The sequence below is a fragment of the Chaetodon auriga genome, chromosome 12 (genome assembly GCF_051107435.1).
Source record: "Chaetodon auriga isolate fChaAug3 chromosome 12, fChaAug3.hap1, whole genome shotgun sequence".
NCBI lineage: Eukaryota > Metazoa > Chordata > Actinopteri > Chaetodontiformes > Chaetodontidae > Chaetodon > Chaetodon auriga.
The window spans coordinates 17,422,642-17,536,931 of record NC_135085.1 but is presented as its reverse complement, the minus strand read 5'-3'; the positions used below and the strand labels follow the sequence as shown (position 1 = coordinate 17,536,931).

At 43.8% G+C, this 114,290-nt stretch overlaps 3 protein-coding genes and 1 long non-coding RNA gene across 14 annotated transcripts; 2 read left to right on the top strand and 2 right to left on the bottom strand.

Moving 5' to 3' along the window:
* Positions 1-1,190: 1,190 nt before the first annotated feature.
* Positions 1,191-54,303, bottom strand: mib1 (MIB E3 ubiquitin protein ligase 1). 9 transcript variants are annotated; one of them, XM_076744495.1, is made up of 23 exons: positions 54,124-54,218; positions 53,347-53,587; positions 52,197-52,368; positions 49,509-49,638; positions 45,579-45,683; positions 44,453-44,519; positions 43,708-43,912; positions 43,093-43,276; positions 41,596-41,740; positions 41,341-41,474; positions 40,329-40,436; positions 39,997-40,194; positions 39,619-39,770; positions 12,246-12,378; positions 11,104-11,190; positions 10,435-10,593; positions 8,332-8,513; positions 7,377-7,566; positions 7,202-7,280; positions 6,902-7,042; positions 5,291-5,362; positions 4,446-4,546; positions 1,191-3,568 (listed from the first exon to the last, which is right to left on the bottom strand). In XM_076744495.1, exons 2-23 carry the CDS (start codon positions 53,573-53,575, stop codon positions 3,428-3,430), a joined length of 3,114 nt encoding a protein of 1,037 aa, XP_076600610.1. In that variant the 5' UTR covers positions 53,576-53,587; positions 54,124-54,218; the 3' UTR covers positions 1,191-3,427. The 9 variants fall into 9 exon arrangements, with proteins under 9 accessions (XP_076600610.1, XP_076600611.1, XP_076600609.1 ...); XM_076744496.1 differs by lacking the exon at positions 54,124-54,218 and adding an exon at positions 53,779-53,882; XM_076744494.1 differs by having other exon boundaries at positions 53,347-54,303.
* A 1,011-nt stretch (positions 54,304-55,314) lies between these two features.
* On the top strand, positions 55,315-57,122 carry LOC143329577 (uncharacterized). The gene is made up of 3 exons (XR_013077886.1): positions 55,315-55,518; positions 56,096-56,172; positions 56,400-57,122. It is a non-coding gene; the product is annotated as an uncharacterized LOC143329577 (long non-coding RNA).
* Positions 57,123-57,486: 364 nt separating this feature from the next.
* Positions 57,487-68,834, top strand: abhd3 (abhydrolase domain containing 3, phospholipase). Its single transcript, XM_076745056.1, has 9 exons — positions 57,487-57,858; positions 59,206-59,369; positions 61,136-61,318; positions 62,901-62,946; positions 65,044-65,156; positions 65,619-65,792; positions 66,151-66,199; positions 66,301-66,466; positions 66,604-68,834. The coding sequence occupies exons 1-9, from the start codon at positions 57,697-57,699 to the stop codon at positions 66,783-66,785; spliced, it is 1,239 nt and encodes a 412-aa protein (XP_076601171.1). The 5' UTR covers positions 57,487-57,696; the 3' UTR covers positions 66,786-68,834.
* A 2,299-nt stretch (positions 68,835-71,133) lies between these two features.
* On the bottom strand, positions 71,134-112,403 carry greb1l (GREB1 like retinoic acid receptor coactivator). Of its 3 annotated transcripts, none has more exons than XM_076745655.1 (33): positions 112,336-112,403; positions 94,548-94,659; positions 91,066-91,234; positions 90,370-90,537; positions 89,993-90,169; positions 89,005-89,181; positions 88,769-88,891; positions 87,464-87,586; positions 86,251-86,379; positions 85,587-85,724; positions 84,795-84,980; positions 84,282-84,581; positions 84,034-84,162; positions 83,428-83,562; positions 82,807-83,007; positions 82,534-82,714; positions 81,795-81,984; positions 80,807-80,943; positions 80,347-80,689; positions 79,644-79,759; positions 79,244-79,476; positions 78,339-78,904; positions 77,967-78,072; positions 77,733-77,879; positions 77,458-77,585; positions 77,096-77,257; positions 76,746-76,950; positions 75,917-76,079; positions 75,511-75,738; positions 75,281-75,422; positions 74,984-75,184; positions 74,207-74,345; positions 71,134-73,615 (listed from the first exon to the last, which is right to left on the bottom strand). In XM_076745655.1, the coding sequence occupies exons 3-33, from the start codon at positions 91,220-91,222 to the stop codon at positions 73,452-73,454; spliced, it is 5,694 nt and encodes a 1,897-aa protein (XP_076601770.1). In that variant the 5' UTR covers positions 91,223-91,234; positions 94,548-94,659; positions 112,336-112,403; the 3' UTR covers positions 71,134-73,451. The 3 variants fall into 3 exon arrangements, with proteins under 3 accessions (XP_076601770.1, XP_076601773.1, XP_076601771.1); XM_076745658.1 differs by having other exon boundaries at positions 82,807-83,004; XM_076745656.1 differs by lacking the exon at positions 112,336-112,403 and adding an exon at positions 97,388-97,465.
* Positions 112,404-114,290: the final 1,887 nt, after the last annotated feature.

Below are 114,290 nucleotides of genomic sequence, written 5' to 3'. Positions count from 1 at the left end.
AATGAAAATAATCCTTAGTTGCAGCCATACTTTCTTGGGTAAGTGAAAGCACGGGGGTAGCTTCTGCAGGTCGGCTTTGATTACCACTGAAAGCAGAACAACGAATGCGACTCATCACTTCGCTGCGTTATGGCGTTTCGCTCCACCAAGCAAAACAATTACTGACACTACAGGCAATGTGCATTTTCTAGTTCCCCATCTTCATAAAAACAGACACTCTGAAAGGGAAAATACAGATAAGTACCATGAATTTAAGTACGTCGATCAGGCCAATAAACATATGTGAAAACTTTTGCAAACATGAATCTCATTTTACAATCGCTGCATGCTGCAGCATTAACATTCCCTTTCAGTGGAAGTAAGGGGCCAAAACAGCAGCAGAGGAATTCAGAACATGTCCACATACTTATGGCCGTATATTCTCCGTGCAGACAACGGTGAGTCAGTGGCCAGCAGCAGCTGCCATTCACGCTGTTTGACACTGCAGCAGGTAAACCATGAGGGCCCATCACTTTAAAGACAGGTACTTCAGCATAAAATGACAAAGACACGACACCAGACTACGCACCAACTGTCTCGGCCTTGTGCCAAGTCAGAGATGTGAGAGGGTGTAAGGTGTCACACTCTCCCCTACAGTCAGCACGCATTGACAGAGCCGGAGGGTGACAGCATGATGAATGTCTTGTTATGAGCAGCTGCATACTGCTGCTGTGTGTGAACCAAGCCCAAAGATGTCCAGGTTATGAATGGACTAGTCAATGAGCTAGAACATAAATGGCCTTTGGTCATAATTTCTTAGTGCTATGGAGATGCCTTGTGAGATGTCCCGCTGTCACATCGCTCACTGGAGAAGATGCATCACTCTATTTGGGTCTCTCTCATCTCCCCTGAGTGGTTTTCTTCACTCCTTCCTCTTCTCTCTCGCTCTCTGATTAGCATAGCTGACCTATCACACGCTGGTGCTGAGTCATTATTAGGTGTTAGCATTTTCAATTACCTCACACCTCCCATCTCTGCCACCCTGTCTCCTCTGTGAGGCAGACGCTGCACAGCAGGAGAAAAGCAACAAAATGCTAATTTTCTGCTTTTAAGAAGCTAACTACATCTGAGCTCCACTTGGAGACAAAAAAAAAAAAAGAAAAATAAACAAGCTAATGAAGAGCAGAAGTGAGAAAAACAAACTTCTAATGTCCCATGGTTCATTTGGAACTTTATTTCAGCTATATGGTTGTTTTAAAAGCACTTATTAGCAATACAGACTGAACGGTTTCCATGATACATGTCGTACTGCATATGTCAAACATTCATGCCAAAGAAAATACTACCGATACATTTCCAACGGGACAGTTACAGGTATTGAAAATAAAGTACAAAATAGGCTTTTTCATAACAACCATAACAAGACAACACTACCATAAAGCGTATTAGTGCTTCTAGCTTAAAGTGTTATCATAACCAATGAAAAGAATCAGAACTGTGCTAAAAAAAGAAAGTTGCTTTCAGTCCTAAAAGGGGAAAAAAAAAAAAAAAAGAAAAGAAAATGCTTGTATGTGGTTGCAAATTCCCACATAGCGGCGCAAGCTAGCCACCTTGTTGAGTCTCCACATGGGCAACTGCCTTTTAAAAGAGGTAAGGCAAGTTCTGTCCTTAAAAAAATCATTAGCTTTCCTCCCAAATGAAACACTGGTGAAAAGACACTTGACACTTTTGACAACAAAATGTCTTTTTTTCTGTTTCACAAATGAACACATTAGGCTTACACAGACCTATTCCAGAGAAAGATGCTTCTACTGAAGATTGCTAGAAAGCTATTGCCAACGAAAAGCAAACACACAAAAAAAAAAAGACCATCACAAACGTATCTCAACATTAATATCGAAGCAGAATGTTTGAGAGATTTTGAGGCTACATATTAGGAAGGCAGTGTTACCTATAAATCCTATTTTTTGGGCAGCAATACAAAATAATTTATTCTACATTTTCATCTTAGTGTTCTAATAGATTGTACTCTCTAGCTCAATAAATGTTGATTTTGAGAAAAGGAAATACACTTAAATAAAAAAGTAATACAAGATAAAGAGCACCTTATCCCCATACAAGTTATTTAACAAGTAGATTTTTGGAAGCAAATGGCACAGAGTCATCAATGGTAAATTAGCAATGCTCGGTAAATTGTACATTTTCTTTTTTTTCGTCAGACAAAATACCACCAAGTCTCAACAGTTTAACATCGAGTTGTGACGAGATACTCTTGTTGCGGAAATGTTTGCATCATGTGGGTTCGTGTGTACGACGAACAGGTGTGACGGGGGCCGATCGCTGGACAGAAGCTGAATGTCTTTCTTTGTCTTGAATTCTTGAACCTCTATGCGACGGCCCTGGAATTCGCAGCCAAAAGGGTGTTGCGACATCCGCCGTTGTTCTCGATACAGCTTGGTAAACAAAGTACGGGTGCGGTGTGCTACCTGGCAGCTGCTACAACTCCATCTGTGTTTTTACCACTGAGCTGAAGAGAAGTCAGTGCAGAAAAGAGCTTTTACCCTGACTCAGCTTTTCTAGTGCAAAACTGCCAACATCTGGACTTCAACTGCAAGGACAGTCGGCATACAGCGTGTCACAACAGCCAACCTGAACACAGACGTGAAGCTAAAACACTCACTGAAACTTTAAGTGGTGCAAACAGTTAACGTGTCACAAACTTGCCATACTGTCGTGAAAAATGAAGTACTTAAAATCCACATCTGGAGCTTCCGATACCAATACACGTGCATAAAGATTTACAAATACATTAAAACGACTGCAGCTGGCACTGACTGCGACAGATGCGAGAGAACTTTACATCAAAAGGTAACAGCTGACCTCTACATCACCTCCACTGCACTTCTGAATTTGCTCTGATGCGCAGAGCTGTTCAAGGATAAAATCCAGAAACGGGACTTGCCCCTAAAGTAAATATCCAACAGCATGAGCCTTAAGGAACCATCACAGACTCATTCAGAGAAAAGAATACTCACGAATCAAGTAAAAACAGAGAGAATGACAGAAAGGAGAATGAGAGCGGGTGGTGGGAAAAGGGAGGCGGGGAGAAAGGAGGAGACGCCTGTGGTGCGAGCATCTTTCTGGTTGCAGTTAGGACACATGATGACAGAACAGCAAAACTGATAGAAGTCATATTTTTTTCCTTGTTTGTAACAGAAATTCCATCTGAACACAACCAAACCATTAAGACAGCATTTGTTGTGTCGAATAAGACATTTGAGCACGCCCCTGGCTGGCTGACTCGGGTGCTGTGAGGATGGTCGAGCAGCAGCAGCAGCAGCAGCAGCAGCAGCAGCAGCTGGTGTGATTGTGGCTTTGCGGGCGTGGTCGGCGTGGGCTTTAAGAGAAGAGAGAGAAAGAAGAAGAGTCTGTGGGGGCGGGGGGGCGTCTAGTAGAGGAGGATGCGGCGTTCGATGGCCTTGCGGCAGATGGGGCACTCGCTCATTCGGTCCCCACACAGCTGGCAGGTGCCGTGGCCGCACATGAAGATCATGTTCTTCAGCCGGTCCAGACACACCGGACACATGGTCTGCAGAGAGATGAGGAGGAGCAGCCACAGTTCAGGCTTTGCTGTGATACAGTGATCTCAACCATCAATAAATAAATACATAAACACACAGAGAATTGCTAACCGAGCCAAGCCTTGACAAAACTTTATGACACAGACGTCTATTTGATCTCATAACATTTTTACGGCCCCATTCATCACATCCCGTTTCATTCTGCCTCAGTCGGTCAGAAGCCACACCTGGTCTGTGTCCACATAAAAAAACAGGGTGTGTTTGGCTGATGGTTAAACAGCGAACGTCCTGCAAAGTGTTGGTACTCGTCACAGCTATAGAGGCTCATTCAACTCTGCAAGTAGTCTTGAAAATAATTCTCAGCAGAGCTGAAATGACTAGCTGATAGTCATATTAACTTTCATGATTAATTCATCGTTTAACACATTTATCAAGAAAGAGGCTGCAGGCTTACTGATTCAAGCTTCTCAAATGTGAAGATTTGTACATTTTATATCTTGTGTATAATTTATAAAGTTGAACATCCTCAAATGTCAAAACTGGGAACTTGTAATGGTCATTTTCAACTATATTTTCAGCCATTTTTGACAAAAGAATTCATTCATTAATTTGGAGAAACATCAATAGATAAAGCAATAATGATAATAATCACAGGTTGCAGTGCTAACAGTACACTGTTTGACTATACAGTATCATTTGCATCTATCACTGCTTTGCCAGACATTCATGTTTTAGTTCACACATCCAACCGAACGGGAGCCAGCACTCAAAGCCTGTTGCAAAACGTCGCAGACTCGTGTGGTACGGCGGGGTGTGGATTATTCGCTGCAGAAGAAGGAGAGGCTCACTTGCTGGCCTCTGTTCTGCAGTGCAGTTTGGACTTACCTGCTCCTTGATGTCCTGGAGCTGTTGCTGTAGCTTCTGTACGTCAGCGTTGACGTTGGTGTTGTCCTTGTCTCTCTGCAGTGCTGGGATGTTTCCGCTGGCTGCTTGGACACAACAACACAAAGGCACGTTGAGGAAAACGGGGATTCAGGTGCCGGCCCAGAGACTGTATAAATGAACACTTTGCACCAGTGGCCAAATCAAAGCTCACCTCCTCATAAAGATACACTATATTGCCAATTAAACAGAAATGCAGCCACACTGACGTTGCCTTTGTGGCACAAGCTGGAGACTAGATTATACTAAAAACATGAGTTTTGTGAAACAAGCACGGATCACAAACACATGCACTCTGAATTTTATTTTATTGTCTGACAGATTAAACTTTGGCTCTGGCAGTCTGTGTTGGCATTGCATTCCCTTTTAAATGACTTGAATTCAGAAATGCATACTTTGTAATTATTTCTAATATAAACTGGCATACAGTGCTGCTGGCATTGTATGAGCCACAGGATGCATGTGTATAATGATACCGGTGTGAAACTGCCTCAATATGTTATTGGAGCACTCAACAAGAACTGGTTGGACTGGGGGCCTGTTGGGGACTCCATCCCAGTCTGGCAAACATCTGCCACACATAGTGAGCACCAGTGTGATTTTTGGCAGGTGCATCGCATATATACTGCATCAGCATGTACTGTTTAAGGTGTGTGTGTGTGTGTGTGTGTAACGCTGGAAGAGAAAGGGAGGGGTTTAAGGGGAGGGGATAGGGGCCAGGGCAGCACTGTGGGGAGCCCTTTAAAAAAAGGGTCTGATAAGGGAGGGGATCATAGAGGCATACTTACACCAACTTAGTGCCAGATTGTTGGGCTGGAGAAGATCCTGCGATCCCCCTGCCATAGTGTTAGAGCTCCCTGCTGGGAATAACCAGTCACATTGTTATAGCCGGAGCCGTCCTCACCAGATCAACAGTTGGCCTGAGGACCAAAACTACTCACTACAGCCTCTGAGGGAGGTTCAGAGAAAGAATTTGAAGAGAAAGCTAGCAAGTTGGAAACAGTGATCAGGGACAGAAAGGGAAAATAGAGTCTCTTTTATGTAGAATTAACAGTTAAAATGCATAGCGGCAAGTGATTCTTTCTCTTTTTGCCATCAGCCAATGCTAAAGCATGAGTCTAATGCCTGTGCTCTCGAAGCGCATCGCGAAAACCAAGTGCTACACTAAAGAGGTACGGAGCCAAAATAATCACAGTGACAGATGAATGTCGTGCACTAGATTTGTTTTTGTAACAGACATCGACAGTCGGTGTGACTGGGATGAAGGGAAAGGAGATAAACAACCAATGCTGCCCCTTGCATGAGTGTATGTGTGTTTGCGCGTCTGGTATCAACTGCAAGTAAGATTTGCATGCCAACAAGTCGACACTTGGAGGAATGTTAAATAATTAAGATGGGTAGACATGAGGTTAGTGAACTTACAACAGTTTCCCTTTTAACTCAAAATAAAATGTGGAAGACACGATAGGAACATCAACTCGTGAGACACACCACACAAAGAAGGACGTGGGCGATAAAATACTGTGTTCAACTTGGAGACAAGAAGATGGATTGTGAATGCAAACAAAAAGAAACAGATTTACACACACTTCATGACATCACCATTCATTGGACGGAGTGGAAAGTCGTGTTTTGGGTGAAACTGATGACATTCAGTTACCAAACATGTTTGTTAGGTGTCTTATCAAACATATCTTATCATTCCAAAACAGTTCTGTATCCTGATTTAGAAAATCTCTGCTAGGGGATTATAATTCAGCTCATTTTCAAATTCATGCCTGTATTAATATTCATATATCATTATGACCGCGGGGTGTTTAGCATATGCTTACAAATAAGTCCATCCACTTTATGCGAATGTGATTAGTCAAACTTTTAGAGGCCACAGAAACATGAATAAGGTAATCAGGTTGTCTGTATACTCATTATTGACATTACTGTATTACTCTATGCATGTCAGCAAAACTCAATCTAGAAATGGCTTCAGAGATCCTATGCTTTGAAATACAAAATCCTCTCTGCTTGGAAAATCTATGCAGCCAAGCATTTGTGAAGCCGCTGTCCATTTCAGCCAATCTCTAAAAAAACAAAAAAAGAGAAGCTAGCACAAATGACGTGATCAAAATGGATGCAATGATTAAAACATGCCAGATCTAGCAGCGGAAACAAGTTTGGAAAGTAACATTCAAACATCTGATTTAACGCGTCTAAGATGGCAAAACAATGTGTCAGTGATGCAAATAAAAGAATAAAATGCATAAGCGAGGCAGCAACAGAGCAAAAGATACAAAGGGCTAAAGCAAATATTTTGGAAAGACGTGGAAACTAAAAAAGAAGGAAGGAGGAAAAAAGGAAAAAAGCAGGGGAATTAAAAGGGAATGTGTGGAAGATTCACTCACTAAGGTCATCATCATCATCATCATCATCATCATCAGCGGCATCATCCTCCATACCTTTCCCTCCACAGCAAAGAACAAAGGGGGTGCGGCGTTCCACCACAGCCCGGCACTGTACGCACTTCTTCATGAGGCTGGCACAGTCTGCAGACAACACAACACACGCTGTTCAGACCTCGATGCTAACTTCATGCTACACACAGTATGCTCCCCCCCCACCGCCTCCATTCAGCAGCTTGCCATATTTGAGCCCCCGGGTGGAAAGATCAAGGCTTTGATTGGTGCTAAAATACATGTACTTACTCTCACAAGCGCACATGTGACCACAGGGCTGGAACAACACGGCTGCCTTTTTGTCAGAGCAGACCACGCACTCCTCAATCTGTGGAGACACAAATCATACAACAAAGAGAGGAATAAGAGCCTCCGTCCACTCTTCTTCGTGGGTGTGACGGACAGTTGTAGTGCATTCTGATACCTTGGTTCTCGACTGGACCTGATCCTTGCAGATGAGACACTTCTTGACACGAGGCGAGCAGAGGGAGCAGGTGGCGATGTGTCCACAGGGCCCGAACAGGGTGTCTCGCTTCATGTCTGAACACACCATACACTCCTCCAGTGACTCGATGTTGCTGTTCAGAGACGGGCTGCGGGTGCCCACCTGGCCACTGGAACATTGAGAGTAAAACCACAGTGAGTGTGTGTGTGTGAGAGAGAGAAAGGGGGAGAGAGAGTCCAGAGGAGATTACAACAAGAGAGGCTGACAGAGAACAAAGAAAATAGAGGGAGACAGAGAGAGACTAAAAAAAAGGAACCGAAGCAGGAAAAGGCAAGACAAGGGAAACGTGTTTCCCTACATGAAACATTTTTAGCAAAGACAGGAAATCATTGATTTTCCTGAGATGGTGCTTCCTTCATTTTTCTCTTTCAGGTGTTGTTTCAGTGGCTGGAGCAGAATGAACATACTTAAAAGCACCGAACACAATCCTTTATGATGATCATTATCATCCCTGTGCGTTACCAGGGCTTTCTGCTTCTTTAAAGACCGCTCAGGAGCAGCGTGCTGTCAGTTTGATGAATGGGTGAGTGTTATTTGGCCACACTAATGTGAAAAGAAGACTAAATAAATAAAATAGACAAATCTAGGTCTGTGTGGCTGTTTTGACCAGACATGACCAGACGCAGCCTGCTGTTACCTGCGGACAGTCCATTACATTCATTTTGTCCAAAGCAGCTTACAACATGAGAGTACACTAGCTGTTTCCCCCAGTTTTCAGACTTGAGGCTAAGCTAAGCTATCTGTCTCCTGGCTCCAGTTTCATATTTAACAGACAGACATGAGAGTGGTATTGATCTTCCCATCTAACCCTTGGCAAGAAAGCGAATAGGTGTATTTCACAAAATATCAAACTATTCCTTTAAGGGATGTTTACCTGCTCTTCTCTTTGTGGCATTTGGCCAGAGCCTTGCAGAGGCTGGGGTCAGGACACAGGTCTAGAGGGGACTGGCCCTTCTTGTTACGAATGGTCAAGTCGGCTCCATTAGCTGCCAGGAAGCAGGCAATGGATGCTGCACTCTTTTTTTCTGCCCCCTGGGTGCCCAAGCCCATGATTAACTGTAGACAGTCAGACAGATACAAAAAAACAGAGAAAAATCAGACGCACATCAGGCTTCAGACTTTTGACACAAGAGATTGAATCCAGCGGGAACAGCATCGTGTCTCCACCTTTAACACTGACCCTCAATCCATTAACACGCAGTGTAAAGAAAGGACTTCTGCTTTATCATTATTCTGATGGCTTCAGTGTTAAATTCAGATGAGCCATGTCAAAGTACTATCAGATCACCACTAATTAGCCAATCAAAGACATGCCTTAAGACGGCTGTCAGGCAGTGTAACCCCCTCACCCCCACCCAAAATCCCATTAACTGTCCCGCCTCTCTCTCTCCCTCCTCCAGCTCATCACCTCACTGAGTCTACCCAAACTCAAAGCCGCTCTCTCTCTCTAGCAATTTGGGCCTTCCATGTCTGATTGTCTTCAACCAGTAGCTTTTACATCTTTGCTGATGGAGCCATCGGGCCGGCTAATTCAATTCTCATCTTGAAGGGGTGGTGGTGGTGGTGGGGGATTGGGGAGAGTGACCCAACTGCACATATCTCAATTAGGCCCGCTGTCTGTCTGTTCCGCTCCTCTGCTGGGGAACGGGGGGGGTGGGGGGGCAGGAAGGGGGATAGAAGAGAGGAGGCAGAGGAGGAGAAGAGAAAGAAGTGGAAGGGAGACAGAAGGTGACAGGTAAGTCTAGGCCCTGTTGCTTTAAACTTATCCCTGTAGGGATTAGTGATGTGGTGTTAACATGAAGAGGGTTCAGGCCTGACATGCCCCTGTTGGCCTCTGCAGAGGGACAAGCTCATTCAGGCTGGTCAAGAGGCGGCAGCGAGCTGGTTGACTGCTCCGTGCTAGCGTGGGGCTGCTGTCTGAGTGATGGGCCGGTGCAGACTGGCCTGTGCAGTGGTGTAGCTTCCTGTCTAAATGTGATCTGTCACCATTTTTCACATTTTTGGGCGAGTGGTTCACACACGGATCTTTATACAGGTGTATATACGGATCCTGCAGAATGCTGCCAAGACCAGCCTCATCCATGCCATACTAGGGTTATACTGTCTAATCACTGGTGGTGCAATTCAATCCTTGACAGAGCAGACATGCCACATATTTGTGAGGGTGACTACACACTTGACCAGTGATTGAGTGTGGATTGTGCATTCTCTCCACATTTATACAGGTTTTCTCTGAGAACTCTGGTATCTTTCCACAGCACAAATACTGTACTCAGACCTCATATGAACTGCAGCCTGTCTTATAAGATCAATTCGGTGACCTGAGACAAACCCATATTTGCTGTTAGTCAGAAAGACTTAACATGAGCTAGCCAACCAGAAATACCACACTGCGGCCTACCAAAATTTAACACTGATCTGACACTATTAGGCTTTGAAGAGATAACGATGGGTTTCTATAACTATATGTTATTACGGAGAACCACGATAGTTACTGGTAATGACTTCTTGCCTTCTTAACCTTGAAAATTGTTCTTCAACGTCAGATACAAAACAAAATCTTCAGTGTAAATGTTGCAGCAAGTTGCAACGGGTGCATTATTCTGTCTCACACAAAGGGCTGCTGTGTCGAAACTGTCTCTAGGTGTGAATATGTTTGTATGTGCATCAGCCCTGCAATACACTGGTGATGTGCCAGACTTATACAGGGTAACATTCAACGGTCCGTAAATAAAGAAAAGCAGGTACAGAAAATGGAAGGAATGAGTTTTCAGACTTGAAACTGGGCATTTTAAAGAGGCAGTAGGGCAATGGCAAGTGGTCTGAACTTGCTGCATTAGTGTGTGTGCCTTCACTAGCCAATCATATTTGGGTGTGTCTAATTGAATCACATCAGCCTATTGAGTAATGACCTTGACCCAAGTAAATTACTGTCATCTTGGAGGATCAGTGAGGTTAACAATAGATGTATATGTACAGTGTTCTTGGAGGGTTCCCAGGGCTCCACTTTGCTGACGTCCTGCATATCTTGGAGTTGTCGCAATTGGGACAGCGTGTGATGACGCAGTGCCTCGTGAAGCGGTGTGTCCCCATCCTTGTCCTGCACATCCAGCTTGGCCTCTGCCCGCACCAGCAGCTGTTAAGAAAAACACATACATAAAACAGTCACACAAACAGACAGAAACTCTGGCAACAATCATAAAACAACTTTAATTTTATGCTACAGTGCAAACGCCACAGTGCTGATTTATAAGGCTGCTGCATACAATGAACTGCCTCAGTGCTGTATTCCCCAATTATGGAGTGCATTTTTTCTGGAGTCCACAAGATGGCAACGTGGCTATCTCAATCTAACACTACGCCAAATGACTCTAACCAAGACACTGCCTCAGAGAGCATTTTCCCTACACAGCATCAATCTGAAGCAGGACCTCATTCAACTGCAGGACATCCCTGAGAGTAAATTAAATGCTGGTCTGCACTGATGTTGCTGTACTCCCTTTTGTGTACAGTGCAGAATGAGGGACTGATAGAGAGATAACTAGAGACAGGATCTTCAGTTTGTGGTGGACGCGAGAAGGGAAAGGGGGAAGAAAAATGATACAAAGCATATGAAAAGAGGATAAAAAAAAGAGGGCTCACTAACCCGGACTATCTGGGTGTGTTGACGCTCCACTGCCAGATGCAATGCCGTCTGCTGGTTGACGTTCTGGATGTCTAAGCTGGCATTGCCCTGCGAAGTGGGAACAGGAGAGGAGCAAACACACACACAATAAACATATGGGCATTTGTGCATACATTAACAACCAAGCATAACGAATCACACATACATATGGGCATATAGATGTGACAGACAAGTGATAAATGTATAGAAAAAAGAGAAATCAGTCGAAAAGTTAAATAACTGTTCAGCATCATGAAAGACGAACACCTATTTTGTCTTCATGTACCACGACTGAATCTTACTTCCTTCAACCCTGCCGACCAACAAACTATAACCTCGGGGGTTGGAAAAAAAAAAACGCATCCAACAATAACGCTGCATGTGATTGTCATTTCCAATTGCGAACACCTCAGCTGAGGAGATGTGGAGGGAAGATAAGCATTGTGATCAGGCAGTGTGTGAAATCCCCAAGTAATAAGACTGACTGACTGACTGGCTGGCTGGCTGGCTGGCAGGGAATCTGCAGTGCACCTTGTTGTGTGGTGCAATTTCTGAATAGAAAGCTGAGCCATCACTGTGAACCAGCCCATTGCAGGGACTTGGGAAAAAGGCCGTCCCCTCTGAAAGGTAGCAGCGAGCGTTCATGCGTTGGAATGTTGCAGCAACATTGCTGCCTTGCACCATACCCTAATTAACCCAGTTCCTACTTGGTCAGGTGACTTTTGCTGTAAACTCCTGTATGTTTTAGGCTTCAGGGAGTTAAACCTGCAATCTCAGAAGGGAAAAAACGGCATGAAGCTATGATTGCAAGAGGAGGAGGATATGAGGGCCCAACAGCACTAAAGAATACCCCTGGAGGCCCTGTGAACCGTATGGATTCAATAAAAAAATGGCAGTTATAGCGGCTTCAAGTGGTCTACAGCTTGCTGGCTGCAGGGAGTGCAGTGGAAGCTGCTCTTAATGGTCTGTAGCCAGGGAGTGCAGGCTGAGCTCATGCAGCTATGCTTAGGGCTGCTTTAGGTCTCTTACAGAGTATGAATAATTGCATTTGTTGTCTGTTTAAGTGATTAAGAATGCATTAAAATGAGCTATTTGTATGTGTGTGAGTGCTTGTGTGTTATTACCTGGTGCACCAGCAGCTCAGCCACCTCCACATGGTTGTTGAGGGCAGCCAGGTGCAGTGCGGTGTAACCGTCATCCTTCTTCTCATCTACGATCCAAGGCCTTGGCAGTTTGGATAGGAGCACACGCATGGCGCTGCGCAGAGAGGAGACAAGTGGGGTGGGGTGGGGGGGTGAGGCGAGGTGAGTGTTTGAATGGGCTGAGCTGAGAAGCAAGACCGAAAAAGCCCAAGTGGGCACAGACAGTACAGTCAATTTGATAGTTTATGATGCCCACTGCCAAAATTAATCTATCTGTGATTGACTGCCTCATGCAATGTACAATAGCTTATGGCGATACGCAAGCTGTTGTACGCACACACATCACTGTGTCTCTACTGCTGATACACAGCATATTCCAATACAGTTTTTTTTTTTTTTTTTCTAACAGCAGAGCATATCCCATTTTCACACATGGGGACAAGAATACTAAATCAACTTAGGGAGGAGTTTCTTTCCAAAGCAGAGTGTTATTTACATCAAGCTTTGAGCGGTACAAGTGCTGTGTGTTATTTTAGAGTACCCGTCCCCCTACCATCTCTTCTGTTAAAAAGGGAAGCCACTTCTCCCTTGATGATGCGCAAAAGCGCCTATCATTGGGAGGCAAAATGGTAATTACACAAGATTTAGCTGCATTCACTCAGGTCTTCTCCTGGGGAAGAAACAGCCAGGGCGGGAAGGGAAAAAAAACTCCACTGTTTAAAGAGTGCTGTTTAACAGAGGTGGCTTGGTGTGGTGAAAAGAGCCAGTCAGTTCTGTGCCACTCAAGGTCATTTAGAGGATGTATGCCACAGAGAGACGTGGCTGCAAAGGCGACTGTACAAGAGGAGGGCTGAGAGGTAGTCACAGTGTCACAGTGGGGATAAAGAGGGAGGCTGACGGTAACTCCCTTCAGCATCACTGAAATGAGAATAGTTTGTTTTACTAGTAAGAGGAAGCCACACACATTTCCATCCCTTATTAAATCCAAAGATCACACAAAAGGCAGCGGGAGAAAAATGAGAAAAAAGCTGCATGAGAAGCAGATTTACTAAGCTGTAATACAGTTGTAATTTTTGAAATAAATACAGTAAATGTGAGTTAAAACTGTTCTTCCCACTAAGTCAACTGAGCTTCATAGCATGACAGCTTTAGTTTAGCATTTGAACTCATCCATTATCTCTTTGCCCCCTACGTCTCTTCCTGCTCTTCTTGCTTTAGCCCCTGGGCACAAATCCAGGCATATGGTACATGAGAAAACTGAAATGAGACTCATCCCTAATTTAATGTATGACTAGGGCATCGGTCGAGGATATGTGATGCGAACGAAAGGCTGCAAACACAACTCGAATCTGTGCAATACGAAGCAAGACACTCTAAAGCCGTATCCCTCAACTGTTCCTGTATCTTGTCTGTAGTCAGGTACATTATGTACCTTCAATAAGCATTAAAGCAGCAATGCTGGAGGGAACACTTGTGACCTTGATTAACCCTGAATAATCATGCAGGGCATATCTTTGAACTGCGACAAAAGGAGGCAGCTGATTTTACCCTGACTTTGATATGACTGAACAGCCCCCATGCGAGCACTGGAGTGTTTACAGTAAAGTAAACAGGGTCTGAAGCAGTAAAGGGAGGAAATAGGCTCCGGCACAGAGCAGGAAGGCCACAGCCTGCACAATCAATGAAAACTGTTAACTATTGAGACAGAGAAAAGAAAGAAATGCAAACCAACATGCTGGCAGGCTTTCAGACTGAAGGTAATCAGGATGGCTGGTTCCCTGCGGGTTTTTGCTAAACCTACAGCTTGTCTCCATCCTTCTGGAGTAATGAAAGAGAGCATCATCAGCACACCCTCTTGAGGAAAGCAGAGAAAGAGGGGCAGAGAGGCAGGGGAGCAGGCAGTCAGCACCTCTGTGCGGACAGAGATCCGGGGCTGGTGTACTGCTGCAGTGATGAACAGCGCAGCACACTGATCCCAGGCTCCCTCGCTCTCTCTCTCTACCTCTCAGTGCACAGAGGCTTACGCACACACACACACACACACACACACACACACTTACTCACACACACCTGCATTGCTTGCAGCTATCTTCAACCACTTAATGCAGAGGAGCACTGCTTAAATGTGATAGCAACCGCACCCATTCTGCCTAATCTCACATTCATAATGTGTCGCCTTTGTTACAAAGAATTATTTGCTTGCTGCTGTAGATTTACCATCTCAGGGGGGACTTTTGAGTAATTTCATCCCTGGCTCTCCCACCGGGTAGGAGTTGAAACTTAAACAAGCAAATTATTCAAGAAAAGACCTTGCCACATCAGATTTCTGCCTGAAGCTATAACATAAAACTTATTCCCAGTGGTTAAACATGGCGCTCTTTTAGCTTTCTTTCAAGTCAAACTGATAGACAATACAGGAATGCTGTTTTTTCCTTAACTACAACAGTTTCCACCAGAATCAAGGGCAATTGTCCCACATAAAGCCTTTGTTCTTTTTGTGCACATTTCCTTCCTCCTATTGGTGCAAAGTGGAACATTTGTGCGATCTGGATTGGCTGGAAATATCTCCTATATGTAGAGCAACTGGCCAATAAATGCACGCCTGCTACACTATAGGGGCACACTGGCGCCTTCTAGTGTCAGAACCAGGCACCTGAGTGCTGGGCAGGTGTTTGCTGGTGTAGGGAGCCCATCCAATAGAAGTCTAGATTGACAGGCTCCCTGCCACGCTGGGCAAAATGGGCGGACATTAATATTAATGCCCCATACTGGCACTGCTGCATTGCAGTTAAGCTATTTGCTGTAAAGGCAGAAAAAAAGAGAGTGAATTAAGAACCAATAAATCCTAGTTGTTTTTTTTTTTTTTTTTATCTCTTGAGTAAGTGATGTTAGTGGTGACTGAGGGGGGTAGGAGAAAAACTGCGTGTTGGCCCTTGAGGTAGGCTGTCGAGCAGGAGACAGAACAAACGAGTCCACCTAGCTCGGGCTGCAGACCTTTCACTGAGCAGAAGACACTGACTTGACCTGGGAGTTAACATTCAGACAACTCAGGTGTATCTGCCATGAGAAAGGAGAGCGTTAACAAGAGTGAAGGGAGGATCTCCTTATTGCAACTGAACTTTAAATCCAGCGGTCTGTGTGAACACAGGAGGACGTGGAGCTGAGGAGATGGAATGGTAGAGGAGAGAGGTAGAAGGGGAGACGTGATGGAACTGGGTCACCCTGTGAGAGAGCTCAAGAGTCCCTCAGGAGAGCTACACAGGGGCTTGTTGTCTTGGACTGCAATTTGTCATTGACCAGGACGCTCTCTGACGCCCTCAGCTCTGTGGGTTGGCGTTTGTCATTGTATGTAAGACAGTGGAAGTGTGTGTGCCTGCAATTGTGTGTGCGAGCGTCGGGGTCGACAGGGCCCTTCTGCTGCCCTCGCCTGGCTGACAGCCATCTGTGTGGTGGTCAGTAGCCGTTATTACAACAGGAAGTGAGAGTCGGGGGACAATAACTTGGGTAGGACAGGGCAAAACGGGAACAGTCAACATCCAGCCTGAGATTAATGGCCGCGCACAAACATATGGTTACTCTGATGTAGGAGACGTGTTTGGCATACCATCATCCATTAACTAAGGCTTCAAGCTCAAGAAAAAAGATCCAGATTCTGCATTGGAAATTAGTCACAAAAAGGTGCCACCTGCTTTGGCAAAATAAAATGCTTTATACAACTGATAATGAAAATGATCAGTCTTGCATCTGTTGGAGTGCTTATATAATCAAACAGACAGATCAGATCAGATCAGATCTACACCGGTGGGCGCAAATGGTCCACACGCCTAAAAACTTTAACCCGACATGTTTTAATTATCACAATTCTTGACTTTGGTACACACTCCCAACTCAAGGTCCACTTACTAACTTTTACCAGAGCTGTCAACTATATCTCATGGACTTCATCAGCAGATGAAGATATGATTTTACCCTTACCACTTTTGCCAAAAAGTGTTTAACCTTCAAGTAAAAACACAGATAAAAAGTCTATAAAAAGCGGATTAACTGAGAAAACAAAGCTACTAAGAGGGCTTTTATTTTCTTCAAAAATGGTTTTAGCTGCCTAACCTTATCCATACTGCCTTCCTGAAACTGGTCACATTTTTTCCACAAGGTTTGTCGATATATTTCTTCCCCAGTATCAGTAGGATTTTTTTCCCCTAAGGCAGAGTCCTTATTGGAAGCCTTTCGAGATGAGACAACTTCAGACGATACATGAGGTGTCAGCTTATCGGCGACAAGATCAATACTTTCAGGTCCTTTGAAATAGTGAACCCTGTTCCCAGCAAATCATTCACAAATGCAACATTCTACCTCCAAATGTAACCCCCCTTCCCCCCTTCCGCTCTGGACAGGGGGATGCTCTTCATCATGTGTGAGAGGTTTGGAAGGCACAGAGTCCCTAAGTCAGTCGCAGCTGGGAGGGTTCGAGCCATTAAACTGTTCAGGATTTCACTGATCTTAAAACATGCTGCTGTGAGCACTAATGTTGATTTACATACTGCTCATTTTTTTTAAATGTTGTCTGTGAAAATCAGACAGGCAAAACGTCAACACAAAAAAGGCCAATCCCACTGCTGCCAAGAAATACTACAACAGCTACTGGACAATAATTTACACCGCCTATAATTCCCATGCAAATCGAGCTGGTTGTACTGCAGATTTCTCGAAGTTCAGCCATGCCATCCACGCACCCTTAGAAGCAATTAGTTACCAGTTCACTTTGTCAGGGTGGTCCCACAGCAACTCGCTGTCCTGCTGTGGACAGAGTAAATAAACACAGGTAGCGTCCAGGCCAGCAGTGCAGCAGAGAGCTGAGGACAAGAACCTAACTGGCTCCGCTCGATAAAAAAGGCTTTCATTACCATGCCGTGAAGAGAATAATTTCCCTTACAATGTGACCTTCCCCTGCCTGCCTGTACCTGAGGCCCCTGAGTGAGCATGCTTTTATTAAGGACTATTTGCATAAACCGGGAAGGGGGAAGACGGGAAAGGGGTGCATTTCTATGATGTTTTGGTTATCACTATAGCTATTGCTGGTACCTTGAAGGTTGTTTAGGAGACGCAAGGTGCATTCTCAAACAACTTGGGTACAGTTGTCTGTCCATTTGGGAAGTGGGTGGGGGCCTATAAAGGCTTAGCTTTAATTAGCCTTAAATCACCTGGTATTATGGGGTGTCCTGATTCATAGCAATTTATGAAGAAGGAGGCAGCAAGACAGTCAGAGAAGCCCAATGGCGCGTTAATGTCCCATTGGTTCGAGATGACCCAATTATTTCCCCGTGCTACTCTTCCTTTGCACTTTATTCTCCTCAGCACCTTGAAAAAGCCTCATTCTCATTTCTGCACCACCCATAATAGTCATAATATACATCCTTTTACCCAAAAAGCAAAGAATGACATAAAAGACAAAGCAAGGACATGTAGATTATATTAGAATAAAGTGACACCTAAATCATGCATACTATATTGAGCAAATGCTCACTAGCATCATTACCTATAAAACCATGTGCCTGTTGAACGGCGCTTTTCGCACAGGCTTAGGTAGGCCTGCATCATAACGCAATAGGTTGTGCCTTTATTTTTAGTCTTTTGCTAACACAAATCTGGAGACAGTTGAAGAAATATTAATAAAACTGAACTCAAATTAGCCTGCTGTACAAAAATGACTCACACCAGGTTTACCTAGGACTGGCATAAGGGAGCGAATACACTTTGACACTGTGTAAAACGGCTGAATGGTTGAATTAGCATACGACAAAGTATACAAAACGAGGCAAAGAAAATGAAAATCGTGGCTCAAATCACTTATCAGGCAAAGGTAAAAACAGACGTGAGCACTCTGTCACTAGAGCATCCACACATTGGCCTCTCTTTTCTATCATTACAGTCACTGCACCTCAAACAACCCGCTAACAGAGCAAAGAAAATCATCTCTGACCCCTTCACCTGCCTCACTCCTTTTTCTACAAACATGCTACAGATCACTGCCCACTCATACAACTGCTCAAAGCACAGATTTTCTCCAACTGTAATAGAGAAATTAAATTCATGAAAACCACATACACCTAAGCACTTTGGCATATAAATCTGGTATTGTTTGTACTCATCCACTGTGGCTGTTGTGAAAAAACAATCTCATTAATACTCTCTACTAAAAGGAAATGACCCCTGTCACTGTTAAGATGATGGGTGTGAACCCAAACCAAGGCTTCAAAACACCCCTTCAGAAACCTGTGGGTAACATGCTTAATGTGTTTTTCTACAGTCCAAGGTGCAGAAATACTACTGATCGACACTTTGTGCAGCTACATCACAGTGAAAGCCGTACAGCATAAAGAAGTGAATCTACTGTGAAGCAGCAGCAGCACAAAGTGATATCCCATAGGCACTGGGAGCAGCTCAGCTGATGTTGGTTAGGTTCTGGCCAAAGTTACAAGCTGCAGCAAATTTGTCCGAGGACATTTTTGGAGGCTTTTTGTCAATGGTTGCTTTTATTAATTCAAGTGGACTTATGCAAAACTTACTCACCCCAATCTTGACTTTACTGGATAACTTCTTGGCCTCAGGTGGAGCTACGGAAAACCCCGAACTTCAACTTTAATATGTACACATTTTCTAACTTGCTAGGTCATCAGCAGACTTTGTGTTGAGCCACCATGTCATTGTCATTTGACTCATTATCAGGTTTTTTGGCATGAGCTCACAACCCCCGACAGCATCTAAATTACCTTTATCCGTGAAGCCAATGCTTCGTTTCTGACCGACAAAGGCTCTTTCATTGTGACTGAGATACTGGCCATTCTGAGATTATAAAGTTCCTTTCGGTTTCTGTGAAACAAAATCAGACTAACTCGTGCCCTGTGAAATTAACTGCAAGCGCTTCCTCACTGAGGTACAAAGCGGTAAATAGAAACGAGGGATTGACTCTGGGTTTTGCAGAGCGGTGGAGAATTCAGCCGCGCTGAAGGTCCTTCGATCGACAGCCACTCAGCAGCGTGCCACACTGTCACCATATGGGCAAACAGTCGGAGAGGCTCCCATGATCTACAGTCTCACTGCAAATCCACCACTTTAAATCACCCCTCACTCCGCGGCCTGCCTCCCACCTTTCTGCCCCCACAAACACATTATGCTCACCCTCACACTCCCCGTGAAATGCCCATCTCTGTATGTTGTAACCTGTGAGGGTCCCTCACACAAAGCAAGCCAGCAGTCACAGTATGGCCCCTTAAACACAACAGAAAAACGAGGATAACACGCCATCAAATTCTCTTCCACAGTAATTGGCAGAACAGATCCAAAGTGACACAAGCAAGCTGCCATATTGCAGCTGACTCTGACTTCTTCACAGTTACACTTCCAGGCACACATGCAGAGGAAGAAGCTGTGGCTGAAAGAGCAGTTTGGTAATTAAAATCTATTGTTTGCAGTGGGAAATAATAGAGATCAAAGGGCCTTGTATCAGCTACTGCCTCCCCTAAGCACTGAGACAACAGGCCATATGCCCCAGAGCAGCAGAGAAAATGTCTAACAGCCAACTTGTTAATGGCAGGGGAATGGAGCTTGTATGAATGTACTATACATTACACAGATAAGACTCCATAGAAACTTGAACGTATTCCACACAGATCCACAGATAAGGCAATGAATGTTTTCTCCTACGATTTCCCATGTAAGCAACTCTGCCTCATACCAACAATGTCATGCTTTTTTTGGAAAGAAAGTACGGTGCCATTGTCGATTTTCCTCAGTATTCTTTGCATGTTAGCGCGCAAGCACACCCAATCGACACAAACAAACACAAATCCTTATCCCCTTGACCTGTCATACTGCATTTACATGGGAGCCACTGACTTCAGTGTCTGTACAGGTTACCAAGGTAACATGGTCTGCATTATTCAACAGCTAAGCTTGGTTTAGATGTGAACATCAGCCTGAATGTGTCCCTCAGAGTACATTAGGGTTACTAATACCCCATCCGCTGACAAAGATGGTATAAGTCTGGACATGGGATACAGCACAGAAGTTCCCACATTTGACCATACACTTCAAAATAATTTCGGCGCTGTTCACACAAGACTTAGCTCTGCGAATTTGGCTCTCTGCACATTTAATTCTGCTAAAACAGGTGACTGCATTTTTTTTTTTCAAGGTGAAATTTTTTTGTAGATGATCTAGTGTCTGGCCAGGCCTTAAAATCATTTTGTCACCTTATTAAAAATGATTTTAACAACTTAATACATAAAGCCTGATCCATTTCTGACCCTTAAAAAAAAGGCTCTATATTGATTATGGACAGGACTTGGGCTGCAATGACACAAGCATGATCTAGATTTCTGATTACAATTCAGGATGATATTAATACTTCTACTGTCATCAATATTATATTAATATAAAGCCAAATAAAGAGAAATAAATAAAAACACATAACAATATTCAATCATGCAAGGGGACCAGCTAGTTAAGAAAGTACTCTGTGACATGCTGAGTTTTGTGTTGTATTGTGTGAAACGACATTTACCGTACTGCAAGGTGTATACTTCTGCAGCTAAAGAAAAATGCAGCTTCTCAGTGTTTCACTAAAAACACAAACCAAAGTGCCATCACTGATGCTTAACTACCATCAAACGCAAAAATAAATTCCATTACTTATTCCAATACGTCAAGTAAATAGATAAACTACATTTGTTTTTAAATGGGGGGAGAAAATATTAAAGATGTCTGACAGCTGTGCTGTGGAAGTATATCACCTTGCTCCGTCATATTTATTACCTGCATTGCTGAGGCACTTAAAGTGCCACAAATAAATCCTGCTCTTTCTAGGTTTGGCAAGAAGGAAAAAACCATACCATCAGTGCTTATAGTGGCTTCACAATGCAAGCTTTTGTCTTCGCATGCTATAGTCACTTTCCCAAAAGCTCTTTATGTCCTTGAGTCCCTTCAGTAAGGGATGTACCCCTCCCTCTCTCTCTCCCTCCATCCATCCATCCCTTGATCCCTCATTTTCTCTCTTTCCCCTCTATCCATCCATCCTTCCCTCTCTCTGCTACCCCGACCCCTCCCTCTCCCAACATGTGCTATAGCAACATAGCAGCCAGGACTCAATGCTTCAGCATGCCACAGGACAGACAGAGCATTACAGCATGGCTGAGCTTATCTATTGGCTCAGAGCCACTGTTGGCCCAGCCCAAGGAGGAAGTGTAGGCATTCTGATTGGTCACAGGGGGATTGGGGCTTGTATCAGCTTGTCCTCTGGCTGATCTGTTGGACTGGTCCCAACTCATACAGAGGTGGACACTGGGAGGGCTTCTAGGATTGGGCGACTTTTCAATTAAGTCACAGTGCATGCTGCAGCAAACTGGTGCCCAGGCCCACTGAACGGACCAGTCACTGCACTGCATCTTTTATGAGTACACTCTTCTGTGAGTAATTTAACTAGAATAAGCTACAGCAATATAATGCAGAGTCTAATTGAACAACTGAAGATAATAACAGATAATACTAGGGAGACATTTGTAATTACAAATCATAAATCAGTAGAATCAGTCTCTCTAGACTACATAGAGTATATTATGATAATTGTCCAACATAAAGATATTACCTCCCACTGCGTGCCACAAGAACTCACTAAGTGCAGTTCATCTGGATTCCAAAGGTTACTCTGACATATCTCTGCAATCAGTTATCTTTTAATGAATTACAGATGGGCACCTGTGTATAACCTCTCCCCTGACCAAGTTTATCGCCTCCACCATCCTCCCATCAGGAATTATCATATATTACTCTGTAAACACTGCGAGATTATACACACAACAGATAAACACCACAAACGGCCAAATCACTATTCCTGAGTGACCTCCCTTCTCACTTTTATCCTGTAAAAGCCTAATATTCTACAATCGTGCATTGCATGAATGTGTGTGTGTGTATCTGCATAGGAGCATATGGTGACGAGGAGGAACTCATACATTGTCCTCAGCAGCTACAACACCTTTCCTGTCACCTCTTTTTATTTTATCGATAGGGTTGTTGGCTGGTGCATCTGGCTGTCCTCACCTGTGCTAACTTCCAAAAGCTGGAAAAATGACAACTTACAATCATAAAAGACTAATTGAGACTAAGCCTAACAAAATAACTTGTGCATGTGTATGCACGCATTGACCCGAGTGGCCGTACAAATAAACATAGATCGTAAGAAGTACATTGTCGGTGTGTATGTGTTCGCCTCTGAGAAAATGGTCGTGCACGCATGCACCCCTGCAGTGCATGGGTATCTGTGCAGTTTGTGAGTCACTTAACGGTAACATGCGGCGCCAGTAAGGCAAGGTAAAAGATCAGAGGCAGCAGAGGCAGAGGAGCTTCTCCTGCAGTGAGGCTGGAGGGAACAATGGGCTGCTGGATCAGAGAGCCTGACTGCCACTGGCTTTCCCCCTCCAGCACCCAGGTACGTTGGCCCATTCATAAATCACTTTTATTCCTCCAAGCGCTCAACAGCCTCACCTCTTCAAATGATGCACTGTGTAAAGGGATGAGGAGGGAGGGGCAGCACGGGGGACAGAGGAGGGGTTTGAGGGGGAGGCAGAGGAGAGGAACTGACGAGAGAGATAAAGTAAGCACGGGGAAGAGCCAGGCTGATGGAAGAGGAGCACGGAGATTTACTCAAAAAGCACAAACTGGACTCATTAGAAATAGCTCTAATCCCTCTATGATGTTGACTGGTAGAGAGACACACAGAAAGGAGGAATTAAGACAAGCTGAAAGACCAACCAAGACTTCACCAGCAGGCTTGAAGCTCAAAGAAAAAACTGGGGCTGCATCATCATTTGAAGCTAACCAGAATTCCCTGCAAAAAACTTCAATCTGAGAGGACACCTGCCTCTCATTTTTGTAAACTCAAAGGAACGAGCTCTCATCAAGACTGTCCATCATAACAGTACACAGTGTCTATTAAAAGACGTTCACACCCACCACCCCTGCTCTTTCCCATGTTTTTTAGTTTTATAACTTTGGCTAACAATGGAAGCAATCACTGCTTGCTGAAATTGATCAAAAAGAAGAACTACTTAACGTCAAAGTGAAAACAAATCTCTACAAATTTATCTTGATTAAATACAAACAAAAAACAAAATAACTGATTGTATTCATCCCCTCAAGTCAATATTTATTAGAGGCACTTCTGGCAGCAATAACAGCCTTGACTCTACATGAATAGTTCTGTATGGACACTGCTTTTTTATTAACCCCCATTTTTCTTTCCTAAACTGCCAAAGCTCTGTTATGTTGCATGAGATCCACAAGAAACAAGACATTTTAAAGTCCTGCCACAAATTCTTGATCACAAGCCTTCCAGGGCCTGCAGCACAGAATCATCCTCACAGCGTGATGCTGCCACCACCAAGCTTCATGGTGGGGGGACTGTGTGTTTCTGCTAGTGCACAGTGTTTGACTTGCACCAAACACAAGATTCACTCGTTGACTACCCAGCAGTGAGCCTTCCACACAGACTTATGTTTAATGTAACATTAATTTGCCAACAGATTAAAAATTGGTGATCTCCACTCAGCATTTTCTAGAATGCCTAAAAACAGCTGGCTGCTCCACTGATGATTTAGAAACAGTATCACAAACTATGTGGAGGATGAATAGTCCGACAATTAATAATGTTTTATATTTGTATTTAATTTAGATCAATTTGTAGAGATTTATTTGGTTTGCCCTCTTTCTATTAATCAATGTCAAAACCCCTAATGACATCCATTCGCAATTCTTAAACAACAACAGGAAATGAATAGCATCAAATATAAAAGTTTCTACAAGAAACTTGAAATGAGCAAATTAATGTTGCATTTTTTTCCATGCACGATGCATCTTCTGAAAAATACAAAGGATAATTAAAACAAACAAATGGCTGATCCTGCACCAATCTGTTTTCTCTATATTTTTTTTATTCGAATGGAGATACGTCTTAAGCGGTACTTGTAGGGAGAACAACCCATCCCACCCCTTCAGCCAGTGGAGGAAAGCACATCCATTAGTCGACCCTTTTCTTATTGATCGATTAACTGCTCAGCTAAACATTCAGCCCTGCGCTATTCATCATGAAGGCAAGATGTAAGCCGTGCTGCTGAGTTTCAGAGGCAGATGGGATGTCGGGATGTAATTGAGATTAAACTGGTGGGTTGGGTGGCTGGAACAGGCAGGGTGGAGACCCACTGATGGGATATGCAAAACGCACAAGGCCATCGTCAGTGGAGATAGTTATAGACCACAAACCCTTTACCAGCTGAGTAGAGAATTAATGCACGTCATCAGTTCAAATATGCATGTGTACAGTAAGTGCATGTAGTGTGTGTGTGTGTGTGTGTGTGTGTGTGTGTGTGTGTGTGTGTGTGTGAATTTACACACAGTATATTAAAAGTTCCACTATGAGGGGAATTAAGGCTGTCTGGAGAATTACTGCTGGTTCAATTTTAAGTGGTGTGCAAACATAGAGACTGCAGGGCAATAACAGGTGGACATTCACAGTTGCCATTTATGTAGCTGCAATTCTGCACTTTGATTGGCCATGTAAGGTCAAGTTTTGAGCAGACACATTAGCTTGGAATCCATTTTACCTCGCAAATGGTCAATTCTTGTAACAGCCGTAAAGATAATGTAATCGAAAAGCTATAAATTGCTGTGACAATACATTAATTAAATTGCACACTTAAATCAGGGAATGCAGAATTATCTTCACCATGAAAAGGGCCTGAGATATAACTGAGAGAGAGGGCAGAATGACTGGGAGCTTGTTTAAAGGCTTATCAAATCAACGGCCGGCGAACCGCTTGACACTTTTGCGGCTCATGAGAATACACTTTGACATATGTCTGTGCTGTTTTGAGGGCGTTTGTGAATTTTCACAATCTAATTCAACTGATGTCTACTTGATCACAGCCCGCCTTTCAACGTGATCGCCTTAAAGAGCAAAAACATTGGCTTACACGTCCAGGGGCAGTCTGCAGTTAAAATGCAGGTGGGGTTAGTCAGAGGACTCGTGTGCTGTCATTGAGGTATAAGAGGAGCGGAGAGAGTGAAAAAGAGAGGAGGGCACAGAGGACATTGCTTCCGTACAGTATAGATGTGCCCCGTGATGAGACCAACTAATTAAACAGATTCTTCAGTGGCCGCGCCTCGGGAAAGCTTGAAAAAGACACTTGAAAATTAATGAGAGCTCAAAAAGGAGAGAAAGCAGCCCAAACTTTTCAGTGCCTCAGAGGTGAGGCTGCCACTTGTCTTCCTGCAGCCAAAAGCAGTATAAATAAATAAATAAATAAATGGGAAAACACAAAAATATTTCCTGCTGCCTAACACCCTCCACGCTCCTCTGCACTACACGTTCACCCTTACTCGCTCCTCCATTTCTCAAATATGCAGTTATTCTAAGTATAGAGGTGAGCAGACGGGAGCTCTACCATAAGCAGTGAGTTCCAGCTCTATTTAAAAAGAAGAATGATAGAGACTGGGGGGCAAAAGGACACAGAGAGTGAGGGGGTGGTATCAGAGGAGGCGGTGGAATTGGTGGTGAAGGATGTAAAGCAGGGGAGGGTGGGGAAAGATTCAAGAATATACAAGTGGAAGCACGAGAGACCACTTTATTTGGAGCTACTAAAAATAGTGCAGCAAATGGTAGCAGGGGCTAGCTGGCCTAACGCTCCTCTCTCCTTCCAGGCCGGTGGAATCGATAGGCAGGGAGCCGTAGGGGAGGCTTCCCGGAGCCTGTAGCCAACAGTTGCTGAGGGGGGATATGGAAGAGAGTGGGGGGGTGAGGCAAGGAGAGGAGCAGAGTTGAGTGGAGCGGAGCTGGAACTATTTTTTGCACTGCTTGACTAAATATGGTCAGGGAGGTGGTGAGACAAGACACATGAGCAGCCCAGCAACAGGGGCCGAGGCATGTTTCAAATGCTTGGCTTCCCACAAAGTGCTAACCGTTTAGCTTAACCCTCCACACTGTGGGGTAGGAAGCTGCTGGCTGGTTGACCTCTTGGTCCCTAATTTGCTGCCACTGTGTTCCTCCTGTACTCTCTGACCCCCTAACTGCAGCTGCATCGCTACTTGATCTTTTCCAAGTGAAGAGGTGACCCTTGCGACGCACGATCAAGAATGCATGAGCTGCGTATTTAGGATTCACAAGCGCAACGAAAATCTAAACACCAAAAATACCAAAAAGGTGCTGCAATATCCTCCATCTCCAGTCCCTGACAATGGTAACCAAATTTGCATGGATCGCGAGGGACTATTAAAAGTACAGCTGTCTTCTACCGCAGAAGCACAGCCACCTCTTTTTTTAAATACCTCCATCACAATTCGGCTCTCAAACATTCAGTAAACTCCCTCTTCTAAGCTGCTGTATAAAGTTCCACTGAATAATAAAAGCGCATTTTAGGAGCAGGATAAAGCTCAGGGGCTGCGCGTGTGTGTCGATGGAATAAGAAAAAGGCAGGGTGGGAGGACGGTTGGTACACTTTCTGCCTCCTCCACCGACCAGGGCATCCTCCCAGTTCTCTCCCTCAGAATGCACATGATGGAGATGAGAGTGCTGCAGATTTTTTTTCACCCCTCCTTCTCTCCCTCTTCTCTCTCTGCCTCCCCTTTTTTTTTTTTTTTTTTTTTTTTTCAAATGGCAGCTCTTCATGTCAGCTCTACGTCTTCCTCTTCTAAAGCTATGACTTGTGTTTGTATGGGAATGTGTGTGCATGTGTGCGTGTGTGTGTGTATGCCCGCTTTCTCTCCTTTCCCCCTCCTCCCCTCCCTGACTCTGGCACTCAACCCGCCCACCACCACCCCTCCTCCCCCCAATCATAGAAGCTGATTCAGCGAGTCAGGCGTGCACCCGGCACACACGATGGCTGCAGCAGCTGGAGCGCTCTCTAGGTCATTATGGCTCTCTTCACTACGGGAAGAGGAGGAGAGGAGGGGAAGAGAGGAGGAGCAGCTCAGATAAGAAACTGATCTGACAGGTAATATATGCTCTTCCTTGGCTTTCGGACGGAGTTTACCCCTGACGGGCCTTGACGTCTCCTGTCCCGTCTCTTCCCTCTCTCCTCCTCGGATGCGATCAGTTATTAACCGCATGGTTTGCCTGTGAGTCGCGTAGTCGAAAGGGGGAGTGGAATGCACTGTTCTGCAGCAGCAGCAGCAGCAGCAGCAGCAGCAGCAGCAGCAGCAGCAGCAGCAGCACTGGGACAGAACTTAACCAGAGAACACCTTTGGGCTTTTCCTTCTCTTGTTCCTCTTGTCTTAAAAGAAGGGAAGAAATAAAGGCTTTATGAAAAGAAAAAAGTATCGAGAGGAAGAGGATGCAGGAGGAGGTGGAACAGGGAAAAGGGAGGCTGGGGAGTTGCTATGGCCCACATGGATTTTAGCCCTGTTTTTTGCACTCTCCACTCTATCTCTCTCATCTTGTTCTTTCTCCCTCCCTCCCTCCCTCCCTCTCTTGTCTTGCTCTCTCTCTCTCTCTCTCTCGTGTTCCTGGCACTGGCCGGACATGCTGCAGCAGCAGAGCTCTTTGGCTCATTAGGCTTCATGGTTGCAGCCCTACCGCTATCTAATGACGGACTCGTTAACTCAGACCTGCACTGGTGTGGAGAGACATTCCCTTATGCACAATTCGCCCTCTGCTTCCGACACCTTCCAAGATGTTTTTGTCACCATGACTAAGGATACTATAATTACTGGGACTTTTAATGTGTTATTTTTGTCTTTTTTAAATATCTTTTTGGTCCTTTCTTGGTGGTCTTACCAGACCACTTATCAATTTAACTGAGGGGCGGGGGAGGTCACTGCCATTCTTAATTGATGGGAGGTAAGTTTGAGAACACGTTGCACTTTTAAGCCCAAGGTTGGCTGATTGGGGCGGAAGGATGGAATGTGGCGACCAGAGGGATGACGAAGCATCAGAATAATGAACAGCCGGCAGGTCGGGAGTTCTGAACGGGGGGAAAAGCGGATTGACAGCACACAGCTGTGAGAAGTGTATTAACACAGATGTGGGGGGGAGGAAGGTGAGGATGGGCGGGAGGGGATATTGGGCAGCAATGGTTGGCTGAGTAGATGTGTGTCACTGGCTGAACCCACAGCACTTAGGGTAGTAACCCAGTTTCTTCTCTCTCTCTCTGTAACGGATTGCTATAGGCTAGGCAGGGCATGCAGGGCACACAGTACTGCAGTGTTATCGCCCAAACCAGAACAGACACAACAACCACCAGGCTAATTCGCTGGTTCATGTTCCCCAACCTCCATGTAGGAAGGAATTTCACCCCCCCCTCTCCTATTTGCTCACCCTCTCGGGTGGCTGTGACATTTCCTAAACAGGACGTCACACCTTTAGGACCAAGCTCATCCACCAACTGTCATCTCCACTTCAACCTCCGCTCATTGCTATTCCAAACCCTTCCACTGCAAAAACATTGCACCACTTTTCCCATTTACTCACTTCTCCACCACCAAGTCTCCAAACTCAAACCTAAGCTGGTCTCCCCTAATCCATTCTTCGTTTCACACCCATTGCCTCAGCACCAAGCCTACTGGCTAGCTTTGCGTGGTTGGAGGCAGTGTCGACTTGTGGAATGTGTTGGTCTAGGGCAAAGATTCATTAGAGACTTGCTGAACAATTCTCGCCACCATGCAAATGGTTATTGATCGGTTCCATCCGCTCTGCAACAGAACAGCTGGTTTCATTGTAGACAGGTGAGGTTTGATCAAAGGAAAAAAGGAAGTGAGGAAATATGACCATAAAAACAGTGATCTATGAGTGGGAAGAGAGAGAACAAGGTACAGAGAGGGGGGGAGTGGTGGTGGGTGGGGGGTATAGCCAGGACCAATCCACAAGTGCTGAGTGGGCATTAGCGCCTCCATGTGACCTATGGCCTGCCTCTGCGCCTAAAGCCCAAATCCTGCTCACAATAGCTTCCTGTTCCACTTGGATCACCCTCGTTTTCAAACATCAGCAAGCGCTCCAGCTAGCCACTGGGGACGTTGCTGACACAAGAGAGACGAGGGACAGGCAAGAGAGGGGTACGTCGTGGTGCAAGTGAGAGGTAGGACAGGGGAGAGGATAGAGAAAGTGGGGGTGAAACAAGAGAACGACATGGTGGTGAGGGTGACATGCTGAAAGAGAAGTGGGAGGAGAGAAGCGAAAATGTGTAGTATGTCAGCAGGGCAATTCGGCATATAGGTGCACCCCTGCTCCCAGGACGCAGCAAATGATCATCATACAAGAGGAGGTGCACGCAGAGGCGCCATCCACCACGGACTTTCTATTGAGGAGAAAACTCTTCCCTTCTTTGTTTTATCCAACACCTTAATCTACCTCCTCAACATTTTTCCTGGAAAGAGAAAAAGACCACCATCCAACTGCCATAAAAAAAAGGGAGCTGTATTCCTCCCCCTGATCCTCCTGGTTTCTCCCAGTTGTCTGGAGGACAGCAGGGGTCACTGGGACAGTCGACTATGGTATGGACTGCAAAACTTCTGTTATGTTCAGGGGCGGGGGGACTGGCTGTTCAGCCTTACATGGCAACCAAACGAAAGCCTTGAGTGTTGAACTGAATTTACACTCAAAGTCACCTTACGGTGCAGACTACCATACTTGGGAGAGAGAACGGTGAGGAAAAATATTCTGCTCCTAACTTCCTGACCTTGGCGAAAGGTGAGAACATTTCATACCTAAGATTACCTCCTTGGTGTACATACTTCTTTATGTACCCATATGAACATATGATAGCTATGGAATGTAAAGAAGTATGTATTCTTGGTGAGGTGCGAGTCCTCGTTCTGGGAAAATGATGTTGGACAGCACTGTGACGATATGTTTGTGCTTTGCAGATTGTTAATGTGACTGTGATCGTGGTGTGGGAGAAAATAGCAGGCAAAGTACAGAGGAGGGGGGGAGAGGGAGTGAGAGAGAGGAAAAGAGAGAGTATGAATGTGAGTTATAAGGCTCATACATTAGCTATACTGTCTCTGGGCAGTCTCACTGCAGCAATGATCGCTGTAGGGAACTTAGTGCTTTCTCAAACTGGCTGACTTGGCCAATAAAAACCTCTCATCCAAGACATGCCAACAATTCATTAGACAATTACGTAAGTTAGCATAAAATGATAGCTATCATGTTTTGAGCTTGCTCTGTCAGCAGTGTGAGTTTAGCACCTTACTTTAGACACCTACAACTATGGGCAAACAGCCGCCTTGTGACATCGCCATATGAACAGGGCCTCCTTTCATTATTGGGTGATTTTACTGCATTACAGCCCTTGAAATTCAGCCAGCTGCAACTTAGCACCAACTTCAGCAGGCAGTGGTATGCTGGAGCTGCTCCTGACCATTAATACCATAATCTTTTCCAGTGCTCCCACATGGCTCAAGGGGAAACGAAAGCAAGGTGAATTGGACCAAAACTCTGCCATTGTTGCTGGCCTTTCTTTAAAACATGCAACTGAAAGAGCAGGACATAGTTGCTGAGGAGGCAGAATGAAGAGGCACTGAGGTTGCTGCTACTGCTGCTGCTGCTGCTGCTGCTGCTGCCACAAGCTGGCTCTATCCTACTGCTGCATCATATGGCTTCCGTGTTAACAGTCTTGTGTGTTTAACTATGACTGCCCTCCCTTTATGCCATTGCCCTTATCCGCACCCCCACCCGACATCAACCCGGCTGCCCCGTGCTCCCCTCCCTTCCCCTGATTCCTGCTCTCATTGTTCACGTTTGCTATGCTTGCCAAATGCTTTGCTGGGCTGCATGGCAGTCAGATTAGACCATCAAAAAGTGACAATGCAGGATCAGAGTCAACTATGGCCCGTCAGCTGATTCCAATTGTTGACTGCTTCAAACAAAAAAAGGCAACAGAATATGGACAGAGGCACAGAGAGAAATGAAGCGAGGGGGGAGGTGGGGAGTAGTTTGCACGCCGAGCTATTCATATCTAGCACTTTCACCTATTCCGACCCCCTCGCTGGCCTGTGCTTGGATCATAGACAATGTCTGTGCCAGTTTTAGCACAGAATTACCTCTTTAAACCTCTTTAATGTAGATCCACTGCTCTACTGAAGGTAATTCTTTCCACTGCATTTTGGCTCTCGCTTGAATAAGTACATGAAAAAAAAAACAAAAAAAACAAATGGAGCAAATAACACAATTAATACAAGCCAATAACCTGTCATAATTGTTTGAGGGCTGATCAACAAATCAGATAATTAGTCACTTGGCAATACTTATAATATAAATGTACGACAGTACACTACTAACCCTAAACCTCTAATGATCATTTATGAAACTAAAAATACATACAGTATCTGAATGTATAAATTGCTCCTTCATCAAATTAGATTTATTTTCCTAAATTAGACTGTTGTTAGAGGCGACAGACTGGGATGTATCAGTGCCTACAAAATTTTTCCCGCAGTGGAGCAATGAAAAAGTGTACATATGCCACTGTAATACGACAGCTCTGTTCCAATGAATTACAAGACGCTTCATTCTGAACAGATTAATACACCAAGTGTAGGGCTGACTGACTCTCTTCCCCTTGAATGAAAGAAATATGTAATCTAGGGTGACACGACTGATAGAAACAGTAGCAATCTCCATTCCTTTTACTGGAGTTTACTGACAACAGTTAAAAAACACTTAAGGCATAATCAAAAAAAAAAAAAGTTTGTTGCCTCTAAATCGCTTTCTGATCTTCCATTAAATTTTCTTCAGGGTGTGATGAATGAAGAATACAACAAACTGCCGAGTGAAATTTTTTTGAAGGGACAAACTGAACTTGAAAGCAGGACTTAATTTAATTCATAAGAATTTCATATAATGTTATACTGATTGAATTGTTGAATTCTAACAGCTGCTGAATGGAATCAAATCAGTTTATAATAATTCTATTTGGGAAAAATAGCAAAATTACACAACAGAAGGGGCCACTTCAGTCCAGATCTAAAAATGCAAAAGTCCTTTTTTTTCTTCTTTTTTTTTTATTAGAGGAGAGCATCAGAATGAAGCTGCATGTTTAGGTTTCAGCTGTTTCATTATTCAGGCCCATCTGCATGATATTCTGTCTGTCTAGCTCCCTTTTCTGTCAAGACATCAGGGGCGTGTAGTATTGCATGGCTTGCACTGCATGTTTCTCCCCGGCCCTCAATAGCATTGACCTGCTGTCTGAGTGACAAACACAGCAGATGCTGACATTATCAAATGCTCAGTGCCTGTCGTCCCCCTGCTTTTGCCCTGTTATGGCCCTTAGACGAGGTGAGCAGCCTGGCCACCTGACTCTGAGTGACTGAGAGACGGTGTGTGTGTGTGTGTGTGTGTGTGTGTGTGTGTGTGTGTGTGTGTGTGTAAGTGAGCAAGCATGAATGTGCATGTGTATGTTACAAATAGACCTGCCTCTGGTGTGCCATATCAAGCTGGCCCTATGTTGACCTCCATCCTGTCTACAAGCAGTGCCGTATATCACTCAGCTGTCGCTGGCCACTCTTGAGAACCTCCTTCGTGCCTTGGCAGAAAAAGTCAATAATTATAACAGCTGACTAAAGAAATGAAAGCTGTAAAAAGGCCAAATAAGCATCACTTAACTGTATCTTAGTGCAAAGTGTGAGCTACACAGCGGCTTTTTGGGAGGCAGCACAGGTGCTTGAGACGCTGGATGTTTTGCAGCACAAATAAAAAATACTGCAGCGGTGAGACTGAAAAGAAAAAATGTATATAACAATACCATGCATGACTAAAACTATTTCTAAATTTTGTCTGATGCTGTTCTAATAGCAGGAGTGATTTACCGATTTTGCTTCAGGTACAAATGAACAGAAACATAATCAAAGTTCTTAACGTGGATCTCTGCTGTGATCATTTTTGTATTAGCAGAGGGATGGACTTTCAGTAGAAAGCAGTAAAATACTGTACTACTGTAGAGTGCTGAAAGAGACATAAAATAATCTGCCCTCAGTCACTGTTCAAACAGTACCCTCTGCACTACAAATCAGTCTCTAGGACTTAAATGACTGGTTTAAATTAATGTTGTGACTTGACACCCCGAGTGCTGCTGTAGGAACATGAGTGAGAGAGCTTGTGTATGTGGTTATGCCTCTGCATTTGTCTGTTGGCCGTCTCGGTGACCGCAGCGGCTGCGAGCTTGCAGCAGGGCCCATCTGTCAGAGCCTGTAATTGCTTCATGACTCCAGGACATTTGACTCAAGTGCACTGCCACAGATTATTATTATCCTTTTCTCAGGGAACAATTTTTCTCGCTCTCTGGGAGGGGGCAAGCATAAAACTTAAAAAGATAGCGAGGAGGATAAATAGGCTGCCTGGGAGGCAGCAAAGGAGAAAGTTAGGTAAGGTTGATCAACTGTACCTATGCGTTATTGGTGTGGTGGTAAATGGGGTGTAGTGTGCCAAATGTACCTGTGTGTCATACAGAGTGGGTGAAGGTGAACGGGCAAGAGAAAAAAGCAGGAGAGAGAAAGAGCCACGGCATTGTCCATTTCAACCAGTGGGTGGACATGGTGTGATGAGCCACATCTCAGGTTTTAATAAGATGTCTGACTGCAACATGGCCTTTCTCTGCTTAGCGTTGCTCTGTCTTTTTTTTTTTTTTTTTTTTGATAAAACTTTACTGCAGCAGAGCTTTTCAGACAGTTCACTTCACTTGACTTCACAGCAGTTGCCATGTCCGTCTCTGAAACAGTGATTCCACAATGCTTTGCTAAAGCTGGTAAAATGGAACCAAATCACCTCTTGAATGGATTTGGTCCCCTTCAACCAGCTGTAGCTATGCTTTGATGACTACAGGAACTCCTTTTGCTGTGATGCCTTCAACACAATCACTGCAGTGACAGCAGGCCACTTCTTGATGATGACTGGCTTATGGCTTTCCTCTACCAACAACATCTGGAGTGTTCAGTGATTGTCATGTTCAATGCTAAACCTGTCTCATTTTTGACTAATAAAGAAACCAATCGCAGCTTCCAAACTTTGGTATGCTCCACTTTCCTGACTGAGTGTTGCCTCTCTGCCTCCAACGGGATTGATATTCTGACCACACTATCAATGGCTGTTTCAAAAATAGCAGGGGGGGGGAGTAGACATGCAGTGTGCGCTATTTCAGAAACACAGCACTCACATGTCTGTGTGAGAATGTGCGGCTGTCTTGCTAAGACACCTCCTAAACTGACTGTCACTGGATGCTAACAGTCAATTACGCTGTGGGTGGGAATGTGCAACAGAAAATAAATAAATAAAATAGACAGCTAATGCAGCTCAGTGGGGGTGCAGTGGAATTGTAAAGAGATCTAAGGAAGAAATACAGCAATGAGAATGCCAGAAATGAAAAAAAGGGGCAACTATAGTTGTTTAGAGGCTTTACAATATACACAAACACTTTGGCCTCCTTCCCTTGAAGCCTCCTGCAGTGATGTTAGACAAGCTGGGGTAGATGAGAGCCAGATGCTCTAGAGGACAGGAGCTGAACACACAAATCACAGGAGCAGACCGCTTGCAAACAGTTACAGTCTCACACATTCGCTCGCTGTTACTGCAGAACAGGCAGGCAGATCAAAACTCCCTTAGCACTGTGTCTCCTGCCCACCCTCGTTTCAATTCACTCTATTTCTTTGCCTTCTTAATTTGGCACCTAATGCTATGTCAGACTGACCTGTTCTTAAACTCAGAAAATACACACGATAACCACAAAAACTCTCCTGAGGGATTTGTTCCAAACTTGATCTCATTTGTCTAATTACTGAAAGTGATTTAAGGATGTATGTATAGCGCAGAAATCAATTATTAAATTCGCCGGAAATAGCGCTGTATTCTCTCTAATTTCTCTTGAGTTCAAAGTGTTTTCCATCGGACCAATAACCATGAAATCTATTTGGCTAATGTAAGAGGCACTTGCTTACTCAATCACAGCAGCCTGACTTGATTAGGCTCGTCTGAAATGAGCAAGAGAGAGTGAAAACTCCTAATTCAGTCAATAGCAGCCATGAAGAACACATGAATATAGTGACAAGACCCTAGAAATGAAAACATCTGACCCATTTCGCAGTGTCTCCATGGGCCCACAATGCTATTTTCTAATTGTGATCCCTGTTACAATACCACCATTGTGGTCCTGCGCATTAGTACTGACATCATATTTGTCTGCATTTTGGAGCACGGTGTGTGTGTGTGACTGCAGAGCCCCCTGTCAGCTCAGGTGAGGTGATTACCATACAGGGTTTGCCTGTATGTTGCCATACTAAAAGAAACCTGAGCACTATAAGAGAGAGAGATGAGGGCAAATATTACAAGGAGGTGACACGTAAAAGGGTACAGACCGCCGCTGCAGGGCTTGTTTGGAGCCCGTTTATGAGTCATGGGCTATTAATCGTATTGTTTACAGTATTGTAGCAGCTACTGGCTTCTAGCAGCCCGAGGGAAAGACATGGAGACGAAACAGGCTCCCCTTGCAGGCTGGGGCTGCGGTAAACACACACGGGGGGAACACACAATGTGGATGTCCGCGAAAATTCTTTCCCGAGCATGTTACCGCTGGTTATAACAGCACTTTGACTTTACTAGCAATTGTAAACCTTAACAACTAGGTCTAATTTATGAAGAAATGCCTTTAGCCTCTGTTGGGGTGTATGTGTGTGTGTGAGTGTGTGTGAGTAATGAACGAGGTGAAATACAGTGAAGCCCCTGTTCCTCCTGCACCCCTGTTGGTAGAGTTGATTTGTCTCTGTATTTGTGACTCCAAGTTGAAAGATTCATCTGTCACCCACGGGGTTCTTCCTATGTGTCTTCCTCAATCTTCTTTCCACCGCTGGAAGACCCACCCACAGTCTTAAAACACCCAGGCACATAACACACATTACACACACACACACACACACACACACACACACACACCAGGGACTCTGACGTATCGTAACAGAACACAAAATGGAAGAAGGTTTCTTCCTGCTTTACAGGAGCTGTACTGTGGTAGTTTTGATGAGGAATTATAGGTTAGACTTGTTTAAGCACTGAATGCCAACACTATGTGCCGATGCTCAACCTAAGCATGAGGAGAGAGAGAGAGAGTGGACCTACTATCAGGAAGCAATAATGACATCAATAATTAAACAGAGGGGTTTCATATCATCCCTCATCCAGGGGACTTCCGATCAACTTCCAACTTCAAGCACTTCTTCATGAAAGTCATTGAAGCTACTTTTTAGAAATATGATTCTATGGTCGGAATTCCTCTAAGCACTCAATCGAAACAGCTGCCTCTCCACTGAAAACACACCAGACAAGGTACTTTCACTTCAACCAAGGGAGAGATTTTCGAGGGCTTTAGGACTTGTGGACTGTCTCTCCGATATTGCAGGAGCTCGAGTGTGAAATAAAAGTAAATGGGCAGACTGGAGAAGGCGACATATATCTTCGTTTCTCTGAAGGCAAGGGGACAGAGCGTGGACCGCAGCAAGCAACGCGCACACACCACAACAGCAGCCCTGGTACAGAAAATTCTGTACTCCAGCACTTTTTCGCCACTTAATCAATGAGTCCTGCAGCGGACCAGCTTTCAGCTCCTTTATATTCTGAATCCTGGTTTACATATGCCCATTACACACTCATTGCATTTTAATATTTATAATGCAAGCACTTTTCTGCCAGTCTGCGAGCTTTCCTAAATACGTTTACTATTATTCATTAAAGTTTAAAAGCTGTGCAATAAAAGACAACACAGTAGCCTTGAAATGTTTTTTTTTTTCTCTCTCTCACACCACAAAGTCAGGCAGGGACTGCTGACCGCACGGACACTTTGCGTGTTCTGTGTGTGATTTTTATTTATTTCTGTCATCTATGCGGTACACTTTGAGAACGGTTTTAACATGTGAATTAATCATTGACACCTATATCTATTTAATTACATTTAATTATAGAATTTCAGGGATCATCAACTCTGGAACGAACTGCCGAAGGGGATAAGGCAAACCAATTCTGTATGTAAGGAAGACTAGGAAAGAAAAACACCCTGTTGGAGAATTTCTTTTACTTTCATTATTCTACACCCTGTACCTTTGCTGCTGTTCATACTTTGTCTTTATCTTTTAATTTTAGATTTTATGCTAATTTTCTGATCATCTTTTTGCAAAGCCATGTTTTTTTTTAAAGAGCTGTGTCATTTGTTACTGAAAAGTTTTAAATTATTAGAAAATAAATCCTTGATCCATAATCTGTATAAAGCTATGTGCCAATAAATTTTAATGCAGATTAACCCTCTGACAAGAGATTATAGCCACGATAAGCGATATTTTGTGTTTTTATGTAGTTATTCTTTATGTCTACTTCAATCTGCTAATCAACTGATCAGCCACACAGGAAACAGGCGTTGGCTTTGAACGATTTATTCTGCAGTGTGCCAGAGGTGGAGGGCTGAGTCTGGCCAGGCTTGTGGCAGGTGGCAGGTGCTCCACAGCCCTCTGACCTCAATTCCACTTGTCGTCATGCCAAAGGAATGAATGCCAGTGAAGGGGAATGACATTTAGCCCGGGATAACCACGCTCATGCGCAAACATGCTCATACACACCCAAACTGCTCAGAATGGGAAGAAGCTGTAACTTTTCTAGAAATCGCTCCAGTCCATAATGCTGACCCCGTAACGTCACTGTTCATCACCTTATGAGGGCCTGGATGATCAAGCGGATACGGACAGCTGTCTCACTGAGCCATCTTTAATATGCTCATGGTTGAGAGACAAGAATAAAACAGCTCAAGAGTGGAGCAGCAACCTGCCTGAGCCGGAAATAGCTATGGCCAAGGACAAGGCAAACTGCTGCTGCTGAACGGACCAGTTGCTTCAGGCCAGCCTCTGCTCACAACACACGGTGACGGACCAGCATAACAGTAAAAAGAAACAACAAATGAACTTCAAGGGCTATTAGCTACACCAATAAAGAAAATGTCAAAGCAAGACAGATGCTTTCAAGGCCTCAAAGGTAGTCTAATGTCAATTTGAGACCATACCATCTGCTGGGGAGATGGATGAAGCCTATAGGACTGCTTCAAACTTCAATCACTGTCAAACTAAATTGAGATCCCAAAGCAAATTTTATAGCAGGATAAAATGTGATCAGTGAGGTAGTGGAATCAAACTTATTTTAGTTTTCATGGCTTTTAACTACTTTTAAACTTAAGCAGAATCTGTGGAAGAACTTCAAGTATCCACATAAAGTGGTCAATGTATTTCAGACTTACAACTACTGTAAACTTTTGTCCACAAGGAGCATTTTAACGCGAAGCATTATACAAAACAGCCGTACCGTCTTCTATTAAGTCAATCTGTGACTTTCATCTATAGGCTTTGCATATTTTCCTTACAACACTTTCAGCTATGTAACGATAATCCAGGACTGAAAATTCATCTTTATAACAAATACAACATCTTTTGAAATAAGCGCACATTCTTGAGTGCCACGCTTTTCTGATGCCTCAACAGGATCCTCTGCCAGTTAATCAAAAATTTTGTATTTGTTTGTCAGTGATTGGACCTCGTCTGTCTCCGAGTTTAGACCTGTAGGTGGTGAGCCCAAATCTTTCATTCCAACGGAGGATGATTAAGCAACGGATTAGTAGTAACAGCTAAGTAATTCTGCCATGGCCTCTGCCTCTGGCTGCTAAGAAGCAAAACATAAAGTCTAGTGGTTGTAGTTTTGACTCTTATTTTCAACTGTTTGATACGGCTGAATCGTAATCATTTTCTGAATCTTTTTTCTCGCGTTAAAGCTGTTTCAGTTGTGCTGAGCTGAATAATCCGTATCGACATACTTGTTATTATTTAATACGCAGATCTAAATAAGTCAAACAATATGGCAATGACAAAAGACTAACCTGGTGCCCATTCACTTACGGGGCTAAACATCTCTAAGTGGTGACAATTTGATTTCAGGATGCTAAGATTCCTGACGGATCTTAATTTTTGATTTCTAGACTTCTAGTTACTGTGAGACTGTACTGCAAACCGTGTGTTGTGCTTCAGCGCTGAGACATTCATGCACAAAGATTTTTTTTCCCACCATACTTGCCATCTATAAATGTAGTGTGTGAATATTAGAAATATTCAAGACTTTTAAGGTAAGAGTTCAGGGATTCAGCATGTCTGAATCTGATCTAGGCTTCACTGAAAGCTTTAGGCAGAGATTTATTGAGATGCTGAAAATACCGTTTCCACAGATTCCACTTAAACATGCCCTACTCCCTCAAAGACACCAAATATGTGTGACATTTAGCGAAAGCAGGACAGTGTCTCATACCTGGGGTTTCCTCGCAGGGCAGCATGATGCAGGGCATTGAAGCCGTTATTGTTGGTGATGGTGACATCAGCACCTGCCTCCAGCAGCACCGACAGCATGTCATCCCTCTTCTTGCTTATGGCATCATGCAGAGGTGTGTCCCCTTCTGAATCCTTAAAGGGAAACCTTGTGTTATTACTCCTTTACTAATCTGTGACGATGCCTTAAATGACCTCTCCACTACCATATTATAACAAACTTACCACCAACCACATAGTGTACAATAATTAGTGGAAACCTGACTGATTTTTTGACAGTGTTTTTATTACTGTTCTGAAATGTCACAATCTGTGTCACAAAGCATGTCTCAATAGGTAAATAAATCTCAGTTTTAGATACCTGGAGGCTGGGGTGGCAGCCAAAGTCCAGCAGGGTTTTGACCACCTGCAAGTGGCCCTTGTTGACAGCTATGTGTAACGGAGTCTGCCTTCTCTTGTTCCTGGCGTTCAAGTCAGCACCGCCCCTCTGCAGCACCTCAATGACAGAGCCCTCATCACCAAAGGCTGCGTGGTGCACTGCCCGGTCTCCATCTTTGTCCTGAGCACAGCGACAAACCCGCATAATGACTCTGTGTTATGTCCATGAGTGGATTCGTACTTGCATGGGTCAAGATGTTTTTATAATACGGCAGAATATGCACGGGAGAGAGGAAATTTCTTTAATTTACGAACCTCAGCTTCCAGGTCTACATTGTGTTTAAGGAGCAGCTTTAGGACATCGACGTGACCGTTCTGACTGGCTGCCTGCATAGCAGTGTGTCCAGCACACTGTCCATTCACCTGTAAAACACATCAAGAAGTGAGAATATGGGTGCATGTCAGCGTCATGTTTCATGTTCAGATGTGCATCGACTGGATTAGCTGTTCACCTGAGGCGCCTAAGAGATTGGCGAGGGTGTGTTTAAGCGTCTGTATGTGTGTGTGCGTGCATGAACGGCTGGGTGCGCATGTTTCATCACCAACTGCAGCACTGCAAAAACTCGGAGCATAAATATTAATGTGGACTCCTTTGGGAGTCTCGAGACGTCTCTTGTCCTGGCAGGCGGATCACTTGGCCAAGCTCAGTGTGCTCAGCTTTAAGCAAATAATTCCACTGAAAGGCAGTAGGGCATCTGGCCAGCCTTCACCACTGACACTGACACACACACGCACACACACACACGCACGCACGCACACATGCACACTCATTCACTGCTCTGTGAGTGAAGACAGTATTGCAGACTTGACATGCCAAATTCTTATAAACTATATAGGGCATAGGCTTCTGTCCTGTGGCAAGCAGGTGTTTTCCCTGGGCTGCAGCCTGTGTCATAGCACAATCTGCAGCCATACGGGGGGTTTGTAGATCTCAGCTTGATTCTAAGAGTGAATCGGGTCTGTGCTGCAGTGCACACCAATGCTCCTTGGTGCCTCCTCTGGGCCCAGCCTTAATGCTTTTCAGATTGAGAGAGGTGCAGAGTGGGAGGATCTCAGAGCCCTTTCCTACGAGACTCTCAGCCTCCTCAATATACTGACAGCAGAGCAGAGCACAGCCAGGGGTATTCCACCTCCAATTATCAATGTACTCAGATCTTTTGTATTAATTCATCAGCAAGATTAATTTGTGTTCATCAAAAACTTAGCTAGAGATTCAGAGGCAGCTGACAGCACAAAAGTACTCCCAAAATACACGTTAAGCACTTACGTCCACATCAGGTCTCTTAAGGATGTCCTCCACCTTGGCCAGGTCTCCATTGGCTGCTGCCTTAACCAGCTCTTCATTAATGTCTCCGGACTCTTGTGTCTCAAATAGTTTCTTCAGCAACTGAGACAGGCGTTCTGGCCAAACACAGGGAAAACATCACAGTGATTGTGTGTAGATGTCAGAGAACAGGGAGCGGTGAGGGCAAAGAACTAAGATGACACTCTCGTTATGTCACCAGTGCATGTTCATACATACCTCCAGAGGCGTTGCTGACAGCAGAGCCAGAGGGGGCAATCTTGGTGACAGCGGCAGGATTGTAGGTCCAAGAAGTTCCACAAACCTCAACCTTCAGGTCACTGTCAGAGTAGATCTGCTGCACACGGCCCACCTTGCCCAGGGTCTGTTGATAAATATTGCAACAAACTCATTAGTATATGGAGGGCTGTTGTCTTTGGGCTATGTTCTGTGTAACTGAGCCTGTAAGTAGCAGAGGAAAGATGGAGAGAGTCTGCCAGAAAGTGCAAAAAACTGAGAGGACGGAGGAAAGGATAAAGAGAAGACAATACCATCTCAACAAAGCAATTGTCCTACAGAGCAGAAACAAAGCTCATGGCAAAAATAAAAATTATATTACAGATTTAGGCTGTCTTCTCATTATTCAGAGGACATGTACTTGCTAGAGAAAGAAGATGGATATAAAAGAAAAAGACCGTTCTACTGGCTAGGCTATTCTTCATCTACACAGGCATTACAGAGAGGACAGAGCAAAATGCTTTCCACTTTTGAATCATATCATCTCAGCCCTGGCTATATGAGAAAGAGGCACTTTGAGTCTGTCGAGCCGGGTCTGGGGCTGTCCTGAAGGATGCCATCAATAATGGGGACTGCTGCAGTAGAAGCAGCAGCGGGCGGCAAACAGCCGTGGTTAGTGATCAAAGCTACAACCCATCTCAGGGTTTTAAGGCTCATTAGCTGCTGAGGGGGGCCAGTTTGGCAGGGACAAGTGGCATATTGGAGTAGACTGGCGTTACATAACCTAAGGCGTGCTGGGCAGCAATGAATAAACTTCATAATAAGTGAAGAATAAAGTCGCGCTTCGACCGAAGAAAAGATAAATAAAACAGATAAATGTCAGCAACACAGCCATTGACTGATTTGAGGGGTGGAATCATGTCTTCATATGTTAGAAAGTCAGCTTTAAATAAAATGAGGGACTGCTAAGTGTGAGGGGAACAGCAAGGAAAATTACAGTTATATGAATTGAGAATTACTTATAGAAGGTTCATGCACACATATTGTATGCCTGTGATGAAGTCCAAGTCAAAATCTTCTGACCTAAAAAAAAAGGTAAAAATGTCTGGTGCCAACAGCACTGATTGTCTCAGATTTTCCTGTAAGTACCTAAAATAACGCAGATTTTTCTCATCAGGTTTAATGAAACTATCCACTAAAGTGTAGTTTAGATTTCAAGATGTTCTGTCACTCAGACAACTTTATAGCTAGAGTGGATAATTTAATCTGACGATGTACTACCAAAATTAATTAAATAAATCTATACAGACACATTTCTAAAATGACTCTACATTTTTTTGAAAATCAATCATAAAACCCCTCATGTTATTGAAACTGGGCTGCTGAACATTTTATACGTATGCGTATATGTTAGCATAAAATTCCAATTGACATTTAAATAAAGGGTAAAGGGTGGTTAAATTTGCAAAAATGAGTATGAACATCTTTTCAGATTCTTACAGGCAGCATCGCCTCAGCCCACTCTCCATGGCCTCTTTGTAGCAGCTTGATGCGGTCGATGTCATAGCAAATCTGGACCAGGTCTCCCACTAGGAACTGAGAACTGCCTCCCTCGGCCCCGGCTGCTACTTCACCGCTGCGCACTACATTGGCCTTTGTCAGCACTGCTGGATTGAATGTCCATCTGTGGATACAGAGATGAATGCATTCAAAAGTCAGACTCATTCACTCACAATTCATATAATACCTGACCATGTACAATTTCTGAGCAGACACATGGAATATGTGGGGATTTTGCAAGCAACGATTAAGTTCTAAAAACATTATAAAACTAAGAAAAACACGGTTTAAAAAGTGCACCTATGATCAATGAGAGTAATAACATTTTTGTTAATAACAGACTGAAAATTAGCAAAGATCCATTTTTTATTATAAATTTTACTGCAAATGGAGCCCTAACTTCTCTAAGGGGTTATAACCCATTAAACCAGAGAAGTGTTTGGTGGCTTTTGACAGAGCTGAACTCAATTTATGGGAAACTATGAGACGATGCAATTTCATTGGTCTCACTCATTAGCAACCAATAAATCTGAGCCAGTCCATCAATGGACTCACCTGTTCCCACTGGGGTACTGAACGACAATATCGTGATCTTCATCAATGCCACATACTGTGCCAGTGGTAGTGAGCGTCTCAAACATGCCGTCAGTCCACCCACCATGGCCATGTTGGAGGGACTGAACAATCTCTAGGTCTAAGTCGATGTTGACCAGGTCTCCAATCTGGAGACCGCCAGGATTTCTGTTGCCATTCTGCTCACCTGGAAGATAATGGTAAAGTTAGGTCTACTAATGGGAAAACTGCATTCCTAAAAGTCTATCAAGAACAGTATCAGTTCCGCGCATCAACATTTACAACCTGCATGTGATTTCAAAAAGAAGTATAGAGGAAGAGGAAAGAGGAAACGATATTTTATGGATATTCTGATAAATCAAAATTTTAATGTAAATATGTGGTGGCAAATTAGCAACAAGAAAGCACAGAAAAAAAAACATTACAACACATCAAAAGCGCTGTAATCTATGACTAACAACGCTATCAAACCTAATGAGAAACTTCTGCTGCAGTGTTCAATGCAGAGACAATTCCTTCCTGAAAGACTTGGAAAACTATAACTGCATGACCTGAGCCTGTACGTGGATTTGGCAGCCAGGTGACTATGTAGTGCTGCCATCTAGTGACCAAACAAAACAAACTACAAGTAAAACTCCCCTAATGCCCTTGAATTCACTGCACCAGAACGATAGGTGAGAGAATTGGTGCAATAAGGATGGTGGACAAAGATGAGTGGCATACTTACCTAAAACAGGACAGTGGTCTCTGTAAAAAGAGCCTCCTTTGGCATCCTGGACACATTTCAGATCCGACTAAGAGAGAAAAAGGGGTGGAAGGGGTTAGATAATTATCCAGGGTAATTCCATTAGCGGAGGGGCACGACGGTCATGAATAATGAAACTGAGGATTTATACACTTCAAGCCGTTGTGTCAGTGTAGTTTCCCTAGAAAACTAACAATAGCAGTGCCCTAAGAGAACAGCAGGACAATGAAACACTACATTGCTACAGAGAGAAAGCATCACATCATTTGTGATGACTCAGACGCGCAGCCACCGTGGTAGAATTCGAGGGCAGAGATGATTGTGAGGCAGAGCAGACATTCCTCTGAACTGATGGTACACTTAAGTCCTGAGTACAACAAGTCTCAACAAATTAATAACTCAAGTCTTCCCTACTGCACACGGCCAGCGAGACGCTTTTGATCTGATGATGCTTTGCGCACAAGGCAGACATTACAATGCAGGAAAAGGTGTTGGCCTTAAATGCTGCATTTGGAACACACACTAATCTGCAGCCCCTTTGTATGTCTTAGCAGGATCTGATCACTAAGAAACAAAGCCAAAATAAAACTGTCAAGATGGGGGGCGTCTGTTCCACGGCTGACTTAATGCAGAGGCAGATGTCGTCTACCTTCCTATTAGCCTATTAGATTAACAAAAGGACATATCTGCTCTGAAACCGAGAAACCCCATTGGCCCCTTTCGAAAAAAGGCAAGGACCGTCTGCACCAATGAGGAAGATGCTTTTCGTTTGAGACGCGTGTATAGCTGCCCCTGCAACAACCCCAAGAGAATGTCCCCCTCCTCGAAAGTTGACCTCCATGTTCAATCTCTTCTCCTAAAAAGCAGAAAGAGCAGCTTGCCTTTATCATGCAGATACCTTCCCCCTCCAGCTGCCCGTACAATGGCGCCTTACTCATGCTGGCTGCGTGGCTCTCACAAAGGCCTGGCAGCAAAAGAAAGACCCTAAGCCCTGTGGTCAAACACAAAAGCCACCTGACAGCTTATCTTTTGTGAGACTGTGTGTGTGTGCGCGTGTGTGGGTGAATGAGTGACTGAGCGTGAGGGGTCAGTATGGAAGTTTGCTCACCATTCCCTCAAAGCCAACTCTGTACAGGTTCTTGGCCCCATTGTCCCACAGTACGTAGGCAGCGCTGTGAGGGCTGGCTGCGCTCCAGTCCTGGATCTCTGTCACCTGTGGAGAATAAGGAGGCATAAGATGAGAAAGACAAAAAAAAAAGGACACACTGACAGTAGATTGTTTTTGAGTTTTAATCTGAATTTCATGCCAATGTTTCTGTTTGAAAAAGGTTTGGGCTGGCTGTATATCAAAATAAACATGCTGGCATTGTGTATGTGTAAAATATAACATTGACCAGAAGGGGATAATCTTCTTACAGGGGATTTTAAAGCAGGTGTTATTCATCTTAAAAAAAAAAAAACTCATAATGATATACAATATGATACTTTGTTGATCCCTGTAGGGAAATTATCTTTTCAAATTGAAGGTCAAAGGGAAGGCTGAACTCCAGAACAGCAACCGTGGCGTATTCAGTGCCTGCTCATAGACAAGGAGCTGTCTGCCAACACAACAAGCTGAACTTGGGCTCCTCTAGTTGAAGGGTCCAACATCTTCTGGCAAAGTACATGGCACCAATCTGCACTCCCGGGCTTGCACGTTTAGTTTTATGTACCACTTTTTTCCAACATGGTGATATATTGTGCATGTGACAGAGGAAAGCAAAGTAGTTGGCAAGCTGATGTAGTAAATCTATACACAGGAGTGTCTGATGCTCTGTATGTTGCACATTCACTGTGTTTCAACTTCAAGGAAAATTTAATTCACCAACTCCTGAAAAATATTAGGCGTGGGACTCATCAAGAACAAATCTGATTAGGCTTTGATTCTCTGGGTCGCAATTAGATTTGGTTTTAATTCTCTCTGCATTGCAATTTTATAGTCAATACTAAACCTTTCATTGTTTTACTCCATTTTACCAGTTGGGAAGAGTTGTGAAATCTTCAAGAATGTTTTAATTAAACTTTTGCAACCATTACTGTGTTTGCTCGCAAAGGAAAAACAAGACACAAGACAAAGGCAAGCCTAGTTCAGCCAGACCACAGACCAAGCCTGTGGGAGACATTGCTCATCAGGGCGAAGAACTTCTGACACAAGCTTCTATTCGAAAACGGTACTGTGGCTTTCAGAGGACTCTTTCCCCTGCTGAAAGGGAATTAGAAGCAGTTGTTATTCTGCTAATAAGTAATTAATGGAAACCAGACTCTGGGTATCCACAAATGGTTAGCTGCATCATCTTTGATTAATTCAGGATGTCCTAAACATCAATATGTGTGTATTTTTCCATCAATTAGCATTCAGGGAACATACTAAAGGTCTGGATCCAAACTGTGGTAGTAGTAGTATTTAAGCACGTTTAGGTCGCCAGAAAAGCAAATTCTCTTCATCGTCATCATCAGTTTACTGGATATCTCGAACATCTATTTGGAATACACCAAGAGACAGTCGGTGATTCTTGGCCACAACAGTTCCTGGCACCCGCTGGTTTTGACAGAACTTGGAGGCACTGATGTGGGAAATGCTTTTCACAAAAAAAAAAAAACTGCTCACACTTTCAGAAGCTACTTCAGAAAACGCTCCTCTTACTATGGAAACCCAAAGATGATTAAATAAAGTCAGTGACCCTTTTCTTACAAAGATTCAAAAATCAAAGCCTTCCCATTTAAATAAATAACAAGCCGTGTGCTTCTCATTCACAGCGGGCGCTCTCTTTAATCTCGGCAGTCTTTTCCTAGTGGGTTGGATCATTAATGTGTTAATAAATCCACCATTCTCACCTTTGCTCTATTGAACCCCTGCATGCACGTTAAAAATATTAAGAATCAGTGTGAGCCACGCAGTCTTGACTGCCTCACCTGCTGCTCCTGTATAAAGAGCTCATCAAAACCACCAAACACACCCCAACAGACACATCTGCCATAACATTTTCACACTGGCTTTTCTTCAATTACTTCTTTTTGTATTACATTATGATGAAAACCTGCCTTTTGTGCAGCTCAAAGCTTTTGGCTAATTTTTTTTTTTGAAGGGCACTCAAAGCCGAGTAAAATTGTGCATTATAAGCATAAATATGCAATGAGGTACGAATAAGAGGCTGCAAAATCAATTCAAATTTGGAAGATAAGGTTGGGATTGTCACACGAGACAATTCTCTCTCCATCGCAAGCACCACCACGGTTTCATCACATTGAGAAAGTGTCAAGAGAAGGGCTGTATTGGAGTAAATGAATTCTTTAATTAAAAGCTGTGCCTTAAGTAAATACAGAAATCAAATCGTTAAATTATTTTCAGGCCCCTTGCAGAGGTAATTGATTAATGGGCCTTAGGAGGTAATATTCATGCTAAACTAATGGAACATCTAAGCTGCAGGACATGCAATAGCAGTTTTCTGGAGAGCATATTGCTTACAGCATCATAAAACAGTAATGAGATATGCCATTAAATAACACAGCAAAATGAAGTCTTAAATTGCCTGGAGGGACTCTTAAATTGAATACTCTGGGGTCTGGACCGGAGTCAAAATACAAGCACTTTACAGCACATTTACAGCATAAATCTAAATAGACTGTACTAAACAAATGCAGCCTCATCAGACATTGTATTACTTTCTAATGATGTATTTAAGTCTGGAATAACCTGTAGCAAGGAAGTCTGTTTATAGCCTCAGCAAAGATATATATAGGAATCAGCAGAATGAAACAAGGAATAAAGGTTTTAGTGACACATTCCACTAGTTCCTATTACCTGATCTACATCGATTTGCTAATTATGTATTCTTTTCCAACACACTGCACGTTTTGAAAAGAAGTCAATCTGCTGTCAACATAAATCATGAAAATCATGCCATCTTTGCTCCCACGTGTCACTGTATGTTTTCAATTTTTTTTTTCAATTTTTTGGGGCGTTTTGCTGGAGGAAGCCACAAGAAAAGACACATCACTTTCAACTCCAGCTACAGGTGGCTGATAGCACTACATTATTGATAGAGTCATTCAGTATGAGACAAGATATTGATTTTGCTTTCTTGTAATATGCATTACAATGGATTGCAGATAAGTGATATAATTTTTCTGAGCTTAGAAAAGGCTGTGGAACAATGATATAGTTACACTGATTATTTCAAAGCCAGCATAACGCTGAACACCTAGCTACACGCCACAGGACTGGACTGTCTGTGCTCTCGTTTGCCAACAATATGTTCATGCTACTAACATGCTGAGTCAGCCTGTGCCCTTTCTGTTTTGGTTGAGGTGCCTGCACATTTCCAAATTAAATCAGATTTCCTCCCTAAGATTGTTAAGGCGAGCAGATCCTTGACTTTCCCTTATATGCAACCCTTAAGGGTGGTCATGCTCCCTTCACAACCACAACACGTGGGTAGTTGTGATGGCCTCTGGCAGGCTCACCAAGCCTGCCTTACCTCAAGGGATTTATTATCCACTTAATTGTGCAGCTTTGAAGAAGAAAAGAAGAAGAAACCCGTTCAGACAAGTTTGCCTGCATGATGTCTGGAACTGTACCATTTAGCTGTTATGTTTGTTCATTCAGCAAAAAAAAAAATGGAAAGGTATCTGCACACTTAAACCTCACTTAGGAGACTATTTTTTCTCTTTGGCTTTTTTTTTAATTTAACCATCAAGGATCTTTTACTTTTACTTAAAAAACCCTGATGACTTATCCACTGCTGACAGCACATCAGTGGCAAAGCAGAGGTAAAGGTCATCTGCTTTTCACTCGATGGGGAAGAGTAAAGCCAAAACCGGGTGACTGACAGACTTACATAAGTCTGTGCCTTATTGCCCTCAGTACTGCTTTACTGCTAAGCAACTCCTCATCTCTGTATTGTAAACATTTGCAGGTCAAAACTGTTGTCATGGGGAGCACAAAAACAAAACTGGCAGAGTGGAGTAACGGGCTGTAATTCTCTCGTTGGTACCCTACCTTTCCTCTCCTTCCGTTGCCTCCATCTTGGTCTTCCCACTGCCAGTCCACTCCTCTCACCACCCGGCCACCAGTGAAGATCCCTCTGGCTGTGATCTTCTTTGACTTGCGTCGCGATTCCAGAAGTACTCTGCTCAGGAAGAAAAAGTTTCCATTGAGAAACAACTACTTTCATATGGGCGAAGTTGTAACTATTCATGTGACACTGTCAGAGCATTCAACAGCAGGTGTTTCCAGGGGCTCTGTTTACATGGATTAATTCATTGTTTTTTCAATTACTGGCAAATATGCACTGCAGAGGGGATGCCAGTGCCTCCCTCCTGCTACCCAGTGTCCTTAACTGTCCTTCCCTGTGTGCCTACTGTTCTGGAGTCATGGTGTAAATTACTTTCAGCAAATGGGCCAAGGCTACAGATGAAAAATCTTACTGTGAGCGCTGGGCCTCAACACCATCTAATCTGCTGTATCAACCATGCAGTCCCTGAAAATCATTACTGCCTCAGCATTGAGCAACTGATGTTTGATGACAGCAAACAAATCAAACCAGAAAAATTTGCCAGAGTTGTGAGCAACACATCATTACTGACCTATTTTTTCAGTTCATTCAAATCACAAACACACCACTTCACATTTGCCCGAGAACAGATGTTAGGTTTCTAAAGGTCAAAATTAATTTTGGCAACGGCATTTAGGAATGCTGTATTGCTGCAGTTAAATTCAAGTAACACATGGGGTGTCATTGAGTAGCAGTTGTGATGTCGTCACATTATGAATAACAATACTTTTGGTAATAGCATGGCATTCACGCCTTACTGACAATTCCTTGCCTTTTCATCTATACCCAACAATTACGGCTCTGCAAACACAGATGAAAAGCCAGAAGTTAGGTAGTCTTATGCAATGTTTTTTTACATATTGATATCACTACAATGCAGTGAGCTGCGGTCTAATCTAAACTCCATCTTAGCTACAAGCCTAACCAATGAAAAATAAATAGCAAATAAAACATCCAGCTGAGCTCTAACCATCAAACAACAATGTGAGCCTTGATGGTAGACACGGCAGCTGGACAGAGTAGGTCTAACCAATGCAAACAGCTTGGGGCCTCTAACCACTCCCTCTTCAGCAGTTAGTGACAGAGTCTAATGTGGTGTAACAAAACACCCCACCACGCTTTCGGAGCAGTGCGAGCTGGGGAGACCTCCAGCACCCATTGTGCATTATGCAATGTCTGTCTCGGGGGAAATGAAGTCGTACTCAGTTGAAAAGGCAGCCAGCTGTTGGGCCATGTGTTCATTTACTAAACCACGGTGTTTGGCTGGAATAGGCCTGAAATGGATGAAGCATCATCATAGTACTGACAGTCTATATGATAACACAATCAAATGCAACTTACATACAAGCTAATGGGTCCCAATAATACATTTAAAGTCTTTAAATCAAATGAGTGATTTATTTGCTTAATTTTTCCCACAACACATGATCATCATCTCTATGTAGAGCATCTCTGAATGCACAGAGAAAAGCTGACCTCAACAATTTGACTTGAATTTGTCTATATATGAATTAATTAGTAACAATATTTCTACTTTCCAAACACCATGTCTAAAACATGGTTTCCACTGGAAACTTTCAGTAAGACATGAGGGTCGATACACATCGCACACACACACACACACAAAACCTCATGCAGGATTAATGGTATTGCACACAGATCCCTTGGTCTAATTACCCTGACTGAAGTTTGCCCAAGCTGTAAAAGCTTCTGGTCGCCTCAAGTGTAGAGACTAAAAACTAAACTTCTATTTTCAGATAGACGTTAAGTTAGTGAACTTTTGATAATGCTAGCTAATCTCGCTGACAATGTCAACACTTAAGGAGGCCTTACAGTAAACCTACCACTGTCTTCACACCCGGACACGTTCACACTAAAATGTGTTTATTGTGAGGTGCACGGAGGAAGTGCTGAGTTCATGTAAATGGTAGTTTTACAGATCTACATGAATGTCTGGCAGCAAATAAAGAGCAAAAGAGAAAACAGTGGGACTCCTGCTGTGATGCCATTTGAGTGACTGCAGGCAATTATCATTATTATTATATGATCAGGAGATTCTGGGAATTTTATCACACACATGTAAGTCTGTTGTATTGAACAGGAAGCTGTCTTGCCTTGAAATTTAGTGAAAAGGTTTCATTATCTCTGCTCATCAGATGCAATTTCAATGTTTTCTGCAAAGTCAAAGCACTAAATTCTGACATTTGAAAGTCAGCTACAAAGCAGATTTTTCAATCAATCTGAACTTTCATGAGCGGGAAGCCCTCTGAAAATGTACACAGAAAAAAAAATCTGGGGAGTCTGCTCAAATAAATTCTTTAAGTGGGAAGCACCGCATTACTATAATTTTTAAAAAGGTCTGGCTGGATCTTAAAACGAGGCTGAGCTGTTGCCTGGCAACTGAGGGCTGGGAGCATCGAGATGGATTCTGTCTGCCTGTGAGGCACGGCACACAAAAGACTTCTCAAATGTCACACACACAAAACAACATAAAGCCAAACTACAAGAGTAAAAGGGTAGACCAACCAATCACAGTGAAAGTGCCGGGATGACCTGGCTACCTTGTGTCTATTTTATCATTGGTGGGTCTAAGGTGAGGCAAAATAATGGTACATGTTGCTGGCTTAACCAACCTCTCACTGCCTGGGGTGGTGATCCTGTAGAACCGGTGTCTCAGGTGATGCTTGTCTCCATGGTAACAGGTTGTGCAGAGGTCGTAATTGGTGCACTCAGCACATTTCCAGCGAATACCAATGATGGGCTGTTGACGGCAGGTGTCGCACATTGTTCCATCATGCTTGATGCCTGAGGGGAGGCAGTATTAGTCAACATTAATTTAGCTTGTATTGTATGTTTATAACTTGTCAGCATCTTGCTGTCAACAATATGCACACTATCTCTTAAAAAAAGAAAAAAAACATCTGTATGCAATCTGAACTCTATGCATTTGACAAAGTCTGATGATATTCTCTGTATCTTTTAGGAGGGCTATATTCATTCTAACAAAATCCGACACCTGGTAATGTGAGAACACCTAGGCTAATTTTGACTGTAAGGCTTTTAATCGCTCTCTTTTCAAGATGTGGCTGATACTGACTGGAGTCTGTTGGAATGGGATACCTGCTGAAAAGTGTAACTTTATTGTCATGTAGTGCACGACAAGCACAGAGAGATAAAGCTAAACAATAGTGAAGTGGTCCTTAAATAATTTAGGTCTATTCTACAGTGCACGTCATGATGACATAATTTAATAGCAATAATGAGCAAGAAAAAAGTTTTTCCTCTTTATGTGCAATTTAAAGTCACAGGCTATGCTGAGATGTTCTTGACTCTGAACGCGCACGTCTTGTGTATCTCCTGCATCATATTTGCATATCCTGCACACAGTGCTGTCTGTGACATACATCTGTTCAGACAGGATGTACGTGAATACTCATCTTGTTTTTATACGCAAAGTCAAGCAGCCATCGTGTGCGTTCAACACAATTAACTAGCTACAACTAATGTGCTGCGTCTGAGATTTATATTCTGCACTAATAGTTTTTCGATAACCTATTGTTAATGGCAGACTGCGTTGGTACCGTAACCTCTTAATGACGGCAACAGCTATTTCTCATTGTCTGGTTCTTTAATCAGTATCATTCCTGCACCCCCTAAAACCCCAAATTAAGGCCAACCAAAGGACTAATATCTTATATGTTGTGCATAACTCTGATGTATGGAAAGGCACTTGATTTAAATTAGTGTGAAAGTGCTGGCAAACAAACTCAGCTGTAAAGTTACCTGTTGGAGCACTGTCTAATATCCTCACGTCGTAAGCTCCAGAACAACGGTAGTTAGCAGCCGTCCCATTATCCCAGACAACAACCACCTCCTCTGGACTTTCAAAACTCCTGACGGTGCCAACATGTCCCTCTCCACCATCCTGCTTCCCCCACTTCCAGTCAGGTCCGCGCACCACTCTCGCTCCTACTCCTTCCATCATCGCTCGGTTATTTCTGCCGGTGGTCATTTACGAAAAGGTCTGGCAATGACACAGAAAATTGTTAGTTCGCGATCACGCTCGCGGCTTTGGGTAGTCAGCTACCGGTGTGCTGGTGGACAGTCTCCAAATGCAAGTGCAAGCAAGTCCCAACAGGAAAGAGACTGAAACGATCCACGAAGCTAGCCTGCTAGCTAAGTTAGCTACCTAAGGAGGCTGTTGGACCGTCTTACCAAAACTATTCCCACAAGCTAACGTTAACTGCAAGACAGTGTCTCTTCAGTGTCGCTTCTGAGAACAAGAAATTAATTGTCCTAAAAGCCTATTAAGTAGCCACATTGCTGGCTTGGACAGATCTCAGTACTCAGTAAGCTGGCTCTCTCCTCCACTCCACACACGAGAATGCCACCTCTTCAACTTAGCAAGCTAGCGAGCCGAGTTGCTAGCTATCGCAATGCTAGCAAGATAAGCCTCTCCTGGACAGCAAGTCCTTATCGTTGGGGCAAGTATAGTCCTTTTGGTGGTTGTTTATCCTTAGTGTTGTTGTCTGTGGTGCTGAAAATCCATCCAAGACGCACCCTTTGTCAGCCAGAGATGGTTCCCTGGAGTCAACTCAGAATAAACGCGTCGCCATTATTGTCAATCATCGTTCAGACCTCAGACGAGCAACAACTAGCTACGGAGGTAAACGACAAAGCACGAAGACTCGAGGCTTGGAAAACAAGCACGAGTGCGGCCCACGGTGTGAGTGCGCATGTGCACAATTCAGCACCATTCCCAGTTCAGTGAATGGATGAAAAACATAATCTCAGTATTTGAACCTTTTTAATGAAAGACAATCCTGAATTGTATTATTATTATTATTATTATTATTATTATTATTATTATACCAGCTGGTATTGGTAAATGGAATCATTTGTGTGTGTGTGTGTGTGTGTGTGTAAAACAACTCTGGAGGCCAACTCAAAGCCAATTGCACAAGTCACCGTCAAGTGCAGCACATCCCAAGGTGATACACTATCACCACCACTGCTTTGCATAGGCCTTAGCCCCATCAGTCGGATCATCATGAAGAGTGGCTACAGTTACCGGTCTGAAGCGCAGCAAGCATCAGCCACCTCCTCTACATGGGTGATATCAAGCTGTATGTCAGGAATGAGCAAGACATCAACTCCCTGCTCCACATCTCCAGGACACATACAGCAACGACACAAGGGTGTCATTCAGACTAGATAAATGTGGGCGGGTGGTATCAAAGAGAGGGATGATCAGAGCCGAGGGGGTTGAACAACCAGAAGGCAGCATTGCAAATGTTCAGGGCAGTTATGAGTACCTTGGGATACCACAGGCAAATGAGAACCATGAGGGGGCTGCATGAAGTCAGCCACAGCCAAAGACCTACAATGAGTCAGACAGGTCCTAAAGAGTCAGCTGAATGGAAAGAACAAGGTCCGGGCTATAAACACATACACACTGCCAGTCATCAGATACCCCGCTGGTATAATTAGCAGGTCAGAGGAGGAGATAGAAGGCACTGATATCAAGACAAGGAAGCTCCTCACAATGCATGGAGGTTTCGTCCAGTATCCTGAGACTGTATGCTATTTTTCTCATGTACGCAGATTCTGTTTACTAAATTCCCATAATGTAATGATGCTCTGAATGCATGTTTAATATAGGGGTTTGGTAAATGTTATTTAAAACCAAATTTTAACTTAAAATGAATTTGTGCTGACATTCACTAGCTCTATGCACGCAGTGCTTCCGCTGCATTTGAACCAACTTCCGGCTCAGTCAACACACAAGCGAGAGATGGGACGGCAAACGGATTCACAGTTCACCCGGTGTCTGTTAGGACTACCGAAATTAACCATCGACAGTGTGCAGAGGATTTCACACTGTGCGTATAGATGCCAAACACTAAGCTCGACGAGGGTTTCAAGTGATATGTGTCGTCTTGTGCAATTATGAAGGTGCGTATCCACTGCTAACTTTAGCTAACTGAGCTAGCTGGGCTAACCAACAGTTGCTGCTGTCAGTGTTGTGTGATGCAGCCTAAATGTCGTATCAAATGATGGTGATTAAACTAAAAGCAGACACTACCTCAGAGGTTGATTAAGGTATGTAATATTACTATATAACAGGCACACTGCTAGGGGTGCACGTCTCACTAACTGAGACGAATTCAATATAGCTCTATACATGTTTAATGATATGATGCATTTAGGTACATTTTAAGTAATGAATGAAGTAGATACGTATCTGCTTCATCCTTTTTGGACCAAAAAAGAAGAAGAGGCAAACAGTTATACTGTTAAAAACAATATGGATTCATATTAATTGCTGTTTTGTAATTTCTGAAAGCTCTTCTCAGTACTAAGTTCACTTTTTCACAAACCCTCCATGCAGGTGGCACAATATGCTCCTGTGGAACAAACTGTTCATGTTTCACTACTTTGATGGAAAATGTATTCACTGCGCCACGTTTGCACACAATGGATAGTGATGGTGTGCCTCAATTATTCATCAGTCTCCCTCTCTGTATTACAGGTTGCCCTGACTTGTTTGAGGAGTTGATCTCCCCCTGATTTGTTGCAGTCCACTTCATCTCAGCCCTCTTTGACAAAGTAAGACGTTATAGTTAACACCACATGGATTGAAGGCGTTCACAAGGATGGAAAGTGTCCAGCTGATTGTCATGACCTGGTCTGGGCCAAGTGCCAGGGCTGTTATGTTTGTTTGTTTGTCCCGGTCCATATTTTGTGTGATACAGTGAGTGCGAAGTGAAGCTTTAACTTTACCATTAGTTCTTATGAGTCATTTTTTCCCCCTTTTTTCATGTTTTACACTACAGATGCTGTGACAACAATTTTTGACGACATCCAAGAGATACGTGTGAAACTCCAGCCAGAATCAGTGATGGGGGCTACCGAATGACTTTTAAGTCCAAGTCCTTTCCCCTCATACACAGTGTCAGTCTTCTACCATCTATCATATATACTATTCTACCCTGTTGTACACTATGATCATATGAAACGCCTGGCTTCCAGCATCCCTCAGGGTCCATCCCTTCCATCTTTTACACCTGAAAACACACATCTGCCTCGCTGTCTGACTGCATAGTTACCACAGACTAAGTTAAATGATTATCCTGTTCATTAACAACCTTTCCAACATGCCTTTTTAATGGAAAAAGATTTTTAAGATTGCCATCTGCTTCATGGATTTCAAAGACTGAATTCTAACATTACTTGTTAGTTGAAGCCCTGGAGAAAGGTCCATGCTGAACTCTCAATTTATTTGTGTGACACACTTGTTTATGGTCACAACTTTAGATTTGTTTATTTATTTTTTGCCAGGTGACCTGAGTTCTGAGATGAGAAGATCAGTTAAGTAAGGTGTGCGGTCTGTCTTCTTTGTGTTAGTTTTTCTTTTTGTTCAGTTTAAGTGTGCATTGGCCTGCATAATTAAAGTTTTTTATCCTCTGTGAATTGTGTTTTGTGTATTTCTAATGTTTGCATATTTTACATTTTAAACAGACACGTGTTTTCAAATAAAAAAGGTCACCATAATAAGCATTCTGTGTTACTATTTGATGTCTAAAGGACGTTGATTCAATGGCTAAGATAAACCCTGGTGAGAATAAGTTGAAAAGTAACAAGAGACTTTGTCTAAACATTCACTTTTGAACCAAATTTAACCTGATTTTCGCCTGGATGGCTCTGCACCATTCAGACGTCCAGTCAATGGAAAATTGCTCAGTGGGTGTGAACCACCGCTGCAGGAAATCCATCATCATTTTTCAGAAGCTGAAGTTGTTCAATGACGCTCATGCTGTCTTTGCAAATGCCTACCTAATTGTCTTTGGCTGAGGATGTGTCCCACTGACTGGAAGACTTCCAGGCTCATGCTTGAGCCCGCAGCCCCGCATGGTGCACCTCACCTCTGCTGCCTGCAGGGGGCGGCGGACGGACCGGGAGCGCCTCCACTGATGGCCGGTCAGAGAGCGCCACCGCTCGCTGCTACATATATTTCCCCACATCGGGTCCCCTTGACTGTCTCCTTCACAGTGGGCTCGTAGGCAGACACAGCTGACTTTGAACCGAGCTGGCCGCTGTCCTTACAGTACGGGTGACAACAGGGACCTTGCAATGATCTCGCTGGACTTCAATTTCAACATTTTGACGAGGGACCTGTCACATTATCTGGAAAATCAAGTGAAAGTTGGGCTGTTCGGTTCGGGCGTAGGACTCTCTCTGGTGCTGGGCTTTAGCGCAGCGTACACCTGCTACTATCTGATTTCAGTAGCGAAGGTAAGGACCGTGAACGTGTTGTTTATGACCACACCGGCTGTTTTAAAGGGACTGTTTGGCTTATACGGTCAATTAAAACGGGTACTTGCGCTTTTTATGACGAAGCATCATCGCCACCATGCGAGTAAAGGTGGTTGACCGGTGCGTTCACCGATGCACGTTTCGATTAGGCTGCATCTGTCCGCCGGTGAGCTAACGTTACACCGCCTGCACATGTGGGGATGGTTTCAGGCAGCAAGACGTTTTAATCAGCATATTGACCTGAAATGAACCACCAGACATGCCGCCTTTATGTAACAGACGTGACATTAAATTAATTCATAGCAAGATAGTTTCCGTTAAATGACCATTTGGACTAAGCTAAGCTAACATTGATGTTACTGTACGTTAGCTTGACATGCCGGTAGATGGATTTATGTAACGCATGCTGGGAGACTCAGCGTTGATTTTATGTAATAATTAATCACCCTTTGAGTGTGTCTGTCATGTATGAGTTTTGCATTAAAATATCAATAGAGCAAAACTATAACTAGGTTATATTAAACGTTGATCTGTTTGAATTGAGCTTCAGTGAAATGAACTGGGTTGAATGCAGCATTTTCCAGTTAGCCCAACAAGAAAGATTTGGCTAATAGACCAAATTATGTATCAAATCTGTGTTGTTCAATGTACCAACATGCTATAACATGTATAAGACAGTTGATTTTCATTATGCATGCCTAATGTTTATAATCTGTATGTTCGAGTGTGATAGAGACCTCAACAGCAGGGTCATGCAGATGTGTCCACATCATTTACTTCAGACTGCTTGAGGTTCTCAGAAACAGCCTTGTTTTCAGTTGATTTGCAAAAGCAGATAAAAGCCGTTCTTAAAGTAAATAAACCAGCAGCAGTTTTATTGATATTCCCTTGAGTGCACAAAAAAAAAAACATGATTTCTGAAAATGGAAACATTTGAGGCATCACAACAACACCAGTCTGACTGATGACACACAAAGAAACACGATTTAGGAAAAAGGGATAAAAACAGAGTGTGGCAGCTTTTGGTAAACGAACCCTTCAATTACAGTTGGATGCTGCAATTTTAATCATGTATTGCAACTGAAATTTCAACTGTTCTGAGTGTTATTTCGTACGTGTTATGAAAGCTGCATCAGAGGATTTGGTGTTAAGTTTCAGAGACAATAAGGCAACAAGTTACGCAATTTAAGAAGACGTCTTAGAGCTGAACGATGTTTTATTCCAGTCGTGGCTCTACTCTATGTCACGTTAATTAATCCCTTAGGAGGAGAAAAAAGAGGTCACTTTTTTGACTCATGCCACGCTTCCTTCACCTGTGTTTTGCAGAAGCCACAGCTCATTTCCGGGGGTAAGAAGTTCTACCAGTTTCTGAGGGAGCAATGTCCCGTAGTGTCAGAGACCTACTACCCCACCTTTTGGTGCTGGGAGAGCCGCATTCAGACTCTGCTGAGACCCTTTGTCACAGCCAAACCTGGGGTCGTCTACAGAAAGTAAGTCCTCACCGTGACTGAAATACTGATTACCCATCACACTTTTTTATTTTATTTTTTTTACTTTTTCCCGTTTCATTTCTCCTCGCAAGCCGACGCACTTTTGATCTAATTAAAAAAGCGTTAGTCAAGGAGGTCAAATCCAATAAGAGGTAAGTGTGAAGCATATGAGCTAGGAAGTTCACCTTTGACATAGTCACAGCTTCATTGTTGAAGCCTTCGAGAGTGATTAAACACTGCTGCAGAATTTTCCATGCCCACAGCGAAAAGCTTCATCATCAAACTTCCACTTTGTCGTGGAGAAAATGCCATTGCCTGTTTCTTCATTTCTTTCATACCAGTTTCACAACTGGAAACAAATCCCAGTCTTGTTCTAAGCCGGGACTCAAAAGCTCAGAGGAGAAAGAGATCTTTTGTGCCACGATGCTGACCCGGGCCGCCCTGCCTGCTCCTCGATACTGTACATTGTGTTGAAGATTAATTGGCACTGCGTTCCTGACCCCCTGCACTCATCAAGGAGATTTAAATTAATTAAGAGCAGCTTATTTTTCATTAATGCTATTTATTACTTATTTATTCTTATTACATCCTCATGTTATTTGTATTCTGACACTCCCAAATTTCCACGTGTGTGTCCAGTATAAATTGTACAAGTATTATGTGATGTTAACACAAAAATTAAAACTGATTAATCTAAAATCAGTCGATACAGGTACTGTTTTTGGTGTGTTTCAAAAGCCACGTTTTTAATTCTTCAGCTGAGTTGTTCGTCTCATCGTTTGTCTGTCCCAGGCACATTCAAGCTGCATCTGCTTTTGACGGCCTCCTTAGTCAAGGAGACAGATATTCCCATAACGCACAGCGACTGGCTGTTATCAGAAGGTGGTAAGACTGACCGTCAGATTGACTGTAATTGTTATCACGTTTCCTCCGGGGACGCCAGGACGTCCTCTCCCGTAATGAAGTTATCCAAGGTTGACCCAAGGACAGACACCGCGGAAACTATCCTATTTGTCGTTGGCTGTCCTGATGACATGCCACTCATCTCATTGTCCGAACGGGGGATTAACACCAGGTTCCCTCCCACTTTGTGCGCCGGTCACTCCGGGTTGGCCCACGCTGACTTTAAAGTCGAGCCTCAGGTGTATATTTCATGGCGGTTCTGTAATTTCATGCTGATGTACCGCTGGCTGGCCAAGTTAGCTCACTTGCTGCTGAGTGTGTGTGTGTGTGTGTGTGTCTGAGTGCGTGTGTGTGCAGTGCAGGTTTTAAAATGCACTAGCGCTGGGACTGAATGACCTCATCTGCCAGGCTACGGGTTGTATAGCCCAGAAATTGATTGATCATAAGAGCCCACTGGTGCAATGCCCTCCTCCTTATCTTAACTTGCTGTGTGCTGCAAAGCACACCGACAAGATGATCACAAGGGAAATGAGGCGGCTGTCAGTGATCGTTCTCCTCACATATCCAGTTCCCCTTTGGCAGTGCTTGTGGAAGATACAATGAAGTAATCGTGTTACCTGGAACCGAACAGAAAGTATTAATTGTGAGGAGTATTTAAACAGCTCTTAATGAACATCCAGAGAGCAGATATGCATTTCAAACCAAATCTAATGTTAGTTTTAGCACTTGTTTTGGTCCTGTGCGTGTGTGCTTGAGTGTCGGCATGTGTTTGAATGAGACAAATTAATAGAAAATACACAGATAGAGGATAATGTTCAGAGGGATCCTCGTTGCTGAGTTGCGTGTCCCGCTCGTCTCTGCAGTGAGCTTATTAAGGCAGCAGATGGAGGACAGATCTCTTTGGATTGGTTTGACAACGACGACAGCTTCTCTCATCCCGACCCCGCCACCAGGCCCACAGTCCTCCTTCTCCCCGGTCTGACCGGCACCAGCCGAGAGTCCTACATCCTGCACATGGTCCAACAGAGCCGGGATCTGGGCTATAGGTGGGTGGTCTTGGCCGGAGACCCTGGCTGAGGTCCAGCGCTGAGCACACACTCAGGACACTAAAACGCACAACTGACGCTCTGTGCCTCATGCTCTAATTTGCCTTTCATCTTGCGTACAGATATTTTATCAATTCAAAGTCAGCGTGTGTCATAACAATATTGATTAAAAGGTAAAACCCGACACCCGCTTCTGCAGCCGTTCTGTAACTTTTATACAACGTGCGCATGAGTGACAGGAGTTTGGGGTTATTTCAGGTGAAGTGCAGAAAAAAAGTGGGCAGCTCAGCTTTGTGTCAAGAGCTGCTTTTGTAAATAGCCAAACGTAGCACAAGCTTGAAGAGTTGCAGAGGGAGGCAGTCCCCCCTCCCCCCCCCCCCCCCCTTCTGCAATAGGCCCTTTCACTGTGTTCTCTGCACTCATTCTTTCACCCAGATTTGGGAAGGCATGGGAAGAGAGCCGGCAAACTCAGCATCTTCCACCCCTCACCCCTGTCTGTGTAGCTTAATGAATTACAGCTTATCCCGGTACAAGCTTTGCAGCTTAGCCCAGACCAGCTTCCGAGTCTATGCTGCAGTGTGTGTTTAAGCACCCCCCCCCCCCCCCCCCCCCCACACACACACACACCTCCCCGTCCTCTTGCCCAACATCCCATCCAGCCCCGCCCTGCTGCTGGGTTACACCGATAGAAACAGCAAGTCTGACTCCGCCAGATAATACATGACTGGCGAGAGATGTGGGGCGAGGAGGGACGCTGATGCTTTTGCTCTGCAGAACAAACAGAATGCTCTTCCCACAGCTGTGCCGCTCTGCACGCCTCATCATGTTCCCAGTTTATTTTAAAGGAAGGAAGGTTTCTTTAAAGGAGATTGGGCCACCGTGCTTCTTTGAACACGCAAAGTCGACACTTGTGACTCGTCGTGACAACAGCAATAAAACTAACAAGTGTAGGGCTACTAGAGCCTCTGAGTGTTGTTCTTTCCTGTGCACATGCTTTTGATTGAATAGGGCTGCAGTTAACAAATCATTTCATCATTGATTTATCGTGAAAAATGCCACCACAATTTCCCGGAGACACTCAAAACCCCAAAACATTTGGTTTACAATTATATAGAATAGAATAAAGTAGAATATTTCTTACATTTGATTAGCTGGTACATGAGTGAGTAACACATTTAACCAATTCTAAAAATAGTTGCTAATTATCTGTTGATTGACCCATTGATTCATCGGCTCTACTTATTTTGTCCAGTTACAGTCACTGGATAAGCGTTCCTTAATTATTATTGTTTGATCTATAAAATGCCAGCAGATAATGACCGTCGCGAGTTCCCAGAGCCCTCGCGGATGTCGTCAGATATCTTATTTTGTCTCACCAGCTGTCCAAAACTCAAAGATATTCTGTTTCTACTCACATAAGACAATGAAATCCTGAAATTATTTACATTTGGTTAAAAGCTGGAACTAGGGAATATTGGTCAGTTTTGCTTTAAGTTCAATTACAATCAACAGATGAAGTGATTAAAGGGATCCTTTAGGAGACTCTAATGATTCATAGGAGTATTTGTTTTGTGTATTTCAGATGTGTGGTATTCAACAACAGAGGGGTTTCTGGTGAAATGCTGCTGGTAAGAACTGACCCTCTTTCAACCTGTCATTCTTTGTCATTTCATGTCTTCATTTGTCTCGTCCCCTGTTCAGAGAGGCAGACGTGGGGACAGTTGGTCTTCACATATCCCAGCAGAGTTGTCCTTTTCATTGCTCCAGCCAGCACACAGAGCGCGTCTGTTCCACACGTGTCGCACAGCCCACAGGGAGCCTGAGCGGATGCTGCACAGACATTGTTGTCGCACAGCAGGGATTAAGTTGCAGGCAGATACTGTATTTTAATGCCGATCCGCGGAAATATGACCCCGCCGAGCACGTGCTGTTCTGACACCTGGCTTAATCTGTCCTCATACACGCGGGTATATTTAGCCAACAAGATGGGCCCGAGCTCTGATAGCGCCTAGCGTGCCCACTGTGTTTCACGTCTCCCCCTCTCTGTCGGTACGTGTCCGCTTTGGAACAGAGGCGCAGTCTTTATGTACGACTGTATCACCCTGATCTAATCACACCATCACCACCATACAGAGAGCTCATCTGAAGCACAAATGGTGTTTCATTACAGGCGGGGGTGGCCCACAATCAATCTAATGTTCCTCTTAGCGCGTGTAAATCTGAATCAGTGGCTCATCTGTGTCCTGCTGTTGTCTGTGTCGCATTCTGCCTCAGCCGCTAATGACAAAGACAAAGGGTAAAAGTGCAACTAAAGCAAGGAGTTTGCTTTAAACACGCGTTCTACATCATATCCAGAGTTTAGTCGGCTCGGCTGACCCCTCAGACAAAGTTTGAGCTCTGTAACCTTGGCATTGTATCAAGTTCTGGTGGTAAGGAGGGAATTTTCTCCCTCATTGCAGTCAGGAATTGTGCTGTATTCAGTGCAAATGATTTAGCATGTGTACGCCCCTGTGAGTGTTTTCTCTGTGTCCAGTTAGTGTGAATATCGTCCATTGTTTCAACTGGACGACGCTTTGGACTGACCCGCTGTGTGAAAGATGCCCCCTGCCTCAAAGACCGCCCTGAGTGTTAGTGCCCTGTTTCTAAACCCTGTAAACAGCCTATTACATGACACCTCCCTGTGGAGTGGCTTTGCAGTGCTCGTTCACATATTTCACCCAACTATTGATATTAGTCTTTTAAACATCTTTTTTATGTTCCAAATCAAAGTTTTGCTGTTTCACTGCAAAGTCCAGAACTTGTTCAGGCCCTTTGGAGGAACCATGAGAGGGCAGAAAAACAGGAGTTTACTTCGCCTGAGTTGAATCTTAATGACGGGCCTTGAAGAGCTGAAGAGTCGGCAGCATCCTGAGAAACTGGGCCCGTTAAATAGGCGCCTTCGAGTTAGAGTTTTACAATGCTAAGTAACCTGCTCTGCCTGACAAACGGTTCCAACGCTGCTCGGTGTTCATCAGCATTCATCTGCACCATCACAGGCAGAAATACTTCAATAAATGATATTCCAGTATTTTTCAAGTTAAAGAATAAGATTAAGAATTCACCCTTTGCTGGCCTGCAAAAAAATACATATATTTCACTGATATGCAGGAGGTTATAGAGTAAAAAATAAATCCTCCATTCACACTTGTAGACAGTTATAGACGATGGGAAAGATGCTTCATACCTGTGACAGTGAAAAATACACACAGCAGAGTCATAAAAGCAGAAACTAGCGATCGCATAGTCACTATTTAAATGTTAAAAGGGACCGCTTTATTTGAATGGGTGTGCATAAGACTTACATGACCTCACCTGTCATGAACATGGAGTTTTTATGACAAATTTGCATTATTTATTCATGACATCTTGCAAATGCATTTCACAGTGCAATAAAACTGGATGACATTTTAATGATTAGCTCAAATTGTACCACTGTAGTCAAGAAAAATAGCCAAAACTCACCGCATAGTGCAGTTCAGTGTACTGTTAACACATGAAGCTGAATATTTCCTTTGAGTGTGATAACAGTATGTTGATGACAGGTTATGTCGTCCTGGTTAGTGTCAGGCTGTCATGACAAAGACGTCTCAAACTAGGAGACAGATGTCATGTTTTTATGGCGATGTCATGTTACTGTTTGATTTAGAGCTGCAACTAACGCTGTATTGTCTTCTTGTCCCACGCAGACCCCGAGGACCTACTGTGCGGCCAACACAGAGGATCTGGAGACTGTTATTGAGCACATCCAGAGGACTCATGAAGCCGCTCCTGTCATGGCTGCTGGAGTATCAATGGGCGGGTAATGAAGCCACTCACTACCAGCTGATTGGACATTTCAGTGCCGGCGACGCTGCTAACAATATAACGTGACTTAAAGCTTTACAAGACAACTTTGCACATCTGTCAGTGACTCTGTGGTAGCTAAACTCCAACATTAATACACACAACTCACTCGCATTCACTCATTCAGCTGCTCTGTGATTGGTTTATGCCGAATGTTACCGAAAGGACAAGAGAGGCAAAGGATGCATCAGGTCTGTGTGATAATACCCAAAGTCCAGAATCAGTCGAGCTGTAGTCAGTGCTTCAGTATGGTCCCAGTCGCTCAGTGCAGCAGTGCCAACGAAGGTGTTTTTTTTTTGTTTTTTTTTTACTGCAGCACACTAATCCCATGAAGTGAAGGATTGGTCAGAAATGGAACATGTTCCAATCCCTGTTTTTCCCCATCTGTCCCTCCCTCTCGCCCGCTCTGCATGTTCAGAATGATGCTGGCCAACTACTTGGGGCGCAAGGGCCGGGAAACCTGTCTGAAAGGGGTCGTAGTGTTCTCAGCGGGCTGGGATGTGTTTGAGTGCACCGCCTCGCTGGAAAAACCCCTGGACCGCTTCCTCTTCAACTCCTACCTCACCAGCTGCCTACAAGCCTCCGTGCACAGGTCAGCCGGGGCCAGAGCGGGATTAACGCGGCAGCTAACTCGCTGCTAGTGCCAGGGGAGGAACGTTTCACCAGCTTCAATAACTGTGTTTTACCTCTATAGTTTTCATATGTTGATTAGCAGATGAACAAAGCATGTAAAAGCAGCCCGGCAGCATTAACACAATGTACATATTACCCTTAATATATTACAGTCATACTAATGCACGGTAATGCTTTTGTTGTTCGACTTTGAAAGCTTGATTGTTGTTTCATTGTGTTGTTACAACCTTGTCAGCGTTTATGAGGGACATTTTCAGACACAAATCATTTTATCTAACAGTGGTCGGTGACAGTTTTATGTTTAATCTCCCCCGCAGACACAGACCAGTGCTCGAAAAGTGTTACGACATCGATCATGTCATGAAGGTTGGGATTTTTTTCAGTGACACTTAAAGGGTAAACGCCATAAATGCTAATCTAATTAAACGAAGTAGCCGACATTTAATCAATTTACTGTGTCCCTACAGGCGAGGACCATTCGAGAGTTTGACGAGAGGTTCACCTCCATAATGTTTGGCTATCCCACCAATGATGACTACTACCACGATGCCAGTCCTGTCCACAGGCTGAAATCTGTGCAGGTGCCAATGCTGTGTCTCAACGCTGCTGATGATGTCTTCTCCCCGTCTCATGGTGAGCCCCGGCTACCTCACTAGATTTTCCATGCAATCTGACTTCCCTTCGCCTTGCTGGCACTGCTAATATGGTGGCGTGGAGCATGAGAGTGGAGTCCAGAGGGAGGAAAACAGGACCTGTTGTTTCCTTTGCAGCCATTCCAGTGGAGGCGGTGAAGCAGAATCCCAACCTGGCCCTGCTCATCACCTGCCACGGCGGCCATATTGGTTTCCTGGAGGGCCTGTGGCCTCGACAGAGCACGTACATGGACCGAGTCTTCAAGCAGTTTGCGAAGGCGGTCATCGAACAAGGCAGCCGACTCAAAGACCTCTCCTGATAAGAGAACTTAACAAAGTGTTCCTCTAATTTTACTTCCTTGCTTCCTCTCTCTTATCCCTTTCTCCTCTCTTTCCTTCCTTCCTTTAATCTTTTCCTTCCTCTTTGCCATCCATCATTCCTTACTGCATTCCATCCTTTATTCCCTCCACTTCTAATTCCATTCCTCCTTGTTTTTTTCCTACCTTCCTTCCTTCATCCCTTTCTTTGACCTTTTTTTCCTCCTTCATCCTTGCCCTTCATCTCTCCCTTCCTACCTAATCCTATTCTGCCTGTTCCCTTCCTTCAATTCACTTTGTTTATCTTTGCCCTCCATCCTTCCGTCCCATTCTTCCTCCTGCCACAAGCAAAAAAACATTCTTTCTCATTTCAATGGCACATCTTATTGAATGCAGCGTTTGTGTTGCATTCGGCATTCATTTATTTATTCCGTACAGTTAACGAGTCATTGTATGTAATCATGCTCTCGATAATATGCTTATTAAAAAACAAGCATAGCTGTTCATTTCACTGTTGAAAAGCCGAATCTGTGCCCATCTTGTTTAGTTGCAGTAGCTAGCTAAAAAGAAAAAAAGAAAATCGATGACCTTGTGCAATTATTTTCTTTTGAAGTTAACACAAGTACTGTACATGAAAATCCAATCGTCTTTGCTCATGAAGCATCCTTTTTAGATTTTAGCCCTCAGGGATTGTCCTTATTTACTCATACGTCGTTCCTTCATGTGTAATTTTGTTTTGTCCATCATTCTGCTTTAGTCTGCATTTCCCTCGTTTAAAGGTAGATGCTTTTTACCTGTTGACTTATGGATGTTTCCTGTCTGTAAAGTAATAGTTTGATATTATGGGAAATGCACGTATTGGCTTTCTTGCGGAGACGAGACGAGAAGATTGATATCACTTTAATGCCAGGTCATGAAACAGGAAGCTACAGCCGATTATTGTAGCTTAGCATGAAGACTGGAAGCAGGTTGAAACAGCTAGCTTGACTCTGAAGGTAACAACATCCACCTGTTTTTTGTGTTTTTGGACACAAAAAGCCAACGCAGCTGTTTCCAGTCTTCCAGTTTTTATGCTAAGCAAAGCTAATATAAGCAGCTTCATATTTTTTATCATACAGACATGAGAACGGTATCAGTCTTCTCATCCAACTCTTAGCAAGGCAGCAAATTAGCACGTTTGCCATAAGGTCAAACTTTTCCTTCCTTAACCATTTGCATGCACTTTTACTTTTCGCACATTCTACCTTTACGCACACCAAATAGCTCTACAAATGTATAATATGGAGAATAATTCATTAATGACAAGGAATGTGAAATTGCACTATTTTAGTTGAATCTGTCATGCCTCTAATTCCTTAATGCAAGGCACTTCATTTCATTTGATATGTGAAAGTATATCCCAAAGGCTGAGCAGGGCAGTGTATGAACTCCATAAGGTTTTCTCTGTGAAGATGATTATGGGGAAGTCTGAGGGTGCTAGATACAGTGATGTGAATGAAGTAATGCACATACGAAAACAGAGAGTGTACATATTGTCTGCTTGGAGCGATGGATGTTGCTTTACAAGATGCATAGTATCATCAATGGAACCTGGCCGTCGGTCCCGGTTTGTTTCTGTTGTCGCCAACAATGATCAAGGGGCTGGCTACCGAGCATGAGTTGGCATCGATGAAGCGGGCAGATCTGACTGGCCGCCAGACTCTCTGTAATGCACTGCATGAGGGATTTTGACTTCCTGTTCCTGTGGAATTTTGGTGTCTGTATGTTCTGCCAAGTGTCCATCAAGTAGCATGTGTCTCATCAGCGTCATCATGTCCTGAACCTTAACACCACTTCGTAATCTGTAGCACAAAGGACATGTTTGTTTGTTTTTTCATAGGATGCTGCATTTCATTTTGTACACAATATAAAAAGAAGAAGAAGACAGTCTGTCTAACATGTGCAGCAATAAGATTTTAAACTTAAAAAATTGTCTCTATAGTATAAGTACCAGTATATGCACATTATCAACATGAGTGTAATATGCTGTATTTAATAAATTATTAAACAGAGTCCAGGTTCGTTTGTGTGCTGTCTCTAGTGCTTCTGCTTGTAATGCATCTTCTAAACAGTATATTGGATTGCTCGACTGACCATAAACTGCAGGCTGGAATAATTGCCTGCAGTTGCCTTTTGTCAGCAATTTTCTTTCTTTCTTTCTTTCTTTGCACAAGACTCCACCCCTGCTCACAGACCCTGCCCTGAACTCGAGACATTTGACAGTCTCACCGCTGGAGCTGCTGTGCTGCATGACCAGCGTGTCACAGCGGGGTCACGCTCCCTCTACTCTCACGTCACAGTATTGGGTTTTGGTCCCTGGAATTGACTCGCTCCACGCTCACAGGCTTAGCTGCTGATAGGATATGCATTGCTGCGGTAGTGGTTGTGATCCACCAAAGGCAAACTGTAATCCCCCGGCACTCCACTTACCTTCACCCCAACCCCCCCAATAAGCCCACAGACAGATGAGCTTTGGTTTTAGCTAGATGGTTTATGGAAGCCTGAGAGTAATTAGAGTAGACTGCCAAGAGGGATGAGTAATTTACTGTTGCTTACCATCTACGAAAATTGATATTATGTGGCAGGAATCCCTGTATTATGAATGTTGTTGATACCTCTGCTCATGGGAGAATGTACTCTGCTTAATTATACAGTTACAGATCAATAATCAAGCAATTTTCTTGATGTTAAGGCAGAATAAAAGATATTTCACAGTGGTATGGCTCAGTCATACTTTAATCATCAGTGTTTGAAAGTAGTTTAATTTTAAGTACTGCATGGCCTGAGGACTGAATAACTGAAAGAAATATGTCAGGAGGAATTATCAGGAGACACTTTCTCTTTTTGCTTCATAGCATTTGTTGAAATATCAGCCGAAAGAAGAAATCAAACGATGCGATCGATCGAGGAAACTTTTGAATTACAGCATAGTCGAGAGAAGCCAAAGAAAGCAGTCAATTACCCTTTGTCCTCTTTTTAAGCACTGGAATTCCCCAGCTTGTCATAAATTAATCACTTTGGGACGTCTAAAATCTTTAGAGACAGAAGTGTCTTGGGCCTCATGGACAACATCTGACTGCTTTTCTCCAAAGAGCAATTAAAAGGTTCAAGAATCAGCCTGCCAGCCACTCTCTCTTGACCTCTCTTCCTTGTCCCATCCTGACTGCAGCTGGCTGAAAATAGCCTTGTGTTATATCGCACAGGGGCTTTAGGTTGATGGAAAGTATGCTCTAATATTACCTTGCAGGAGCTGAAATAGTACTGTCCCTGGACCAACAATGCCCCTGTGCCCTTACAGTGAAGCCTGAGAAGAGCCTATAGCATCCATTATAAAGCTATATCTGCTCTTGATAAGAGCGTGGTTGTGCATGGTCAGGCGCTGAGGTGAGACAAACATCAGGAAAGGAGGTGACTGAAAGGAGCAAGGTCCTGGGATGTACTCTTTAGCAGAGTGAAAAGATCTGGGACTGAGTGGATGCAGAGGAGAGTGAGAGGATTATTAATCACAGGCTAAAGACTGGGCTGCACACGCATCTCAGCAACACTGCTTAAGCTTTGTATTAATGCACTTTGCAACACACTTTGAAATACTAAGCAGCTGCATGGGAAGCACAGCAAAACAAATGGAAATCATCTTAAAGGGGCACTTCACCGCTTTCAGTTCAGGTTACTAATCACAAGGAGCACTACTCAGCCTGCAGTTGTATCACGTCTGCTGTGGTTCTGGAGAGAGCTTTCCAGAGTTTCATCAGAAATAAGGCTGATGATGGTGCCAGGGTTATCTTTGAGTCTGAGACTTCAAAGAGAGTTTGATAGAAGTGGGCAACTGGTCGGCAGCAGGGAGTTGTAACAAAAGAGACAATCATGTTGCATTGTGGGAAATGTAGGTTCCAGCTATTTCTAAGATTAGTTATATTAAAGACTAAAACTCACAATATCTCGGCATCTGCTGCTTCACTGTCAACCATTTATTGTTATGTATATGTACATTGTGTACAGATTATAAAAATACTAAATGCCATAAAAATACTGCTGCCAATATTCTTATGAGAAAACTACCAATGTCGTATGATGTATTGCACTTGAGAAATGAAGTGAAGTATTTAAACCTAAGCCGTCAAAGGGATTAGAGGTCTTGTGCATCATTTTAAACACAAAATTCAAATCCCTGCTTGCTATCACATTTGGGAATATACATTTCTGTCTCAGTGATCTAATTAACTAACTGTCCTGTATGTTATACTGTGGCTGTGTGTACTGCATTGTTTCCAACATATACAAATGTAGGCAAAAAAAACAACAACCCACAAATGATTTTAGAAGTCATTTTATTACATTCATACAGTTTCAACAACAATAACATGGCTCTAATGTCATAATGTTCACAGCCCGCAACCACAATGGTAAACATGAGGTAGATCACCCAGACACCAAGGCTACACTGGGCCACACAAGGTTATCAAACACATTTCAGTGAAGATTGTGAGAGCAAGTTGCATATTAAGTGTTAAATTATTAAAAAGAAAGACACATTCTATGGACCATTGGAGTTTAAGTTAACATTTTGATCACCAGTCTTATATTTGGACGAATTTTGGGGTTCATTTCATAGTGGGAAATATTTTTTTCTGCTGGCAACTTGTATAGTGCAAGTTCACATTCCCTACCCCCGGCGACATTCAGTAGATCTAACAATCATTCGTTTGGGTCTTGTGCAAAGCCTTCATGGATGGTTTTGAAGAGGACACACTCCCTTGGTTTAGGCGAGCTTAGCATGCAATCAAATATTACACTTCAATATGATTATCAGTCCAAAATGCTTGTCAAATAAATAAGAATCCCTCATGGACCTGATTTTCATTTTCAATAAAAATCCAACACAAGAACAGGAAGGGATACAGACATATGGTTAAGGACACATCTAGGTAGATTCTTCTTGCCTTTGCAACATAACATAAAATGCAGAAAGACATCATGACCAAAATATACTGGCAAAAGTTACATAAGACTAAAAAACATCAGTAACCCTCAGTGGTTAAGGGGATGATATAATATATTAATAATGTAAACACAGCTTTAAACAGTACAGTAGTTCCGAAATCCAATTATTTCGTTTTGCTTCACTCGGACAAACATTTCTTCGCCTCACAGTTAAATGGTTTCTTCATTTCACTGGTCAAAAAAACAAAACAAAAAAAAAGTAACATGAGCAGTGACTGTATGAAACGTCACTTAAGGCATATTCTTTGGACAACCCTGTGCAGAAACATATAAAAACATTCTACTTTCAAGTACATGAAATGATCTGGTCAGCTGCTTTCGACAGCACGTAAAGCTTCTTTGATTACCCTTCGTTTTGGTGGCAATAGATGGCGGATTACGAGTTTAATATGTGGGTGGTAACCAAGACCATCAGCGTACAATCAGCCTCGGAGCATTACGACTCGGAGGTGAAATCCCAGGCACAGTCAGTAGCAGGATATTTGGCAGTGATTACGATGTAGCATTTACTGGCGCAATGTGATTCTGCTTAAAATACCCAATATTTAAGCCAGTAGATGCCTAAATACAAAACATATATCATTTAGAACATACCATTAAACTAGTCTTGCTTCCATGTTGCTATGTCTGGTTGGTAATACACCTTAACAGATGAGTAAAAAACCCTTTGGCAAGTCAGATAAGTCTGGACAACAGACCTGCTTCATAGTTAGATATTCAAGCCCATAGTGGAACATTAACTTTCTACATTCTTGAAGGGACACAACGTTCTATAGTTGTGAATTAAGTCTTTGGATAAATTTGTGTGTAAGTCATTTGAAAACTAAAACCACACTCGTTAGATGGATTATCGATGCCACGTAATTATTTTTAGGAGGCACAGGAGAAAAGTGGTCCCCATATGGGGTTTAAGCGTGCCAGCTCCAATGGTCGCTTGTTGTTTGAATCGCAGTCGAATCTGATACTCTCAATGATGCAAATCCAATACAGGCTGACCTCTATGTTTGTGTTTCTTTAACGTGATGAGCTGACCTTTTATAGTCAATGAGCTTCGTGGAATTTGATAGGCAGAGCAGCTGAGACGGAAAGCGAAAGGAAAAGAGGAGGGGCAGCTGAGGATGTCTTTGGTACCAGCAAAAGTTAATGCTAAAAATACACGGTGAGCTTGGAGAAAAGCTTGAAACCTTTGAAACAACCTCCCTCGAATCTCCCTTTAAAACCCTGAGATAAACAAGTATGCCCAGAACGGGCCATACCGTCAAAGTCCATGTACACCTACAATCTTCAAATAGTCACATCATTGATCGGAGAGCGTCCATTTTTTTGTGAAACACAACAACAAAACAAATAAAGTTCAGTTTCAGCTGTGCTTTTTCTCCCCCCACAGCACTTCTCAGTAGAACACAAGCTCAAATGGAGGCAAGCCCAGCAACACAGGCATAGTGCACTGTGGTAGTACAAATGTAAGGAAAGCCATATTCGGTGGCCATGTGTCCACTTGTTGGGGCACATTGGATCTTGTGCTCCAGCAGATCCCCTCTGACCTTCCACTGGAATGGCGAGAATTGTGATTGCTGGCTGGTTTGGAATCAAATCGATCCTCATTTCTGACCCAGGATGCTTCAGATTCAAACATGGCGGCCAGTCAGAAAGTAGAGGGGACGGTCCTCGCTGCAGTTGGCTGTCTGAAACTCGTCCCGCAGCCGGAACTGCCACTCGTCCTCCAGCTCCAGTCGGACGATCGTCTGACGCAGGGAACTTCGATCCTGGCTGATCACACAGAGAGTGGCACCTGTGGACGTGATGGAGATAAATAGGTCAGACCTGGAGTATCAGACCCTAAGAGGCTGTGCTGTGCGAAATCATTGACTGTATCTCAAGACAGATGACGTGACAGCTGACTAAAAGTGAACCCTGGTGGCTAGCTTCAGTACAGGTCATAAACCCTGCACGCTCCATGTTAGCGGATGGGACATTGGACAAAGTAGATGTCAGAGTCGTTTCAGGTCGTTTCTATCACACTGACGCATGTTCAAGTTTTCTGATGTTTGGTTTTAACTGGCTCATTTGATGCTATTAAAAAGAGGTGTGATGTTATGATTGACAGCTAACTCTAACCCGTGACAAGACTGACAAGTTTAATTATGTTTTTCTAATTTAATGATATGTCTAATGACCCTGGATTAATCCCCTTCACATGTTACAAATCAGGATATGTAAACGTATTTAAAAAACAGTACTTTTCTGTGAATATACTCACCTACCGCTGTAGTTTGAACTATACCTGCAGTCCATATGTTCTACACAACACACACACACACACTTAACTATTACAATAACAACAGAAGCTGCACAAGTGACTACGACAGCACTGATCATTCACCTTTGAGGAAGCGGAATTTCTTGAGGAATCCGGAGACGACGAAGGAGTCACAGAGGTAAAGCAGCAGGCCGCTGAACAGCAGGCCCTGGTGTTTCAGGTTGGTGGAGTGTGGACGAGAGTTGATGTAGCACACAGAAATCTGTGACAAAAGATTCAACAAGATACACTTCATTCATCCCGCTCAAGCAAACCAAAGGAAACATGAAGTTTTAGGTGACAAGTTAACAAATTCCTCATCATGAGACCTTAATGATCGCCGCGGGGAGCTTCTAGGGGCGTCTTTACAAGCGAAATGTATAGTTTGCATTGTGTGCAACTGTGCGTCATCATTTATTTCCACTACAGGAGAAAAAACGTCGAAAATGTGTGTAGGTGTGCACATTATGACGTTGTGTCGACAGTTATCACCTCATATGCACAAATATACAGTACAAATATGCATTGTTAGCATTCGTGGCTTGCACGTGTGCATGCATACAGGTCACACTGTTCTTGGCAAAACAGATGGTGAAAACGTGCAACATGTTTCTCTGTGGGTCTCTGTGACTGTTCCACAAACTTTAGCTTATAAAAGCCTTTGAAATTAATTCAGTCAGCAGGTTTCTCTTATTTTTGTAATAGCTGACACCTTAAAGATTCCCCTGAAACAACAGTGTATGTGCAAACCCTAACGCTTCCATCCCAAAACAGATTTTCACAATTAACAAGTTAAAATGAAGGGATAGCACTAATTGCCTCCTCTCTTGCTTTCAGATGCAGCCTCCTGGGAGCTCTTACCTCCGGGCTGATGTTGAGGTAGCTGTCGATGGACAGAACTGGGTTGTTTCTGTTCTGAACAGCCTTCGGAAAGAGTCTGTGGCTGCAGCTTTGCAGGAACCTTTCAAGCAGGAACTGGGCCGGGGCGTCCAGGAGGGTCTGCTCGCTGTCTGGGGCGCAAACATACTGGAATGGGCTGATTGGCGCGGGGTTTTCTATTTCCTGGAGAGAGAAGAAAGCAGTGTAGTGCTTGAAAAAAGAAACTTAATTCACAAGAAGCCCACTTGCGAATGGGCAAATGTTGAACGTGACACCCACCATGAGTTTAGGTTTGACCAGGAAGTCTTTGTTTCCCCCAACTGGAATGTGTTTCTTCATGAGGCTGAAGTAGTTGAAGCGACACAGCAGCAGCCCACTGCTGTTCACCCTTAGATTGAAGTCCACCTCCTCACAGCTATACCTGTACGTATGCACAAAACATCAATGTCAGAACATGAGGACACTACACAAATCACCAAACTGACTGACACATTCTTCCGGTAACTTACCGGTTAAGGTCATATTGAACATTCTGTGTCAGGTCCACGTTAAGCATGACAAACTCGTGGAGGTGACACCGACTGAAGGGGTGGCTGGGAGCCCTGCGCGCCAGGCTGCTGCTCCACTTGCGTGTGCCGCACATTGCGTACAGGGAGATCTTCGGTGTGCTTTCCATATGCTGCAGTACCATCTTCAGAGATACGTTGGTGAAGGTCGAGCCTCCATCTGATGTCTCACTGAGAGACAGAGAAAAAGGAGGACAGGGTATAAAAACATGAGGATGTTCATTTTTTTAGGCATCACAGTTTGGGGAAATATATGTCGGTGGCTGCACAATCAATGTGAATAATTATTGCGCTAAAATGTCAGAAACTCCCGTCTCTGCAAATTTTACAAATCAGAATCGGTTACTACCTGCTGTCTGTTGACTGGTGGGAGTTCCACAGCACGCAGGAGTCGTCCATCATGACAATGAAAGGCCATACGTCTTGCCTCTTAATACCCTGCTCCTCCAGTCGGTTTCTCTCCAGCTCCAGGTTGTGGTATGACAGCTCTTTGATCATGAAGCGGGCAGCACCTTAAACAGGCAGCAGCCAGGGAGTCAGTTTTTCATTTAATACTTTCTCAACACTGTTACACCTCGAATGCCCTTCAACCAGCGCTTTAGGAGGGAATAAAAACCAGCTCCCGCAGCACTGGTTGTGCAGTTCCAACTTCAAAGCTGAACAGTAAATTTGCATAGTCCGTGCAGGCATTCAAATTTTACAAGTGCACTTTTACATTGTGCTGCTCAGAAAATGCATGTTTCACATACAGCACAAACAGCACTGGCTCTATCCTGGACAGAAACATCAGCAGGAACCCACGTTAGGCAAAATGGATAAAATGGTAAACAGACTCTTCAACTCACTGATCCTTGTTACTGTGTATTTAAGAGATTTTTTTTTTTAGTTACACCCATTTCAGGCAGGCCATACATCTGGTCTCATTACTGTGCTGTGTGCTCTCTCCAGTTGGTCCAGTTGGGAGATTTAGTTTATTGTTTGGTCTAGCCTAACTCTACATGTAGAATTTATATGAGATCATAGCATTTTTACAATGATCCGAATGGCAATAAGCTTGCAGTAAAATGAGAGTCCCGACAAATTGCGTGCATCCATGAAGGGAGAGGATGGCACAGAGGAGTTTTATTTCTATCCCCGGTTAAAACATCTGAGTTTAATTAAGCCATTAAGCAGCTCACCGACTCCCGCATTATTGAACATAGCCGGCAGGACGAGCAGGATGTGGTTGGGCCAGTACTTCCTGTAGTGTGGCATCTCAAATTGCTTGACCACCAGAATGTGCAGATGAGTGGCGCCTTCCATGGCGTGGAAAATGTTGAGCAGGCCGTGCTCTTGCCGTCCTGTTGTCGGGGTGAAGATGGGACTCTTTAGCAGATCAGGATCCTACGGACAGACAGAGAGAGAACACTTTGATTTGTGATACCTCGGTTTTTAACTTTAGCAGGAAGAGATGAGCACGCCTGGCCTCTCCAGTCATATGCACACCTCTATACAAACAAATACTCGCACATGTACACAGTAAACTAACCTTGGCGGACACCAGAGGCAGGCGCATGCTCTCCAAGTGCTTGCCCTGCTGACTGAAGACAAAGTGCTGCTCCTTGGCTTTGGGAATGACAAACTGGAGCTGGACCTCCTCCCCCAGCATGGACGAGCAGAAGGTGAAAGCATGGAAGGTGCACTCCAGCAGCTGCAACGCACACATGCATTATTAACACAGAGAGATCACCATTACACGTGATGACAGAGAGCAAAGAGCTCTCAAGCTTTCAAGTGCCAAAGTATTTTGACAGGTTAGGATATATATATGTGCATCTATAAGTCAGCAATGTTTGAAGCTACTCAAGCCCAAAGAAGGCAGCAGGTGAGAGTCTTGGATGCTGGACTCACCTGTGTGGCAGGGCCTGCTTCACAGTAGTGGTGACACTGTTCACAGTGATGAAAGGCATTGTGGGCAGCAAACCTGCTCAGACGTATGGACTTGGTCTCTCGTTTGGTTGGTGCTTGGCTGTCTCCGTCTGCAGATAGCAAAAATCAAACATGTTCACACTCCTGCTTTGAAAGTGTTTAAGTTCATGTTAAATGAATGTCCATGTTGTATTTACAAAAAGCAGATTAACATGTTTAACTCTGCTGCTGTCGTGTGTTTGCATATTTGTGCTGACCTTTTAAGCACTTTGGCTTCTTGTCAGTGTAAACAGGGCTGGCCTTCCTGAACTTAGGGTCACGGGGGTGGGGGTCAAAGGGCAGCTTTCGAACTTCCTCAATGTCAGGCCACTGGGTATTTACTGGAGTCGTAACCTCTGATGTTTCTGGAGATGAAAAGAACACGAAAAGATGAGAACTGAACCTGAATCGGGAAAAGGACAGATGAGTCAGTAAGTCCAAGCAATCTTCACCTTCTTCCTCCACCTCTTCCTCGTCATACACGTCTACCTCCAACAGTCTGATAAGCATTCGAAACAGGATGCGAAGAAACTGCAGATAGGCACCGGTCTTTCCCACCTAGGAAGGTTTAACAAAATAAAAGCACATCTGTAATGTTACAGTAACACTTTTCACATTTTACTTTTTATTATTTTATTTTCACAGTTTGAAACTGACAAAAATTTGTCAGCATCTCATATAACTTACTCAAAATTTGTTTTTTTAATTGTAAAATAAAAATCTTACTTTCTCTTTTCTCTTTGTAATGTTCGACGTTATCATTCACATGTGGAAATACAGTTGATGGTGCACTTCGAGGGGAAGCAGTGCGCGTGTTTTGTTACCTGTGGGGGTCCGCTGAGCAGCAGGCGCCGTGGATGTGGCACAGGTGGAGCTTCATAATCTGCGTGATGCTGCCTGCTGATGGTCCACTGGCGGTAGTACATGCTCTGCTCTGCCCCCTGCAGGTTGCTGGTGATAAGGGGTCTCAGTGGGCCGCTCCAGGCCACATCTGCTTGAGGCAGCAGGGAGAAGGAGCTCAGCTGACCCCCCGACTCCCCCGCCAGCAGGTTGTACGCCGCCCGTGACATGATGACTGTCCGCGGGGACACCCGGGTGGGCTTAGGCTCACGACCGCACTGCGTGGACTGGCTAGGCCTCTGGGTGGAGGAGGAAGATGGAGAAGGGGAGGAAGAGGAGGAACTGGAGCAAAGAGAGGCAGGGGCCTTGGAGGTTTTGGGGGGGTTGGAGGAGAGCTGGCTTCCCAGGGAATCGCACTCTTGCTTGAACACCTGTGTTACTGTGCTCACGTCTGAGGTGACGGCACCTTCAGGTGGACAGGCGGAGGTGGAGGGCTTCTGGAAAGAGTCGGCGACATCAGATGAACTGACACCGTTCTCTGCCAAAGAGCCTGCGTGGAGACATGAAGAGAATAAATGTGAAAAATTAATACAAATTAGGCAAAGTTTCTAAAGCTAACAAATGTGATATCAAAGTCAGACAACATTTGCTGTAAAACCAATCATTTACTCATTTGCATGCAGGTCAATTTGCCTTCAGATGGATAATGTGAACAGCTGTAAAAGTTGCAATTGATTGAAGTTGGGCCTCATTTCAATGCACCTTCCAGTTCTTTTCTTCCAGTTTCTGTGCCTGCATCTGTGAAACCCTCCAGTATGTAACTTACTGCCAGCTATGGTCTTTGTATCTTTAATCCTAAAATTCAGTATCAGCGAGGTCAGGGACTCACCAGAAGTTCTGGTTGCAGCGCTGCCGTTGCTCTGAGGTCTTTCAAGCTCATCTCCATCATTCAAACTGGCAGCAGCCTTTTCTCCATCTGAATCCCGAGGGACCATGGCCTTCGTGGGCTCCTGGACCACGCCCATGGACACGTGGGTGCAGGCCAGACCCACCTCCTGCTCTAGGGCTGTACGAGTCAGGTAGCTGGAGTCTATCAGACGCAGGTCACTGTATTTCAGAGACCTAGAAGAGTAAAAGCATGAAGAAAACTGTGAGAGAAGCTCATATATTTGGATTTTTATTTAATGTATACTTCTATTTTCTAATCTAAGATAGTTTACTGATGCTGATACAACACAGAAACACAGTAGGGTATGATGATGATGGAGTATCGTGATGTTTGAGCTTACCTGGGGAAAGTTTCTCCGAGAGGGTCCTTCCCTGTAAGGATGACAATGCAGGGCAGCCCTTCCAGATCCTCATAAGTGTGCGGCACCCAGTCTTCATTCTCATAGCCTCTCCACGCCTACAGCAAAACACCATGATTACATAATGTTTAGCGTTTAGTTAAGTGGTGTTTAGAGAGCATGCATCGCTGCAGTCTACCTCTGAGGTAGAGGGTTGTGTCAGGGTGGAGTAGAACAAACAGCAGGAGAAGAAACGTGAGTTCATTCAATCATTTAATCTAAGATGGAGACATGAAAGGAGATAGAGAGGGTGCCAGTGTAACTGGATCACCAGTAAGCCTTCTTTTTAATGGGAGATTGTACCCAGTGGCAGACAAAATTACATGCAAGAGCGAGGCTTACAGGGAACCAATCTAAACGCCAATGGTGTCATTATTCTATTGTCATTACATTGTGAAATTAACATTTACTTCATAATGAAACTTCTCTATTTTCAGTTTAAAAGGTGAGTGACTCACACTCACTCCTTAATTCCTTGACAATCATCTCATATTTCTGTGTCAAACCGTGTTTTAGTCATGGATCTGATTTCTTCACATCTTGCCTGAATGAACCACAGTAACTCTGCACAAATATTTGAAACATTTCGTAGAAAGCACATTAAAAAGAAAAGCCTTATGTGACTGTGGTCTCATGTCATTCTCACCCGCAGGCGGTTGGTGAAGTTTCTGGGCAGGCTGAGCTCGGTGGCGGGGCTTCCCAGCAGGACGGCGAAGCACAACTGGAGCCCCAGTTTGTCCCTCACATCCTCTAGTCGCTCCCGGGCCAGCATCGCCAGCTGCAGCGAGGGCACTCGAACCAGCAGCATGTGGCCCCGGCCCTGGGAGCCCTCTCTGTTTGGGGCGTTGATCAGGTCCTCCACCATGGCCAGGGTCTCCGGCGTGATGTGGTCTCTCAGGGACGGGGAAGAGGTCAGAGCCATCATGGCCTCAGTGTACTGCTGAATCAGCAGGTAGCTGCGGATCACCATGCTGTGCAGGTGTGGATGTCTGGGTCATAAACATAAAGATATAACTGATTATGACGTCTCTTATCACATTTCTGATATGCTTGTTTCTTAGCAGCACTCTGCGTTCATGGTTCCTCAGTGATGACGCCACACTGACCTTTCCAGCAGAGTGTGGACCATCTTCTCAAAAGCATCATCACAGCGCAGAATGGGGCTGGCCACGCCCCACTGCAGGGAGCTGCTGTAGTCCTTCAGGCCAAAGTACACCAACTCATTAGGAGACAGCTCCCCCTGCTGGACGAAAGTTACACCTACGTCAGCACTGACAGGCAATTACTGCATTCAGTAAGAACGTAGCATTCCCTCTTAAATTGTTTTTTTTTTTCCTTTCACAGAATCTCAGTGCAGCACCAAATACAGTGTGTTGAAAAGCAGAACTAATTTACCAAGCACACAATGAGTCTCCCTGCATGATGATCTGACAGGTGAGTAAATGTTCTCATTTCACTATTATTTGTCCTCTAAAATGAGGCAATGTCGACTTGCAACAGGTCCATGGCTGCATTATATCATGCAGTCATTCCCAAGAAAAGAAGTCTGAATAATGAATCTAATTTTGTGGAGCATTTTCTTTTTTTCTGCTTTGCTGTCCTGTAAAGTTTACACAATGCATCTGTAAGTTCAGCTCAGTATAACAGCATGACCTTAACACTCCTCCCCTGCTCTGAAACGAGGTTCTCCTTTATGTGTGCAGGTACATTGAATGTAATGTTTAAAGGTGTGAAATTCCTTGTATGTACACACATACTTGACTCTGATTTTCTCCCTGTCCATGTTCATGTTTACCTCTACAATTGTCAGATTAAGGCAACAATGCCATAAAAAAGATAGTCAATAAGGATGAAATTCAGTTGGTGCAGTTGAAGTCCACCAGGTGGAGCAGCAAAAATACAACTGTTCCAAGTTGGCCTCTGCATGCTGCCATAAAATTTAACAAAATTTAGAAATGTACTGGCTCAGATGTCCAAATATCTGTGTATGACGGTTGCTTGATTCTCAACCTCACAAAGGAATGTCGCATTAGACCCTTTAACGACTTGCAGGCCTTATCCTTTAGGGGTTTTTGGCGTTAAAATTATCCTCACCAGACTTTCGTTGGAGGGCCAGTGAACTTCGTTGTGGATGCTGATGCGAGACTGGCGGGTCTGCAGCGTGTACGGGAAGCAGCTGACCTGCAGGACCAGGAGGTTCATGGCGTCTAGGACCTCCTGACAGTTCACCACCCGGTCAGCCAAACCCTGCAGCTCCCCGTGGCACACAGAGCCTGACAGAGCGCTGGAGGGGGAGCAGGGAAAAGTGTTTGAAAGCTGCGAAGGATGTTCTAGACTCCTATATGAGTCATACCATAGCTGTTGCTTTACAAGGATGCAAATAAAAACTGGATTTGGGGCATGGTTCATGAAGGCTTTTACACTGTCTGTGCTAACTCTGCCCACTGTGTTGTAGGTCATTCCCAAGACAAAATGCTCTGGAAAACAGGAAGTGATCTGTTTTAAGTTTCTGGCAGTGAAAACTGCAGTTTGCACTTTGGACCATAAAATGTCAAACTGCATCAACAAAAAATGTTTATCAAATATCACTTAGAACCAAATAAAACATGGGGAACTCAAATTGTCTGGCCGACATTTGACCAAAATTCAAGGTAACTGTTATTTGCTTTTCATTTGCTGGCAGCTGTTCTCCTCTCTCCACTTCAATCAGCGCATAAAAAAGGCTCACAGGGCTACATTAGCAGCCATAACAACTCATCTTTTCACGCAGTTTTAGATTACGTGCAGGGCAAAATGACTTCGGTAACTTCCTGTGCTTGCGGAGTCGTCTTACCTTGTGAGGTCAACGTGCGAGTTGTCATGAATGAGGACAAACAGGGTGTAAGGGTTCTGTTTGACTTTCCTCATGAAGGCGTCCATCTTGGCGTGAACGTCAGCGTCCAAACGCACCACGTACTTGTCTGATTTCTGGTGGGCTGAGGAGGCATCTTCAACTCCCAGGTCCACAAGCACCCCTGAGCAAAACAAAGAAACTACGAATTGACTTTTTTGTGTGGGAAAAGTCATCCCCGAATCCTCATCAGTGAAGTTGCTGTTGGACACAAACCTGATTGTCGGATGCGCTGTGCCGTCTGGTGTACCAGAACGTGAGAAGGAGGGACCAAAACAAGAAAGTCCACTTTACAAAAACGGCCCAGATCAAGATTGTGGGTCCCTGAGTCGGCGATGGAGCAGACCTGAGAGAGGAGGCTCCGAGCCACACTCAGCTGGGTCGGATAGATCTGAAAGACCTTACTCAACAGCTCTGCTGCAGCAAAATACAGACGGAGAAAGAATAAATGTCAATTTAATGTGCAACAAAATAAGAATTACCTCAAATAACACAGACCTTTAAAATGTGGAGAATTTTGGTGATGAATTTATTGTGTTTATTGACTAATTGTGATAATTTTCTACTTTCAGTACACTTAAACCTACAGCTTTTGTCTAATAAGAGACATTTCTGAGAGAAACAGGACTGTGGCTGTGGTCTGGATTTAAGGCCCACATGTGACTGGGATGCCATGAAATCCGGAGTACAGATAAATCACCACAGGGCTCTGCAACATATCGATCTACAGTAGATGTAGAAGTTACATTGATCGTTTTAGCTGGTATAAAACTGCCCCTGGTGAGGTGAGCTGAGTGGTTCAGTTTAGACAGCGAGCACGGCGTCGAGCGGTCTAACCTCTGTCTGAGGGTGGTGACATGCTGGCAGCCTCCTGGGAGTGGATGTTATCAGTGACATCGCCCTGAAAGGGCTGGATGACCTGTCCCTTCCGTCTGCGCTGGTATCGCACCAGCTGCTTGTCCAGATTGTCCCCTAAAAACAAACCATGACCACAGTCACACAAAGACCCAGAGCCGGGCAAACACAGCTGTGTACAAATATTCTCTTTGATATACAGCACAGTCACTGGAAGACATAACCACAAAAATGCAGCCATCATACCAGTCATCTTCAACTGGTGGAGAACAACAAGCTCTATTTTAGTCCTTGTACTCTTTCACAAAATATTTGGACAGCGCAGCTGTGTCCTTGTTCTTTCATTTCACAATCTGATATGACCAAGTCATTGCTGTTTTGCAGCCAGTATAAATATACAAAAATATCTAAAATGTCAATGTCAAAGGCATGCGTTCATAATTGACTAAATTGAAACAAATGATTTAAAGATGTATTAGTGAGACAAAATTATGCCAACCACTAGATTTAATCAACTATCCACCAACACTAAATGGTAAAATGTTAATATGCTTCCTTTATCTACGTGCACGTGGTGTGGACACTCACCCAGTGACGTGGTTTTGAAGTGAGATGCCAAGACGCTGACTTTCCCTGTGATGAGTTCGTAGCTGATTTCCTTCAGAAACTCGTTGGTTGTAAGCATGCCTTCAGCTAAGGCCCGTGCTTGGTACTTTCCTGTGTCCCACACATAAGATTATTAAAACTTTTACATAGATATTGTGCAGACTGGTAAAGGCAATAAGGTCATAAATGATTGCTGACACCCAAATGGAGCGATCAAGTCGCACACTCACCCAAAACAAGCACGCAGAACTCATTGCCGCTCACTTTCGAGGCACATATTATGACTACGTATGTGGGCAGGCACTGCTGGTGGTGAGGGCCCTCGCCGAGAGAACGGAGTGACTCCGAGATGCCCTCTCCCAAAGAGTTATGAGTGACCACCACTTGGACGCTGCCCCCAGAGACGCTGGCTTCCAGCCGAGCCAACCAGGGCAGCTGGGACGGGGAGATGGCGGGACCCCCGGGACAACACAGCATGGCCTTCAAAACAATCTGCTCCAGCTCCTCCCTCAGAGGAATCTGGTCCGAGCCTGCAAGAAAAATTGAAAGATGACAAACGCACACTCAGCCATGAGAAGTTTCACCAGTGGAGTTTCTGTTTAAATGAGACACCAGCACCTCATCATCCACCCCACGACACAGTGTTTGATACAGGAACATCCAACATGTCACAAAAGGTCCCAGTGACTGTGAGGCATTTTTTTTTTTGTTTTTGCATGTGTGAGTTTGTGTTTGCTGCTTACCTAAACGTGCAAGATACTGTAAAGTGAGCAGAATCATTGTCTCCACACAGAGAAGCTGGCTGCTCTTGAGGCCCAACGTCTCCAGGGTTTTCTCCGTCAGCTGGTTGCTCTTATAGCAGCTGACCAGCAGGGGGCTCACGACTATATCCCCAACATTCCCATAGAAATAAGGTAAAGTGCCATGCCCTGGAAAGAAAAGTTACCATTAGATAAAACTTATGATATCTAGAAACAACAAGTAGCAACAATAACACAACATGTTAAACGTGTTGTGGAGAGAAATAGCACTGATGACAAGATGTAGGCAGCCTGGGCGGACTAACACGTACAGACGTCCAACAGCAAAGTGTCCTATCTTGTCCACATTTATTTATATACTTCTGCAGATATGCACACACACACATGGGGCTTCTGTGTTGATGTGACGAATGCACACTCATCTTGGGAGGATGCCCAGGCATTTCATCATTCTGCAACCAAGATAATGCCTCAACATTACAATGGCTCACATTAAGTTCACATCCTGCATCCTGTTATTGCCAGTGTGTTAGGTCATCATGACCTGAACCATCACAGGACACCTATTGTTGAGTATCCTGTTATTGCAAACATGTATGGAGTTCTCTCTTTTTTACGTTTGGCATCGTAAGTCTCACTCGAAGTAATTAGAGCGTGACTGGGCTTATTTGACAATGCTAGCACAGTATCTAGTCTGGCATGGGTTGGAATCTGTGTGTTTGCCCTGCAGGATGATGCTAAAGAAGGAGCAGATCACTGAAATACAGCACGTACCGATGAGGATGACAGGGCGGACTCCTGAAGAGTTGAGCAGGTTGTCGGGAACGATGACCGTCTCTCCAGCGGTGACAGGTTGGGGCTGAATCACTCCTGCTACAGGAGGCTGAGGAGGCGACACGCCTAATACAGAACCTGGGGGAAGGACAGTGCATGTCAATACTAGGATTAGTCACAGCAAAGTTGTGGCCTGAGTTTTAACATATTAGGGTTAGAGCACAGCACAGTTAAACTTGTGGCTGTAATCACAGACATGTTAAGAAAATCAGGGCAGACACTTAATTTGAAATGATGGTAGTATATGTAACCACAATTACATGATGTGGCTGAAATCTTGCTCAATCGCGCAATTTTTGCTCAATCATTTCTGCAACAAACTGTCCAGCTCTGTCTCCATGGAGATGCTGGGTGAATCATCCCTAACAACCGCAGAGCATCAGGGATGTGGCACAAACCAGAGGGAGGAGGGGGGGGGGTTATAAACAACACAGCCCGTGCTGACACAGGGCACAGACACACACACCACTGCACACACACACACGGGGAAATGAGCTAAAAAAAGAAAGACACATGACACAAGAAGGGCAAATAACAACCCATCTCACACTGACTGAATGCATTTGAGCTCAAAGAGCCGCCCTGATTGGGCGCAGAGACTGACCCGGAGAACAAATTATCGGCCGGATGGCTGGCACAGGGACGGCTGTGGGCGGCGGGACGGGTACCAGTGAGCTGGGATGCCAGCTGCGGTGGCGCTTCTTTGGAGGTCCCGAATTCATGGCAGGGGAAACTGAACATCAAAAACAGACACAGAGAACAACATCAGTACAGAATACAGAGAAAGCTGATGGATGAACAACACATTGTGCTTCTAAAAAAGGCACTTTACTGTATTTAGTGTTGTGGAATCAGAGAGTCTACAGCCATATTAGCAGCTCTGTGAGGCTCCACATAGACACAGCTTTAAACTAAACTAACATAAGCATGCTAACATTTGTTAATTAGCACAAAACAACAGCTGAGGCTGATGGGAATGTCATCAGCTTTGCAGGTATTTAGTCACAAAGCAACATTCTGGACAAATTCTTATTTTAACCTGTTGATGGCGCTAGAGGAAAATTCATCAGTTCACCAGATTAATTAGGATTCATCCTCTGGGCGCCATTAGGGTGTCAAAAAAAATAAGGGCAGTTCATCCAATGACTGCCATCCCTACAAACGATTAGTGGCTAATATAACACAATAAAACGTAAAAATGAGAATATTTTTGGAAGGTTAACTCCCTGCAGAGGCTGAGCAATACATAAAAATGAGTCAGTACTAACAGTGACTCATTGATTTCCTATACATGAATGTCTATCGTCAATGACCGCATTTGACATTTTGCAGTCTCATATTCACTATGTTTGCAATACATTCAAACATTGATTGGTATGTGTAGCCTTTACTTGTCAATATCACAACCTTGTAAAGGGACTAATGGATAGCAAGGCCTTAAAAAGTCATTACAGCATTCCTTCCTTCAGTATTGATTAGTGTGTATATACAAGTGCACACACAGGCATGTGTTGGTGTGTACATGGTACACATGTGTCTGTTTGTGTGTGTGTGAGTGTGTGTCTCAGCAGGCCGGGGCAGATGTTAATCTTGGCTCCACGGTCAGCCACGGCTTCATCTGTCTTATGCTGAACCGGTGTCAAAACATCCATGTGGGAGTGTGAATAAAATGTATGCGCTGTATGTTGCTGTGTGAGTTTCATGTATATAAGCTCAAGATAAAGTAAAGACGAATGCAGAGGAAGGAGACAAACTGATGAGGGAATTCGCGAATAAAACGACATGAAAATTACAGGTGTACTGAAAAAGAGCTTCACCTATTGGTTGAGTCTTGTTTCCAGGTGTGGACGCCAGAGGTTTGATGAAACTGCAGTCTCTGCTGAGGTCCTGACTCCCGAAAAAGACAGAGGATGCTTGTGTCGTTCTGGTGGGCGGAGAATCTGGAGATAAAAACAAAAGATGGCCATTCAGGAATTTATCGAGAAGAACACACACTTGGCTCACCAACTGCCTGCCATGCTGGTGTCTGATGCTCGTTTGTCCACTGACGGGCTACGAATCTCTGGGATCGTCCAAAACTCAGGCTGCAGCCTTAACGCCCACTGTTCCCCTGATTGGTCACTTGGTTTGGCCTTCATGTATCAAACAAATGCTAGCGGACCCCTCTGTCTGTATCCAATGTCCACTGCACAATGCAAACAATCCACCACTCTCCTTTTCATTAATCATTTCAGGGTAAACAGTCAGTTGGAGCGGAGAAGTGCATGTCAGCGAAGTCTTCGGGAGCAGGATGTACCTGGAGGTCACAGTCAGGAGATTTTAGGCAACGCTTATGTCAACAACGAGCCCCGTGGCTCGGCTGTCTACCACATTAACGTGTGAGATCTCTGCTGACAGGCAGCTTCCAGGTTCAGAACAAATCAATACCGTGAGCCCAGGAGCTTTTTCAATCAAAGAGCGAACGGGCGCTCCTGATGTGAGAGGTCAGGGAAGAACAGCGTCTCGTTAGGAAGACGGAGAATCTGCCTCGTGGTCATGTGGCCTTTAGCTATTGGTTTACCTGAAGAAATGATTGACGTCTTTCATATATAACACACTGGTACATTTTTACTTGGCATGAATTCATGTGACTGAGTTAAGTCACGCTGCCTGCATAAAATTTCCCTTGTAGCCTAAAAATGACGTAGACTGCAACAACCATTGTTAACAACGACAACAGGAGTGGAAAACATACTTAAATAGTTATTTACTATTGATCAGCATGTAACCAGAATGAAGACCAAAGCATCCCAGCAGTAACAAGAGATGAAACACAACCTCCTCTTTGTCACGAACTGACTTACAATCAGCGTGCTGGTTCAAGTGTCAGACAATGCTCGCCGAATAAATTTCAGGACTTAGCCACCACCAGCTGTCTCTAAGGCGACAACATAAACCTGTCGGCGTATACCAACAGAGGCGAAGGCTCCTTCTGGTGAAATATTGACACTTCTGATGCATTTCAGTGACAATGCAGTCCATAAATTCGCCATAACTTCAGTCAAACAGCTGTTTAAATCTTATTTTAATCATCTTGTTCAGAGGTTAATCCATCCATGCGTCTGTGCCGTGTGCAGTCTCACCTGAGAGCGAGAAGGGAGAGGAGCTGTGTCCACTGGTGCCTCCGTTTTCTTTACTGCTGAGAGACGAGGACGAGCTGGGTTTGGACGTCGACGCGCTGCTGGAGAACTGAAGGGTTTTACAGTCTGAGAAGGGACGAATGACAAACACTGTGACATGCAGCACGTCATCTCAGAATAAATCCACGCACCTTTAGACAGACGTGTGGAGCTTAAACGCTGGGGGCTGTTTTTTTTACCTTTCCAGCAGATGAGGGGTCCTTTGCACAGAGCACCCTGAGAATTCTTCACCAGGTAGTATTTTAAGTGCTTCTGCTTCTTGGGCTGGGTGGATAACTTCAGGTTGATGTGGTTCGAAAACTCCGTGAAGTATCTGAAACCCTTCTCCCCACAGCCCACACAGTTTCCTGAAAAACCTGCGAGCAATGTAACAAAAAGGGAATTATTGACCGGGTTAGCACAGCGATCTAAGAGCCAAATTCAAGCACTTTCAAGGTAGCTAAACCAAAAGCTTGCAGGCTCTTGAAGCTTTTACCATCACAGATTCAAAGGAAAGACTAACTTTCTTAATGAGATTGAGAAATAACTTAAACAAGTTGGACAAACTGGATAATACACTTGTTTGGCTAACCCCTGATCCTCACTGCTTGAAATGCTATTCATTGAGCAGCATCTGTAATCATGGACACTTGTGCTGTATAAGACCCCCAGTCTGGGTTCTATAATACATAATGTTATATGGATATTATGGATCTCTCAATGCCAATTTTGTTGTACTAGATCTAATAAAATCTAAGTATTTAAAAAAAGAAACATCAGATTATGTTGAAAATCAAGCCTTTTTCAAGACTAAATTTGAACTGAAGCATATTCCTAACCTTGAAAACATGACGGTTACAATTACAAAGCTTATTTGCAATTACAATAATTACAATTAGTCATTTGGCTTATTATTTTCTATCCAAAGAGACGTTCATATGAATTCACACACCGATGGCACAGCATCGGGGGCAGTTTCGGGGTTCAGTATCTTGCCAAAGGATACTTTGGCATGTGGACTGCCGAGGCCAGGGATCAAACCACCGACCTCCTGATGGGTGGATGATCGCTCTACCCCCTGAGCCACAGCCCAGTTCAGTGTATGACCAGCACAGACTAACAACAGAGAGCGTTCGTTCTACCCGGAGCTCACAGTGATGCTGATCTGCCTCTTGGGAACAGACTGACCTAAAAGTGCATTTTTCCCATTCTCGTCAGGCAAAAAGCGGCGGTCCACGGCACACACCAGGATGTGCTCGGGGATGCTGGGGGATTTGGCGCCGACCAGCTCGAAGCCCGCTGGGACTTCGATGGGCTCTGTTGCTATGGAGACCAGGCGGAGGTCCTTGCCGGCCTGACAGAAGCCTGAGGAGAGGAGAGCAAGACGCAGATGTGATATTTGAGAAAATAAAGACGGGCTTCGGGGTAGATACAGTTTACAGATGAAGTGAAACTGAGATCGTATCTGTAATTCTATCATCTTTAACAAGAAGCTTCGTATTTCTATTTCAGGTTTGTTGCATTTTTAGAGCTGAAATCAAGGCTTTTTGGGGTGTGTGTGATACCATCCAGTGTGCAGCAGCCGTCGGGTGCAGGGGCCTGTAGGTAGGGGAGTGGAGGGCTGCTGCTGTCTGAGTCATCATCCTCCTCCAGTTCCTCCAGATCGTTGGACGAGTGGCCATTCGTGAGGCCTGGCGGCTCTCTGCCATGGAGGTCGGCTTTCAGCTTCACATCTGACGGACATTTCAAATTAAATTAAAGCTATCTTCACCAGAGTGGAATTACAATTACGGGTAAAACTGTTTTGCAGATCCACAAATTCCTAATATTTTCCAAGACAGTTTGCTGGAAACAAATATGTAATCTGATGCACATCATGATGGATTATAGTGCAGAGTCTTTTAGTCAGTGCGCTGCAGGCATATAGCTGCACACATACATGAAAAATAAGTATTAATGATAAATTAGTCAAAGCTTTTCTTTCAAGGAAATTTATTTAATAATTTCAACCAGAAAATTTAGTTCTTTCTAGTAAACTTCCCAGGAAATTATTAGGAAATACACTGAAAACAGCAACATGACCACAGCTTTGACTCAACAGAGAAACAGATGCTCTTCACATAAAACAAACCACAGCTACCTGGCAAATACATCATTTCTTGATTTCAACAATTTCATAAAAGTGAAACAATCGGGAAGATTTTCCCGCAGCCTTTCAGACCAGCAAAGGGAACATTTAAAGCTTTAGTGAAGCTTCCTACCTTCCATGTTACCAGGATACGGCTCCGGCTCAAGGTAGAGCTGTGTGAAGATGGGCTGCGGATCTCCGCTGCTCGAGCGCAGTGACGCCTCAATAGAGTTATGGAGAGCCTCTTCAAATCGAGCAGACTTCAGCTGCCCGGCATATGAATTCCCCATTATCTGTGGGAGCTGAGAGGAAAGAGCAGGACGCACAAACGAAAGCCAATTCATTGATTCGTTTCCTCACATGAGAACAGCAAAGACGGCAAAGCAGCAACAGGTGTCTCATGCGAATCCGTCCATGTTTTCAAATGAACACAGCTGTGTCCTTCTGATGGGTCAGCACAGCTCTTCTGATTTTCTATTTAAAATCAGATATCAAACAGTGCATGAAAACTGCTTGATTCTTCTAGAAACAATCAGTTCAGCAGTGACTATTACACGTCCTTCAGCTGAATTTATGCTTCCAGCTGCAGGTGTCTCATGGTTCAGTAGAGATTTAACTGGTAAATTGTTGCAACACCAGCACAACACTAGCTCAGTAATTTTGCATTATCAGGCTGTGCCGTACATTTAAACCTGAAGTAATCGTGTTATATGCGCTATGAAAGACAGTTGCATTGCAGCAAGGTTTGGCTTTAGATTGCAGAATCATGAAATGCAAATGTGCCAAATGCCACTAAAAACAAACATAACAAGCACTGGAAAAATGCATCTTTCTCATCAGACCTGAACAGTCGATTAATCCATTCGTGGATCTGCATCATTTTTCAGTCAAAAATTTTAAATCTTTGCCTGCTTGCTGCTTTGCAGCTTCTGAAATGTGAAGATTCACTGGTTTTCTCTGACGTTTGTGAGAGTAAATGGAACATCGTAAGGTTTTGGATTGTTGGTCAGTCAAAACAAACTGTTCAAAGACATCACATCGGGCTCTGTGTAATTGTGGTTGGGATGCTTTATGGACCACGTGTGTTGTCTTTTGCTGGAATTATCTGTCTTGTTACCAGAGGCTACCGTGAACAATAACACACATGCACTCAACATTTGTATGCTTGCAGTCTCTCTCTCTCACACACACACACAGATTTTCTCTATGTCAGCCCAAATATAATAGCCAAGGCCAATGGCTTTTTCCAATCCTTTTTTTTTTTTTGGCTCTGTTGTGTCACTCTGCTCTGCCCCCGTGCCCCCTCCACCCCAGCGTCCACTCCCGGACATCTGCCGGGGTGGAGGAGGTCGGCTGTGTGGGCCTGAGGTTGGCTGGCTCTCTGGTGGCAGGTGGCAGCTGGACAGAGGGCCAAGCATGGCGTCTCAAAGAAGAAAGCACGGGACAGAGATGCAGAAAGAAAGAAAGGCGGCTCTTCAAATGTGGTGAAAAGGCAGCACTGAAGAATGGATATGCTATATCATGGCGTCCATTCATTACACATCAGAGCTTCCTACTCAGACTCCCATTTCTCGGTTTGTCATAACATTTCACAGGATCTGTTTTTAATACCAAGCCAGTAATCAAACTGTGTGGGGCTGAGAAAGAAAATAAACGGAGTTCTGGCTGCTTTCCTGACACACAGGTCGGCCTGAAATTCCTTCAGTGTTTGTCCTTGGACAACATTTGACTGGTGCAGACCAGTGCTGTGGTTCATCAACACTGGGACAGCCAAGTGGAGGCCAGGTAAACTTCAGCCATTTAGGAAAGGCTCCAACTTCTCTGTCAACTCTAACAAAGATCCTGCACAGCTGTTGAAACACTTCCATGACAAGGTTATATTGTAGCTTTAGTTTTGACTATAGTCTGTTGTATAACTCAGCTAAACCTGAGTAGTGTAATGATTTACAGCCAGATTGGCCTTTTTGAAATGTGTATTTTCCTGTCCAACATTAGCCTTGGATTATAGATGTGCATACACACATTTATTTACATGAGCTGCAACTGAAGCAGCTTTTAAAGACAGTATTCATTTTATTAGGTGCACAAAGGCTGAGTCAGACATGAAGCCACAGCAGCTTTACTAATGAACACTAAAGAAAACTTGGATAATTTCAGATATTTGGCACTTAAAATAGGTCATTAAAAGGTGTCAATCATGTGTTAGGTTTGTAAATTAGTTAATTAGCATTTTTATAATTCATTTGGCCTGCAACTAATAATTAATTTCATTATAATCTGCAGATTATTTTCTCAATTAGTTGACAAAAAATGTTAAAAAAAAAAAGTCCATCCAAGACTCCAGGGTGCGGTCTTCAAATGTATTATTTTGTATGAACAACTGTCCAAAACCCAAATATACTCAGTTTTTCTATCATATGTCACACAGAACAGCAGCAAAGAGTCACATTAGAAGCCAGAACCAGAGAACATTTGGTATTGTTGCTCGGAAAAAGACCCGAGGTGGGAGCTAGTTTGCACTCATCAGGATAAATAAGAAGAATAAAAGAACTTTGCAGGAATTAAATCAATGATTTCTATGTTGGCTGTACTGTTCATCTGTACCACACACTGAATATGTCAGTCACTTCATCAGTATCCACTAGACTGCAGTGTCTTTTGGCCACACACACACACACACACACACACACCCTGAACCTTTCTATTTTGTCAATAGTGGGCAGGGTGGGAATAAAGTTGGAGCTGCCTTTCTGGTCTCATTTTGCCCACGCCTGGACAGGTTCCAGACCCCGTGTTTACCTAACAACCTTCCTGGGGAGGAATCTGACCAACCCAGACAAAAGACGAGATTAACAGTGCCTGACTGTGCTGTCAAAGAGATAAGAAGCTTAACAGAATGAAGCTACAGTATTTCTTGCTTAACTGATGGAGGAAGGCGGCTGCACAGAGAAACAAAGACAGAGGGGGTAAAAAGAGCCTGGGGGCGTTTTTAAGCAGCCGCTGCCTCTTCGATTTGGGACTCAAAGGGGGCTCCAGAGGCCTCTTTGGCCGGCTGACCCTCAAGTCTCAGTGGACAGATTTACCATTAACCTCGTGCAGGCCGGAGGTGAACACTGAGAATGACCTTTTATCACCTGCGCAACTTAAAACGAAGGCTGACTGTGGCGGAGGTTGCTTAGGGTGTTTCTGGGGTGTGACTCAGGTGGTTGCTAAGGTCAGCTGCAGTGGCGGGGGGGAAGGGGGGAGGGGGGTATTTAAGGTGAGTCAGCGGCTGCAGTGTCGCAGCTCGACGAATGGTCAGACATAATGAGTGGACTCTACCGGGGAGAAGCAGTCTAATCTTCAAAGAGTGACGGCTAAAAAGGAGGCGTTCATGTCAGTGAGCGGTGGCTTTAAAACGGCCTCTCAGCCAGTCAGATGGTCAGTCAAGGCCATTCCTCCGCTCCTGGGTGGCATCAACAGATTGCATGAATGTGACCCCGGGTCAAAATAAGCTAGTCTAACCTTCACTCGGTGGAGTTGAGACAGAGAAAATATGAGAGCACAGACACTCTGAAAGAAGAGCTGAATTCCTAACAGATAGCACATATAGCATTAAAGGAAGACGGGACTTACGTTGTCGGACTGTTCCCAGGCGTGAAGGGACTTGTTCACCTCTGCTACATGCTGTATCGCTACCACTCAGCAGAAACTTTCAGCAAAGACATTTCACTTAGCGCTTTGAGACCTGGAAGAGAGCAAGGAGGCGTCTAGTTAGGTCACTGACAAGGATGCAACACAAAAATTAAACATTTTACATCTCCTGTAAGATGTGCTGCAGCATACCGGGGTTAGATCTTCTCTAAGTAGCATTCATCTGAATTCATTCAAAACTCAACAAACAGGGTCACTGAAACAACAAATTTAAGCCTCATTCAATATTCACGGCGTATTTTTCCTAATATGGAGAAAATGTAAGCTTGTCAGCCAAATTTTACTTCTTTCCTTCCCACTGCATTTTCATATTTACATTTTATTTGCAAATCAGGATGTAAAACAACAGATAAAGGCATACTGTTACAGTATATCTTAACAAAATTACAATTTATCATGGAAAACAGGTGAAATATTCTCATCCATTTCCAGTTTCCTTTTTCACTTGCAGGACTCAGTCACGTATGCCACAGTCTCTTTCTACGGGTCACCACAGTCCAAAGAACGTGGCCATTCACAAAATGAATGGGTGCACTTATAACCACTCAAACATTAAGAGCAGCTCAGCCCATGACATACGTACTCACTCTTCTGAGGCTAAAAAGGCGATATGTGATACCGCGGCCCCAGGGCTATTTTCATAAAACACAATTGGGTGTTTTAGTTTGTAGCTGCGCTCACTACACACAGTCAATCCACTCTGAATGGATCTGCCAGTTACTTTGACCCTTGACAAGGTATTGTTTAGCCACTCAGGCTCTGATATAACATAAGCAAAGTTCCCTTCAAAACACTGACCGTCACAATCTACCCCGTCATCACTTCTGACTGTGCGGTGCTTTTCTGTAAGAGGGAGGCTGGTCTGGGGTCCAAGTCCTTCAAATAACAAGTGTACACAAGCTGGTTCAACTAGCATTCACTGTCCACACTGGACCTCATTTTGTGAATGATTAGCCAGCTTGATACAGCTAATCAAAGCACAGAGTTGAAAATGTCAATATGTCAGAAAGCTGCACTCCCTTAGCTTCAGGGCAGCTGAATTACTGGAATAATGTGGAAGGAAGTGACATCAGAATTCAATGCGGCATCGATCATGAAATATACTATTCTGGCTGAAGTGTCTCGACACAAGTTCACTTGCGCTGGGTGTTACCACAAAGGAAAGAATCTCAACCAACGCTCTCCCACTCTGCTAATTACCCTAGGAGCAGAGTCTTGAAATATTTTGATGCTTATCTAGTCATGAAGGGCAGCTGACACAGAAGGAGACGCAGATGGCTCCGGAGATGAAGACGAAGGAGCCGTAAACCCAGACACCAACTCGAGCCCAGCCCAAGGTGCTTAATAAGGTTTTCCAGTAATGACATGTGAGGGAGCGTTTAGGCTAACACGCTGGTTTAGTTTCTTACTTAGAGCCAGACTGGAGTTAAGGACATAGTTTAAGATGAACGCATTCCTCGTGTACTTTCTAAGACAAGTGCAACTGCATGTGCAAGCACAAACACACCCAACATACGTAAAACACACATTCATGTACATGGATACCTGGAATATGCACAATATATAGTGCAGAAAATAGACTACACTGCTGCCTACGCTGTACCACTGAATCACTGAAGACTGTTATCAAAAGTCATGTGAACCCAATTCTCTGTAAATTGTGCATTCCTTTTTTTTCTTAAATGAAAAATTGTACAGAAAAATATAAACGTTGTAAATGCAGCAGGTAAGACTACATTACACCACTTCTAACGTTGAATTTGAGGGCTAAACATTCCCATGTGTAACATGGCAACGGGCAATCTGTAGCCGGTACGTGTGCCATTGTCACTAAGCTTTCTGCCAACAGCAAAAATAAACACACAGCTAAAAACTACTGAATCCAGAGTGAATATTCTTTACATTGCCTGTAATTTGTATGAGCTGTTGTTCATTTCAGTTTGGGTAAAATTATTCAAATCCTTACTTAAATCACATGTTGTATGTGTACCCTTATAATATTAGACCATTTTTTCCTCAAACATTTAACTGTAATGAGCTGATCTTACTTTCAATCCAGCCTTTTCTTTTTTCTCTCCAGTCCTTCTTTTGTTTCTCCCTCAAATGCATAATTACATTACAGTGTTTATAATCGAGGCGGAGAGGCAGGATCAAACTTTCTCCCCCTCCTGGTTTCATCCCATTCTGACTTGATCCTTCGAGTCAAAGCCAACACACTTCTAAATAAATGTGTGAAAATCCTTCTACCGTTTTTTTTTTTTTTTTTAGATTCCAATAGAGAAATAGAGGTAGGAAGATGACCATACTGTCCATACAGTTCAACTTAATACTTGGCTTTATAGTTTAAAATGTCCTTAAACAACTACAGGTAATTTAAAGCCTTTGCTTTAAATTTAAACTACTAAACTAACTAAACCAGTTTTTTTCTTTTCACCTCAGTTGCAGAGAAAATGTTAATGGAAATTTGATAAATATCTTAATTGTTTTCACCTCATTGTTATGCTTTAACATTTAAGGTCCATACCAATGAATGAAATGCGGGAAAGAGCTCAGCACGCTCTTAACATTCGAAAAAGCAGCGGTGAAAAGACACTGCCCATCAGATGAGAGAGAAAGGGGGATGGGGTGACAAATGAGGGGGAAAAAAAAAGACAAACATCTCTCCATGTTCTGTAAATTAGGTGCTAAAAGCCCATCTCATTAATGCTACATCAGGGCCACATGTGACACACAGCAAGCACTTTAAAAAGCCTCTCCTGTACCTTGCATGACCACTCGACCGGTGGATGAACCCTTTAAAATCCAAATCAAATGCGGTAAATCCCAAACGTGGAGCTCTGTTTTTTCAAATATAGTCCATTTTAGATCATAAATCCTTGAGAATTGGTTGATATCCAGGCAGCATGTGGAGTTCCACTCTTCTCTGGTCTGCCTCAAGTTACCTTTGTCATGATAGTCTACAGGGAGAAATCCCCCTCTTCCACTCAGTACAGCAGAAACCCTCTCTCTCTCTCTCTCTCTCTCTCTCTCTCTCTCTCTCTCACTCACATGCAAACAAACACACACACATAACCACAGACCCCTCCCCCTAATCCCCTATGCCCTCCTCTGTCCCGTGCCATTTGCCAAGGAGGGAGGGAATCCACCGGGGGCTCATTCATCTTGGCCCTGCTGACCCCCTGTGGTGACAGATGCTCTCGGGGGCCTGCAGAGCCGCGGGGGGAAACAAAGAAGAAGCCCAGCATTTCCCCGCAGCCACACATCCACGGCGCCCTGCCACGCGTGACCCCCTGGCACGCCAACGCAGCCGCTGTGGGCGCTGTCAGGTGGAAGTTTGGATTTTCAGGAAAAAGTTATGGTGGGGGGAGTCTCAGTCAAACTTTCGGTCAGCTCAGTCTCTTGCTGCCACAGCCGACGTTTTTTTTTTTTTTTATTGGGGGCCAATTCAGAGCCGGGAGAGTTCGTCCCCAGCAAAACGGGGCCCAGAATGTCAGGTCAGCTCCAGCATTTTGTCTTCGTAGCCTTGCCCGGGATTGACCCCACACTGGGCTTTTACTCCCGCTATAAATACCAGGGGCTCATCTGGTCAAAATAAATAAACGGAAATGCACCACAAATCAACAGGCGCAGGCAGATGTTGTGGGATTGCATGTCATTACAGCCCAGTGATCAGTGCTGGCACCTTATCAGGATATTAATCAATGGAGAGGGCACTCATTTCCAGTAAAGGGGCTCGAGAATGAGCGCAGACAGCCGAGTTACGTATGTGTCACATGACTGCTAAAACATGCAACATGTGAGCAAAATGTCATGCTAACTTTAAAAGATAAGACGAGTCAATTCCACTGAGGCCAGATTCCTCACCGTGTTTGCAATGCTTTGACAATCCAATATTGATAACTGACTTAAATCTTCAATCTTGTTCTGTTCAGGGTCGCTGCAATTCTGTAAAACGCTGAACGATCTCCTGACTTTGAAAGGTAAACACATCCAGCTGTCAGACTGCCAAGTCTAACTGTATACTGCCAGGACATTGCTCGGACAGAAGTTCCACGTTTCTGGCACGAATGTCAGACAGTAAATGAATCATTTACTGCGGAGCTTGCACATGTAAAGTTACAATATGAACTGCCCTCGCTTCTGTGCCCCTCGTCCTCCTGACTAATTAATCTCAAGTCGGCAAGAATTTGTCAGGTAAACAGTAGGTCTGAGTCTCTCACGTCTACTTGATGGTGCACTCAGGACAGATTTTTTTTAAAAAAAAGAGTTAAAACTGAGAGACAGAAAAAAAGGCTAATGTAGAATTGTCCAGAAATTGGCTTTTTGTGTGCATTTACACAGAAAACACCTACTTCAGAACACAAAATAATAATAGTTTGCCTCATTTTAAACATCTTAACTCTTACTGGCCTGGTTCCTTGCTTCACTGAGCCGTGTGACTGATGTTCCAGTTCATTACCACAGACACAGTCAACAGTTGTTTTAATCAGGTTGTGTGCAGCTCTTCTCACCTCCCCTCCAATGGTTATATTAGGGCGAAGTGACTGTGAGGGCTGCTGTAAACCACCACGCGAGCCAATCAGGGCCTCCATTAGTCCTTACGGGGCTTTCATGCACTCAATTCTCTCAATCAGCCACATTTGTCTAAACATTGGGCTTGAGTTTGACTGTGAAATGCGTCCGGCTATTGCTGGTTTAGACCACACACGGGACACATGAGCGAGATGTTTTTAAATGAGAAGAATATTGCAAGTTAACTGTACGGGATCCATCTGATACCAGCGCAGCCACAAGTTCAACTGGGGGAAAGGAGCTGTCAGTGTGATTTATCTCTAAGCCCCTGACTTTGACATGGTCTGTCTTAAATAGCCCATTTAAAACGGAGATAATGAGTAAACCCAGCATTTTCTTTGGCCTCAAAAGACACTGTGCAAAAAAACAAAAGAGTGTGGATTGAATGCTTGCCCGCCCCCGAGCCCATCCTTCACCGCTGCATTGAGCTCCTGCTTAAGTCCCTGACAAAGGGGAAGTATCCCTGCCACCGCCACCTGAGGAAAGACGAGTCACATGATCAGCTGTGGGGGGTTCTGGGAGATCCTGGGCTCGGAGTTCTTAAATGTAGGGGGAGTGGGGTTCTTCCTTTCTTAGGAGCGCCACAGCTTTGTCTTAGCTGACTCAGCAGTCGCCAAAGACCTGATGGTTAGAACAGGGACCCTACGTAACTTCACAGATTAGGACGGCCTCCACTTGATGAGGCTCTGCTGCTGTAGTTAAAGTTCTGCAGACGAGGCTCAACCCGCCAAATCCAGAGATGAGAGATGAGCATCAGGTGGGGAGGAAGTACAGCAACAGAGGTGCTAATTAGCACGTCTGACTCTTATAATAAGAAAACAATCCTGCAGCTCAACTGTCAAAAAACAAAACAAAAAAACGAAGCTGCCACCATGTGAAAATTCCCGCAGCAGAATTCCCTTTTCTACCCGCTTCACGTGAGCTACCTGACGCCAAGGGTGTGAGGACTCGCACTGTTGTTTACTATCCGGGTGGCAGTCCACTGCTCTAATTTCCTTATAAAAGCCCCGCAACCTTCTTCGAAAACCCCCTCCTCCCGCTCCTCGGGACTACCTGCTGGGCCCTGAAGTGCAAATCGGTGCTAGTGAGGATAGCAGATGAGCTAAGGTCATTCATGGCTTTCCAGTGGGCCACACAAACAAAGGCAAACATTCCAGCTGAATGCCATTGCTGAAGTCGGCAGCAACAGAGAGAAAGAGAGGGAGAAGGAGACAGAGCAGGGCTCAGTGGAGATAATAGCCTGAGGGAGTGTGTGTGTGTGTGTGTGTGTGTGTGTGTGTGTGTGTGTGTGTGTGTGCGAGTGTGTGTGTGTGTTCTAGGGGATTATCTGTGGAACTATAAAGTGGGGTGAACCAGGGTTTAAGGCCTGGTGTGACCAGAGGGAACGGGGGCAGGGTCCAGGGCCTGAGGAGGGGTGGACAAAAGGAGCATTTGGGCAGATGAAGAAGTCATCATCATTAAGCCACTGGAAGTTTACTGTCCAGTTATAAAACTCATTTCAAAATTAGGGGCTGGGGGTGCGTGTGAAAGGGCAGCGGGGCTGGGAAGGCCTGCGAGGGGCTGGAGGGCGGTGTAGCGACTCGCCGAGGAACTGTAGCGCTAATTCATTAGGGGACAAGCTGGCTTTGTGTTAACACTAGGTTGATTGGAGTGGTGACCTTGCCACACACTCTGGCCCAGCGGATGGGTTTAAGGGCAAGGCATTTAACCTTAAACTAAATCTCTGCCGCGGACAAAGGCCAGCATCACTTAATGGCACAGGCCGACCGAGCGGATAACTGAGGCGGCACAAAATGGAAAACAAGTCTTGTTAAGAGCAGCCAGCTCAACAATTAACACTTTTTTACAGTAAAAATATGTAATGTATCTCAAAACTAACATTCCAGCATGTTACTCGGAAGGCAACGTTTGTTGTTGTTGCTAAATATGCAGCAGTCATTGAGTTGTGTGTAGGTTTTTACTCATGGAGTTAAATGAATACAGCATACACAGCTGGAACCAGACAATGTTTGGCACCTTTGCTTGGAAAATCACTGGAACAATTAATCAAATGGCAAAATAGTGAGAGATTTCTGTCGATTGAATAATCAATTAATCAAGTAATTGTTTCGGCTCAACTCAGAATAATGCCTTCCCGGAGGTTTTTGACACAGCTGATCAAAACAACTGGATGACTGCTCGTTAAAATGTTTTTGTTTGATCACAGTGAACATACATTTAATCATTTTCTCCTGATTTCATCCTTTGCAATGGCAAAAATATCTTTTTAAATGCAAAATCTAAACTGATGGGCTTATTTTAGGCATCTTGGCCACAAAAAAGGTCAAATTCCAGGATGCCTTGCCAGTCCTTTGATAACATGATCGGTAAGCTGAGAGATCAGTTCTCATGGCCGTTATCCCTGACAGAATAAGTGAATGAAAGTGAAGGACGAGTGACAGTTTACAACGCTGTTCATGACTGTGTAATAAAATGGAAGGCCTGTCAGTGAACCCAATCTGCATTTTACAACGCTGCCGGGTTGAACGCCAGTTCACCTAAGTCTGAACAACAGGGAGAGACACAGGACCCTAATGCATTTATGGACTTATTCAGGGAAGTCATATTGAATAAGACAACAATGAGTTCTATTTCATACTGTAAAGCTGTCAGTGGCAGCGGTCAAACCCCGGTCAATGGTAAAGGGCACGATGAGGGAAGGAGGAAAAAAGCTTAAAAACACGAGCAGGATTTAAACTGGTCAAAATGCATTCGCATGTTTATTCCAAGACTGGAGCAATCATCCCTAACCTCGTATGAAACTTTCAAGAAAATTAAACTTATTACATATGAGCCACTACCTAATCCCATTCTGAGATAGAAGCTGATCCTCCACCATCACCACAGCTTCTTCTAACATCTGGTCCACACCTAATGGTTCATCCCAGAGCAGATCTTTGATGATGGCTGACCAGGCCTTGTCCCGGCCATAAACTGTTGTTTAGACAGGCCGATTTGTAATGGGGTGTAAAAGGAGAGCCATGGATCACGTTGAGAGGGCCAACGCTATCAAAACACTGGCTCTTATCAGATGACAGAACTAGCAAAGAGGTCAGGTTCTGTTTCCAGGAGCTGCCTTGAGCTGCAGTCCACCCTGCCTCCACATTACATGTCAATCAAACTGAGGAGCTGAGCATGTGATACTGCTGGGGGATTTCAGAGACAATCGCCGCGTCAGCGAACATTTCAAACACATCAGGGCTTCATATTGTTTGGCATTTTTAAACATCGGCACCATTACGACACCTCAGTTTTGGTATCAATACCAAAACATACTGTATGTTTGACAAAATAACCTCAACTAAAAATCCATTTATTAGCTTTTCTGGGCTTTCAACCACATTTTACGCTCTTCATCAAGCATGGAAGAGGCAGGCTCACATATTACCACGAGTGTATCAAGTGTGGAATGTTGGTCACATGAAAACAACAACCAATGTGTTTTTGACAACACCAAATTTCCACGTTTCTCCCGATTATTTCCAAGAAAGTTTCTTTGAAAGAACTATGTAACGTAGAGCTAACTACAGAGAGAATGAGCTATTCCCTCAAAGAAAAGCTCCATTTAAAACCCACAAATAATGAATTCATTTTTAGTAATGATTGGAAATTGTATGTTTGTGTATGTAAAAACATTTAGAAAAGAAATTAATTCATTTTCCTGGATAAATTACCAAAATTATTAACTAAATGAGGAGATATTGAGCCTTTTTCATATTCAATGTTATCAGCACATTTCAAAAGTACTCCAGAGCTGAAACAATTTGTCGATTAATTCATTAATCAATGAATCATTTTAAGTCCATTTATAAGGAAAAAAATGCAAGCCGATGCCTTATTTCATCTTCTCAAATATCAGGATTTGCTGCTTTTATTTATCTTATGTCAAAGTAAACTAAATATCTTTGGACTCCTGATTGGACTAAACAAGACATATGAAGGGATCAAACTGAGATTTTCTGAACAAGTCCTTCATTAATTGATAAATTAATTAGCAGATTAACCTAAAACAGAAAACAGCAAATCGTTGCATGACTCATTAGAAATGTAGCGGGCGTGCTAAAGATAAAGACATCCATTGTCTGAGTCTGAGGCTCTTCACTAAACATTTTGGATACCTTAAGGAAAGACTAAAGGAATAAACATAAAAGGCGCAGATACAAAAGAGAGGCGATCCACTTAAAGTTCAGTCAAAAAGCTTCCCTGAAAAGTTCCCACAACTGACACACTAACTCAATTACGGCCATGCAGGAGCTCTCATGGAGAGGCCATAAGAAAGAGGTCTGTTGTGTTTATCAGGCGTCCAGAGAGAGATCCACCTTCACAATAGGACCTCTCCTTTCTTTTCCTCCCTGAAAAAAGTCTCAGCCACCTTGAATCCTTTTTGAGTGACACCGCGACAAAGAAGCTCCTTAATGTCCCGACGAAGGAGCCTCCTCCCCCTTCCCTCGAAACTTCCTCACCGGGCGATCAGCTGTATCCATCATGCCCCCTCTTCCTGACCCCAGGCGGCACTGCTGCATCAGCAGCACCCCACCCCCGTCACTCTCTTGCCACATCTCCTCCATCACCCCCCGACCCTCCCGATTAATAAGCACCAGGTTGCCATCGGTGACAGGACCCACACTTTAAATCCCATCAGTCCTCCTTACTGCAGCAAGAGCCACAGCATCAGCAGGACTCCTTTTGTCTTTGCGGGACAATGGAAGCAGGGCCATCCATTGTGGAGGGCTCGACCCCACACACAAACCTTGCTGAAAATGAAAATGTGACAGTAAACCCTATTCAGGTCTGGTGTACTTCATCCTACACTGATCCCTCTGAGTGATGAGATATTTTACTAATGGACAGATGTGATCATTAACACAGGGCTCCTTGGAAAATGACCAGGGAGAAGTAATATCTAATAAGACACTTGGGTGCAAAGTGATTTTGAATAACAAGATGAGAAGTAAATGGATAAGTGGGTCATTCGAAAGTGAATTTCAAAATGTTCCTACTTAACGATCTTGCAGCAAAGCGCGGATAAAAAAGTACTGCTTATCATGCCGACACACAGAGCAAGTTTGTCTAAACCACATATTCCGTGATTCATTCAGAGGAGAGAGAGAGAGAGAGAGACTTTTCTTATCAGATCAAATTGCGACAAAACAGACAACATACAGATGGGAGAGAAATTAAAGAAAAAAACTGAAATACAGCCAAACTGAGGACGGCTGGGCACAGATCCTCTCAGAAATCTACTGCGGGGACGAACGCGCTGGTGTTTTAATGATGAAGGTGGAGAGCTCCATCAGACATTCTGCTCAAAAATATCCAAACTGTTGCTCAGCTGGGTTTAGATGAGGTGATTACAAAGACCATAGCAAACGTTTCACCGCATTTTCATTTTCATCATTCAGTATCCTCCATTACCCGTGCGGGGTCCTGCATTTGGCATGTTTCCCCACCCATTTGTTCAGGGTTTTCCTGCCCTTTGTCACCCTTCTGTATGTATCCTTTTAAGAAAAGGACTGAATGCAAATAAAAGACTGTGCTATCGACTTTTCTATGTACTGTGCTGGTTGTGCTTGGGCTGCAAATGTGCACAGAGAGGGAATGAATAAAGCAAAAGAGAGAGAGCGACATGAATGACCTACAACGCCACAGAGGAACGCTGAGTCCTCGCAGCAGAGGCCCGGGTCTTGGTCACCGTAGCCTTGGACAATCTATGACAGCCTATGGAAAAGCCTTCAGCTACAGAGCTCTCTCTCCCCCACAAACCCTGGCAGCATTGGCACACGCTGACCTTGTGCTTCAATACGAAGAGAGAGGGAGAGTGAGAGAGAGTGAATGTCCTGTGTGTGTGCGTGTGTGTGTGTGTGTGTGTGTGTGTGTGTGTGTATAGGGAGGGAGATATGGGGGCAATACATGTAGGCAAAGGCAACGATGCTGCTGTGGTGAAGTGAGAAATCTGGCTACAAGCCTGACCGCTTCCAGCTATTGTTAGCACACTTCCTGTTCCTTCACAACAACAACACCAAAGACAACGTTCAAAATTAACCACATGCATCAGCTGGAACTGCAATAAAATTGTACATTTATTACAATTAATCATCTATCATGAGTAGCATTTTACACGACTTCAAATCTAGACACGAGTGCAAACTAATTTCACCATCACCAATATGAGACACGTCTCTGTTGTACTAACTAGTTGTTTCTCACAGATTGTGGTATTTAATCAAGGACAGAGGATTTCTGAAAAGTGTTGGAGGACAGATAAAAGTAAAATGCAGAGGAATGATCACTGGTGTGTCTAACTACCACGTTTAGCAATAGATAGAGAGGCAATATGGTGATGAATTACTCAAATTGTGTTTGTCAAAAAAAGAAGGAAGAAAAAAAAAAAAAACTGACCCTAGTAGAAGAGGCCAAAACGATCAAACTAAACCTCAAACCCGTGAACTTTCCTTCAGACTGTTGCACTATGATCCAGCCCGAGGCACGGCACACACTGTACTCTTTAAAAAGAACATGTAAGCTGAAACATTCATTTCTGTACTACTGTTCCACAGGGGTTGGCATCTGCACAGGGGGTGGCGGGGGTGGGGTGGGGGGGGACAACAGTACACCCTGTGAGAACACACTGTTCCACAACAGTACTGTGCAAGAAGGGCTTCTCAGCTGGATGCTTTCCAGGTTTCAATGGCAAGAATGAGGATATATTATCACTAAGTGCTCTCTATGGAGCTGCGTGCACACTTTGCTCTTCATGTGCTCACACTGATGAAACGGAGCCCACAAAAAAAAGCCACTTAACGCCACCATTCTGCTGTGACTCCATGCAATATGCAAGGACTCAGGTGTCGGGGTTATGAGCCTCATTTGTTTATTACGGCTGCATATGAAAGAGTTCAACTCGTCAAAAGACCGAAATTCCTCCTTCATCCTGACATGCCATCACTCCCCTGCAACTGTGGTAGAACTTGTTTATGCAATATGCACTGCTAATTCCTGGAAGTGTTTAGACAGTAAGTATCCTGTGAAGGTTCAGGTCACCGTGACCTGTAACATTTGCAATAACAGGACGCGGGATGTAAACTGAGCAATTGTAATTCTGACATATCATCTTGGTTGCAGGATGATGACATGCCTCCATGTGTGCACGTGTGTGCATGCATTTCTGCAGAAGTATATAAACAAAGACAGGACAGAACTTTAGTGCTGAACATCTGTGCATGATAGTTCATTGAATAAAGTCCCGCTCTGGCTGCCTCTGCTACATCTTGTCGTCAGTGTCCACAACACGAACACACAAATGTACTCTCGCTTCATGGCGACCCTTTGACTTTGCTTCGGACACGCTTCCTGACGAACGACTTGTGGCCACGTCCTGATAAGTTCATTCATTTCTGTCAGGGAGCCAGTTCAGCTTTGATCTGGGGGTGGGAGGACAGAGAAAAAGAGCGCCATGGGGGAACACATTTGGAGCTTTTGACTTCGTGTGATTTTTTCAGCAGTCTGTTTAGACGCCTTTATAAAATACTTTGTGACAGTGCCATGAAGAGAGTTAATGAAAAGGAATAAGCGTCATTATTGTTATAGACACAGAGGGCTTTGATGAACTGGGGACTGGGTTCAGCGAGTCTTTGGGTTAGTCAGCCAGAAGATCCAGCGGTGACAGATAAGAACCTGCCTTGCATGTCAGAATCAGAGATAACTAACAGGACAACAGGAAATGCCATCTACCGGGGTCTGTTCCACTCATGCATAAATGTGTATACACACCCACGCACACACAAACGCACCCCAAGCCTCCCTGACGACAAAGAGCTGGGCGTTCAGTCCAGTCTTTTTGGCTGTACTCCCAAGTACTGCATGTCCTACCTTCCTCATTGTAAATTCCTTTAATCCGTCACTAAGAGCCACATTAGCTGTGTTTAAAGGAATTTCATCCCCACAGCCTTTCCCTTTCCCCTTCATTCCTGAGCAGGCAATAAACGCTGAGGCGTGAAGTGGACTCACACCCAACAGCACAAATTCATGGTCAGACATTTAGGGGAGAAGAGTTTGTTCTGGAATTAAGATGCAGAGTTAATGAATTGCCAATTACTAAATTTTTCCATAAAAACACAAGCTGGTTCCCAGGTTGAAGCTACATAGTAATTTGCATGATTTTTTTTTCATCAGTACATATTTTCATTGAATAAATTGTCCCTGTTTTGTAATGAAAAGAAATGAAACAAGATAAATGTGACTTTTGAGGACACTACAGCCAGTGAGAGCCAACAACGAGGAGGCAAAAGGCTCAGTGTTTTCAAGCTGTATCAGCTACATCTTCATCTAATATGCTGTTTAAATTGATTTCCCAGCTGTGAGTAGCTCCTCCATTTTCCTTGCTTCCAGGATTCTGGAACAACAGGGCTGCAGCTAACTCATTGTAATATTCAATTAATCTGTTGCTTATTTTATCAGTTGATAGTTTATTCAATGAGATGTCAGAAAATAGTAGAAAGAAATGTCCAGCCAACAGTCAAAAACCTCAGACCAATCCCTCTGCTAAGGCTCAGAAAATGAGACTCTGGGGGATTTTTGTTTAGAAAATTACTTAAATGATTAGAATTTACAATTAAAACTGTATCTGATTAATGTTCTTGATTGCTTGATTGATTAATTGACTAATTGTTTCAGCTCTAACCAATAGCACACTCGAAAAGAAAATCAATTAATCCTGTATCTGGACACATTTGAGTTTACTTCCGACTCGAGTGAAGACACTAAACTCTCTGTAATTAAAAAAAAAGTTAAAAAGAAAGGGCTGAAGGGAATAAAACAAAATGAAATAATTGTTCCGCTTCCTGCAGGTGAAACTAAGATATAACAGCTGATGGTGGAGGGCTTTGAGAAGGAAGCCCCACCCCCACCAGAGGGATCAATGCACATAAATGGAAGAGGTCACAGACCTTTGACATCCCCTTTCAGCCGGGGGAGGGGCGGAGGCCTTTGTGAGATTGGCTTTAATGATCCAATTGTCAACTGTGTCATGCACCTTCATACAGTACATACAGACTGTCTCACTTTTTGCTCCAACCTACGCACCCTGCACCTTTAGCCCATGTCCATTCCCTACGCTGTCCAGCCACAAGTGTGACGCTCGGGTAAAAAGCCCCGTATCTCACTCGCTGCCTGCATCCAGCTGCCTTGCTTCACTCCTCATCACTCCCACATCTGTTTCAACCTCCTCTCCCATCACTTGCCGTCCTCAGCCTCCCCTGCTCCTCTCCAGACTTTATCTGTGCTTTCCCTCCCTCCTCTTTCATGCTGCTTTTTTTTTTTTTGAAGAGGGGTTTGGTGACTTAAAAGGCCAAGGCAGGAGAAGAGGAGCGCTTTCTCAGAGCCTTTGATGCATTTTTCTCTGTGGAAATCATCTGGGCAAAACAGCAAGAAGCAAAACATCACGTAAATCTAAAATTCTGGTTTTGGATGAATAAGTGGTTCAAGGTAGTTAAAGCAAACCATTCACATGACCGCGTTTGAATGGATGCTCATTTCATCACATGCACATCTAATTTTCTGCTCCAGAAAGAAAAACATAAAACCCCCGCACCACCATTACAGCCTGTAAATGTTTCTTTCTTAAATAGACACAAGTGAACATGGTGTTCCTGGTAGCCTTCGATCTCAATATAGAAAGAAGGGCAGGTTCAAAGTTTATAAGCATCCATGTGGAACACACCTCTTTCAAAACACACAACTGAATGATGCTGACTTACATTCGAAGCTGTTACTGCTAAAGCAATGAACCTTGGTCTGAATGATAAAATATCTTGCTGGGTAGTGAAATGAAAGCACAATTTCTCTGTGATTTGTTTACATTTGGTATGCATGTGTGAAATGGATCTCTATTATTTTTTTTGACAGCGGTGAAATGTTTACATTTAGTTGTGTTAAAAAATAGATTTTCAATTCTCCATTTTCTTATATTTAAGCATTTCTATTTGATGCGACTTCATATTCACACTCTATACTCTCTACTACAAAATATATGATCTATATATGAAAAATGATGCATTCTTACAGATTACAGCAGCTAGAATTAGCTTTGCCTCCAACAGTTACAACATTGAAATGCTGATCAGACATTAATGCAAAGATAGTAATAAGAAAATAATAGTAGACAGAGGCCATATTTTACATTATGAATACTTTTAATTTGATATCATCACTGCATTTTGCTATTACTTTCTTATTATGTGCTTTTGCTTGAAACTGAGCATTTTAAAACTACTGCATCGCTGCTTTTTAATTATGTATTTTTGGATCAACATAAGGAAAAACTTTGAAAAGATGGTCCTGATTTGTGCCTCAGCAGCTTGATGAATGATGCCTATTTTGAGGACCACCTGTTTTCTGGGTCCTCTACCACTGCGCTCAGAAAAAGAGTGAAACAATAGCACTGATCTGCCGGGTTGGGATTTTGTACCATCTGTACTCCGGATCAGAGAGGCCCACAGTCACTAAGAAGTGACTCTGAAAGGATCAAGAGAAGCATCTGCCTGCTTGTTTGTGATCTGAACGTGCACTGCGAATCATCTGAGATGGTGTTTTTTTTTCGCGTGAAAGATTTTTCCTCACTGATCAATCCTCAGGGTGATATCTTTCTGGGGCAGAAACTGAAACCTCTTTGTTACTGACTGGATTGGTAATCAATCGTTATGTAGGCCTTCTTGTGTTATGACACTAAATACACATCCGAGCGATCTATCACACGCTAGCTTGTCATAACAGAGAGCTTTAATTAGAGAACATGCGAATGAAAAACACTCAATTTCATAAGAACATGCATCTTCTTTTTTTCCCCCCACGGAAAATAAAGCAGAAACACTGAGGGCCAACTGAGCAAACACAAGGCACGACAGCAAAAGAGGAGTCCTGATGTGCTCCAAATCATACTGAGGGAATAATGGGAGAAAATAAATCAATCTGTTACCCTGGTGACAATTTGCCTTATGTACAAATGGATATGAAATAGTCATCCGTCCACAGCTTGGAGCTTTTTCATATGACAAAAGACATGATGCATTTTTGGAAAACCTCTTTGCCTCACAGCAGGTCGTGTGCACAATAAAACAACCGTGGATGAGCCGATGGGTAAAAATAGAGAGGGGACCATTATCATAGCCAGAGAAAACAGCCTTTTGAGCCGGCTAAAAAGATGAATTATTATTTTAAAGACGGCAGATTTTGAGGTTGAGCCATAACTACATCACCCTTTTTTCTAATTTTGGTTAACCTGAATTTCTTTTTGTCAACAAGGAGAGGACCTACATGCGTATATCAGCGTACAAGAAAGGGGAAATAATGAAGGTCTGACCGATTTAAGTAACAAATATCTGTTTTCAAACTATAACCAACTCTCGTGCAGTATTCCCAGAGCCGGTTTATCACTCATGTTTGAGAAATTAAAGCTTAAGACGCCACAGTCAGTCACAAAGTCACAAAGAAACTCCCCACTGGCAAACCTCAGCAACTCACAACCTTCACAAAGCATCCTGGGACAGAGATGTCTCCTTCAAGGCTAAAGAGAGAAACCTGTCCGAGCGCAGGAGTGGTGTCACGGGGGCCTTACTTATCTCCTCCCAGATTAAGTCCCAATTGTTCGCTGGGAACAAAGACAGCCAGTGAGGAAACCAGCCCCCCAAGGGCCAGATGGTCAGCGTTCAGAGCCCCCTGACCCCTCCAGCCCTTGCCCTCTCTGACAGGGCTGCGCGTGCTCCAGGCAAGACAGGCCACCCAGCAAATTCACAACCCACCGAGCACGCCCTCATGTGATACTGTACTACCTGTCTGACTCAAAGCCATGTTTCTCTTCAGCGGATGGTTATTTTTCACGGGATGTTTAACCGCAGAGGAAAACCATGAATGTCGGATATGATAAATCTGCAGTTAATAGCAACAATTAGGCAATATTTCTTATCATGCCTGCAAATATTTAAAGCAAAAATGGGCTGCTTTATCATGAAAAGCTGTTCAGTATTTCAGTATCTTGGATGCCTGGTTAGATGGACATGCTCTGCTGTAGTGTAGGACCTTGTAACGTGCATGTAACTGCCCTTAGCTCTGATGGCATTTTGAAAGTACAGGAGGAGGCAATGGGGACATGAGGAATGCAACCTTTGGGACATGAAACACAAGTCCTTAGATTTGATGTGGTCAAGACAGACTGGTTTGCCTGTAATTACAATGACAAACCGCCAAATGCATCTCCCTGTCACTCTTATCTGATATGACTATCTAGGCTGCTGAAGCCTGTTTCAACACGGAGCCTTAGGCAACTGCGACGGCGTTCAGCAGGCAAACGTGTAAACTAGTCGCCTGTTTCCAGATGTACTTCACATGACTTCGTTAACGATGATGAATCAGCAGCAGGGACATTTTGGAAGATGAAATAATAATAAAAAAACAACAACAACAAAACCATGCATTATCAGCATTTCGAGGCACCGCAGGCATTTCTTTAAACACCCGTAAGATGAGTGATTTGAGTGGCCTTCTTCTCTGCTGCAGGTTTCACTAAAGTTTCACCCTAACGCTCATGCTACACTGCAAAATAGGTTAATTAAAAGGCTAATTAGGCGCTCGGATGTAGGAGAGTTGCACGCACAAATGTGGCCGAGCATCACTGACGGCCACGGCATTAAGCATGGCTTGTTCATTTACGCAAACGTGCGTAATGTGCGCAAATAAGACAAGAAAATGAGGAAAACACGTTATAAAATCGTTATTCGTGCTTTTTTTTTGGAGCACTCAAACAGGCTTACTGACAGTCTTACGAATTGATTACACGCAGCTGCCTGTAGTCATACATTAATTACCTCCCTCTCAAAGATCATGTGCGGTTTCTCCAGCAGCAGCTTTAATGCTGCATGAAAATCACTGATGAAACTAACTTTAAGTCGCATATCTCTTCCAGCCCCGCTGACGGACCCACAGCAGGCTGCGGGGCGACCATCCTCCGGAGAGCGTCAACAGCCCTAATCCGATCACTACTACGCTTTCTCATGACATGTGATTTTAGACGAGGGTGAGGACACAGAAACGGTGCATGCATGCCTACCTTGACCCACACGGAAGCGGCTCTGTGGGTAAATTCGCGTCCCCGGCTCCGACAACACCACCACGGGCAGCAGCTCGGCTCGCTCTGCTCAGCCACAGCTGATCTGCGCACGGCGACGGAGCCGCCAGGTGACGTCAGGAAATTACCATACGCACCGTTTGGTTCAGAGGAAAGGAAGAAAAAGTTCAGATCAGGTTGTTGCTCGGCTGAGAGGACAAAAACATACGGGAGGAAAAGGAACTGGTACATCACAAACTGTACCGAGCATGCAAACAAAGTGAAAAGAATGAATCATGAGTCATTCATCCAGGCATACATAAGTCTGCAACAACACAGTACATACATGTTCTGTGCCTACATAGCGTACCCACATCTACAACTATACATGCATACATTCATACCTAATACCATATGTTGAACAAATATTATTATTAACCTACCTTTAAGTAATATTTTAGTTTTAAGGTGCAGGTACAGGCCTTAACTTGTGTGAAGATTCTCATAAAGAAGCCTGTTTAAGCTATAGTGGTTCTCCAACTTAATGGTTTCTAAGGTTAGAACATCACCCTCTGCTGGCAGAAATACAGACCTGATGCATTGAGTTCCGGTTGCACAGAAACCAGCTTTACCAAAAAGGGATATACATCTTTTTTTTTTTTTCTCGATATGAACTAATATGATTTAAAATGGGACTTTCCAAGGACACCGCGACAGCAGGTTCAGGTCATATTTCAGTGCCATAAAGACAAGATCAGAGGACTCAAGATTTTTTTTGCGTTCTCACCATAAAGGTTGTAGAACACCGCCCTCTTTCGGAGGACATGCTGAACAAAGAGAAAAGACAGAACAAAAGCGAGATCTAGTGAAAGCTGTTATTTCTAAACCTTACACGTCATCAATAATAATCCCAATATTCTTACATATTTTAGAGGGAATGGTGTGCTTTATCATTGCTTACAATAATAGTCAATGCAGGTTATTGAGGGATTAGGAAAGCAGAGAGCAAAACAGAAGAAAATATAATATGGCCCAGAATCAAGACCACTGGTAATCCATGTGACTCATTTTATTACTAATTTCTTAATAAAATAGAATAGAATATGACAGGCACTTCAATTATGGTCCATACCAAGAGCACTCGTAGGAATAATTACAGCTACCCAGAAGTTTGTGAATTTTTAGTTATTCAGGGAGTCACAGTGAGATCCAGCCTTAATAACGCCAAATCATTCTAAACAATCATCACAGACAACGGCCCTGAACAATGCAAGCAAGAATGATTTCATCCCATAGATAAAGGAGTGTCTCTAGGTTCATTTTGTTACTTCCTGTCAGTAGTAAGGTACACAGAGCTGGAAACCAGTCTTTGCCAATACAGAGGTGGTATGAGGAACTTTTTGAGTGAACTGATCCTGTGATATAGTGTCATGGTTGTTTACTTCCAACTCAACTAAAGGTGTTAAATATCATGGCAATTTAGACCCCATGGCCTTATAAATGAAGACACAGGCATGCCGATGCCTTCTAGATGTCAGTGATGACCATCTGACCTTTTCACGTAACTCACAGGGGTGAGAGTGAAAGCCGTCCTGCATCACAGTATGAATGGGACTGTGATAAACACAATTGCGTAGAAAACAGTTGAATAGAATATAACAGAATACAATGGACTTATTTATGGTTCAGAACCAAGAGCATGTCTAACCCAGATGGATAATTATATATAATTAACACTTCATAGAATAGAGGAGAACAGAATAGGCTATCTCACTATGAACCAAAACCAGAGCATACATGATCCATATGAATCCTCTACATGATTGAAGAGAATAGAATCAGGAATAGAAATGTCACTGAATAGAATAGAATAATATAGAATAGAATAGACCATTTAAATGTGATCCAGACCCAATATATGTAACCCAAATAGATATGTTACATCACTGAATAGAACT

Coding starts and splice junctions, on each gene's coding strand:
- mib1 (XM_076744494.1), bottom strand. CDS start 53,575: ATGACCACCGGCAGAAATAACCGAGCGATGATGGAAGGAGTAGGAGCG. Junction 45,684..49,508: donor GCAACGGAAGGAGAGGAAAG/GTAGGGTACCAA, acceptor TATTCTCCACAG/GTGACAGAGATCCAGGACTG. Junction 40,195..40,328: donor ATGTAGACCTGGAAGCTGAG/GTTCGTAAATTA, acceptor CGCTGTGCTCAG/GACAAAGATGGAGACCGGGC.
- abhd3 (XM_076745056.1), top strand. CDS start 57,697: ATGATCTCGCTGGACTTCAATTTCAACATTTTGACGAGGGACCTGTCA. Junction 65,157..65,618: donor GCTGGAGTATCAATGGGCGG/GTAATGAAGCCA, acceptor CTGCATGTTCAG/AATGATGCTGGCCAACTACT. Junction 66,200..66,300: donor ACATCGATCATGTCATGAAG/GTTGGGATTTTT, acceptor GTGTCCCTACAG/GCGAGGACCATTCGAGAGTT.
- greb1l (XM_076745655.1), bottom strand. CDS start 91,222: ATGGGGAATTCATATGCCGGGCAGCTGAAGTCTGCTCGATTTGAAGAG. Junction 79,477..79,643: donor CTCGGAGAAACTTTCCCCAG/GTAAGCTCAAAC, acceptor TTACTCTTCTAG/GTCTCTGAAATACAGTGACC. Junction 74,346..74,983: donor ACCTCAACATCAGCCCGGAG/GTAAGAGCTCCC, acceptor CTTTTGTCACAG/ATTTCTGTGTGCTACATCAA.